The sequence below is a fragment of the Lutra lutra genome, chromosome 3, assembly GCF_902655055.1.
Source record: "Lutra lutra chromosome 3, mLutLut1.2, whole genome shotgun sequence".
Taxonomy (NCBI): domain Eukaryota; kingdom Metazoa; phylum Chordata; class Mammalia; order Carnivora; family Mustelidae; genus Lutra; species Lutra lutra.
This window is the reverse complement of record NC_062280.1, coordinates 182,125,188-182,269,366: the sequence shown is the minus strand read 5'-3', so window position 1 is coordinate 182,269,366 and position 144,179 is coordinate 182,125,188.

Below are 144,179 nucleotides of genomic sequence, written 5' to 3'. Positions count from 1 at the left end.
AAGCATTTGGCTATTTTTATTCACCAAATTTTATGACAGTACATAATATTAATCTTTTAGTCAGTCTTATAGTCAGTGGGTGACAGTCCATTATATAGAAATAAACCTTGACTTTAAAATGTTTCCAATTTCATTAGGATAAATGCTAATTTGTATTCTCTGCTTGACACAATGTCACTTTGGTTTTGTAGTTTTCCAACTGTATTATAAGAAAAAGGCCTTCATGTTTCATTTGGTTGGAAAAGGAATATCATATTAAAAAAAAAATGTTCTACTATGTGTTAGGAATTGTGTAAGCACTTCTGTTCACATTTGTCCTGTCTTTATTTCATTATCTTCCCTGAGACAAGCATTATCATCATCACTTCAGAGATTAAGAAATTGAGGCTATGATAGATTAAATGCTTCCCCCAAAGTCACGACCTGTAAATGAAGAAGTTAGATATAAATAGGTCTGACACATGCCTGAGCTTCTACTTTTCCAATTATTCCAGATTATCTGCAAGCTGCCATCTCCGCTGCTACATTTTGCTGGGAGAATTCTGTCTAGAGTTCTTTTAGCCTGTACTTTTCCTGCAAATTAGGTCAATGACAGCACATAAGAAGAACCATTGACTTGCTCTTTTTATTACTTCAATTGCTGTAGGAATTTTGTATCTACTCTCACCTTACCAAATTGATCATTAAAGGATCAATCTGATTAAATTTGAGGAATAAAAGTAATGGTTCCTCATCTATTATTTTGTCTATTTATATGTGCCTGCTTGAACCTCAACAAGATTTGAGATACTTAACTCACATTTGTGAAGACTTTAAAGTACATCAGGTGATTTTACATTCATTGTGTTATCCTGAATTTGATTTGCCTTGATTCTTCTAGTCTGAATTTATTCTCAACATGTAACCAACCATCCATACTTCTAACCTTATTAGCGTCTTGTTTTTTCTTTTCCATTTTTAGATCATGTAATTTCTTTATTGTCACTACATGGGTCAAAGTCTAGATCTGCAATTTGACTTCTAAATATGTCTATATAAAAAAACAAACAAAACACATGTTTTGTGTGTTTTCAGACAGTTGATGTTCCTCTGAAGACTGCCACATGTGATTACATGCTTGATTGGTGAAACCAATACATTATTTCTATCCATTTTATAAATTTCAGGAATTTGGCTGGTTTATGGTGAATGCCTTATTTGAGTGCATGGTCAAATTGTTTTGCTTACATGAGCTACTATTAAAAAACCCTATAAATTAAAAAAGATTCAAATAAGCCAGATATTAACACTGATTTAAGAGCAATCGTATCGTTTTTCAGTCTTCAATATCAAATGGCATGTAGGAAACTGTCAGACCTTGTGACCTTTTCTTTCTCCTCTCTTCTCTGTCTCCTTTGGTTCAAGATAAATTTCAATTACATAAACCCTATTTCCTGTTGCTAATCACCTACTCCAGTCAATACTCTTTAAATAGTCATTAATGCTGGGATGAGATCTCTGTCATGTCTGAAACTAAGAGAAAATCTGGAGCAGCCCATTAACAGAACAGGAAATTCCCTAATATCCTCAGGATATGTATAGAAACCCATTACGATTAAATACAAGAGGAACTAATATCCTGGGGATATTTATTAAACAAACTTGCCTAAATACATCTGACAAATACATTATCTTTCCCCAAAAGTCTAATTACCAAGATCCATTTATCTAATTAAGTGACCCTCAAATACCTTAATTTTTCCTTTGAAACTTCTCTGTAATAATGAATTCACTAATAATGAAACCAGTGTGTTACAATGGATACCAAGATAATCAACTCATTTGTGCATCTTTGTATTTCTTACATTTAGATAAAAGCATTCTGAGAAAAAAGCCATAATTCTACCCTCCAACACTAAATAAAGTAACCTTTTCTAAATATTTTTTCAAGGAAAATGAAAAACATCATTTACTTCATTATTATTTGTGGCATTGGCAATAAATGAAGAATATAAATATTAAACATGAATTATATTTGTAAAGGAAAAAATTTCAAATTTTCTTTAGTAAAAACAACATATCATTCTTCCAGATAATCAAACAATATTTATCTCATAAAAGGAAGAGGGCAAGCATTAAAAAAACCTACCTGTAAAATAAAGGATTGTTTTAATACAACTTGCTCTGTATTGGAATTCAGCAACATGGAGGCCCATTCAAGGAGCATTAGTTATCAAACTACTATCAAAACTACCTTTTGATGTCAGGGTATTCTCCCTTTAATATCTCATTATTATCTTTTTTATACAAAACCCCTCTTTCTCCCTAATCTAGGCTGATCTATACAAATAATTTTCTTCCAAACATTCTACTCTCTTTCTTTGACATCCCTGGCATATGACTTGTGTCTGTGCTTAGAGTACTCTACCCTGGGCGCCTGGGTGGCTCAGTGGGTTAAAGCCTCTCCCTTCAGCTCAGGTCATGATCCCAGGGTCCTGGGATTGAGGCCTGCATCGGGCTCTCTGCTCAGTGGGGAGCCTGCTTCCTTTCCTCTCTCTCTGCCTGCCTCTCTGCCTACTTGTGATCTCTGTCAAATAAATAAATAAAAAATCTTAAAAAAAAATACTCTATCCAACTTCTCCTTGGCTTGTCTAAATCATAAGAGAGAGTTCCAGAGAACAGGAAGACCACAAAGATTCTGAAATTTGGAAGAAGTGGGTTTGAATTTAACCTCTGCCTCTTACTAATAGTGCAACGATGAGAAACACTGAAAACAAGATAGTAGGCCCCAAATGGAGCTCCTTATGCTAAGCCCCATGTCACCAAACTGAGACTAAATAAGTTTCAGCTCTCCCCAAAATGGAATCTTAACCAGGAATCACCTGTTCAACACTAAGAGACCCCTGCCATCTCTTAAAGGAAACATCTAAGACACCCCTGCCATCCCTTAAAGGAAAGTAACCTTGCAATAGCCAAACCACTTTTTTTGCTGAGTATAATTTCCTTATTCCTGTTCCTGTCTGTCTATAAAAGTCTTTCATTTTATAGAGCTCCTTGGAGCTACCTTCTGTTAGACTGGATGCTGCCCAATTAATGAATCACTGGATAAGGCAAATAATAAAATTTACTCAGTTGACTTTTGTTTTTAAAAGAAGGAAGCTCTGAATTTCAGTTTTGTCATTTATAAACTAGTAATATATCATTTATCTCATGGAACTGATCTGAAGGTTTAATGATATAACTGATGTTTAAAAAAAAAAAAAGAAGTCCATGACATGGAAAGTTCTCCATAAATCCTACCCCTTCCATAGGATTTTGTAGCAATCAAAGCCATAGTGGTCTCTCCTTCAGATATCCTACGCCAAGCCTTCCATCAATCTGGTGCTTTTTTTTTTTTTTAAGATTTTATTTATTTATTTGACAGATAGAGATCACAGGTAGGCAGAGAGGCAGGCAGAGAGAGAGAGAAGGAAGCAGGCTCCCCGCTGAGCAGAGAGCCCGATGAGGGGCTCGATCCCAGAACCCTGAGATCATGACCTGAGCTGAAGGCAGAGGCTTAACCCATTGAGCCACCCAGGCGCCCCAACCTGGTGCTTTCTACAGGCCTTCTATAGTTAGTTACCTTTTAAAGTTCACTGACAACCAGTTACTGAACCCTTGCTAAAAGTCACACTTCGTCTTAGATGCTAGTAAAGACAGAAAAAATATCCATTGTAACCTATGCTGAATGAGAGTCTAGTAATCTGGGCTCTGCATTGTTGAAAACAACAACAACAACAACAACAACAACAACAACAACAACAACTACATCTTACCCCAAATCAATTAATTAAAGCAGTTGAAAAGGGCAGCTCCGAGGAGGTAGCTTTAATGGCAGATAAGACTGTGTCCCCAAGATTTTGTCCTCTTACATTTCTGTCAGTAAGTAGCAAAGAGCAAATTACAGAGGCTGCCTTATTCTGAAGCCTATTCTTTTTAACTCTAAAAGAAGCCACAATTAAATTGAGAGAAGGAGACTGGAAGGACAAGAGGCTAGTAGGTAAAAATCTTTAGTTTTAAAACTTCTCAAAATATTGCAAATGAGACTAGAACAAGAAATTTACCATAAACAAAGCCCCCCCACCTTGATCCTAGAAAAACCTGTGACTATTTCAGCTCCTCAGGGACCCAAACCTCAAGTAGCAGGAAACAGGTTGCAAAAGTACAGCCTCTAGAAAGAGCATAGTTCCCTTTCCTTCCCACTATCGATGTTACCCCAAAGAATAAGAACAAAAGAATCCTGGAAGTAATATTAGGGGTGAGGAATCAGGGGCTGCCAGATAGGCTTTCCCAAGTCAGAACTACACTCCTGTCAGGGTACGTATCTTCCCAGGTTCTGTCTAGTAGAAGAAGATCATTCTTATGGACCAGAAATTACTGTGCATCTCCTCTCTTCCTTCTTTCTCTCCTCTCCTCCTCCCTGCCTCCCCTCCCCTTCCCTGCTCTTCTTTCCTTTTCCTTCCCTTTTTTTCTTTCTTTGTTTTTCTGTGCATTTTCTAGTCTTACTCTATGGGAGAAAAGTTCTCATTTATTTATTTTATTTTAAAACTACTTGCTCCTATGACATCATTGGTATTGAGTTTGTGAGCATGTGTGTGTATTAGCGATGGGGTACACATTGCCTTCCTTTTACTCCATAGGTACTTGATCAGGAGAATGCTGAAGACTATTTCTTAGAGATCCCGGACTTTAATGTAAATGTAGTAACTGGCTGAAATTTTGTAGTTGTTTCTCTTGGGCAAGAGGTGAATGTGTCCCTCTTAAGATGCACATGAGGTATTTTGGTGGTCAAGGAACAAGTTGTGGCAAAAACTGATAATTGTTCCCTGATATGCATTCTCCCCACTCCAGTTTTTTAATTTATTCTTTTATTCTTATTAATATTATTTTTGCAATGAAAACTTGATTTTTATGTTTCCAAGCTTCCTTTAAAGCTTGTAGAAGTGATATGTGCTTTTAGGTCATATACTTATAAGAGAAAGACTCACTCACTTTTCCGGGTTTTTATTTTCCTGTTGGCTAGAATATGAATGGTGATGGCAAACCATCTTAGGCCATGTGGACAAGGGAAAAACTCTTATTTTGATGAAGCCAAAGAAGAAAACTGGGTTCCCAAGAGTCTTGGACTTACACATCAACACGGAACGACTTTACTCCTGGACTGCTGTTAGAGATGGAGTGAGGAGGGTGGCGGAAGGAGAGAGAGGACTGATGTGTCTTTTAAAACTTTTGTCACATTTGGTATATAAAATCACGGACTGGATTAGTTCACATAGGTCAATAATTCTCAATGGGAGATGATGTAGGCCCCCGGGAACATTTGGCAAGATCTGGCGACATTTTTCATTGTCTAGGGGGTGGATGCTATTGTCATCAGGTGGATAAATACCCTGAAGTGCAGCGAGAGCCCCCACAGCTAAGAATGAGCTGATCCAAAATGTCGACAGTGCTGAGTTTGAGAGAAACTGACTTGGGAAAGGGGTGATACAGTCAAGCAGAGGTCCAAAGACTGAAATAAACAATCACTTTGCCTAGAGCATAGAGCAATGGCAGAAAGGAAACTGGAAGTTCAGGCAAATCCAAATTGTCAAGGTTCTTGTAAGCCACATGAAGAAGTTTAGACATTACACTAGGGGCAATTAGAAATCAGAACTGAAATAAGAACTTCTTTCACATTTTAATGAAGTAAGTTTGGCTGCAGTGTGGAGAGTGACCTGGAATGAGCTGGCCTGGAGGCCAGTTAGCTCACAAAGAGACAGTGTCCCTGGCAAGTGTAATGCAATGGGAAAGGAAAAAGCAGCAGACAGATTCAGGAGACTTTCAGAGGGAGGAGCAAAGTATTTGACATGTTGAACAGAGAGAGGGCTCAGGGCTTTCTGGCTTGGACCAGACGCATTGAGGTTGCACTCATTGACAAAAGGGTCACTTTTTTTTTTTTTTTTTAAAGAGTTTATTTATTTGACAGAGAGAGAGAGAGATCACAAGTAGGCGGAGAGGCAGGCAGAGAGAGGAGGAAGCAGGCTCAGTGCTGAGCAGAGAGCCCGATGCGGGGCTCGATCCCAGGACCCTGAGATCATGACCTGAGCCGAAGGCAGAGGCTTAACCCACTGAGCCACCCAGGTGCCCCAAAAGGGTCACTTTTTTTTTTTGCCTTGTGCATTATTTGCAGTGGGTAGGAAATGCCAGTTATGAGCTAAAAGACTTAATTAAATCACTGAAATTATCACAAGATTTCCTTCAGGTATCTGGAATTGGAGAGAGAGGCATTGTTTTTCTCATTTAGTGGAACAAGCAAATGGAAGTCATTTCTGAAGAACAGTCAGGAACTAGGGCCCTGGTGAATAAGCCCTGGTATGCCTTTTTAGGGAAGGTGATAATTTTCTTCTATAGTAAGTACACTCTGTCATGTTGAGGGATAATGTCAGACTAGAATATTTGATTACATGCTCTGCTGTCCCATCTTTGAAATTAAAATAGAACTAAGAAGTACTACCAGTGTTTGAAGCTGCTTGCTCCTGACTATATGTTTATAAATAAATAAATAAATAAATATACATGTATTTATACAAAATTTAAATATTAGATAGAGTCCAGCTGACTCAAGAAGTCCAACATATCAAACCTAGGTCCAGGATACATATTACAAATTTATAAATACTAAGTTCATTAGGTATACATAAAAAATCTTTTCTTTAAGAATAGAAATTTATATGTTTAGTCTATAATACATTTTCAAGCCTTATTAGGCTCTCTCAGAATAGTCATTAATTCTTAAGACTATTAGTTTATTATTTCTGAGACTATGAAAGAAAACCTGTATAAAACAGGATTTTAAAAACTCATTAAAAATTTATATTTTACTAAATCAAAATTTAAAGCCACTTAAAAATTATTTAAATGATTTCGTTCTAAACATAAGAGAAATCATAACCTAAATATTGTGATTTTGAAGACTAGTTAAACTATAATATTTCAATGTGAATTTAATATTATACAATTAATTAATAAAAAGTTTATTCTAGAATATGTAACAGTCTTTTTCTATTATTTATTTGACATGCTTCTATACTACTAGTTTCCTAAGAGGCAGGTAAAAAAAAAGTAAAACCAAAAAACTCTATAATGGAATATTGCTGAAAATGCACATATATACTTTAGCGTTTCAAGAGCTTGAAGTATTTTTTTCCTTTGCCTAATATTTTGAATTTTCACAAACATAGTGCTTCTAGAAAAATGAAAAGCTAGGCTCTACACATACGTATATTTTATCAGCATTTAATATCCGCTATTGAGTTTACTTGAACACATTTTTGTTCCAAATATATTTTTTAATGTAGACTCTTATTCAAAATGGTTTATCCAATAGCACACTGGAATTCAGAGAAGTTCTTTTCTTCGGTAGAGATGAAAACACAGAAACTTATTTGCTCCCTCTGCTGGAGAGATGGTTGTTAATTTAAAGAGACAATATGATTTTCAACTCTGGAAAGCAATGTGTATGTTTTATTTCTTACCCTCAAGAAGTGGCTCAGTAAGTAAATGTATGGCATCTTGAGAGGCAGAAATAAGGCATATTTAGTAAGGTACATTCTGTTTTAAAGACTAAAATAAGAAGATGAGCTTTTGAAAAATGTTAAGAATGAAGATTTAAATGTTTGTTTCTAAAGCTTATTTTAGTGTTTATTGTATGGGTTCACTTCCCAGAATTACCTGTCTATTTATATAGATGGAATGCCTGTTTTGTATTCCTCTCTAGATGATGTGGGCTTTTTGAGTGTTATATTTTTATAACATCGATACCCAAGCAAATAAAACACCAGATCTCTCCTGATTTTTAGGCTATAGAATTTTTTCACTTTGATTTTTCTCTTCCCCTTGTTCCTCAAGGAATCTTTGACCACACATTCTGGGGCAATTATTATGAAAGTGTACTAGCAAGTCTGGTAGTATATCAGCTTATAAATATAATAACAACTATGATTTTTAACATACTTTGCATTAGGAAGAGTTAGGAATTCTGCTAAATGCTTTATGTGAATAATCTTAGTGATTTCTTAAATATATGAAGGTTGATATTAAAACTAGCCTCATTCTACAGATAAAGAAACTGAGGCCTAATAAATAACTAGTTTAAATTCAAATTCCTTAGTGCCTAACCCAGGATTTTAGACCAGGCTGGCTGTCTCCAGACTTAAGCCTGTTCACTTAATCTTTGTGAGGGTATCTGAATGATGTCTATAGTAGAATGTCACATGCAAATTGGATGACTGTTTTTTTTTTTCTTTTTCTAAAAAAAATTTATTTATTTATCTATTTTTATTTGAGGGGTGTGCAAAGGCAGAGAATTTCCAGCTGACTCTGCACTGAGCACAGAGCCTGACTCTGGGCTCAGCCTCATAATCCCAAGACCATGACCTGAGCTGAAGCAAAGAGTTGGACGCTTAACCCACTGTGCCACCCAGGCACTCCATAGGACTGTTCTAAAACCGATAAAAACTTATACCTGTTCCTGCAAAGCTGCCATTTCTTCCTGCCAGACATTGTATTTATGCAAGTTGCCCATGAAATGTAAGTTTGCAGGTGACTTAGTGTTCTTTCAGACTGGTGCAGTGAAGACAACCTGATGAGGCTTTATGGGGAAATGCAGGATACACTGGACGTCCTGGTTAAAAAGTTTGCATTTATGCGCTGATCCGCTGGGTCAAAAGGTCACAGTTTTCACAGGTTTTTTTTTTTTTTTTTTTAAATCATTAAAATGGATATGCTTCTTGTAGGGAAGTCATAAGAATAAATTTGAAAAGATCTGCATGAGGCGCTGAGCCTTACAACGTGGAATAATGTGCTCTATAAATACTCAGTAAAAAATCTATCAGCCCCAAAGCTGAGTTGATGTGTAGCTATACTCTTGTGCATCACATATGGTAATGAAATAGAAAATTACCTGGGAAAAAATCTTTTACACTGTTAGAAGATTCAATTCAATGCCCTGAAGCTGAAGACTTGGAATTAGAGCGTTAACACCTTATTTAATGGTTTGAATACTGACTTCTTACCAATTTAAAGGAAATGTAATAATGCATCTGCTACTTTTTCATGATATAGTCAAACTGTAATGCAGGACCATTGAATCAATTACTTCTTGAATGAGCCAATATTTAAGAAATATGTTTGTTGATGAGTACTGATTAATTGACTGACTTGAGAAATTATGTATCTGATTATGAAAAACCCGTGGTCATGCTAATATTGAGTAAAAATACTGGTGTGGAAATTTTGCTTATAACCATGCAACACATAGTTTAAGATACAGGAATTATGAGAGTTAAGCTGATTAGTTAGTTAAGCATAAACCACTCCAGATCTATAGTTTTAAAATTAGCTGGCTAACAAAACGCTGTCCGCTGAATTTGGTACTCCCTAGACACATCCTTCAAAACAGAAAACCAACTCCTCAACCAGAAAATAGTAATTCTATTTCTAATACCAAAACAATCTCCAACACAGTGCACACAAACAAAAGCTCTCTAGGAGAAACTGTACTAGAGTTATTGAGAATCCTTCAGATGACTCAGTGGACATCAGATATATCTGTCACATCACTTCAGAAACTAAAGCTAGAAAAGAAGAGAAAAATAGTTCCTGCCACATTTCCGCAAAGAGGGCTGTATTAGCAGACATGAGAGGCATGCCCAGAACTATTGAGAAAAATATATGTAGGGGAGTATTAGCAGTTCCATGATAGAGCTCGCTGTTAGAAGTAAAACAATCTGTATTGCTGTTACTATGATTCTACTTTTATTTGCTAAATAAGGCCTGAGAAAATACAAGTGTATTTGTACACATTACATGGCATATGACAAATGAGGCCCAAGGAGGCTGTAACTTTTCAATAATATCACCACTTTTACTGGGAAAAATAAACTGTAAATACTATTTTAGAAAAAAAATCCTGATATAGTAAATATCACAGTTGAGAAAGGCATGGACAATGAATCTTGGAGCACTGAAAAAATAAAATAAAGTCTAATAAATAAATAAATAAAATGATGGTGGGAAAAATAAAAGGTATGGAGTTGCAGATGTTAGATCAATTCAAAGAGTCTATGTTTGTGAACAAGGAATGGACTAAGAGCTGAGTAACTAAGTTATGGTATATCCCATACAATGGAATTCCATAAAGCTGTTAAAAAGAATGTGGCAGGGATGTTAAAAAACACTACAGATAAAGTGGAATTTTAGTATGTTCACATAAGCCTTAAGGAGGCAGGAAAAAGAGGCACACCTGGGTGGCATGGTTGGTTAAGTATCCGACTCTTGGTTTCAGCTCAGGTTGTGATCTCAGGGTTGTGAGATGGAGCCGTTCATTCGGCTCTGTACTCCGTGTAGAGTCTGCTTAAGACTCTCTCTCTCTCTCTCCATCCTTCTATTCCTCCCCCTGGCTTGCTCTAAAATAAATAAATAAATCTTTAAAAATAAATTAAAAAAAAGTTGAAGGCAGGAACAATAAAGCAAACAGAAAAAAAAACAACAAAAAAGAAAACAAAATTTCAGACTTCAGCCCTAACAAATCGGTATTTTCGCTAACTACAAATGGTCTAGATACACTAATAAAAAACAGTTTGACAGAGTGAATAAAAATTATTAAGCCATATTCTGTCTATAAGAAATTCATTTCACATATAGTGATATAGGTAGAAAGTAAGACAATGAAAAATATGTGTCATGCAAACTTTAATCAAAAGAAATCAGGGGGGGACCTGGGTGGCTCAGTGGGGTAAGCCTCTGCGTTGGGCTCAAGTCATGATCTCAGGGTCCTGGGATCGAGCGCCGTATTGGGCTCTCTGCTCAGCCATGAGCCTCCTTCCCCCTCTCTCTGTCTGCTTCTCTGCCTACTTGTCATCTCTCTCTCTGTGTCAAATAAATAAATAAAATCTTAAAAAAAAAAAAAGCAGGAGTGTCCTTGTTATTATCAGATTAAATAGACTTCAAAGCCAAGAAAATGACCAGACCAAAAGGAACTTTGCATAATGACAAAAAGGTCAATCCACCAAGAAGGCATATGTGTGTATGTACCAAGTAACAAGCTTCACAGTCTAAAAACTTCCATTTGATAGCAATGCCTTTTGTACAACTGAAGAGATTAGCTATTCAGAATACCTTAATGATCATTAGTTTTCTATAATATCAATTATATGTTTTCTTTGGATTTTTAATGTTTTTGATATTGACATTTTCCCATGATAGAACAATTTTACCAATCCTTCTCTAGTATAGAGTCACTAGTTGGGCAGATAGAAAACTATTCAGTAATAAAATTTTTAAGAGGTTTAAATTATTAGCATACATAAGGGAAAGTACATAGTCTATCTTGAAAAGCTAAATGCAAGAGAGTAAGACTTATCTTTCTAACACCTTTGCTCAGTGTATACATAAGCTACATACCAATAACATTATGTAACAAAGTACCCCAATACTTGATGACTTAAAACAGCAGTTATTTGCAAGATCTGTGGTTCAGGAGACCTGGCTGATTTAGACTGGTTCAGGTAATCAGTCCCTCTTCAGGCTGGGCCAGCTTAAGCAATTTTGCTTCTAATTGCAGAGCTGTAGGTTGTCTGAGGTAGTAGCTCTCTTCCTATGTCTTTCATCCTCCTTGGACCAACTGGACAGTTAGCATATGTCCTTCATGTGGAAGTGACAGAGGTATAAGAGAACATAAAAAAGATGGGAGGTATCTTATGGTCTAATCGTGGGACTGGCACACTGCTCCACCTGCTTATACACAGATGTAGATGCAGATGTAGATTCAGACATATTTTTTCGGTAAGCTCCAATGTGAGGCCTGAACTCACAACCTCAGGATCAAGAGTTGAATGCTCTACTGATTAAGCCAGCCAGGCACACTCTATTTTATTTGTAAGTCAAAATCATGAAGGATAATGGCATTGAACTCCTATACTATTTTTGTTTGCTGCATACCTGAGAGAGACAGGCATAATTGGGAAAAGGTGAGCAGAGGCAGAGGCTATGCCAACTGATACTAAATGAAATTTTATACTATATGCCCGGAATTTCTCTTATCTATTTGATGAATGAGTGTGTATATCCCCTCCTTATTTTTGTCTTTTGAGGCTATTATAAAATGTTTACGTTAGAAGAATCCAGATACTTTAAGAATGATCCAATCCAAATATATTCAATTTGTGCTCTTTATAACTCTTGGGTTATAAAGTAGGAGGGCAAATATTTGAGGAACCTTCCCCCTACTTAATAAGAAGAATATTTTGGTTGTTTTTGTCTATTGGCCTCTCATGTAATGTTTCATGACATAATGTTGGAGCATCTTTCATCTTCCTAAAATCATCCCCCTTTTTTTAAACAGATGAGGAAACAGGTGCTGAGATGTGACGTGCCTTATTTCTACAAGGTATCATGACTTAAAACATTAAGGGAAAAAAAAAAAGAGCAGACTTGAGTTTCCTGACTTCAATGCTATATTGCTTTTGCTGCATTACAAACTGCCACAGACTTAGTGGCTTGAAGAACCCACTATAACTCAAAGTGTGTATGGGGCAGAAGTCCAGAAATGGTTTTGCTGGTCCTCTGCAAAGCTGCATTCTCCTCTGGAGGCTCAACTGGAGAAAGGCCTGCTCTAAACCTTGTTCAGGTTATGGCAAAATTAATTTTTTTATGGCAGTAGGATTCAAGTCACCTTGCTTCTTCAAAGCCAGAGAAGGACAGAGACCCTAGGAAGACAGATGCTATACTTTTTTAATTAAAAAAAAATTTTTAAAATTAAGATATAATGTATTATTAGCCCTAGGGGTACAGGTCTGTGAATCGCCAGCTACACTTTTTTTAAAAAAAGACTGATTTATTTATTTGAGAGAGAGAGAGAGAACAAGCATGAGTGGGAGGGGCAGAGGGGGAAGGAGAAAGAATCTAAAGCAGATTCTGCTCTGAGCCTGGGGCGGAGCTTGAGGTAACAACCTTGAGATCACAACTTAAGCTGAAACCAAGAGTCAGATGCTTAACCTACTATGCCACCCCAGCATCCCCAGGTGCTACACTCTTACATAATTGTGTATATCCCATCACTTTTCCCGCATTCCATTGGTTAGAAGTCCCAGTTTCTGCTCACACACAAGGTAGATTACACAAAAGGTATAAAGATCTGATGGGGAAATCATGGAGGCCATCTTAAAATCTGTCCACCATGAGCACAATAGTATGCCATTTGTCAAAATATCAGTAGGTGAGAAGGACATTATAACAGTTTTTTAAATATGTCTATAAAATTTCTGATATTCTTCCCTTCAACTCCACTCCCCCTTGAAACTGAACTTGACTTAGTGATTCATTTCTAACTAACAGAATACGGTGGAAGTAATGGTGTATGACTTCTGAGACAAAAGGCATTATGATATTCTCTTTGCTCTCTTTCTTGGAATACTCACCCTGGGGAAACCAGCTGCCACGTCAGGAGGACATTAAAGCAGTCCAGGTGGCAAAAGCCAGCAAGGGTTTCTGCCAACATTTGTGTGAGTGCTGACCTTCTGCTAATATTCTTGTAAGTCAGCCATCTTAGAAGTGGATTCTTGAGCTCCAGTCAAACCATTAGCTTTCCACAGTTCCAGCCAATATCACCTCATGAGAAAAGCTGAGCCTGATCATTCAGCTAAGCCACACCCTAATTTGTGACCCACCAAAACTGTAAAAATTATGAATTTTATTACTTTAAGTTGTGAAGTTTGAGGGTAATTTGTTATTCAATAATAAGTAACTAATATAGACACAAAGTACTTTATTGTCTGCTTTAATATTCATCAAAGGACCTCCCATTCACCAAAGAAATCCCTACTGTAGGTTATAGGGAACTCTGTTTATAATAGATTATCTTTCATATTTTTGAAAATCCTTTAAAATTTTTGTTTTATTTCTCCCCCTAAAGTGACACCAACCCAAGTGAGAAATATCCACCTTTGTTGGTGGCTAAGAATTCTTTGTAAGGAAACAACATGTCCATGCCATGTCTTAAAACTTTGATTAGAGGGATGATGTCCCCTGTGCTTTACTGAACATTTAAATCTTTGTGCTGACTTGAACCTTTTCTACTCCATATTCTAAAGGGTATATACTACACATTTTCTGCAGAGAAATGTTCCAAAGATAAAGTAAGAAAGATGAAAACACTCATTCTTGGACTCTTTCAGGTGAATAAAACCTCACTGTTGATGCAAATGAATTTGCTCAAAGATTTTACTCAGAGAAAACAGTCAAGATTAAATCTTCATAGGGAACTATAACTCTAACAAACTACAAAGAAGTGAGGCTCCATTGACAACCTGTGGACTGTCCTTCCCCCCAGCTGTGAGCACAGAAGCAAAGCAACAGAAAAGTTCAACAAATTGGACTGATTTTCTTAATAGGACTGAAATAGTCTGGTCTAAGTGAAAAACAAACAAACAAAAGCCAACTTTGTTAGGTCTGGGGCAAATCTTTGTGGTTATCAAAATAATGGCTTTACAATCGGATGTTAGCACCATGTAGCAATTATTCTTCACTTCTTTACTAGTCTCATCCATTCTCGTTTTCATTTTTATTTTCCATGCAATCCACTTTTATAGTTAAGAGCTGATTAAGCCATGATAGAATATTTTCACTTTTCCACTTCAAAAATTATCCTAGAATACTCTGTTTCTAAACACTTTTATTTCAAATAGCCTTATTATTTTTTCCTTTGGTACTACTATTTTAGTGGTCAAATTTAAGTCAACTAATGCATATTCCATGGTGGAAGAACCAAAATGTCTATTAGCTTAATTTAATACATATTAGACTGTGATACTTGTGCCTCAAATGGGTAAAATTAACAAGGCCTGGATGTAATTTATCAAGTACACTGAAGCAGGTAAATATCGGCAGGGAGCCCGATGCATCAGAGTTGGAAGTATAATGAGATCAGTTAGGTAAGTCCTCCATAAAATTACTTGGGGCGTAGAAGAATCCAGACATAGCAATTATGCTTCACAAGAAGCAGCAGTTCTAGAGAGTGTAAAGCAATAGACAGATTTACAATCTCAAAGGAGAGAAGGGAAAATTACTTAAGTTAAACTAAGAAGCATCCTAAATCATCATTACACTGTATTGATCTCAGCTGAAAGTGACTGGCTAGAAAGCTTGGTTTATCTTTACCATTAAATATTTCTATAGTGTTTGACTAGCACCAAGAATATATAACCTAGCATTTGAACTACAGTAAGTTATAAGCACATAGGCTTTTGCAATGTGTGCATGTCTTTTCGAAGAAGACTCTCAGAATATTTAGGGGAGTTGATGTTGATCTATATGTTAGTTGCATTTTTTAACATTCCTGCCAATACATCAGAGTAAAGTGTAGGCAAATACATTTAAAGAGGATGAAGAAAGTGAACTTGGCAATGGTTTTAAGTGAAAAATAGGTTGCACTGTTTTAACTATTTAGTCTTTTATCAAAATATGTCATTGTTCATTTACTTATTGAATGGTCCTAAATATTTCTGGCCCATTTATTTTTCAGAAAGATTTAATATCCCTAAAAAATAAAATAGATTTTGAAATATGTATTGCCATGTTGAAATATCTATGACATAGGAAGTAGAACAACTAAGAAATATCTTCTACTAATTTCTATGAATATACTGGTAAAATGTTAAACTGTTCATATTGAAAGCATTTGACCCACCCAATTTAAATTCTGGACTGGGGAGAGGAACATAAAATCAATCCTATTTGCCAGTAAAATCTACCCTTCAATTTGTCTTAGCACTACCTGGAAAATTATGTACTCAAATGTCATCTGCATATTTTTAGCAGAGAGCTAAAAATTAGAGATAGTCATTTTTTGCAAAGAGAGCAGCTGGTCAATCATTAACTCTACCAATTGTTTATTAAGCACATTTATTAGAGAGAAAAAAGAAAAAGAAGAAATGAGATGGTCTAATAATAGTATTATTGCTAGGCAGATGGGGTGGGGTGTGTGTATGTGTGTGTGTGTTTGCTCACATGCGGTTTTATTCTTTAGGATCTTAGTTATTAGAATTAGCCAAGTGTATGCACATACACAGAATGGCCAGAAAGACCAATGCTATAGACTATCTGAATTTCTCTTTCTAGAATTAACCCTGAAATCTTTCTGTAAAACAAAAAGGGAGGTACTTAGACTATACCAGAGTTTGTGATAGCTTTTTACATATCAATTAATTTAATCCTGAGCAACTCCTAAATTATAATGTTGAGCTATTTACTAGAACAATAAATCTTTCTAAAGCTGATGCTTTGGGAAAACTAGAGAGTAAAAGAAAGGGCTGCGTTTATCAGCCCTGACATGGGCCAAGGAACTACCTGCTCTAAAATGTCTACAATACAAGTATAGGAAGAAGGATTTAAAAACAAAGAGAAACAATTAAATAAAAAAAATAAAAACAAACAGAAAAGCTCTGGTCCCTATAAAATCTCTCTCTCCCTTTACCATTTCCCTTAAAGCAATAGTTGGTGGGTAAGGGGAGTCTAGGTTTGAAAACTTCCAAGACTTGGTTCTTTGTATGGGTAAAGGTGAACACTAGGATTTCCACCTTTTTTTGTTTGGTATTTTTTGTTTCATATTTGGGAAAGAATTTAACGAGTCCTTGTTTGTGTGCAAATAGAAGGTATCAGAATAAAAAATGTAGAGCCATCTTTCTTATGCATACTGATGTAAAAATCCTCAAATTTAACCAATAGCATCCAGCAGCACTTGAAAAAATAATGCATCATTACTAAGTAAACTTTTTGGGAAATCTTAAAAATAGCTCAATTTTAAGGAGCTACTACCATAATATGAACATTACCAAATGTGAACTCAAAAGATTATTGCCCATGAATGTTGAAGTAGCTTTACATAAGTCTCAACACTCACTTTCCTTGTGTGCTAAATATATTGAATTTGCCCCTCTAGATCATTCTTTACCCTACTCTATTTCCCCAGGAAGCTGTCTTGTATGGACTCCATTAAAGGACTATTATCTCTGGGGTCTAGTTGGGCTCAGCCAGTGATGCCGCCTGCCTTCCAGAGTAGAACATCAGAGTGAGAAGAGAGTAATGTTGAAAAATTGTTTCCTCGCTGAACTATTGCTTCCAGCTATCCCTCAAAAAAAAAAAAAAAAAAAAAAAAAAAAGACACTTCCCTCAAGGTGGCTTTTGTACATGAATCTTTCCCTCTGAATTCTGGTAAATACTTCAATCTCCTCTCCCTTCTATCCTTAGGGTAATCCCAGATTTAATGAAATATTCTTTGAGGTTCCTCAATACTCCAGCCTTACTTAATAAATAGTCTCTTTGTTAAAACCAAATTATCTTAATTTCAGTGAGCCATCTGTTTTCCTTCTGTGATTGGTTCAGATGGAAAACTTCCTTACTATGATCAAACATTGTGTTACATTAGTAAAGTATATAAATAAAGACAGAATATATCTGTTCTTTGTCCAAGATTCCTGGCACAAAGCCATAAAAACACTCGGAATTTCCTGAGTGATACAAATATCTTTGTTATGTTGATGGGGTGATTCTTGGTAGGCCTCAACATAGCTTCAGGATAGGGTCTGGTCCTCTAAAGATCAAGCACAAGTTTTGAGAGTTGGAGACTTTGAGTTAACCTGACCTCTATGGAGCAGAGTGGGGACTGTGTTCAAATGAGTTCAGTTACACAACTGATGATTTAATCAATCATGACTGAATTATAAAATCACAATTAGAAGCTTAGTGGGAGACACTGATGTGCCTAGAGGGCGACATGTCCTGTTCTCCATGTACAGACGGCATGGGAACTCTACATCATTCCCTTCTAGAATTCACCCCGTGTATCTTTTATAGTAAAACTGTAATCATTAAGTATAGCACTCTCACAAGTTCTGTGAGTCATTCTAGCACATTATCAAATTTGAGGAGGTTATGGGAACCCTCAAATTTGTAATCAATTAGCTGGAAATCCAGGTTGTCTGACAACCCCTCAAAATATAGTTGGCATCTGAAGGAAGGGCAGTCTTGAGGCAGATTAAGCCCTAAACCTGTGGAGTCTGTCGTTAACTTTCCAGATGGTTCAGTGTCAGAATTGTACTGCTGTATATATTCAGTTGGGAATGAAACAGAACAAATGTATCCCAAATCAGGAGGCACCATCATGTTTTAAATGGTGAAACTTCAAACACATTCCCATTAAAATTGAATATCCTATCATATTAGGATTTCTCAGTTTTAGTAATACAATTAATTAAAACTGAATTTTCACAGAGCAGAACACTGGTTTTGGTGAATCTTACAAGTTCTGATATATTTTATACTTACTATTTTTTCAAATGCTTTGTTTTGGATTTTGATCTCTTCTTTGGTCTAAGAGTTAATACTTCTCTTTTAATTTCCAGGTGTTTTGCTTTTTTGCTTTTATTACTTTAAAAAAATATTGTAACTATATCACATTTTTTTTTTTTTTGGTCAGAGAGAGAGGGAGAGAGAGCAAGCACAGGCAGACAGAATGGCAGGCAGAGGGAGAAGCAGGCTCCCCGCCAAGCAAGGAGCCCGATGTGGGACTCGATTCCAGGACGCTGGGATCATGACCTGAGCCGAAGTCAGCTGCTTAACCAACTGAGCCACCCAGGCGTCCCAACCATATCAAATTTTGAACAGACAGCTTATTTGGTACTATACCTGCTTCTGGGAATTATTAAACTTTTCTTTTCAGGTCAATATTTAGTTTTCTTTTATGAAATGTTCACAGATATATGAAAATAAGATACAGCTTCTGATTTCCTGAATTTGAAAGCATTGTATATTTATCATTTTATTAATTTTGCTCTTAAGCCCTTAAGAGGTTTTTTATTTACTTGATTTATTCTGGCCTTTGAGAACTGAGAAAAAAATCTCCTATTGTGTTTCTATTACTTCTCATTGTACTTCCTGGAGTTTTGCATTATGAATACTGTTGATACGTTACTTGGTACATAGAAGTTGACTGAAGATTTATTACTGTATTTTGTATTTTTCATTATTATTAAACATTTTTGTCTTATGTAATGTTTTTGGCTTGATTAAATTTTCTCAATATTAACAGGGACTCTTGATGTTGGTTACTCTTTCAAAATATATCTCCTTATTCTTTCCGTTTCTTTATAATTGCCTTCATTTCTTGGCTCATCATACTTTTGTACATTCAACTTTTTTGAATCACCCTTTTTACATGTATACTTTGTATATAGCACATTCTTGTAGTTTTGGAATCTAATATGTAATTCTTTTGTTTTGTTTTGTTTTGTTTTTCTCAAGTTTTTTTGCATGAGATCTGTTTTCTTTATGTGTATGTGTTTACCTATATGTCTTCTTATTATGATAACATGTAAGATTTATGGTCATTGTTCTTCTTATAGTTAGTTAACTTCATGACTTCTAATTTTATCTCTAGATCTTTCTTTAATGATACATCTTTTTAAATACAGAATTTATTACTTCCTGAGAGAGTAGAAATTAGAACACTTCCCTTCTGTATTTGTCATCCATTGCCATGATAATGCTGCATAACAAACCACTTCAAAATTCACTATTTCAAAACATTAAGTATGTCAGTGATTTAGGACGAGCTTGGCTGAACAGTTATTTTGGTTTTGTTTAGATTCACTCAATTGAACAACTGGGTCGCAGATGAGTTGGTCTAGGATAGTCTCTGTTGGGACGACTGAGGCAACTCAGTTCTGTTTTGCATACTAGCTCAGACATACGTTTATTCAGAAAGTAGAGGAACCAAAGAAAGCAAGAAAAAACCTGCAAGATTTCTTTCAGCATAGATTTAGAATTAATATACTGTTGCTTCTGCTATACTATTGGCCAAAGTAAGGTATAGGCTAGTCCAGATTAAGGAGTGTGAAAACAGTTTCTGTCTTTTTAGTGAGGCAATAATGAAAATCACTTGATAAAGGATGTGAATACAGAGAGAATTGAAGAACTGGGCCAATTATTGTAATCAATTTAATAGTAGTCCTAATAGCCATTTATTCACATTACTCACTTGTGCAAAGTATACTTTTCTTCAAGTTATGCACCTCTATTTACTCCAAATTCACTTTTAAATATGCATCCCCCCGCCACCCTTGAGTTAATCTCTTCTTGTACTACTTTCTAACATATAGCTAAATGCAACCAGGTAAGTGCATTTAAACCAGCATTTAATTAATTAAATGCAACACAGTATTTTACCTTGTGAACACTTTTGCCAAGTCCAACAGTTTCTTTCAGTAGGTATATCTTCCATGTCGCCACAAGGACAGTATGACCAATTGCTTTGCCAGTACAGAATATGGGTTGCCATTTCTCCAGCTTCCTAGAACAGTTTCCTCTCCATTTTTACACCTCCTCTAACAGTTTCTTCATCATTTTCCTAGCCTCGGCCTCCAACTTCATCTCACATGCCATATATCTTACATTTTTATTATGGAAGCTCCAACTAAAAAGTATAAGTTTTGTCATTTCTGGCTAGTTTGAATCTTACCCTATGTCTGTTAATTTCCAATAAAGGCATCAAAAAATTGCTGAGTGAGTGTTCAACCTAAGTAATTTCTAACATTAATTTAAATCTGACACTCAATATTGTTTCTTTTAAAATTAAATATATTTATCTTTATCTAGTATAATTTTTCTCTGGTAAAGATTTTTTTTCAGGGCAATTTCAGGTCTACAAAAAAATCGAGAGGAAGATGCAAAAATTTCCCAAATACCCCTTGACCCCACTCTTACATAGCCTCCCTCATTATCAACATTTCCCACTGAATTGGTACATTTGTTATACCTGATGAACCTATATTGAAAAATGCAATTATCTAAAGTCCCTAAGTTTATCTTAGGATTCATTCTTGCTATTATGTATTTTATGGGTTGGGACAATGTATGATGATATACATCTATAATTATACTATCATATAGGATGTTTTAATTGCACTAAAAATCCTTTGTGCTCTAACTATTCATCCTTCTCTCAGCCCCCAATCCTGGAAATCACTGATTTTTTTTTTTTTTTTTTTTTTACTGTCTACTAGTTTTGCCTTTTCCAGAATGTTCATATAGTTGGAATTATAAAGTACACATCCATTTCATATTGGCTTCTTCCACTTAGTAATATGCATTTAAGCCTCCTTCATGTGTTTTCATGCTTGAGAGCTCACATATAAACTTTGGAATGAGTTTGTTGATATTCACAAAGTAAATTGCTGAATTCTGATTGGGACTGCATTGAATCTATAGATTAAATTGGGAAGAGATCTTGACAATATTGAGGATTCCTACCATGAACATGGAGCATCTCTTCACTTTAGTTGTTCCTTGATTTCATTCCTTAGAATTTTGTACTTTCACTTATATAGATCTTAACACATATTTGTTAGATTTATTCCTAAGTATTTCACTTTTGTCACTAGTCTGGCCAGAGGTTTGTCAATTTTATTGATATATTTCAAAGAATCAGTTTTTATTTCATTGATTTTTCTACTGATATCCTGTTTTCAATTTTACTGATTTCTGTTCTAATTCTTATTATTTCTTTTTTTCACCGAGTTTGGACTTAATGTGCCCCTACTTTTCTAATTTCTTAATGTGTTCAATATAGGTTTTAAAGCATCTAAATTTCCAATGTGGAGATGGACAAAAGTCCATATCCTAATTACATGAAGTCTTAGGACAGGGGCAGAAATGATGAAGGAAGTAATTGGGGAATGCTTAATCCTTTGGTTTTAGGAATCTGGTACTTCCTTCACTTGTTCAACTCAGATAGACGTTTTAGATAAATGGAAATTACTACGTGTGTTCTAAGTACTGTTCCGGAGAGAAGATTCCTGATACTGAGCTTGTTCTTGCCTGGAGGTTGCTCCTATGCAATTATGGCAGCTGGAGATGTACGTTATCTGACCTGCTGGGGACTGCTGCTGAGCGTCTCGTGTAATCAAAAGAGACTCAACAGGATTGAGAATAGCAAAGTGATTTTACAATTTTGTTGAATATCTCAAACCCTTTAAGTCGTGTGACTGCCATTTGTCAGAACTGTTAATCTTTTGTTAATGTATTGTGTATTTGTGTATTTTGTATAATTGATTGCCTTGTTTTTGTTAATACTATAAAAAGCCTCTGAAAACCTCAAGAAAGAGGTCTTGAATCTGTAGTAGACATGTCAAGCAGTTAAGCCTATTTAGTAATGAAACATTGAGATGGCTATCTAGTCAAGATAATGCAGTAAATAAAGACCACAGACGGTGTTTTTAATGTGTAAATTCTAACACTATAAATTATTAGCTGTGTAGCATTTAATAAACTTTATAAACCTTAGTTTCCTCATCTTTAAAAGGAATTATTACAAATACTGCATAAACTCTTTTGTAGGGTGAAATGTAATGTTTATAAAATCCAAAGCACTGAGCTAGCTCCATAGCAAATGCTCAAGAGATGTTAACTTCTTCCCTTTCCTTAATTTTCTACATTTATTCTAAGATCTGAGTTTTATTAGCAGATGTTTAAAGACTACTTTTTAATCTGGCATGCTTCATATATTATTTGGTTCTTTTTTATATAAAGTCTCAATTATGAAAACTTACTTTTATTATGTTTAGCCTATATGACAAACTAAGAAATAATTTTCTTGATGTAAATATGGATAGAAATAAATGCACTTTTAAAATCCCCTTACTATAAATCGAAGTTAGTCTCAAACAGTTATTAGTATTGTTTTTCAATTTGAGAAATATATTTATAGGATTTCTACATATATGGGATAAACTGTTATGAACTCACTCAGATATAATGCTTCCCAAATTGTGGAATTTAGGCTTTTTTGTGATTGTTGTCAGTATCAAGTCTCTCTTTTTGCTACTAGCAAAATGGTCTAGATTATTCTACCTAAAGATGTATAGTTACTGCTAGCAAGGCAAAGAGTAGGGAGTACTTTTCAAGCCTCTCATCCTCCAGATTTGATATGCCAATAACTAAGGCCCATCCTTAGCAAAAAGGCAAAACTTGTCTCAGTTAGTTCCTTCATGGTTCATTTTGCACTTTATTTATTTTCAGTAGCAAATCTTTCCTTTTTTTTTCCCCCCTAACGTCTTCATTTTGCTTTATTCTTACTTTCATTGTGAGGTAAATATGTTTATTCAAAACAACAAATCTACTAGGCAATGCATACAAGGAGATATGCCTTTCTTTCTCATGTAAATTTTTTTGTTTATTTGTTTTTTGAAAAATATAACTCTTTCTGGTATTTTGGCCACATAGGCCAAGTACAGCATTGTTCTCTCTTCTAGAATGGAAATAGATGCCATATTTTCTATAGTAAATTTTCATACTGAGTTCATGGAAATAAACTGCTTTACATTTCTGTTTAGCACTTTGGAATTTCAAAACAGCTTATATATTTTATCACCTTAATAACTCTGTAAGATAGACAAGCTAGATAGCTTTGTTCCTATTGTATAGATAAATTAAGCAGCAAATCAAAGATTCTAAATGATATATCAAGAATCTAGTAGCTGGAGAATTGGCTGGAAACCCAATCTTGATTTTCTGCTATCCCACCATGCCTCTCTATTTATAACTCAAAGAAACATAAACTGACAGTTTATAGCTTATAATTCTTGCTTTAGTTATCACATAGTAATTGATAACTGTTAAACTAGATCCAGGTTCATCTGCTTAGAATGTACTCTGGTGAGTGAATTTGTTCTGGGTCATGTTGACCAGTGTCAGGCAATTCCAGATGACTGGACATGAATGCATCAGAATTCTGTAATTAGAGTCTGTTATAAACAAACAAACAAAAAGAAGTTGATATGTTTCCTGACCTTTTGATAAATTATCGAGTCTGAGAATCTAAGTTAGAATCCAGAAGAAATATTTTTCTCAAATAAAAGCATGTGGATCCAAGTCATTTCTTGACAACATATCAGCAAAAAAGGAACTGCAATTCATTGAACTAACTACATGTGCTTGTTCCTTTCAAGCCTGTCGAAGCTATAAAGTCGATATTATTGGCCCATTTTACAGATGAGAAAATTGAGGCTGAGAGACTAATTATTAGCTGCTAATAATGACAGAGCTCAAATTTGAATAAAGTGCTCCCAAACCAAAGTTCATATTTTTTCTACTTTCCCACTAACTTCTCTCAAAAAACACAGTTCTATACTTTCTGTAATCTCAAATATTTGTACAAATCTTATTCTAAACAGGTAATCAATTCTTATGTAAATTAGGCAACATTTTTATTTATCTAACCAGAAGAGTTTAAGAAAATAGTGAGACTATAGAATTAAAATATGTTCATTGTATTAAAGTGTTGGAACTATATCAGAATAAGCTTTTGCATAGCAAAAGAAATCATCAACAAAATAAAAAGGCAACCTACTGAATGGGAGAAAATATTTGCAATGATATGCCTAATAAGGGGTTAACATCCAAAATATATAAAGAACTTCTACAACTCAAAACCCAAACCAAATAATCCAATTTAAAAATGGGCAGAGGACCTGTATAAACATTTTTCCAAAGAAGACATACAGATGGCCAACAGAAATATGAAAAGGTGCTCAATATCACTAGTCATCAGGGAAGTGCAAATTAAAACCATAATAAGATACCACTTTACAACTATTAGGATGGCCAAAATCAGAAACACAAGAAACAAGTGTTGGTGAGAATGTGGAGAAAAGGAAACCTACTCTCATGCCCTGTTGGTAGGAATTCAAACTGGAGAAGCTATTGTGGAAATCAGTATGGAGGCTCTTCAAAAAATTAGAAATAGAATTACCATATGATTCAGTGAATCCACTACTGGGTATTTACCAAAGAAAACAAAAACACTAATTTGAAAAGAGATATGCAGTCCCCTATTTACTGCAGCCTTATTTATAAGAGCTCAGATATGGAAGCAGCCCAAGTGTCCATCAGTAGATGAATGGATAAAGAAGATGTAATATATATGTGTAAAATGAAATATTATTCGCCATAAGAAAGAATGAAATCTTGCCATTTGCAACAACACGGTGAAGAGGAAAAGCACCCAGAGCAGGCCCAAGCCAGGAGGCCCCAGAAGATGGAAAGTTACTAACAATAAGCTAGAGATAATCAGAAGCCCTACTGGGAGCGAGAGATAACCAGCCCTTTTTGCTTCTGTAAACAGGCTTCCCGCCACAGGCTCCCTGCACAGGTTCCCGCCTAAAGCAGCCCTGCTCCCCCAGTTTAAACCACCAACCAGCAGTCAGCATAGCCCTTGGAACCCGACTGCCTGCAGTCTCCTATAAAAACCCTATAACCTCACTGCCCAGGGGCCCAGAATATCCAGCATGAGCTCATCTGAGTCTGCTGGAGGAAAATAAATCCGAGTTCTTCTACATCTCTGAGTGTCACTTGGTCTCTCGCCAGTCTGATTTTTATTTTTCTGCAACAATGGGAGGACCTAGAGGATGTAATGCTAAATGAAATAAATCAGCCAGAGAAAGACAAATACCACATGATTTCATTCATATGTGGAGTGGAAGAAATAAAATAAATGAACAAAACCGGAAAAAAAGTGACAGACAAAAAAACCAAACTCTTAAATATGGAGAATAAACTGGTGGCTCCCAGAGGTGAGGCTGGTGGGGGGATGGAAATAGAAAAAGGAGATAAAGAGTGAACTTATCTTGAGGACCACTGAGACATGTATAGAATTGTGGAATCATTGTATTGTATACCTGAAACTAACATAACACTGTATATTAACTATACTTGAAAAAAAATATTGTCATTAAACCATTTTGATAATATTGGACTATATTAAATAATTACACATAATTTAAATCTCATACCTAATGTAAGTTTGATGTGGAGGTAAGGCATTCCTCTGATATGCTGCAGAAGTTGTCCCTGGAGTATAAAAAATTATTCGTACAGAAGAGGGAGCTCAGCGTAGTTAGTGAAGATTTGCTGGCATAAAAATTTAGAAGGCATTGACCTGTGTAGCTACATGTGAAATTGACAGATTTAATATTCAAAAGATTTACGTGTTCTACTTACAAATTTAAAATTTTAATTACCATGGCTCATGATAAAAAGTTTCCTTAATATAATATTTTTTAAAACTACACATTTTTTTCCCAGAAAAAAAATCTGTATGATTAATTACATGCAACACCCCTAAGAGATCCTCAGTACTTCGCTTTAGCAAAGTTTCTGTTAAAAAACAACAACAATAATATATATGTAGTAACTCATTAAGGATTCACTTTGAATTCTGTTTTGCATTTTAAATACTGTATGGTAAATTCTATTTTTGACAGCAGTGAAATGATTTAGTTTGGAGTGGGCTCTTGGTCATGCTGAAGGACTGCAATAAATCAGTTCCATGAAAAAAAATTGAGTGTACGTCACTATATTAGCTCTAGGCCATTCAAAAGCAGCTAAGCCTTTGTTTTACCTCAAAAGGAATGTTTAATTCATTAAAACACGTAGAAAAAACATGATTATGCTTTTTCTTGGTATTTTACTTGAAGATTAATCTTTTGTTCACCACTGGATCTGCACAAAACAAATTTATTTGAAAGGAATTAACTGTCATGCAGTGTGTGGGTCTTAGTTTTCTTAAAGTGAATAGGAAATGTCTGGGACCTAAACAATATTTCAGTTTGAGGGTAATGTATTTTCTGGTTTCTACCCTGTCAGATTCTCACCCTAGTCTCTAGGGAGGTGAGAAGAGATTGCCTATTTGACATATTTTGCCTAGAGCAAGTCCTGAAACTACGATTTATATTATTCATTTGACTGAATGCTGATTTCCATAGATTTGCCATGGGTGAGAATACAATCCACTTCCTTAAAAAACTCAACACCTTTCTTCTACAAATGAAGTTGTATTTTGTATGAAATAATGAAGGAAAAAAAGAATTAGGGAATGTTAAAAACAAACTTTTTTGTATGTTAAACTAGGTAAAATCAGACTTTTAAAGTTTTTAGTTTTTTTAACTAATTTAAGAGGTACTGGAAAATTTAGAACTCTGAACATTTCTTTTTGGCCACAGATTTTTAAAAAACATCACGTATAGAGAAAAGTTATAAATCCTGAGATCTTTTGTTTTTTCAATATCTGCATTACAACAGAAAAATATTAAGTATAAATAGTCTGATGAAGTAAGTGAAATATGACTTATCTCTTCTGCCCCCAGATTAGTTTTCACTAATAAAAATCGTCTTAAGTTGCTGATTGTTCCCATAGAGATGCATTATCCATGGACTCAGTTAATAAAGATTAATTATGATGTTAAAATCTTCAGAGATTAATAAAAATTCATAATCACATTTTGCTATATGGGGAAGCTTTTAAAAATTGGGAAAAATCCACAATTATATTCCAACATAAAATTATATTATTTATATATAATTATAGTCCAGACATAAAGTTTTTGTTCTTCAAATCCAGGGATAAAATAGTAGAAAAATTCTGAGATCAGGAAAAAGTTCCCACTCTAGAATTAGGTGACAAAGACAAAATAAGTATATCTGTGGTATTGATGAGAATTAACTTTACATCATTCATTCTCCAGTGCCTAATCACTATTTTAAAAATTTTCTATAATGATTACGACAACTATAATTAGTCTTTACAACGAGAAAGGTCCCCATGATAATCTCTCCAAACACCTCCCAAACCAGTGTCTTGACCTGAATTCCCTGTATCTGTTAATATCATTAATAGATGAGCCAGGCTTGCCATACTGGAATATCTCTTATACCAGCTCTTATGTTATATCTCTATCTTCCATAAAATGCCAATTTATAACTATTACACAATCATAATGCCTTCTTAATCCACTTTGTTTTTCCCAAATTCCATTGTCAGTGTCTATATGAAATCAGATAATTCAGACTTTTCTAATAGGGAAAATAAATTTCTTCCACCTTTCAAGAATTTAATATCTCACTTCCACCATCTCCAAACACCCAAATATCAACTCACTCAGAGCTTAAGAATTAAACATTTCCTGATGTAGAGCAAAAATAAATAGCTACATGCTGAATTTCCTTTAATGGACCATCAGAGTCAACTGAGAAATAATTAGTGGAAAAGGTTTTTGCACAGCACTGAGAAAGGAGAAAAAAAAAGTGTTTGAAGAAGCAAGAAGGAAGGAAAAAACATTTGAGTGAGGAAGTCATGTCATGGTCTAAAAGAGTTTAGAGGATGAGGGAGAAGAAAGACAAGAGTTGGAATTTTCAAGTAGGGAGAGGACTAATATTTGCCATTGGGTAGATTTGGAAAAGGACTATTCTGAGGGTTATTGCGGACATGCCCAGGTACAAGATCTGGCCTCCTGCACTGTGTCTCACTTGGCCTCATCTAGGTTATATGCTAGTGTTTTTACTGGATGGGATTCTCCTTTCATCCAGCCACTGGCTAACTATCCAGTAGAAGTGATGCTACACTGTCATTGGACTTTGGTCTTCATTTCATAACACCCAGAACACCATTAAGATCAATAAAGGGCTGAGTTTCCTGCCCAGCTCTAACTTCCATATATGCTTGGGAAATAGCTGAACTTAATGAACTCTAGAGACACCCACAGCTCAATGGTGCTTAATGATAGAGACCTGTAGTCCTTAGAGACAGCTGTGCTCATCTCTGATTTATCATCTTTTTCTTTTCCCATTGTTAAAGGATAAATTTATTTATATATATAAAATCATATGTAAAATATATTTACATGTAAAATATAAAAATAAATATATATATGCCAAACATTGGCTCTCATAAAAAATATAAAATGAACACGTTAACAATTTAACTCATGAATTTACAAGTATCCAGTTAGATGTTACAACCATTTAAAAGATGATTCAAAGAGCACAGACATATAGGCCATGAAATGATTTTAAAGATTGAAGTAAAACTGATTCTCTTCCACAGGGATAGGGGAGGTAGGGTTAGGGAGGAGAAATGAAACATCCCTCCATTAGACAGAATTTATTTGCATGCTAACAGACAAGAGTTATTTGCAGTGCTATCAGTTATCTACAACTTGGAGTTGTCAAATAGCTCAAAAAACAATGAAAAATTCCAATCCCTTAGATTCAGAAACTGGAAGGATGGATGTTCTTTAGATCAGAGGTTAGCAAACGTTTTCTATGAAGGACCAGATATTAGGCATTATGGGCCACACACACTCTTTGTCATTTATTCATCCCATTTTTTGTTTTGTGTTGTTTCATTTTATAACTTTTTAAAAAATATAAAAGTTATTCACAGCTCAAATGCTGTATAAAAATAGGCCATTGTCCCGATTTGTCCCATGGGTCCCAGTCATCCAGTAACTTTTTTGGGTCCATTTCAAAGTCTTTCACAATTTTTTTTTTGACAGCATTTGGACACATCTTTCATTTTGTTGCAAAATAATTCTTTTAAGATACTAATCTGGTCAAAGACTCCTTCTTCTCAAAGGATTTCAATAGGTCCTTGCAGAATTAATTAATGCAAACTTCCCAGACCTGGCGTTCAGGACTCCAATCACATATTTGACTACTGCAGATTTATTCCCCCAGCTCTTTCCATGTACAAACCACTTTTCTTACTTAAATATGCCCCATTTTCTCACTTCTGTAAATTGTCTCATATTTAAGCTATTATACAAAATCCTTCCCCTTTTGAAATCCTAGTCTTCCTTAAAAGGTCAATTTCAAAAGCTGTTGGTTGAGTAATGTCCTCCTCAACCTTTAGCCAGGAAGAATATTCTGTTTGAGCCCTCCTAACATTAGCATCATTATTTATATCCTTCACACTAATTTTCCTAATATTAATTCATCTTTACCTATATTACTTCCCTGTTTATGTTGCTACAGCAGAACTATCTTAGAATATGTGTCTTATAAATTACACAAATTTATTTTTTACAGTTCTGAAGGCTAAAAAGTCCAAAATCAAGGCACGCACGAGGCAGATTTGGTGTCTGGTAAGGTCCCACTTCCGTCCCACTTCCTCTCTCGTAAGACAGCTGATTTTTCACTAAGCTGTCACATAGTGAAAGGGGAAAGAAACTCTGTGTGGTCTCTTTTATAAGGGCACTAATCCCATTATGAGGGTTCTGCTCTCATGACCTCACGACCTCCCAAAGGCCCACCTCCAAATACTATCACACTGGGGATTAGGTTTCAACATACGAATTGTAGGGGGATACATTCAGTCTGTAGTACATCCCACTCAACAGTGTATTTTTTCTAGGCCTTTCAAAGATTAGGTCCTCAATAAATTTTTGTTGTATTCCATCATTTGTTTCTTCTCTTGTTCTTGTGTAATTTTCAATTTGCTGAGATAAGACTTTTTATTGACTTACTGAAATAACTTAACAGTGTTTATTCCCTTTATACCATTAGCCAGTCTGATATCTACAGGAAATCACTTAACATTCTTATTTTACCTACTGCTGCATATCAAATTTTCCTAAAGCTTATTAGTTTAGAAATAAAAACACACTTATGATTGAAATGGTTTCCATGCATGAAACCTCTGTGTGTGACTTTGCTGAGTTCTTTGGACCACAGTCCCTCATAGTATTTCAATCAAGATGATTACAGAGCTGAGTCACCTCAAAGTTCAAATGGGTAAAGATCCCCTACAAAGTTTACTCACGTGTTTTGGCAGGATTGGGTTTCCCATGGATTGCTGGACTGGGGGCCTCATTTTTTCACTGGCTATTGGTCAGAGGCATCCTTCCATTCCTTGTGGCTCCTCCACAGGCCAGCTCACAATATGGTGGCTGCTTCATGAGTGAGCCAGTAAGAAGAGCCAGGGGGAGAAAGAGAAGAGGAGAGAGAGAGAGAAAGAAGTCAAGTTTTTTTATGACCTAATCTCAGAAGTGGCATTCAACTATTTCTGTTGAATGCCAGTTGAGGGGCACAGCTCTAGGTTCAGCCCATAGTCAAAAGGAGGGTAATATTCTTACCCAAGGGTATGAATATTAGGAGGTGGGATCACTGGGGCCCATTTGGAGTCAGCCTGCTACAATTCTCTAAACTTCAGTTTTCAAACCACTGATGATGGTTTGAAAGATGGTGATAATGATAATGTTGAATCTACCAAATTTAGAACTGTAAGATTAAAAGGCTATTATAAATTAAAAATGCTGTGGAATGAGAACAGTGGTCTCTAAATATAAGAAGACCATGGGAAACCTTCTGTCAAACAAAGAAGAAATTGTCAGACTGATATATTTAAGGAAAAAAATCAGAATTAATCTTCAGTAAAAATTACTGTTTCCCAAAAATGATTAAATCTGACTATACATTTTCCCCTCTATTATCTAGGCATCCAGATTTTGGGAATCCACATTCTTCTCATCTTATTATAGTGTTATACATTTAAAATAGACATACTTGCATTTTAAAAGAGACTTCAGAAAGAGAAAGTAATCTTATGACAAAGGAAAGGTTCTCAGGCACTCATGAAAGTCTCTATTTTGGAAGATCTCCTTCCTAGAAATCTTGAAAGCGAATGTTTACTCTGCCTACATATATATTAGAGCCCTGTGAAGTTATCTTTAAAACGTCTGGTTAACCTGGTTTAATCACCATTGTTTCGACTCTTACTGCTGCAAAAATTATTGCAACTGCAGTATATCACTGTTCCAGTAGATGGCAAGAGCATACTATACACCAAACAGAAGTGAGTTTTAAAACGTGTATGTTGAAGGCATGAACAAATGGTGTCAACCTGTTTTAAAAATCTGCCTTTGTTGTGTTTGGGACACCATGAATGTAAAGGGAATTGTAGCATTCCATCACAGACACCTCTAATTCAGACAGGGTTTGCTGATACCCTACAGAATTAAGAAAAAAAAAAAAAAGTTCATCAAAACAAGTGATCTCATGCAGAATTAAGTTATGCCTGTGTGTTAATCTTTTTTTTTTTTTTGAAGATTTTATTTATTTATTTGTTAGAGAGAGAGAGAGCATGAGCACAGGCAGACAGAGTGGTAGGCAGAGGCAGAGGGAGAAGCAGGCTCCCCGCTGAGCAAGGAGCCCGATGTGGGACTCCATCCCAGGACGCTGGGATCATGACCTGAGCCGAAGGCAGCCGCTTAACCAACTGAGCCACCCAGGCGTCCCAACCTGTGTGTTAATCTTATAGTCAATTCAATTAGGCTTCCTTTTTCTTTTCGGTTTTATTTTAATAAAACAGAGTGGATATAATATGGAAATGATTTTAATTAAAAGAAAGGCACATGGCACTTTGTAATTATAAACCATGAAGACCAGTTGTTTAGATAGTGGTGTTCTGCAATGGAAGTTAAAAGACACAAGAAGACATTTATATTCAATTGCCATTTTTCAGTTATATGATACCAGCATTTCCCAAAGAATGTACATATTATTGCACATATTGTAATTTAGAAAGCATGTATGCTTAACAATTTCGCTGCTTTTCTTGCCTATTTATGTTCTTGTTAATTTGACAATACTGTAATTTAAGCCAAGAATATTATGCAGTGATGTGATTGTAAGTGCTGAGAAATAAGGATGGTGACATTTATATTCATGCAACATAAACATAAATTAGGCAAAGTTCAGCTTTTTTTCCCCCTGGCATTGAAGCTATATAGAAAGGATGCACACGACCAATTTCAGCAAGGTAAATCTTAATTTTCTTTTTGTTTTCATTACATAAAACGGAATGCATTCCCACTAAAAAAAAATTCCTATTATACATGTTGATAATAATACCCAGTGTTCCACTGCTTTGTCCTTCTGGCCTCAGTGGAACATTATGTCCAGCTTTTTCTAGGAGGCACCCTATACTTGGTAGGGGGCTCCTATTGGGGAAAAGCCACATCTAGCCCCTGTAGATATGAGAAAATCTGCCAGTGATGCTTTGCAGCAGGCAGATGGGTAGGATTTTGGTTGGTGCTGGCTCAGGCTGTCAAATCTGAGAGCTGAAGCAGTACCATAAAGGGAAATACCAGGGTTCATGTCTGGAAAATTAGTGCAAGACTGGATGAGCTGAGAGATTGATTGGGCAGTTCAGGAATTAGTTTTTGAATAGAGGCTGTATGCCTGGGTACTTTTCCAGTGTAGTGTTTTAGAAGACTTTCTGTTTAAAGGCACTAACTAAAAGAGCATTATATCGATGCCTTTAAGGACTGTCAATCTACAAAGTCCTCACTGACTGTTTCTTGAGTTTTGCTGATAACTGAGACCCAATTAGATTGTAAATGGGATCTAGATTACTTTTTGCTTAATACATTATCTTACATATGCTTAGAGTAAGGCTTTGTTGGCATTTTTCTATCCACTGTAGACATTTTTCAGGACAACCCACTCTACTGGGCATTTTATTATATTAAAGTACTTGGTTCTGAAATATTTTAGAGAATGTATTGTGTCTTCTGTATTAATTAAGACAAATCTATTTTAGCACTGTCCTTGTAGTACTCATTGTTCCCTTTCTTTCTCCTGAAGAAGTTGGTTTCCCTTTATAGATCTTAGCCTTTAATTTTTATTTATCCAGTTTTTAATTCCATTAACGTTTTTAAGTAGCCATGAAAATAGTTTAATCAATGTTTTCTAATAACATAAAGTATGAATATCCATCCATTCTTTTTTTATATGCATATTTCCCTTTATTCCAGATACTGTATTAAATCAATTTCCCAAATGCATAAGTGTGTATCACAACACAAATTAGCTTAAAATAATATATCTTGAGAATGAGAATCTTGAGAAATTCAACAAAAGGAAAAATCAGGTTTGAAGACCTAATGACCTGGTAGTGAAAATGGTATTAGAGAACTTACCTATATGGCTTTCACACCTGACATTATTAGAAAAAACAGCTGTATCATTAATTTTGATTTACCAAATTTGATATGGAAGAAAGTGTTAAGGTCTATATTCACGTCAATTTCAATGAAATAGTTATAATTTGTTTTCTTTGTTAAAGACAGCATTTAGGCAGAGAAGCTCTTTAATGCTTGTTTCTGTGTCCTGGCCTCAATCTAACTGTGAATACTTTTTATCTTGTTTTTTTAGAGCTTCTGACTACCAAGTTCTGATACTGGTTCTTACCTCCATGTCCTTTTGTTCCTTTTTTTGGTTCTATAGTGACATAATCACTTGGATATTTGATTTTTAAAAAGTTTTGGGTGACTTTTTTTTTTTAACTTACATAATTTCTACTTTTTTCCAATTATCAGAGTTTTATGGTCTTGGCCCATCTTACTTATGACTTAGCTTCCTCCTATCTCAGAAATACAAGTACAACCGACACGTAATTCTACAACATGGATGTTATAGTCTTTTACCTTCATTTTAAAAAAAGATTTATTTCCTTATTATTTGAGGGCGGGGCAGAAGGAGACAGAGAGACTCTCAAGCAGACTCCCCATTAAGTACAGAGCCTGAAAAGGGCTCAATCTCATGATCATGAGATCATGATCAGAGCTGAAATCAAGAGTCAGATGCTTAATCAACTGAACCACCCATGCACCCTACCTTCATTTGTTTCTAAAGGATTTATTGAAAAACCATCCATTATTTCTCTGGCACTCATTTTAGCTTCTTTTTCAATTTTTGAATGCCAAGCTCCTCTTTCTTTAATTATTTTATAGAATTTTATTCAATAATTTTATGAATATTTACTGAATATCCATACTGAATATAGTTGTAAACAAAGTAGATAAAATCTGTATGTTCATCTAACTTCCAAGGTAAAAAAGAAGACAGACATTAAAGACATAGTAAAAAGTAAGCTGAGATGTCTATGACAGCAGGACCTTGTCTCAAGGAAGGACTCAGGTCTCAAGAGAGACATCTCTTCTAATTACTAGGGAAGTATAACAAACTAACTTCTCATTTAGTGCATCAAACAAGCACTATTATGCTCACAGATTCAGTGAATCAAGCACTCAAACAGGACACAGTATGATGACTAGTTTTACCCCTTTAATATCTGAAGACTCAGCTGGAGAACTCAGAGCATAGAAACTGGAATTATCTGAAGAACATTCACTCCCATGTGTGGTGCTTGATGTGGACTGTCGGCTAAGATCTTCATTGGTATAGCTGGCCAGAACACCTAAATATAGCCTCTACATGTGCTTGGGCTTCATCGGAACATCATAATGAGTTCCAAAGGCAAGTATTCCAAGAAAGAGCAAGGCAGAATCTGTATCTCTTTTACGATTTAGCCTCAGAAGTCATACAGCACCACTGCTGCCATACCGGGAGGAGAAGTCACAAGCCGCCCAAGTTTGAAGAGGAGAGGAAATGGGACTCCAGCTCTCGATGCACAAGGGACAAGCTCCTGGGAAAGCATACAAGATGATAATATCGCTGTGCTATATGGTCATTTTTGGGAAAAAACAAACAAACAAACAAAACACAACCTGAAACAGCATCTTTGAGAAAATGGTATTTAAGTGGAAGCTGACTGAAAGGGAACACATCTGCAAGGCCATATAGTCCAAGGAAGCAGTCCGAGTGAAGATCAGAAGACGGAGCAACCTTTCGGCTTGACTGAGAAAATGTGAGCCAGTTTGGCCCGATGACGGAGAGCGCGGACCGGACCGGCAGGAGATAAAACTGGAGAGGTAAGGCCTTCTAGGCCTGAGTAAAGTGTTGAGACTTTAAGCAAGGCCTTATAGATCATGGTAAAAATTATGCAAACCTCATTGTAAAGCAATAGGACACCATGGGCAGGTTACAGTTTGGGAGCGACATGACTGGATTTGTAGTTATAGATATTCCAGACAGGTTGCTGGATTCAAGTGTGGGCAGCAGGGGCCATTGAAGTGATGACTGCAGAGATCCAGGTCAGAGACAAACATGGCTGACTTGAACTAGGGTGGGAGTGGTGGAGGAGGCAGAGTTCGCTAGACAGATTTGAAATATAATTAGTTGCAAAGAGCAAGATTTGGGAAATGGTTTGGCTATAAAGGGTCAGAGGGTAATCAGATTTTGGATTGAAAATTATCTGTGGAAAGCTTGAGTACTAGGAATGGGCTTTGGGATAGATGATTATAAGTTAAGTTGTAGGGATATTGAAGTGTTTTGAAAGCCATGTTGAGATGTTCAGTGGTAAGTGGGTTATATGGGCCTGGATCTCATGAGGGATGAAGTATCCATTTGTAAGTCATAGCATCTAGACGGTACCACATCCATGGATTGGATCAGACGGAGGTATTAATAAAATAGGAGGCAGTTTCACAAAATAGGTTACTTAAAGAATAAGCAGAATTTCATCAGACAGAAAAGGAAAAGTGGCTTGGGAAAAGGAATTTGACTTATTTTACTTTTTTTCTTTTTCTTACTTTTCTTATACTTTAAACTCATTCAGGGCAGGGGTTATTTCATTACAGGATGCACTGAGATATAATTAGCAGTAGCATAGGTAGGATTTTGGAAATAGTTTAGCTGTAAAAGATCCCTTTGCTGGGACCATTTTCTTTCTTTTTTTTAAAAAAAGATTTTATTTATTTATTTGACAGAGATCACAAGCAGGCAGAGAGGCAGGTAGAGAGAGAGGAAGGGAAGCAGGCTCCCCGCCGAGCAGAGAGCCCGATGCGGGGCTCGATCCCAGGACCCCGGGATCATGACCTGAGCTGAAGGCAGAGGCTTCAACCCACTGAGCCACCCAGGCGCCCCTGCTGGGACCATTTTCAACAGCACAAGAGAAATTCATAAACATGAGGCTGGAAAATATTTGAAATCATCAATAATTAAGAATAATATTTGTAATTGGAAAAGAAAGATATTGTTTTGTAGGTTTTATTTTACATGTTGTGAAATAAGAAAGATGCTCTCTTGGTAGTAAAAAACTGAAATTGGTATTTAGAGTGAGAGGGAAAATCGGAATTAGTTATACAAATTTGTGAGACTATATTCTGAAATTATGCTCAATGAAACTGTAGATTGAAGAATTCTCTATGCTAGGGAATATTTTCTATATTCTGTACCATATAAGGGTGGCTTTGAGAAGAGTGCATTCGGGCCTTGAAAGCCCCTTTCTATCCCTTTGAGTATGAATAGTTGGGAAGATAGGAAGAGTTAGAGCCCTGTGTCTTCATATCTGTAGTGGTTGCTGTGCTTGCTGCACTTAACCAATGAGCAGGTGAAGCTAATATGAACATCTTCACTTAAATCTAAAATAAACAAATGGCTATCTAGGTGTCTGTCTTCTTAATGAGTTAGGAACATCACTAAAAAGTTAATACTTCTATCATTAGGTGTTGTTTTCTAACTCTTGGCTTACTGCTTTCAAGTAGCTGTCTTAAAAAGTTATTCATGATTATGAATAAACTTGTTAGTAAAATGTTTGAATCCCCAGAATCCCAGAATGTTGTATTTTCTCAGCAAAGAGTGACTGAACAGTTTGGTAATAAGCATTATCTAATGTGAATGGGTTTAATACTTCCCAAACTGTATCAGAGTAGGGAAATTCTGAAGATGGAACTTTTTACTGAAGTGTTTATTGATAATAGTAGGCAACTGTAAATGCAAAGTTGACTTTCCATAGGGTTCATACACTCGTTCCTTCATTTGATATATAATAAGTATCCACTATATGCTACTTATGGTTCTGGACCACTATATGCTACTTATGGTTCTGGACTCCTGCAGTCCAAGAAATAAGCATTGGAGCTTTTAAGGAGCACACAGTGAAAGAAAGGAGAAAGTCTGGAAAATGCCCTAATGCAGATTATGGTGTTATGGAGTAAAATAATTGTTATCTAATTAGAAGCTTTAGGGTACCTGGGTGGCTCAGTGGATTAAAGCCTCTGCTCCGGTTCAGGTCATGATCCCAGGACCCTGGGATTGAGCCCCACATCGGGCTCGCTTCCTCCTCTCTCTCTGCCTGCCTCTCTGCCTACTTGTGATCTCTGTCAAATAAATAAAATCTAAAAAAAAAAAAAATCAGCTTTTCCTGATGTTCTTAATCTAAAAGGAAGTCAAATTGAATTCCGCACAAGACAATAGGTAGTACTATCTTTAAGTATTGGAAATATCCCAGAAAGGATTAATATGGTTCCATAGTGTAGACAGGTCAATGCCTACTTTCCTCAATGGGGTACAGGGCAATAGGACATTGTATGTTAATACCTGTACTGAAATTAGCACAAGATCAGTTTCCCCATAGACCTAATTTTCCCTGCTGGATTTTGCACTGTGCCACGTATTGTGCTTAGTGCCTGAATGTGATTTATCATCAGTGGTTCTCAAAACCATTAGTATATGAATCACCAGAAGGCCTCCTTCAAGAGGAGTCCTGGGTTCTGGACTGGGGCCTGAGAATTTGCATTTTGAACCATGTCCTAGCTAATGCTGGTGCTGATGCTACTGGTCCTGGAAGGACACTTTGAAAACTACTGTTTTAGATTTACCCTTGTCCTCAGTGAGTCTACAGTTACAGGTGAGGGAGACAGGTGAGTAAGCAGATACTACAAATACAGCGTAGTAAGTGCCAAGGGATACTTGAACTGAGATTGCTTAGAATCATCAACAGTCAGATTCATGTCAAATGGTGACTTAATGATTTGTCATGAAGGCAAAGTGAAGTAAACATTTGATGTAATAATTAAGATACTGTGTCCCCAAAGCCCAACAGTGTAAACCTTTTTCTTGAGGAAGAAAAAGTGACAATGCCTCCTTGATTGATTGTCTGTGCTGATTGGTTTCACCAGTTAAGTGCTTCCCTTTACAATTCACCTTGTCTTTGTCGATTTAACCTCACATCATTTGGGAACAGTATTTTTCTCCAATGTCATCAGATAAATAGTGGCTGTGTTTGTGTTTCTCGATAGCCATATAAAAGTGCATTTCTAAGTTTGGGTTTCATCATTCATGTATAGTTGCAATATAATGAATTATGTCAGAACTAAAAAGTTCATTTTTGGGGGGGAGCAAGGTTTATCTTCTGACTCAATTTAAGCACTATCAGCTGAGAGATTATCTTATACAATGAAAAGAACAGAAAAACCCTACACTTTTGAAAACAGATTTTGTTAGTACAAAGTAACCGTGAATAGTCTCTAATCATTTTACTTGTGAATTGTCAGAAGGGAAAAAAGTTACTTCTTTCAAATTTCACTTTAGTGAGAGATTAAAGAGCAGCTTCAAAAAGTGGAGGTGTTTCCCTCAGATGTCAAATATTTACAATTGTCCTAAAGTAGACAATGGTTGCTAAAAGAATACTTTGGTGACTAATGAATGCTGCTTCTGCTTCCTCTTCTATCTTTTGAACTGCTTTAATAGAAGTTTCCTGTTCCCTCACCTCTTCTCCTCCTAGCTCCTGTCCCTTTGCCTTCTGCCCCTCTGTTCTCATGGGAAAAAGAGGAGTTTCTTACCACTTAATATCTCAGGACTATTTATGAGGTCTAATCCTGTATCCTTCTCATTTAATTCTCCTCTTTAATACCCTATGTTTGACCTACTTTTCCAGATAATATCACTTAATCTTCCCTGTGATTTTGTTCTCTTCTCTAAGACTCTGTGGGATAGAACCTAAGATTCCTAACTCTGACTGATTTCTTTTTGTAGAAAGCACTTAACTCCATTTTTATTTGTAAACAATTTACTTGTAACAATTATAAGAAACATGTGAATTAATGAATTTAATAAATGATGAAGATGTTATAAAGTCACAAGCAGTCTTAGTGTCCTCTGTAGCTATGGCAACTTTGTAGCTATGCCAATTTTGTAATTTGAACCAGATTTGCTTTTTAAGTGTCTTTTACCTGAATCCTGGATCCATTTGACTCCCTGACTCCCTACATCCCTGATTCTTCTGGGAATCTTTAACAGACATTTTCCCCACAGGACAAAGTACCAAGTCTTCTCCCCCTATTGTGGAGTCACCCTCACACTTAGACCTTTCATCTCTCCTAATGACAATCCTGTGTGCTTTACACTTGTAACTGTGAGCACTTGTTTTTCATTTTCTATAAACAGCAGGGTCACCTTGGACTACAGCAAGTCTCTTCCTTACTAAAACATTTATGGTCATATGGAATACCTGCATGAACCTTATATTCTGCATCTTAGTACTCCAAAATTTTCTTTCAGTGGTCTGACTTAAATCCCTTCAGGTTACAGTAAATACGTTAATCAGGTAAGTCCCCAATGTACCCTAAAGATAACATTCAAGCCCTTCCAGCCTTTCCCATCCCTGCTTTCTCAAAACATTAGGCAAATTCACACCATTGAGAATATCTTGTTACTGTATCCTAGGTACCAATTTCTATTCCAGACAGGGATCATTGATTGCAAGGAACTGTAACCTGCTGAAGATTCCTTAAACAAAAAGAGAAGTGTATTACAAAGGCTTGAATAAATAGAGTCAGACAGTCTTTTGGGGACTGTCATTGGAAACAAGGCTTCTGTCTGGAACCTGGTTTGTTCTTTCAATATCCTTTGGGCAAAATAGTCTCCTTTAGGCTTTTCTTTGTAAGTGTGGTCTGTTTTGCTCTCCACAATTTTAACTTGGCTTTTGTTCTTTCACTTGGCTCCCCAGAGCTCACTGACTCCATATCTCAGTGTCTCCATCAAGAGATGGATAGGAATTCCTGATCTATCTGTTGTCATTCACGGTGGGGCTGCACGAGAAGTTTGTCACACTTCCACCTTTTAAAAAGATTTCTTCACATTTATGTGTATGTGTGTGTGTGTGTGTGTAAATAAAGTTTATTTTTTGTCAGAGCCATTCCTACCAAGCAGATTAGGTTAAGCCACTTTTAAAACAAATTAAACTAAAATGCTGCATATAGGTATTATATGAAAATAAACTGTTCTAAAACTATCTCAGAAGAGGAACCATGAGGGGTGCCTGGGTGGCTGGCAGAGTTAGTTAAGCTACTGACTAGGTTTTATCTCAGGGTCATGATCTCAGGGTTGTTAACTCAGGGTTGTGAGACAGAGCCCCGCATCAGGCTCAGCGCTCCCCAGCAAAGTCTGCTTAAGTTTCTTTTTCCCTCTGCCCCTCACCCTGTGCGTGCACTCTCAAATAAAACAAAAAAAAAGTAGAACCCTGATACGGTAAGTAAATATACATGCTTAAAACACAGCAAAAAGGACTTTGACAACTGCAGTTTCTCTTTTTATATGTACCTAGAATGAATTCAAATACTTAATTGAAGAACTCTATTAATAAAAAAAGACAGAGATCTAAGTAAGTGCAGGGTGTCTGCCAACCAAAATAATAACCAATGACTATCAACAAACTTACAGAGGGGAGAAAACAGACTTGGTAGTACCTGCTTTTTTTTTTTTTTTTTTAAAGATTTTATTTATTTATTTGACAATGAGAGAGAGAGAGAGGGCACAAGTAGGGGAAGCAGGCAGAGGGAGAGAAAGGCTCCCCACTGAGCAGGGAGCCCCATGTGGAGCTCAATCCCAGGAACACCAGGATTGTGACCTGAGCGGAGGCAGAGGTTTAAGGACTGAGCCCCCCAGGCACTCCAAGTAGCTGCTTTGTAAAACACGCTTAATTACAACTTGACTTGATTTGTGAAGAAGTCCTGCAAATGCTGTTTCCTGAGGTTGAGGAGGTGGAGGCCTCATGATGAGATTCATGCCTTCATAAAAAAGGATACCAGAGAGCCCACTGGTTCTCTCTATGTGTGTGCACAAAGCAGCATTCATGTGAGAAGGCAGTGAAGATAACTGTGTACAGGCCAAGAAGAGAGTTCTCATCAAGTCCCGATTTGGCTAGCACTTTGCTTTGGTCTTTCTAGACTCCAGGGCTGTGAGAAATAAATTTCTGTCATTTAAGCCACACAGTTAATGGAATTTTGCTACAGCAGCCTGAGCTGATTAAGATACTATCCATTTTACCTTTGGCAGCTCTTACCTTGCAGGGAAATGCTCAAGTTAACAGCATTTGTGTATTCAACTGAAATAATTTGCAGAACAACAATCTATCCCTTAATCCAAATAGATTTGAATAAAAAACAGCATAAAACAAGAAATACTTGATTTACTGTAGAGAGAAGAGCAAGGGAGTTTTCTGGTACCTGGTGGGATAAGCTTGAATATGAAGAAAATGAAGTCAGCCAGAAATTCATTCCCTAAAGCCTAGTCACTTGGTTCTAAGGTTATGATCTATACATAGTAACTTTTGCTAAGGCTTGTTAGTTTAAAGGTTTCCAGATAAGTCTTTCATATAAGATGTAGGTTTCACACTTGTACTTGTTATACTAACCTAGAGAGTGGTAAACATTTTCTGTAAAGGACCTTACAGACCACACAGACTTTGGCAATCAATTAAGAACCCCAGCTGTGGCCACAGATAATATGCAAATGAATGGGTGTGGCCACATTCCAATTACATTTTCTTTAAAAAACAGTCACAGTCCATAGTTATGGTTTAGCTAGCTGGCTATAGTTTGCTGACCTGCTGCTTCTTTTTTCCTTCCCCCTCAAGCCATCATGTATCAATCTCAGGGTCTTAGGAAAGGGATGCATTCCTGGGTAAAAACTAAATTTTTTCATTGCTCTTTCCCAAGGAAATGTAATACTTGATCAATTACCCCACCCAACAGTTACAGTCTATCCTATCTGGCAGTAGGATGTGCTCTTCCTGTGGAAATGCTTGCTTTTTTCTTTCCAAATCCCTCAGAATACAGGATCTGTCTACTGGGATAATTTCCACTATACTATTCACAGTTTGAGTAGAGATGGTTTTGGCGACATATTGAAAGCTTATATTTAATTATGTTTTCCTGCAATTATTTGGATTGAACTAATATTCTTCCTCCAAATTCAAGAATCAATTGTCCATTGGATTTTTACTTTGTGGTGAACATTGTGAGAATAAGTATGATACTGCTCCTGTTTTTTATAGATGCCTCATTATCCAGAATCTTCAGTAAAAGAGGTGTTCCTTAGGACTAATTTCCCAATGACAAAAGTTCATTGTTTTAAGCACCAAGACTTCAGTTTATTAAAACCATTTTGAATTAAAGTTTGAAAAAAATTACACTTTCTTGTTATTTTAAACAGTCTACTGACCAGAACTATGCCATTTTATGCCTTAGAATTACAAAATGAATCAGGTATTTTCTTTTATACTAAATGACTCAAGAAAGCTATGCTTTTGAGCATGGCATGAGTTATGCCACTCAAATCATTTGTCCCCCAGGCTGGCTCCTCATGGCATTGTGCCCAACTATGAATATATGGAAAGTTATTGTGTGTGAAAAATAAACAAGCCCCATGAATCTATATACATTAATGAATATGTCCCATTCAAAATCTCTGTGAAATACTCAAGGAAGTAGTTTTATCATATTATTATCTGAGTTTGGTAAAAAGGTGAGTGAAAGTGAAAGATGTTTTCTTTCTTGAGAAAAAATCTTTTGGCACAGTCATCCATACCTCTTTGGTGGGAGTCCACAATGCCAACACCAGCTACAGTCAGAGTGTCTTTGAAGGCCTCTCTACCAATCTGCATACTGGTGCCAGGACCAGCTCTACATTTCTGCATTTAGTGTCTTGATGCAGTGGCAGAACCAGTGCAACATGACACTTGCACCGTGTTTCTTCTTAAGCAAGAACGTAATGTGGCAATAGTAGTAGCAGCAAATCCTATCATGAAGTTTCTGGGATTTGGAGGACTTTGCAGAAGAAATTATCACAGGAAACTGAAACCACAGGAAGTGGGTAAACAGAATCACTGGTACAGCATGGTTGTAAAAGTACTGCACAGAGAGGTACATGTGAGACAGATTTGGCTGAACCTTCTAGGAAAGTGTGCTAGAAGTCCCAGATCCCAGGTACCATAATGAGAGATATACTAGTAATGCATGAAATTGTGACTTATTTTTACTTCCTAATTGCTGTTTGACTTGTGTTAAGTGTTATCCAGCATCACTTTCCAAATCCGCAGAAAGGGATCAACAAATTTGCTCGATGTGTTTTTAAATGAAGATTAAATGTGGATCCACAAATGACTCAATAGCGTGTATGTATAATTCTCAGTGCATGTCATGTGTAATACAAGTATCTGCCTTCCATATTTGTTCCTTTCTTGAAGGTCCTTGTCCTTCAGTTACAAAAGGGAACTGGAACATCTTCCTCATTGTATTTCCAGAGCTGCCCACTGGGTTGTTAATTCTCAGTGTGGTGGTTTTTTTTTTTCCATCGTGGAGCTCCCAGCCCCTCCAAAGGCTGCTCTCACACTCAGTGCTCTAGACATAGGAAACTGCATTACGCCCCCAACAGGGCAAATCAAAGGCAGACAGGAGTAGGCCACGTTTCCCTTTTGCACCTTGCCCTTTTAGTCATCTTCCCACAATTACCACTAAGGTTAGACAGACACGTACGATTTTTTTTCCTGTGGAGCTGGAGTTATTAAAGTGGGACTACAGGCATTAAAAAAATGAAAAGAAAAAAAAAAGATAAAACCATGTGAAAGTAATTAAAGAGGCCATTCGGCTGCTGTGCTGTACTGAAATGGCAACCCATGTAAACAAACAAAAAATCTAAACCTGTAAATGCCTCAAACTTACAGAACCTTATAGAAACCTAAGAACAACCAATCACAAACAACCAGACTTGAAGCTATAGCCAATCAATAATTTCCTTGCTTTATTTCTACCTTTTGTCTCTTAAGTCTCTGCCTTGCTGTTGGTGAAGAGTCCCTAAACACCTGTGGTTTGGGACTGCCTGGTTTGCATTGAATCTTGATCAAATAAACTCTCAAAAATTTTAAAACATGCCTCAGTTTACCTTTTAACAACCATGATAATTATAAAAATATAAAAAGAATGCATGTCAAAATTTATTTTTTAATCTCATTCACGAATTAAACACTCCAGTACGATGTTATAATTATTTCAAAGGAAAATTTAAAGTGCCATAGATACCAATATTAATCATAAATAATGAGATGGATTTACAAATAGATACAAAACTTTTTTTTTTGAATGGGAGGGTAGAAGTCGTAGTGGCCAGTAGAATAATCAATTGTCCTTCAAGACAAGTTGTTTGCATATATATGGATAAGACTCCTTTGCATTGGTATCAGTAATCTAGTTATCTACACTTGGCAGAGTTGTAAATTGCTTTTTTTTCTTTTGCATTTTTATGAATTTGTATACATCTGACGTACTATATATACATCCATGTACAAGAGACAGATATCTTCTCTGAGAGGTGCAAGACTTATTCTTTCATGAATCCCTCTAAGAATAGTAAAACCAACAATTTGTATATGCATTCATGTATCTATGTGTATGTTCATACATATACATATATACATGTGTATATATGTGTGTATATATATATATTTTAAAAAGCAAAGCATCATCTCTCTATCCACTGTTAATAGCAAGAACTGGGGGCCACCACAGGGTGCCCGGGTGGCTCAGTCAGTTAAGTGGCTGCCTCCCACTCAGGTCATGATGCAAGGGTTCTGGGATCCAGCCCGTATCTGAATCCTTGCTCAGCAGGCAGCCTGCTTTTCCCCAGCCTGCCCTTCCCCCTGCTTCTGTTTCCCCCCTGCCTGCTGTTCCCCTGCTTGTGCTTGCTCTCTCTCTCTCTCTCACTCACTCTATGTTAAATAAATAAATAAAATCTTAAAAAGAAAATGGTGGCCACCCGGCAACAGTGGAGCACCAGAAGATCCTGGAGGCACGTGAAAAGTATTACAGGGAATGGGATATAGTTCTGGTGTGGAATATCAGTCTGCAGGGGCAGGATATGGTGCTGGTGAGCCCCAGACTCCTGGTGGAACAGTGCCCAGTGGAACAGGGACTGCTGCCCCTGGTGTCTGCCAAGGAGGAGGGACAGGGTATGGGCCTGAAAATGAGTATGACGTAATAGGGCCAGGGTTCCGCCCTCCCTGTGCCACCGTCCGGAAGACACGGCTCACCACAGGCCTAAAGGACGAGCTGCCGCTGGGTCTGTGGGTATACCATACTGTCTCAAAAATACCGCAAGGGGCACATTCGGGGCAGGTTGTGGCCCTGTGAGACAGCGCCGGCACAGTTGGGGCTGGATAAGGACCAGCAGCAGGTACATGGGCACAAATTTTAAAAACTGCACACTCTGTGTGGTTCTCACCCATTCGGTGGCCGGAGCAGTGGGAGCCGCAGACCAGTCTTCGGCCACCCGGGGCATGCTCCGGTCCTCCGTAAGGAACCCCTGACCAGGCATGGAGGGCGCCTGCGCTTCTTCAGACCCGTCTGTGACCTCGGGTTGAACGGCAGTAAACGAGGGAGCCTCGCCAGTCCATTCACCTTGAAATTCCTAATTAGCCCTGGTGCTCTCAGCCGCCGCTGGCTTTTCCTTTTCGGTCTCGGGAATTTTTCAAGTTGAGATAGCGTGGAGCTTGCGCGGGTGCTCCTGGGAGAAGGCGCCGCGCAGGCGCAGGACTTCCCGGCGGCATCTACCGTGGGCACCGCTGATCAAGCTCCTTAGCCGCGGCCGCGGAGGAGAATCCCCATTTCGCAGAGCAATGGAAAGCAAGTTAACAAAACACGCCTCTGTTTTATGAAAAGCGCCTATCATTTATGAACAGCATCATACCATCACGTAATCCTGAAGGGACTGAAACCCTCTCTGCCATTGAGAACACCGGTAATCATTTTGTTGCATTTAAAAATTTCATAATTATAAAATAATTATAATAATTATAATTTCAATTATAAAATAATTATTATATCTAAACAACAAGGAAAAGAACTCGTGAAAACTGTGCGTGAAATATGATTTCTTTTTCAGATTAGAAATTAAAATTACCTGAGAAACCATAGGCAAATTCCTAATTTTTATGCTGACTCCTCTTTTTCCCCCTTTCCTATTTCAGTCTATCAAAGTTCTTACTACTTTTTAAATTTTTATTTATTCTTATTTTTATGTAGATTCCTACCCATCCATCATAGTGTTCATGCTTTGTCTGGTGAATTTACTGAAGGATACAGTCCCCTCCTTCCATTATATATTTCTCCAGGCAGTCATTCAAACTGGATTAATTCCATGAGCCTTTAGCCAAATCGTTGATGCTGGCAGTAAACATCCCCAGGTCTACAGAGAAGACCAGGGAGAGGGGCCACGGTGACCTGTGCAGTCTAGTCAATGCGGTCGTTGTGGCTCTGAAATCACCTTCATCAACTTCAGCTTGTCGGTTTCTGTTCTCACATTTTCAAAGAGTAAAGATCAGAATCGTTGGACACATTCACACATGTGTGCCAAGAATAAATCTAATTAACATAGACAGTAGGCTAAATCTATATTAAGGAGAAAAACAAATGTTTTCCAAACTGCTTCATAATTTTTCAAGGCACTAGCCTTTTCAAGGAGTCAGTCAGCTACCTTATCATGGGTGATGGTGTTTAGCACTTTCCCTAATTGCTGTGAGTACTCTTTGAAGCATCCTGAGAATTAGTAAGGAAACACATACTTCTTTAGGGCTGTCTCCTTAGTTTCAAAACTGAAAGTTTGAAGTAATTGTTCTAGTAAGGACTCAATTAAGTTCTTAGCCAAGGGCCATTATTATACTCAGTGTCGCTCAGGGAAGAGGGGAAGAAGAAAGGTTAATGCTTTCATTTACAAATGTTTGTTCACTTCCCTTTTACTGATTTAGTCTGGGAGAATAAGTAATACCTCTTGTTGGAGCTGTATGTAAAATAGAAGTATGTAGATGCCAAGAGAAGTTCCAAGATAGGGGTTGGCAATGTTTCTCTGTAAAGAGTCAGGTAGTGAATATTTTAGGTTCTGGAGTCATGTGTTCTCTCTTGTAACTACTCAACCCTACCACTGTAGGGTGAAAACAGTCATAGACCATATGTAAATAAATAGCCAAGAAAATTTTATTTACAACAACAGGTGGTAGGCTATCTTTGGCCCATGGGCAATAGTTTTCTAATTCTTGGGTAAGAGAGTTTCTTTGTTGTTTGGTTTTGGTCTATGAAGTGGTTGGGTTTAGTATTTGTAACAAAATATGTTTATCCATTTAGTCTATTCAGAGGAATTTTTTCCTTCTGTTTTAGGTAGGACATATTGATATGTCAATATTATTTGGAAAAATGAGGATTTTTAATTCGAGAAAGACACAAAACAATTATGAAATAATATGACAACATTGAATTAAACCTGTAAGTTGTTCACCAGGGAGTACTACAATATCAGCATCTTTGCCTTCAGTGGATTTTATCTCTATTGTATGACTTTGCCTGTGTTCATTTTACTTCTTGTGTATCACATTTTAATCTAGAGCTATTGGTGTTTTAGAAATAAAGCTTTCACTGACAAGGTGTAGTCTAAAAGTTTTTTGTGACTGTTGGGCAAACATTGAGATGTGTGTGTGTGTGTGTGTGTGTGTGTAAATTTTTATTATTCTCAAATTCCCTGTCTTGGGCTCCATCAACACATGAGGCTTATTCTACCTGCTTCTCTCTTCCTGGTGCTGAAAGCCTCAGAACCACTGTGTTCTGGGCTTAAAGGGAAGTCTGAGCCTGAAGTCTAGTATCAGATTAAAAGTTCTCTTTTAACCTGACTCCAGAAGACTTTTAAAAGATTCCTTCAGACACCATGGCATACGAGAAGATTAAAATGTAATGCAAAGGTATGAAATAAACAAGAGCACTTTCTTATCATCTTTGAGGAATCTGTTAGAAAATTCAAAGAAACTTCAAGTGAATCTGAACCTGTATAATGCCTACCCCAAAGAATTTTCCAAGTCTTGGTCACTCTTCAAATGTACTTTAGATACCATGTAAGAAATGAAAATGAGTTCTCCATGGAGAATTAAAAGCTTCCACCAAACTGATCAATGAATTTGGGTTAACGTCTGCACTTATGAATAACTGAGGCCAGAGTGATAGGAATTCCAAATTCCACCCAATGTTCAAGATTATCTTCTTCAAAGAAGTCTTCTCTCACAATTACAGTGCACATGAATATTTTCTTACTTTGGAATTTAAACATGTTTATTGTTTTTGTTTTTCACCTTGCTACTCGTTTATATCCCATCATTTATAGGTGTCTCCTCTTTCTGTCCCTTAAATATTGATGTATCTTCAGACTTAATCTTAATTTTTTTTCTGTAAGTATATCTCTTGCTGATTCTTTTCAACCCCATGTTTTTAAATACCAACTGTAAACTGAACCCCCCCCCCCCCCCAATTTTTATCACTAGTCCCAATTCCTTAGTTGAACTTCAGACTTATGTATATCTGTCTCTCTAAAATTTCCACTCTAATGTCTGGCATAGCTCCCTAATGTCTCAACCTAATAAATTCAAAATAGAACTCTTGGTTCTGCTCCCCCTATTTTCTCCCCACTCAGTATTTTTCATCTTAAGTATCTGCCATTCACCTACCTATAAAAGTCAAGATCTAGGAGTCATTCTGATCTTTTCCCCTTACTACTTACATTTAATCCATCACACATCCTACAAATTCTAACCTTAGACTAGATCTCAAGTATGGCCACTTCACATAACCTCCACCCTAATCTAAGCTACCATCACCCATCATGAGGACTTCAGTAGTGCCTTCCTCACTGATCCCTCAGCTTCCACTCATGCCCCTTTATAGATCAGTCTTGATACAGATGCAAAAGTGTTTTTTAAAAATGCACATCAGATCATATAAATATCCTAATAAAAAGCATCCAAAGACCTCCCATTTTATGTAGGATAGTATCTTGGTTCTTTGTGTGGTCCAGAAGGCCATAAGCAACCTGGTCCTTGCTTACATCTTTGATGTTTCCTAACACTCTTCTCTTTGCTCATCAAACATAGTCACACTGATCATCGTTTTGCTTTTTGCTTATGCCACTCTTGTTCTTCCCTCCAAAACTTTATTGTTCCTGCTTCTTTGTCTATAATGGCCTATTGCAGGCATTTTTATGGTTGGTCCATCATCATCATTCATGTCTTTGCTTCAGTGTTTTCTTCTCTCTTATTTAAGAGACACCACCTTATTGACTACTTTGCCTTTAAGCTGTTCTCTATTCCTTATTTTCTTCATAGCACTTAAAATTTTCCAAATTTGTATTATTTATTTACCCGTTTGTTATTTGTCTTCTGTTTGAGAATGTAGGATTTATGGGGAGGGGGAGGGACTTGGTATGATTTCTTACCACTTCTCAAGCATACAGTGCCTAACATACAGTATGTACTCAATATATATTTACTGAATAAATAAATAAATGTTTCACACTTAATTGCCTGTTCCACTTAGATATGTTTAATTTCTTTAAAATGTTTTAAAAATTACATTGAAAGCAGTATTTCATTTTTTAAAATTTTTAAAAATTTTATTTATTTATAAAAAATTTTTAGGGTTCCAGAATTCATTGTTTATGTACCACAACCAGTGCTCCATGTAATACGTGCCCTCCGTAATACCCACCACCAGGCTCACCCAACCTCCCACCCTCACCCCTCCAAAACCCTCAGATTGTTTTTCAGAGTCCACAGTCTCTCATGATTCGTCTCCCCCTCCAATTTCCCCCAACCCCCTTCTCCTCTCCATCTCCCCATGTCTTCCATGTTATTTCTTATGCTCCACAAATAAGTGAAACCATATGATAGTTGACTGTCTCGAAAGCAGTATTTCATTTTAATTTGGATTCCTTTATTTGTGAGAATAAACATAGATAATTTTTGTTTATGACATAAATTGTTTATTGGCAATTTATATGTTTATTGACTATATTTATATTATACTTATATTTGTATTTATTCTTCTGGTAAAAAGTTGTTCAAAATTATCTTATTTCCTCTCACAAAGGAAAGATTCTAGTAATCAAGATAACATCAAGTAGTTTATTTAAATTAAATTAACAGTAGTTAATTTAAATAAACTTAGTACAGCCACTTCCTTCACCAATCTTTATTCATGGCAATAATGTCTTTTTAAAAATAATTCAATTTCTTTGTAAGCTATGAAAGAAAGCTTATAAAAAGATAAAATGTCCTCCGAAGGATTAACTTTTTTTTTAGCGATTTGCAAATCTTGTTACTTTCTTGAACACGTTATTTTCTTGTCAACTTCTGAGTAGATGTTAACTTCACATGGTAATAATCTGTTCTTATATGATAACATAATTATTCATATAAGTTGAAATAGTATAAATAGAAATATGACACTAAATAATTAGAACAAACTGGACTTTTCAAAAATAAACATGGCAAAACTCAATTGAATATAGTGTATTTGATTTCAACTTTTTAAATGGTCATGAATGTTAATTCTAATACTGCAAATAAATTTCTCAAATTCTTCATGCATTTTTCAATGGGCAGCTCCCATTATTAAAGGTAATGGAATCATGCTGCACAGTATTTCTATAGTCCATACCTACTCCAGAAACATCTCTTCAGTATATAGATTGTCTTTAAGGAAACATTTATGCTTTACATATGGCAGAACTATGCTTTACTCTGTTTTACCTTGATATATTATTTTATTTTAGAAGTTAACCTCTCTGTGTAAGGTGCTGTCTTAGACACACCACCTATCTCCCTGGTCAGTGATTTTCATCTCATTTCCTTGGTGTCCTTGGATTTGCCTCAAGAAAGTGGATTGAAGGTGAACAACAGGGTGGGGAGGTCAAATAAAAACAGGCGGGAGTCTGTGTCCCTTAACATAATTGCAGTGTGGATTTCTGGTCTTTTCCATGATGATACAACGTATCATTATCAATGTGCAGATCCAGCCAAAGATGGCCTCATTCACTGAAGGACCAAGGAGGATGTGACCAGAATGTGAGCAGAATTCAATCTTGAGAGTACTGCAGAATTCTGCTGTTCCTTTCAACAAAACCGAGCCTCATCTGGAATACAGCAGGATGACAGATTTGAGTGCATTTCCTTTTATCCATCTTGTGGCTTAGGGCTATCAGAACTCATTTCCACCAATCAAAAGTTTAGAATTGATATTTGTTGTTTTCATATGGTGTTATAAAAAATGGAATTCACATTAATGATATTTTATTTGCACAATTTGGGTCTTCCTCTCTTCCTCCTTTTCTTGCTCTATCTCAATTTCTTTTCCTTTTTTAAAAGATTTTATTTATTTATTTGACAGAAAGAGACACAGTGAAAGAGGGAACACAGCAGGGGGAGTGGGAGAGGGAGAAGCAAGCTCCTGGCTGAGCAGGCAGCTTGTATGCAGGGCTAGATCCCAGGACCCTGGGGCCTGGGATCATGACCTGAGCTGAAGGCAGATGCTTAACGACTGAGCCACCCAGGCGCCCCTCTACTTATTTTCATAACTAATGTATATTACTTATTTTTATACTGAAAGCAAGATAGTCATTTAAAAAATAAATACATATTTTTATGTTCTAAGCAAGTAGATCAATTTCCTATGCAATGAAACGATTTTTTTTCACCATTTGAAAAAAAATTTTTTTTAAATCAGATTACTTACATGTAAATCAGGATTCTTCTTACTTTATTTTTTTTTTATTTTTTTTTTAAAGATTTTATTTATTTATTTGACAGAGAGAAATTACAAGTAAGCAGAGAGGCAGGCAGAGAGAGAGGAGGAAGCAGGCTCCCTGCTGAGCAGAAAGCCCGATGTGGGGCTCAAACCCAGGACCTGGGATCATGACCTGAGCCGAAGGCAGCGGCTTAACCCACTGAGCCACCCAGGCGCCCCAGGATTCTTCTTACTTTAAATGACTTAAAAATCATTATTGCTAACTGGTAAAATAAAGAAACTGCTGACTGGCAATAATCTAAGAAGGACATTCTTAGACAAATAGATGCTTGAAATTAGAGATCCACATGGTGCCAGGAGTCTGCCTCTTTCCATATCTCATCTAGTGCCTGAAGAACTTACTCTTGTTGGCCGAGTCACAGACACTTAACCAGACAATGCCAGTCTTTACAGTCTCATCATCAAAAGCCCCTCTACTTCTTTCCATTAGAGAAGTAATAGGAAAAACTACTTGTTTGAATGATGCTGGGCCACATGGTCTTCTCTGCATCAATCACTGTGGCTTCTTGAGTCTGTGACTAGACATACTCCTCTGCCCTTACCAATCCTTCCTGGATGGAAGAAAGAAAAGCAGATCCCCCAAAGTGGGCCCTACTCTCTGAAGTAGATTAAGCAATGATATGGATCAGAAACGATTTCGCTGAGGGTCTGTGCCCTAAGAACAACTATATCAAATACCATGCTCATGTATCAGAAATAATGCAAATGTAGAATATTGCAAATAAATCTGTCAAAATGGTATAGTGGCGAAAGGGGAGTCCTGGACCTTTCCACTTAAGAGCTCTGTTGCTTTTGGCAAGTCACTGAAATGCTTTGATCCTCTATGTCTCTATCTGAAGTGAGCATAGATCACTACATTACAGTTTTGCTGTAAAGATTGGAAACTAGAAAACACGTCTGTATACGCCTCCAGGATCTAGGACTCAGTCAGCTCTCAGATGGTGGTCACCATTGTAGCTGTTTATTGTTGCTGCAGAATTTTGCAGTGGAAGCACTTTTCCTGAGCTGTCTTTTAGCAACACATACTCCATCTGAAACCCCCTCTGAGGCTGCGAAAGTTCTTTTTTCCACCCTATAGCACACACACAATGTGCAATTTGCAAAACACACATTTCTCCTGCTTCTTATGCTTTTATCTTCTTTCCCCCTTTAGAGCCTTACTTTCTGTTTTCTTCTTCTTCCTATTCCCTCCTCTCTGTGCTAGTTTTTCCTTTTTCTATCTACCTTCCCTCTCTGCTCAGCGCTGACTCCCTGCCCTCCCACAGACTTTGGTGCCCTTTCAAACTTGTGGGCATAATTCAGCAGAGAATTAAGCTTCCATTGCCATGACCAGATCACAAATACCAAAGGTTCAATCTTGGCATATCTCACATCTGTGATGTGAGAGGAAAATGGTGGTTAATCATATGGAAAACAGTTGTCTACTGAATTTGACTGCTTCCTTCGGCAGTCACACTGACAGGTTGCTGTAGATGGAGTTTAGAGCAAGTAGTTTCAGAGGAAAGGCGTAAGTGCATTTTGTGAGAGGAAGCCTTTGTGAAAGCAGAGTGGATTCAAGATCAGATTCTCCAGGAGTGTGCACACGTGTGTGTGTGTGTGTGTGTGGTGACAAACCAAATGCTATGTGTCTCTCCTATTTGGAATGGCATTAGCATATGTCTAAAGCATCTTTCTTTTCAATAATCAGTATGTTTCTGGAAATGCCAACTCATATTAAAATATAATTAGGAAAGCAATCCTCTTCTCATAATAATAGTGTGTTTTAAATTCTATATATATATATATTTTGGTACTTGCACCGTGTCTCCAGTTATTAGAGTATATAAGCCATTCTGTATTCTGGTCATACACATTGGTGGACAGGGTCAGTATAGGACATGAACTCAATACACTAGCATTCACGTGAGATATCATACTCATATCTGTAGGACTAAATATAGTTTTTCACTACCACTGAACTTCCCTACAATTTCACCTCATCAACAAAAGCATGTCACTCTTAGTTTCAAAATACACTTAACCTCTGACTTACTCTTCAACAGCCTCTTGATTTTGTACCTTATTTTATCCAGTTCTGAGGACTTTTCTTTGTATATTCACAAGTGTGTTATTATTTTCAATATAGACACCCTCCTTACTAAAAGGCACTTACATAATTCTCTTAGAGTAACTTAAGTACTTTTTTGATGATGATGGTGTTAGAATAAAAATACCCTGTTATGTAATTGAGAGTATTTGACAGTGATTTATGCATTTGTAACACCTTAAGACTTTGCCATTAACAGGTGTCATCCATGTCAAAACATAAAAAGATAATTACTTTATGGAAAGAGATGTTACCCAAGTAATTCCTTAGAAGTTTATGCTACTTCCAGTAGAACTGAAATTTCATGCCATTGCCAATGAGAACATCTCTTACAGTCATCAGTGCATAATCTTAATCTTAATGAGGTCCCAATCACATTTGGCTGTCATAGGTTTTTAAATACATTCTAAGTCTATTACTTAGTTCCATTAATTAGTATGTATATTTTCAGGATCCTAAAATAGATATCATATAAGCAGAAAATTTAGAGATGTGATCTCGACTTCCTGTTTGGTTTTTACACTATATGTAGGATACAGAGACTTAAGTATTAGTGGAACAGCCTTCTCTATTTACAGGCATTTAGTAGTTTTGCACGAAGGCCCTATTAACATCTTATTTTATTTTTCCTTAATGGCTTTAAAGAAAATGAAAAAAATAATTGTCTTAAAGACCTAATATACCCATTTTGAATAAGGGCTGGTTAGGGGTAGAGAGACTGCTACAGCCATTAATGAATTCTACCAATTCTTGGGATGATGTGTCACAATTGAGGATCAGCTTTGTTATGAACTGAATCAGATCACCCCTAAAATTCATGTGTTAAAGCTTTAACCCCAGATATGTTGATATTTGGAGATGGGGCCTTGGGAAGTAATTAGGTCACAAGGGTGAGCTTTCTCAGTCTCTCTGTCTCCGTCTCTCCACCATGAGAGGATAAAATAGTCAGGAAGAGGGCCCTCACCAGGAATGGAATCAGCCAGCACCTTGATCTTGGGCTTCCAAAACTGAGAAAGAGCTCAGAACTGAGAAATAAACATCTGTTGTTTAAGCCACACTCTCTATGGTATACATATATATTTTTTACAGCAACCCAAGTAACTAATACAAGTTTAAAATCTGCATCAATAGTAATATGGTGATTCCATTAGAAGAGGTATTAGCTATTTGGTAGGCAGTGATAAAGAGAATTGTTTCTATTTGATTTTGTAGGGAAGATGCCCCAGAAAATAAAACCAGCTCACCTTGAATAGTTCATAGTTTAAAAGTCTGACTCAGAGTCTTTATGCTCCAATGACGTATTTCACTTTTAAATTTGGCTGAGCATAAAGCATATGAGTGACAAATATGTGGTGGAGACATGTCACTACAGGTCATGTCTCCATGGTAGTTTTCAAGAGCTAGTAAGTGTAATAGAGATTTGTACATTTTCTGAAGTGTCCAAGTGACTATATAATAAATTTTCTACTGTTCCATCTGAGTCATATAACATTGCGAATATTAAAATCAGCTTATCTTTATTTAAAACAAAAGTCAGTGTTTCTGTGATGTGCTTTCAAGTGGCTGTCAAATATTAACTTTGTACTGTATATTTTGACATTTATAAATAGCACTCTAAATAAATTGTGACTCTCAAATAATGTTTCATTAAGTCTCCTATCAAGTTTTTGTATAACTATTTCGCTAATGAAGAAATAAAAAATTGTTTTAACAATTTTAAGATATATTATTTGATGATAGTGATAATTCTTCCTATAAAAACATTTTTGGTTAAAATTCTACATAATACACAATAAGGTTCTAGAATGTACAATCTAAAAATAGCAATGGTTTCAGTCTCCTGGATATCCATTTTTCTATATTGGGAAATCTTTATTTTATCCAAATTGTATTTTCTACATCAATAGGATGAGGCAATGTGTCTAAGTATGACAACAACAACAACAAGTAAAAACAGCTCTCTGCATAGTGCAAATTTGTATACTTTTTAGAATCAGATATTTCATTATCCTGATTTACAGGTTTATGGATTTAGAAACTGAAATAAAAAAGTTTTATAAAAAGTTTTATAAATGTAGCTAAGTCTATTAGGATGAATTCAGAAATATATTTAATGAAATAAATTAAAGCACTTCACAAACTGTAAAAACGCTGAATAAACCCTCCAAACAATAAACAGCTCAAATCTTTTCCCTCCAAGTTCAGAGATCCTTCTATTAGAACAAGCAAAATAAGGCAGAGCCTATAAAACACTTTTTCCTGTGCTGGAAACATAAGTAAGAGGGCAGGTACCTGGGTTGATTCCTTTCCAGTCCAGGATGCTTCGTAGTTTTAGCAGTCATTTGAGAATCCTAATAGAATTCCACCACGAACAATGCTCTATGAAGCATTCCTAAATAACAAAATTCAGAATGTACCCTTAAGTTTAGATGATTAAAGTTAAGATTTTGTGCTTCAATTCAAGGATTTAGTGGGACATAAGGCTCACTTTTCAAGTGATTAAAGTTGGAATGATACTGTAATAATGGTAATCTTAAGTGCAATTGCCAATTATAGAAACTTGTTTTAAAGATACAAATACCTCTCGTTCATGGGTATTATTTGACCTGAATAAAGGTGGTCCATGATACAGTGTTAATTCCTCTGGGAATAATCAATACTTTTAATACATATTAAACCATTAAAAATGTGCAAGTGGCTCTTTGAGAGAAGTAAGTTAGCATAAACAAGTTTATTGCCGATTGCTGCTTCTGTCCTTGTGCTTCGAGTATTAAACAAAATCTTCTTTTACTGAGGAGAAATTAAACTTAGAATAAAGACAAAAGGCTTTAATATAAGCAGGATGCAATATAAACATAGGTTATTTAAGTTGGTTTATGCAACTTGAAGACTGTTTTCTAATAAAAGTTATGCTCTGAATATTAAGAAAATAAAGCCAGTTCACAAGCACACACACGTACATACACCTTACCCAAAGTTTTCCCTTCATAAAACTGAAAAATGGAGCACATACAGCAGGGAAACAGAAAAGAAAAGATTTATTTGCAACTTGAATCCTGGTGCCGAGGAATACCGGCTTATTTAAAAGAGGCAGTTGGACAGTTTTGTGAGGAATGAGGGGGAAGTTTCCAGTTCCTTGGAGAGCTTAAAGTAGACGCTATGGTTTTTCGTTTTCTTGAGTCAGGTTGTTAGTAATATTTTTACAGTGTTTTATCAGCCATGCTGTTTTTGTTCTCAGATGGAAACTGGAGGGATTGAGAGATTGACAATGAGAACTTCCTGAAGAGATCGATGGCTAAGAAGAGACTTTTCATGAGGCAAGGCGGAAGCATAGGGAAAGCAAGAGGAAGGACGAAAAGAATTTACAGGACACATTTACTGTGTTGGAATTAACTAAATTATGCACAATATGTATCAAAAAACAGACACAAAGTGAAGGAAGCCATGCGTGAGCACAGATTTCTGAGAGAAATTAAGAGAATCTGGTCATGAACTCTCATAACCAACCAGCAGGTGGGGCCAAAGGCCTAGAAGTCTTGGTAATTGTCAGGGTGCAGAGAAGACCACTTAGGGTGAAAAAACCCAGAGGAGGGGGTGGAAGTCAGTAATCATCGTTATTCACCTGGAAGAGGATGAGTTTTGAGTTTTCCCGCTCAAGACTATGAAGTTGATGGGCCAGTCCTTACTACTTTTTTTTCATCTAATTTTTCATCAATTTGTTGTCTGTGGTCATGTTTTAAAACATTGGGTTCATGAAAATGGACATCGTTGTTAGTCTTATTATGAAGGATTAAAAATTGTAAAAGGTACATAATACTTTATATTGTCATGAAGACCTCAAGGCCTTGAAACAGATAAAACCATGACTGCATCACTGCCTTTCCTATTTGAAATCGTTCTTTGCATTGACAGCCCATGTCTTAGAAAAATGACCAGTCACCATGTGTTCTTGCAAAAAATTGAAGGTACATCCCATTGTCATTAAAAATGAACTATGGAAACTAGCTATTCAAAGGTATAATTAATGTATTTTTAAAAAATATTTATTTATTTATTTGACAGAGATCACAAGGAGGCAGAGAGGCAGGCAGAGAGAGAGGAGGAAGCAGGCTCCCTGCTGAGCAGAGAGCCCTATGCGGGGCTTGATCCCAGGACCCTGGGATCATGACCTGAGCCGAAGGCAGAGGCTTTAACCCACTGAGCCACCCAGGCACCCCTAACTAATGTATTTTTAAGCCATGTTTTAAAATATGTTAGGATGTACTAAAATAGCTCTTGATTAGGTGAAAATAATTTTGTACTTTATCAATAAAATAATTATGTGCTTTTTCATATTTATAAGTAGTACAGAAAGTTAACGTCCAGCTCTTTTAGTTTATTATTCAATGTTGCCATTTTGACATTAAGTACCATGATTAACCCCAAAATAGTTTTTAGAGGTGATCTGCTCAAATATGTGTTAACATTATCATATAAATGATGATAGTTAAATTTATTAGTAAAGGGAAATCCTACTATTGCACACACTTACCACTTCTCTTGCAACCTGATCTCTTTTAAATGTATTCTTTCACATAACTATATAAAGACAAATTTAATCTTAATATGTCAGAAACTATTATCATCTTGCAAGCAGTACTCCAAGGTTAATAATGTCTGGGAATATAAAGTGTTTTTGACTGTAAGATTAGTCTTCTTATTTGAAAAAGGCTTTAAATTTCATTTCAAAGGAGATTTCACGCCCCATGAAATTTAAACTATGACATTTAGAAAACATTCGCTTTATTATAATGCACTGAAAAATTATAGTGCAAATGCTTCTTGTTCCTATCCATCAAAACTGTTGTTAGAAATGTAAAGGAAGTATTTTCTTAGGTAAAAATTATGTGATATGCTGAGAAAAAAAAAAAGAATGCCTCCTACTGTTCATCCTGAAGTCAGGTAATAACTGCTTCAATTATGTTTCAGAATGCTTTAAAATTAGGTCCTGCAGTTGTTTTCAGCAGAATTTATGTTTAGATAACCTTTTGTTCACTGAGTTTTCCATTTATCCAAAAGTTTATGAAGTGCTCCATACTCTTTAAAAAATAAGTTTTGAGAAAATCCTTTTATGTACTCTTAATAATATTTCTATGTCACAAACTAATACTGAGATTATAAGACATGAAAATGTTACCCTTTTAAATAGTAATGTGAGGATTTCATTTGTCATCACACAGTAATTTTAGATATCCTTGCTAGAGCTCAAGTTTGATTTAAGTGACTTTTTAATATTTTTCTTTTCAAAATAATATTTTTGAATGATACCAAAAAAGTCTAAGAAACACATATTAGATTTCCTACAAAATTTTGGATCATAATGCTTTTATTTCTTGTCTTACTTGATAATATATTTATTCTTGAGATTTAGGGCATATTCACCATGACCTAAAATTACACTTTAATATCCATTTTGATTTAACAAATAATTGAAACTGTCCTAATCACTCAATATTTCTAAGAAGTTCCCAAGTGATAAAAGTCACCTAGAGTAGTAATGGCAAACAGTAAACAATCAACACCAAGTCCAATGAGCACATGGATGATGTTAATAAAAGGCAGAAATGATGTGAATTATACCTATTTTAGTGTCAACTAATAATGACTAAATCATATTCTCATAGAGATGTTTGCCCACATGTCACGTCTAAAATGCCATTCTCTTAAATAAGGACAGCTCATTTAAAAAACAAAAAGAAACAAAGGACAGAAAAGAGGAAGTATATACCTTCTTTCCTGTCTAGAATGAGAAGTAGGGGCACCGGGGTGGCTCCCCTAGGCGTCTGCCTCCAGCTCAGATCATGATCCTGGAGTCCCAGGAAGGAGCCCTGGGTTCCCTGCTCAGTCGGGAGCCTGCTTCTCCCTCTCCTCTGCCCCTGCTCCTGCTGTCTCTCTTTCTAACTCTCTTGCTCTCCCTCAAATAAATAAAATCTTTGAGAAAGATGAGAAATAACTCAGGAGAAAGCTAAGAGATCAAAATGTCATCTTTATTACCGCTGAAGTCAATTGGATGGTGGCCAGAAGTGTTTGCTAATTTTTGACACTCCAGACTGATCTATCCAAAGGTTTTCAGAAAGAGCAGAACAATAGTAAGACCTCTCACCCAGCACCTATGAGCCTACAAAAATGTTGCCTTTGTGCTCAGCAGTTCAGGGGTGAAAACAAGTCCCTAGGAACTAATCACAATTAGATGGTTCTTATTAGTTGTGCAGCATAAATTCACATCAGCTGGATGGTTCAAAAACCCTGGAGTGGGGTCATGAAGTTATTTTGAAAAGGACCCAGACTTATAGTTTCCATAAAGTTTTGCTAAAAAACAAATAGAAATTTTATCCGAAAAATAGCACTTTTGTTCTAGGTATCAAAGATACCTCACAAGTAATTTTTTGAAGCACATTAAGTTGCACAAGTCAAAAATAAACATACAAAAATAGAAAGACATAGAGAGAACTGGCAGAAAAAAAATGATAACTGAAATACACCCCAAAACACTTAATATATTGGAAATGCATCAACCACGGATTAGGAAACTACTATTCTTTTTAGGTTCAAAGAAATAAAAGACAAACTTGTATATAGTGGAAGAAAGCACAGAAGTATTAAAAACTGACCAAGGAGATTTACACAAGCATGAAATATAACTTCTGGAAATAAAAATTACAAAAACAAATATTGAAGACTCAGTAAATGGACTTAACAACTGATCACAGACAACTGAAAGAGAATTAGGTAGAAGAAAGTGCAGAAGAAATTACTCAGAGGGTACTTTGCAGAGAGGTTAAGTGGATGGGAGGTTTTCTCGAATCATGAAGGAACAAGTTTCACAAAGACGTGAAGACGAATAAAGGTGGGTCAATTAATATATTCAATCTTTCCATGCTTTCCCTCCAATAGTTTGAAAGTTATGTACTTCATTCCTTTTATCAGCTTACTTATAAATTATAACAGGTATATTTCGTTTTTCTAATGTTAATCAACAAAATTTGTCTCCACCTGGTAAATACAGAACTTTACCCTTATTCTCATGCCAGTTATGCATTGGTGTTGTCATGTGTTTTAATTCTTACTATTTTAATCCACTATGTTATCACTATTGATCTTCCTTCCAAAAGGAAAAAGGATAAGATTGAGAAAGGAACATTTAAGAAGGAGGGCAATTAGCTTAAAATAAGCTGGTAGACTCAAATACAAATAAATCAGTAATTATATTAAATGTCAATTGTCTAACTGACTCAATTTAGGCAACAAGATTAAGTAAATCATTTGAATGAAAACCATTGTGGAAGGCACATCTACACTACAAGGCTATACAAAAATTAAAAGCGAAAGGGTGAAAAAGGCAACCATGCAAATACAAGCTAAAACAAAGCTAGAAAATCTATTTGAATGTCACACAAAATAGAATTTAAGATCCACAGCATTACCGGAGAAAAAAATGGTCACTTTATAGTCCTAACAGTTTTAATTTCTTAGCAATATAAAACGTTAAGTTTGTATGTATGTATCTAAAAATAGAACTTATTTTAATGGGGGGGGGTTGTGTATACACATAGGCATGTATATTTTCATTGTAAAAAACCAATTTAGAAATTTTGCCTTTGGTTAATTGTTTAAGATGTTTGTAAAGCCAGTGAGGTTCTTTAAAGAAGTTGTTTCTTCCAAAGAACAAAGACAAAGCCAGGTAATGACATTTAAATTCCAAGGATACATTTATTACAGTTGTGTCTTTTCTATCACACTAGCTTAAATAAATTTGTCAAAAGTTAAAAAAAATAAAAAATATATATTTTATAAATACACATGTATATATACCCACACACACTATATATATGTTTTTGTGTATATGTGTATATATATATATGTATGTATATATATATGTGTATATCTATATCTATCTATCTATATCTATCTATCTATATCTATCTATATATCTATCTATTCCTAAAAAACAGAAAGAAAATACAGAAAGGAAGGGGACATTGAGAAATCCACAATCATAGTAGTAGAATTTAACAAATATCTTTAGACATGGATAGAAAGTAAACAAAATCAGTTAAGACTATAGAAGATTTATAGAATGAGATGAACAAATCACAAATTCGATCATTAATGGATATGAATAGAATACCACAACACATAAATACAAAATACACTTTTTTTAGACACACGTAAGATATTTACCGAAGTTGACCATACGGAACTAGATCATAATCCAAGTTTTCAAATGTTTGAAGGACTGCTATTGTGATCCCTATATGACTAACCTAGAATTCAATTAGCAATCAATAATTAAATTAAGTAGAATATTTCCATATCTTCGGAAATTAAGAGAGTAACTAAAAAAAAAATCATGTGATAAGAAATAAATCACTACAAGTACAGAAAATAAAAAAATAAATTTATAAGGAAATTACCACTATGTCTTAAACTATTAGAAAATAGCTAAGACATTAATAGAAAGGAGGTTGAAAAATTAACGAGCAACACAAAGATTTCATAAGTTATAAGAAGAAACCCAAAACAAATCCAAATAAAAGAGGAACTTAGTAATGTAGATAAAAGCAGAAGTTAATGTTGGAGCAATAAATACTAAGAAGTTTGAATAAAGCCAAATGGTTGTTCTGTGAGAAATTAGTTTAAAAAAAGAGCAAAATTTGAGCAATGATACTGACCAATAAAGTATAAAGCACAAATGATACTAGAATGAAAAAGGAGGCCTAACTCCAGATGTTACAGAGGTTTTGTAAAGGTAACATGAAGAAATTATGGGAACACTTAGCTAAAACGCATGTCTTAGAAAAGATAGAACTCACAAATCTAAGAAAGAGGGAGCCTGAACTAGCTAGCCAAAGACCTTTCCACAAAGAAAATTCTGGACTCTCTAGACTTTCATGTGTTATTATGGAAAAAGATACTAATGACAAAATAGAATAAATATAATACACGGCAAATTAAGACACTTAAAAACAGTTCCTGTGCGTCCAGATGGTATAATCAGATTGCTATGGAGTTCCAGGGCCTTGGGCGGTAAGGAAGCAGACGCTTGCTGTTGTATTAACAACCATCTCACCGAAGTATGAACATCTTCAGTCTTCAGTCTCTGCATCTTAATCCTCAATCGTTCTTCTTTGTCATGGTATTAAAGAACTAAATGTTAGGTCATATGCATATTGGCACGTTTGCCTCTCTTTGAACCTTTCTGAGATCCAAAGGATGAAAAAAACTATACGGATGGGTCATACTTAGTATTCAAGCTTGGCACCATGTGGACATTTGGACTACAAAAAGAATAAAATCAGCAGATTAGAAGGAACGCTGCGTTTTTCTAATCTTTGAATTTTAAAACCATACGAATGACCATGGTGAATCGACTTTATTTTTAGAGTGTCTGTCTCAACAAGTTTGATCTTAGGAAAAGGGAACAGGGGTTCTTTGGAACTTAGAAGTAAGTATATGGGACACATTTCTATAGATCTTATTTTAAGTTTTTATTTAAATTCCAGTTAGTTAATATACAGTGTAATGATATTAGTTTCAGGTGTACAATATAGTGATCCAACACCTTCATACATCACCCTGTGCTCATCATGACAAGTGCACTCTTTAATCCCCATCAACTATTTAACTCATCCCCCCCAACCCCCTCCCCTCTAGTAGCCATCAGTTTTTTCTCTTCCAGTTAAGAGTCTGTATCTTGGTTTGCCTCTCCTTCTCCTTTTTCCCCCCTTTGTTCATTTGTTTTGTTTCTTAAATTCTATGGATCTTACTTTTTAAAATGCACAGAAGTTAGACTATGTTCCACAAACTTTCAATTTCTATTTTCTTTACCTTGAACTTAAATGTAATCTAAGCATTTTATTGATCCTGTTTCACAACGACATGTAATAATAATAAAAAACAGTGGTCCTCCATCCTAATATGTTTCAAGAATCAGCTGTAAAGCCTCCTAAAACACAAATTGATGGTCCCAACCTGACTGGAGTGGGATCTAAGAATTTGCTTTTATAAGAGGTTTTCAGCTGATGCTCTTGCTACTGGATAGGGACCATATTTAGAGAACCACCGGTACAGAAAAGGACCTCTAAGCCACTATGCTGTATTTCCTTCCTGCAGCATCTTATTTAACAGTCAGCAACTCATAGATATATACTAGCATTATCTCCTTTTCTAGATGGGAACATTGAGAATGAAAAAGAGTAAGTACATTGCTCGACTTCAAACTGTTAGAAGATTGAGAATTTGAACCTATGTCTATTTGCCTCCTTCCAATTCCTTTGGAACGTGTGTGTGTATTTTAAAAATAGTTTAATGTAGATTTAAAATTTTAATTAAATTTAATTAAAATTCAGCATTTTTGTTAAATCCATGACTGTCTGTGGAACACGAACACGAACATGATTTACAAAGCATCACAGAGTCCAAAATTTTAACCATTATTTCTAGAATAAGTTTAAAATAACTGTGACCAATTTATGAATTCCTAGCCATCACTTAAAGAAAAATCAACCACAAATTTTTATCTTTATTTCTATTAATTTAGGATATAGGTATCTATATCCTTAGTATATACCTTTATTAAACTAAGTGTTTTTAACTGAAAATTAGTAATTGATTAGTGATGATGGAGGAAAATTTTCTCTCCAAATTATAATATAATATTCCCTAGTTTAATGACAATTCCAAACAACTTACTAAACTAAAAGAATTACCAAGTTAATTAAGAAATTCGCTATTGGAAAAAGGACATCACACAGTTATTGAGTTTGAGGATCCTATCAACCTACATTCTTGCATATTTCTCTCTCACAGAGTACTTGGACCCTAGTTCCTGTTTTTTGGATATCCGGAAGGGACGAATTCACAAGGATCAAAGGCTTCCACACTGACCATTGCTATTGCCCATTCTTCAATTTTTTAAAGTAGAGCATTACTTTTAGATCAAAGCTTTGAGGGTCTTTTTCTTGCTTAAGAAGTGGGAGAGAATTTTAAAATCCAAGGGATGTCCTAGTTGGACAAATGTGGCTCCATTAGAGAGCAGGAAAAGAAGGAAAAGCTGCATCTTTGAGTTCACAGTTGCAATGTTATCTTGGCATTTGAGAAGGTCAGAAAATAACTTGGGCATGAATAGTACATAGTTTGCTTAAATGTATTAATTCACATCCTGAGGAACTTCCTTTGTAAATCTTGCCAAAATGTTGCTGTCTTACCTTTGCTGTTTTAGCATAGAATTCTCCAGGTGTTAAGCCTTGGTTTAGCTTTGGGCTAGAACAATGTGCTTGCCTGGCTTCTTCCATTCTCTTTTGTCTTTGAAACATCTTTAAAATTGAGATTATTTCAGGGAGAAGCAAACATTACACTGTACTATTAATATGTGAGTCCCATTTAAAATATTTATTAGAATATTTTTCTTTCTTATGTGTGGTTTTAAAAGGCTTTTGGTTTTCTTCACTGATTTGATATACCTACACCTACAGGTTCAATTTAAAATCATGTAATTAATTTTTTTATTGGGAATATTATAATTCACCTCAACAGTTCTTAATTCTAGGTGAATCCACTTTATTTGTTGAGGCTGGTGTGTGGATTGGGGCCTCCTTGGTGAAGTACTTCTTAGAACCCAATGGAAAAAACACAGCTTTTTCCCTTTCCCCATATCAACTGACCAGAAGACTGTTTTACAAGTTTACAAGACACAAAGTTTTCACTGTGCCATTTCTGGCACCATCATTAATAGGGTCCTGAGGCTTATTCTCACAGCAGAAAGGAAATACTTTATTCTTCTCTGAATTTTCAAAGAAAGAATTACAAGTCAGAACAGGAGTATACACTTGTTGGCTTTGAGAAGTTCTGGTCTAACTTTGCTAAACCATTTTTTTCCTGATAATTTTTTTTTTTTTTGCAAGGTTTAGAAAACCCTCCTGATGTCTCTACCACCATAAATGCTTCAAGTATTAATAATCATGAATGGATAAATTTTCCCATGGTTACCTTGCTTTTAGTAACCAAAAAGACTGTCATTGGAATTTTTTTTCTCAATTTTGAGCTCATGCCTCATTTTAAAGACCTTTTCACTGCATCTCTAGTTTAATAATAAAGCTGGTACTCATCTTCTATAATGTAGAAACAATTTCCTTACTTTTAACTATTGAAATTTCTTTCTTCTTTAAACATTTTAAATTTTTTCTATTGCTATAGTCTCTATTCTATTTTCTAACTGTATTCTGTATTTTCTATTCTCTTTCAGTTTTTATATGGTCAAGCTATAAGCATTTACTCTTCAATCTTTCTTCATAAATTGGTCCTTCCAGTTCTATTAGCCTTTTTTTTTTTTTTAAAGATTTTATTTATTCATTTAACAGAGAGGGAGAGTACAAGCAGGGAGATCAGCAGGCAAAGTGATAGGGAGAAGCAGGCTCCCTGCTGAGCCAGGAGCCGGATGTGGGACTCAATCCCAGGACTCTGGGATCACGACCTGAGCCGAAGGCAGCCGCTTAATGAACTGAGCCACCCAGGCTATTGGCCTTTTTATTAGTCATTCTTGAATTGTCACATATATGCTAATTACAAAGTACATATCCTCAGTGCATTTCTTTTCTTCTCCTCCTCCTCTTTCCTCTTCTCCTCCTTCTCCTTCTCCTTTTCCTTCTTGAGCAGGCTCCATGCCCAGCATGGAGCCCAACATGGAGCTTGAATTCACAACTATGAGATCAAGACCTGAGCAGAGATCAAGAGTGGGACACTCAACTGACTGAACCACTGAGACGCCCCAACCGCAATGCATTTTGAAAGCATAGTATATTTCTGACAAGACTAAGTATATTTCTGTGCATTTTATTTAAAAAGGAGCTCTTGTGGGACTCCTTAATAATGCTTGTTTTCAAGCATTAACCCAGCACCAACAAATGTGGAATAATGTGCTTAGATTACAAAATTTGCTTGAACCTCAGAACTGTGTGGTTGTTTGGTTAACATCTACTTCTTACAAAACAGTAAACAACATGAAAGAAGGAACTATGTCTATTTTCCTGTTCACACAGTAATACATACATTAAAATGGAAATTAGTGATTGAGATTTTATTTGAAAACTCTCCAATGTTATGGCTTAAAGCAAAAAAAAATCAATATTTCTATAATTGTTATTTTAGAGTTATTTTAACAGTCAGCCAACAGAAGTGCTTGAGTCAAAATAATTGAATTACCCACCCCAGTCCTGATATTACAATCCTATTTTTCTATGGGGGGGGGGAAAAAGTCAGTCTTTAGGCTAAAATAAAGTAGATGCTGACTAGAATGTGTTAGTGTTTTTGAAATTTCGTCAGATCGTACTAGTCAACTGCCATTACAGACTACCATAGATTGAAACAAAGAGAAGTTTCTTGCAGTTCTGGAGGCTACAAGTCTTAAATCAAGGTGGTGGCAAATTTGATTTGGTTTCTGGCAAGAGCTCTTTTCCTGCCTTGCAGACAGCAGATTTCTTGTTGTGTTCTCAGATGGCCTTTCTTCTGGGTATGCGCAGAGAGTGAGAGACATTAAACGTGTCTCTCCTTCCTGTAAGGATATCAGCCCTATTGGATTAGAATCCCACTTTTATGGCCTCATTCAACTTTAAGTAGCTCCCTACAGTCCCTATCTCCAAATACAATCACCTTGGAGGTTAGGGCTTCAACATTTGAATTTTGGAAGGATACAATTCAGGCCATAGCAAAATTTAGTTTCCACCTCAGGTAATATTCATGCTTTATAGTGCTCGTTTTACTGATGCTGAAACATACATGCTCAGGACAGGAATGGGGAAGGGGTGCAGGGGTAATACAGCAAAGAATGATGAAGGCCTTGCTTAGTTTAGACTTTCAAAATCACAATGTTCTAAGGTGGTTTTTGGACACCAACAACCAGCTCTCTGATTCTCCAGCTACCCACTGCTTTCCAGGCATTCAACTCAATTCTGTCAATAACAACCTGGAGTGAGCGCACACCTCACAGTTTCAAGAAGCAGGTTCACGACACTGCCTCCACTTCAGTTGCCAGTTATAAGTCCTGGGCCACCTTCTGACAACTGGCTAAACAGGAGTTCCTACAAACCTTTCCTCAATTTGGTAGAAAGGCTCACAGAACTCGGAAACAAACTTTACTTACACATACTGGTTTATTATAAAAGATACAATGCAAAAACAACTAAATTAAAGAGATGTGCTGTCCAAGGTATGAGGAGAGTAAGTGTGTGGAGCTTCCCTCCTCTGGGGGAACCATCCTTCCTCTTAGCAGCTTGATGTGTTTACCAACCTGGAAGCTCTCTGAAGAACCTCATTATTCAGTTTTTATAGGGGTCCATCTCCGGTCCCCTTTACCCCGCAGGAGGTCAGGGGTGGAGCTAATCAAGGTTCCAACTTGCTGATCCCTTAGTCTTTCGTATGACTGTTCCCCCATCCCAAGGCCAAAGAGGGGGCCCTACCTAAGTCACCTCATTATTACAAAGTCAGATACGATCCAAGGGGGGCAGTTATAAATTAAAAAGACTTTCCTTTTTCTCAGGTGATTTCAAAGGCTTTTGGAGGTCTATACCAGGAACTGAGGACAAAGACCAAATATAAATTTGTATTATACTACACCATTTTTAAAGTGGGTAGCAGAAAGAGTTGTGAAAGTCAGACTTTCACTTGTAAGGATCACACTCGAGAGAAAAAGACTCTCTGAACTCCAAAGTCCATTCTATAAATACCAAAATCCAGAATCTGGAGGACTCAAGAGCTTTAGGATGTATGCAGGAATCAATGTAAAAGCAGTTTTTCAGAATGGAATGAGGTAATGGTTTAACCAATTGTCTCCAAGGGGGAGAAATGGAGAAAAGGGAATAACTTAAAAATAGATGAGTGTTTTTCAGAGGGCCCTGGCTTTGGACTTTCCTGAAATTGAATCCCTGGGGATCTGAGCACTGTCAGTTCTCACAATAATTTTGAAGATACACGAGCAGAAAAGAATTGTATTCTAATTTGTATCTAGACCCCTGGGAGTGATTATTATGAAATTTTATAAGCTATGATAGAGATTTGGAAAATTTTTTCTTCCCAATTTCATGCAATTTCATGGTTGCAATTAAAATTAACTGTGCTTTTTCAATTTCTAAATAGATTAGTGTATTTCTTTATTAAATATATTAGAGAGGGCTTGGAATATTGTGCATCTTCTGGACTTTTGCAGTTTTCTTGTGCCTCCAGAAACACTATGTGGTAGTTGCCCTGATCCCCAGGTTTGCTTTCTGTGGTTTTAATTACCCAAGATCAACTATGGTCTGGAGGCAGATGATTCTCCTTCTGACATCATCAGGAAGTCAGTGGTAGCTTAAGGCTGTGTCACAATGCCTACATCATTCACCTCACTTCATCTCATCAAGCAGGCGTTTTATCTTTCACATCATCATAGGAAGATGGATGAATACAGTACAATAAGGTATTTTGAGAGAGAGAGACCATATTCACATAACTTTTATTTCAGTAAAATAATTTTATATAAAATTAATCTCCTATATCTGTTAATCTCTTACTATAGCTAATTTATAAATTAAACTTTATCATAGGTATTTTTATATTGGAAAAAACATAGTATATAGGATTCTTTACTCTCCATGGTTTCAGTCACCCACTGGGAGTCTTAGAAAGTATCCCTTATGGACAAGGGGAGACTACTATAATTTGGGCCATTTCTCTGAATAGTAGGCTGCTAATTTTCTGGTAATAGTTACTAGAGATAAAAAGATAACGAACTGAGAAGAGACAGGCTGCTTCCTGGAATGGTTTGGGAAACCTCAAACCTTTAGCCGTGACAGAATTATCACAGTGAATGTCTAATTCTAAATAAGTTAAATGTCAGAAGATGTCTTACCATCCTCAGAGGAACTTCATAGATCTGAGGTGACTCAGTCACTTTTGTGAGGTGCAGTCAAACACACTTTTTGGAGCCATTATCTAACAAAATGGAAGCCACAGAAGATGTCCTCTGAATGGTTTTTAAAATATTGAATAAAAGAAGGAAGATCCATGACTCATGGAGTAGAGAATTATTTTTTTCTGGTATCTAGAATCATCCTCTCATAATATGCATAGTCCTTCTGTATGTATATGACCCATACTTTAATCTATAGTTCTACGTTTCCTGAAGTTTATAAGACCAAGGAGAGCTTAGTACCATTACTCTAAATGGATTCTATGCAGGGGCACCCGGGGGGCTCAGGCGGTTAAATAGATTCTAGAAATTTTGTGGCATCATGTAGGGGAATGCAAATTAGAAAATGTTTGAAAATGTTGATCAGAAGAAACCTTATTAACATTGTGCTTTCCTGATTACAAAAAGATGAGAATCTTCTTTCTCAAATACCAGAAAGAGATTTTACACTTTAATCTTTTTATCAAGTGTTGTTTGAAATGATATCAATTGGTGATTTCTGCTTCATTAATTAGAACAGAACAGTTGAATTTTAGATTTTAAAAGATATCTGTAGTGATAGAAAATGACAGTCTTTATTGAAGCTTCCAAAATGAGGCAAAATGACCATATCAGCATTGAATTCACATAGTAGAATTACTTTTTGGTAAAAATCACTCCTAATGAGATCATTATGGTAATGAAGACTGTCAGGAGGCCTGAGATGGAATTTCCATATTCAGAATTCCTTAACATAATAGTCGTAGAGTGACATTTTGGCGTACTTTTGCACGTATCAGGTATTTTCTGCATGGACTTTTCCCCTGCCCAGGCTTGCGATAAGCATGGAATAGAGCCAAAGCGGTTTCCTTTAAAGGGCAGTATCAGGAGTGGTTATTTGTTATAACATTGGTTCTGTCTTGCCAGCTCTGCTGAGTGCCAACTAAGCTGATTACACAGCAATTTAGGTTTTTGGCAGATTTTTCTGCCATTTGAATGTGGGTAAAGGTAACGTTGTCTGTAGAAAACACCTCACCTAACATGTCTGAAGAACTCGCAGGCAATCTCACAGCAGTCTGGATGTAGAGGCTGGGAGATGAAATCTTGGTTAGGACATGTTCACGGCGAATAATAATTACCATCAGTATGGCTAACTGCAGCTATGGTTCAATTTCTTTTCCCTTCTATGTAATTAAGTGGAGGCCCTAAACTATCGTATAATAGGGGAAAAAATTACACGTGCCATAGATCTTTATATGTTATCAGGGTTTTATCGTCAGATATGAGTGAATACTAAAGCATTCTCTCAGAAAGATGATGGTAATTACAGATGGGGAATATGAAATTAAATCTACTTCAATTTTCATGTTAGTAATGAGTGAAGGAAAGGAAGTTTGCAGGAACATACTTTTCAGAGAAGGGGCTAAATGATTTAGCACACCCTCAACATTTTCTCTATATTAAGTAATATGCCTAAACTCTTAGAGTATACTTTTCAATTTGTCGGATTCTCTTTAAATGACAGAAAGAAGAATATTAGAAACATTTTTATGCTGAATCACAATAAAAAGAAAGGTGTTTAAGAAGCAGTCACAGTCGACGTGGATGGAACTAGAAGGTATTATGCTGAACGAAATAAGTCAATCGGAGAAAGACAACTATCATATGATTTCCCTGATAGGAGGAAGTGGAGAGGCAATGTGGGGGGTTTGGAGGGTAGGAAAGGAATAAATGAAACAAGATGGGATCAGGAGGAAGACAAACCATAAGAGACTCAAACTGAGGGTTGCTGGGGGGAGGGGTGTCGGGAGAGGGTGGTGGGGTTATGGACATTGGGGAGGGTATGTGCTATGGTGAGTGTTGTGAAGTGTGTAAACCTGGTGATTCACAGACCTGTACCCCTGGGGCTAATAATACATTATATGTTTATAAAAAGTAAAAAAAAAATTTTTAAAAAGCAGTTACAATTTATTCATCTTTTTGAATCAAAATGGAAGAGAAAATGAATTAACTTCCTTAATAAATCTAAATGCCACAGAATGATAATGTTAATATCAGCAAAAATATAATACTTATTATGGGCCAGGTACTGGTCTAAGTATTAGACATATATTAATTCATACAATCCTTCCAACAATGTGGTGAAGTCATTAGTGTTGTTATTCCCATTTTACAGAGATGAGAAACTAAGGCATTGAGGTGTCAGGTGACCCAGGACACGGTCTGGGAAGTGGTTAATCTGGGATTCCGATCCATAGAGCCCACCACTAGAGTCTGTTGCTGACATAGTGTAATAGATGACTACTAAAGGATTAATGAGACTAGCACTTCTGTCATCTTTTCCCCACTATAGACACTGCTAATGCAATTTCTTCTCACAAAAATTGTGTGGGATGGGTACTGTTACCATCCATGTTTCTGAAAGAAAGTCTCTGAGACCCACAGGGGTTACATGGCTGGTTAACATCACGGCTCATTAATAATGGAGTTGTGACTCATACTCAGAAAATCTGGTTTAGAATCTGCTATTAACTGTTCTGCTATTCACCTGTCTAAAATTTTTATGTAGGTAACTCAGTCAGCTATGTATATCCCAGAATAATAGTAACCAAAATTTAGTGGTTTGTGAAGTTGTTCCTTTTTAAATTTTAAGTCCCTTATGAGGCTTGAACCAAAGAGAAAGCCTTATGTTATGCAAGGAGCATGCAGGGATGAGTAGATGAATATCTACATTGCTATGGGGATTTTCTGGGTTGGCCCACTGGGATGATCAACTTTACTGAATTATTAAACTTTTTTTCTCCTATTTCTAATACAGATATAGGCATAATCTGCATCCGTTGGTGATTAAGGTCACTGAATTATCAAAACATACTATAGTAGAGTGATTATGAGCATTGGCTCTAGAGCCAGACTGCCTGGGTTTAAATTTTCCACCAAATAGCTGTGTGATTCTGAGCAAACTACCTAACTACCTGTGCCTCACTTTACTCATCTGTAAAATGGGAATAATGGCAGCCACTGGATCATAGGGTTGCTGTGAGGACTAACTAAGTATTTCTACATAAAATAATTAGAATACTGCTTTGCATATTGTAACTGCTATATATATGCCCAGTAATTCAACCGTGCAGCTCACCAGACACAATCCCACCTTAGGGCATTTGCACATGATCCGGTTTCTACCTGGACCACTCTTTCCCACAGTTAAGTGCAGGGCTCCTTCCTCATTTCCTTTAGGTTTTTGATAAAATGCTATCTTTTGTGTCAGCTTTCACTGGACACACTCTCTGAAATAGTAATGCCTTTCCCAGCTTCCTTGTAGTCTCTCCCCTTCCCTTGCTTTATTTTTTTCTTATCATTTATATATTACTCTATGTTTTCTGAATGCTTAATGTTTTACTGATTTGTCCTATTTAGAATCTCTCTCTCCTCATTAGAATACAAGCTCCATGACAATAGATATTTCTTTCTGTTTTGCTATGGGTTGTGTCCTCTACATCTAGAAAAGCACTGGCACGTAGTCAAGGCCTGATCAATATTTTTTCTATGTATCCACGCATGCATACATACACGAGTGAATATTTCCTCTCAGTATAAAGGGGTATCATCTGTCCTGTGATGTTATGTGTTACCTCTCACTTTGTATTAAGAACGATGCAGACACTTGATTTATTATAGAACTATAAAATCTGCTGTTAGCCTTGGTGCACATTAGAAATTATGCTGCTTTCTCCGGGATGTAACCCTGAGCTAGGGCATGTGACCTGGCTGGGAAACAGGATAGATTTCAGACTGTCACCTTTGCACCTGCTAGAAGTACAAATTTCTTTTTATTGAGAGGATCAACTGAGACCTTAATATGACAAATTGAAATATTAAAAAAAAACAAATTAAAAATTGGTTAGTAAATACCTACCTAAGTATCTAAGTATCTATCTATCCTTCTAATCATATATTCCTATAAAACATAGGGTTCTATGGGTTTCTATGAAACATAGGGTTTATTCCTATAAAACATAGGGTTCTTCATCTATTCTGATGAGGCTGATATTTTTTTGACAGCAGTAAGTTTCATTTAAATCATTTATATTTATTTTAAAATATTATAAAGAATATTTTTAACAGAGATCACCATATTTAAAATCAATGAAAATTTGCTTGAAACTTTTCTTTTAAATGCAAGGAAATTTTTGTTGGGCGGGGGGGGGCAGATTTGTCTTTTTGGTGTTTCAATTCAAAATTGCCTGATTATAGCCCAGTTTTGAAATTTTAACTTTAACTATATTTTGAATCACCAGAGAAAAACTGGACACCTCTATACTAGGATGAAACCTTTCCTACCTAGAAAAGTTTAAGAGCAACATTTTCTGTCCTCAGCCTAGAAATACAAGGTAGGACACGATTCTGTTTGGAATTTGTATACCTTAGCATACCTAATTATATTAGTAATTAAAGTAGCCCATATATTTTTGTCTCTCCATTTTTTCTGTACCAGTGTACTATATAAAGTTTTATTTTTCTTTACCCTGTTCATTTACACTTAATTCCTTGACCTAGAGAATTTTCTCTCCACAGTTTACAAAAAAAAGTATCACAAATTCCTATAAAATAAAGAATGTGCAAATTGCAGTGGAATGCCAGTGGTCTCTAAGAGCTTTTTCTCCATTCTTGGCTGAGGGCCTACATGACTTGTAAAAATAGCTGATGGCCACATATATCCCAGTGCCTTCGATAATCTCTGCGGGCTCTATTTTCCTGTGTCCACTCTCCTCAATATTTCTCTGATTTGACATTATAATTTCTATCCAGTTGCCTTAGACCTAGACTCTCTCCCTGCAGTCACTGCACTTGTACATTTTCTGGTTTCTTTCGTAGACTCTTTCTCTTGGGTGAACATGGGTGTTGCAAATTGCAGTTTAGGAGTCAGCCCAACCTGACTCAGACCTATCTGGACCTTAGAATTTCAGCCCGGTCTGAAGTTCAAATATTTGGAGACATGTGCTCCTGTTCTTCAAGGGTGTCAGAGATCTTTCAAATAATTGAGGTGTTAACAATATTTAGTTTCCTAATCCTAATCCACGATGTCTCTAATTTCTCATAACAAGCTTTTGTAGATCTCCTGTAAAGATCTTGAACATATTTCATTAGATTTATTTCAAGCTATCTAATAATTTGAAATTATAAATGGGATTAAAAATCATTGTTTTTTAAAAATTTTATTTAAATTCAATTAATTAACATATACTGCATTGTTTGTTTTAGTGGTACAGGTCTGTGATTCATCAGTCTTACGCAATACACAGCCTCACACATTTCCAATGTCCATCACCCAGTTACCCCATCCCTCCACCCAACTCCCCTCCAGCAACCCTCAGTTTTTTTCCTATGAGTAAGAGTCGCACGGTTTGTATCCCTCTCTGGTTTCATCTTGTTTCATTTTTTCCTCTCCTTCCCTATGATCCTCTGCCTTGCTTCTTAAATTCCACATATCAGTGAAATCATATGATAATTGTCTTTCTCTGACTGACTTAGTGAAATAAGTCATTATTGTTTTTTAATAGTTGCTACACCATACACAAAAGTTAATTCATGGTAGATAGAAGACGTAAGTGTGGAAGGAAAAGTCACAAAGCTTCCAGAAGATGATATAGAATAATATTTTTATTATCTCAGTCTGAGGAGAGGTTTTTTTTTAAAAATGAAACAAAAATTATAAACCATAAAGAGAAAAAATCGATAAATTCATCTGTATTGAAATTATCTTTTTAGTGTTAAACACACACACACACACACACACACACACACACACAAACACACACACAGAGAAAGACAAGCAAAGGCAACCCATGGAGCCACTCTGTGTGCAGCTACGTGGAATGGAATGGATTCTGTCCCTGTTGGCAGCCACCTCAAAGGAAGGGGTGCACAAGGGGAGGAGACCAGTCATTCCCGCAGCTGGTAACTGAATTGTGACAGAACCAAGTTCCTAACCTGTACTGAATAAAAGCATGCTGCTGCCCATTTGAATGTGCATTACTGAATAAAATAGATTTGAAACATGAAATAAGTAATGAGTGTGGGAAAAAAATAAAGAATATTCAAGGAGAGGATACCAGTTAAGAGTGGAAAGTTGAGTAAGTATAAATAAATAAGAATAAGACAGGGCAAATAAGGCCTGGGAAGGAGAGGGAACACCATATGCATAGGTATTTCAGAGATGAGAGGCTGTGGACTATGGTATAAGGTGTTTTGGAGAGAATACTGAAAGAAGAGTGTACTAGGATGTATCACAGTAACCATTTAGGCTTAATGTATGTTTTAGGTTGTTGACTAGTATTACTCATCCATAATCAAGCCACTCCCCAAATTATGAAGCTTGGATGAGTTCTTTTTGGTAGTTTTTGAAGCTTGGTAGTCCTTTGAAATGAATTATAAAGCCCCAAAGTTTACACATAATTTGCTTTGAGACATAAATTACAGTCACATATTATATATATACAATCATACACACATATATAATATGCATATATTATACTGATTATACACTGATTTCCCTATCCTGTTTTCCTGAGGGACAGATTTGTAGTCAGGGGTCAGATCATTATATTTATCTCTTAGAATGTGCACAGGAGTGGGCACCTCTTATTAGTATCATTTATCAGGAGTAGGGTGAGATTGAGATCCTCCTAAGAAGGCCTGAGAGGGTAGTTGGGACCTTATTTTTAAAGTCTCAGAATAACATGTGAAGTAAAGCATTTGAACGGCACTGGAGAGTTGTTTTTGGTTCAGATCTGTGTTGCTGGGAGAACTCAGGCAGCAGAGTGAGGACACGAGATCGGAGCCCAGGAGACCAGTTCCAAGGAGTTTGCAAAGTGATGATGGCCTGAATTCAGGTCATGTCATGAGAATGAATGAAAATGGATTAGTAAAGGGGGTCTGGGTGGCTCATGGGTTAAAGCTGAGTTTAACCTCAGATCAGGTCATGATCCCAGGGTCCTGGGATCGAGTCCCACATTGGGCTCTCTGCTCAGCAGGGAGCCTGCTTCAGGTCATGATCCCAGGGTCCTGGGATTGAGTCCTACATTGGGCTCTCTGTTCAGCAGGGAGCCTGCTTCCCCGCTCTCTCTGCCTATCTCTCTGCCTACTTGTGGTCTCTCTCTCTCTCTCTCTGTCAAATAAATAAATAAATAAATCTTAAAAAAAAAAAAGAAAGAAAATGGATTAGTAAGAACGAGCAGAGGTAGAGCAGCAGAACATGGCAAGCAAACATAAGTGGGAAATTTGGGGGGAGGGAGGAATTAAAAAATGATTCTCTGGGGGCCACATATTCGGTAGGATGATGGCATTAAATATGGTAGAGCTCACAGAGTTAAATGAAGTATTTTGGAAAAACACTGACTTCAGTTTTGGATAATTTTGTATTCAAGTTAATCCTGGGATACCTGTGTGGTTAGGCTTAATGATGATGATTAAAGTAAATATAACATATCAAGGACATGTAGCCAGGCACCGGGGTGGGCCTCAAGGATTTTTCTCAGTTTAAGATGGTGAAGGCGAGGCTTATGGAGGATGTAATCTCGCTTGTGTGTGGTGGCTGGGAGTTGAGCAGAGCAACTCTGATTCCAAAGTCTGGATATATATCCTTAGTCACTGCACCATACAGCCCCTAGGGCTTAGAAGGGTTGTCAGGGATAGAGATGGGGATTTGAGAACTATTAGTTTATAAATGATCCCTGCGGTTGTGCAAGGAGATGAGTTTTCCTAGGGAGAGATTATAGAGGGAAAATGCTGGCGGAACACATCTATACAACTTAAAGCAGAATAAAGTGATTATAGACATTTAATGTCATGCAATGTTGTAAGACTGCTTTACATTGATTTCCTGTTGCAGGCAAATGGCTTTCTAAGTGTAGTGCTATCCCTTTGTTCAATGCAGTTCATCTCTCATTTATTCTTTGGAAATGAAGCCAATTTAACAATATGTATGACTAATTCTTTTCTTAAGAAATAGAGATGAAGAGGTGGCCTTCTGCACTGCCTTCTGACGGCAGGTTAAAATGAAAGGATTGGGGTGAGATGAACTGTCTCTATTTCTCTGCAAGGCTTTGATTATTTGCTACTTTATTTCCCTTGGTATAGCTAGATTTATTCACTAGTGATAAGGATGATTGATTAGGAAAGAAAAACTATAGGAAATTATTGCATAAAAAGGGAAAAAGTTTTTGCGTTACTCTACTGGCTAATTTAGAATTATTATTTTTAATGCAATATCAAGAAATAAAAATGCTTTCCTCTTTCATAATGCTCCTCAACCTATTTTTCACACAAGAAATTCTTTTCCATTTATTTCACTTAAAATAAAAGTGACAATAGATTTTAAAGGATCCAGAGGTCTCTGATATATATTGTCACTACCCCTAGGTTCCAGTACATTCCCCAGTACAAATAATCTGCCACTGGGCATTATTTTTCAGAAGGTCAAGATTATTTTTGGTGTCTCAGTGTGAAGAAACTCTCACTAAAATGAAAATAGCCCTGGAAGGAGTTAACACTTGGGTTTTAGCTTCTCAGTCTCGATGATATGGCAGAGTTACCCCCTTAGGGGCATCAAACAATAGCGGTGCCAGGACGTCACTTCTAGAAGATACTGATTTAATTGGATTGAGATGGAATTTGAACATTGGCAATTTTTTTTCTCTTTCTTGGCTTAAAAGAGAAATTGGTGGTCTCATAGTTCTGGATGCTGGAAGTCCAAAATGAAGAGCCGAACTGCCTCTGGTGGCTCCAACGGAGAAGCAATCCTTGTGCGTTCAAGCCCTTGTTGGCTACAACAGGTATTCCTTGGGTTGAGTCTATACTGCTGATGTGTTTCCATGGCCTTTTCCTCCACATGCTTAATCTCCCCCTGCCTTTCTCATCTATGACACCTTTTGTTGGATTTAGGGTCCATTCAGATAATCCAAGATGTCGTCTCAAGATCCTTAATATCTGCAAAGATGTTTTTTTCTATATAAGGTCACATTCACAGGTACTATGGACTAAATTGTGTCCTCCTAAAATTCATATATTGAAGCTCTAACCTCTAATGTGACAGTATTTAGAGATGGGGCCATTGGGAGTTAATTAGGCTTAGATGATGTATTGAGGGTGGAGACCTTCCAATGGGTTTTGTAGCCTCATAAGAAGAGATACCAGAGAGCTCTCTCTGTTTCTGTCTCTCTGTCGCTCCCCCTCCCATGTGAAGACAAAGCAAGAAGGCAGCCACCTCTAGCCAGGGAGAAGGTTCTTACTGGGAACTGAATTTCCTGGCATGTTCATCAGAGACTTCTAGGTTCCAGGACTGCGAGAAACTAAATGACTGTTGTCTAAGCCAGCCAGTCTGTGGTGATTTGTTTTGGCAGCCCGAGCTGATAAAGACAACAGGTTGCAGGAATGAGGAGGTAGACACATCCTTTGGTGGGAGAGACATTATTCAATCCACTGCAAATGGTATTACCAGAAGCTTTTTGGTGTCACCTGCAATTGTATCCCCTGAAGACTGGGCCAGGATTAGATCATAGGAAAACACTTCAGCAGACAGTTTTTTTTTCCTCCTACAATTCTTGGACATTGGTAATTTTTATCGTCCTCATGGGATTCCATTTCATAGCTGAGCGAACACACACACACACACACACAACTGGATAATCGAATCAGATTTTCATAAATCAGAGATCCTACTCAGTATCCAGCTTTACAATATAATTTCAAAGATACAGGTCCTCAGGAGAAGCAGATGGGGCAAAGAGAGGTGTGGGACTTATGGGTGGAGCCTCAAGTCCCACCTTGCCTTAATGGATATGTGCTTTTTACTCAAATAATAGATGATATTCCTATGTGAGGTTTGCAGGAATCGCCTCCCAAGGCGGGGTATTCAAACTACTAAGCAGATGAGTTTCATATGTGATATAGATTCATAACATTATCTATGGATTTTAGATCCTAGGTTTTTTATTTTTATTTTTTTTTTAATTTTAATTTTTATTTTTTTAACTAAAGGCAATTATTAGCCAGGGATAGTCTGCTAAGGGCATTTCAGAGAAAGAGCATGTTTCTCCTATTAAATATTATTGGTCTGTCTTTCTGGCAGTCCAATGACATGAGGATTAAACAATGTCACCTGCTTTCTTTTCATCCCCCCCACGTGCCCCTTCACTCATTCATCACCCTTCCCTGCCATGGCTCAGAGGTTGGCTGCTTTAATTTTTTGCTCACAACAACCAAGGTTGAGATCCAGTGATTTAGTGGGAATTGATAGCTTGCTGGAAAGGAGCTGGATACTAACAGAAAGGGAGGCAGAAATAATGATACTATGAGAAACATTGCCTGTTATCAGTCTTATTTTGGGCTGTCATTCATGTAATAGGCATTCACTGATCACCCATTATGTGCTGGCCACTGGGATATTAGGGTAAAAAAGACAGGCACAGCCCCTAATGGGCAGATAACTAATTAGGCAAGCATATAAGAAAATTAACTGTAATAAGTGCTATAAAGGAATTAAGAGGGCAATGAAGGAAACAAATCAGAGAAATTCTTCTGTAATGCACTGAGAGGAGGCCTCTCTAGGGAGGTGATGCTTAAGCTGAGAAGTGGAACAAGAGAATGAGCCTGTGACCAGAAGGGCCGAGAACAGTGTTTTCTGGGCAGAGAAGGGAAAGGGAGTGGCATGTGTTTTCAGCAATAGAAAAGAGGCCAGTGTGACTAGGACATGGTGACCGTAGAGAGTGGAGGAGATGACGATAACATCCAGACCAGGCAGGACTTTTCAGCTAGGGATCTAGATTTAGATTTTGTTCTCATAGCAGTGGGGAGCTGCTGAAGGTTATGAGTGGGTATCGAAGCGGCGGGTGGTGAAAGCAGTTCTGGATCCATTTCTCTCTTATAACCCCAAGTATTAACTGGGTGCTTATCCTTTGACAGAGGACACTTATCAGACAAGGTTTTGGAGAAAACCAACAGTTCCTTAACCAGCGGCTATGTCTGCTGCCAAAAACTTTGCTGACCAGGAAAACACTAATTCCCAGGACGCCTGAGTGGCTCAGTCGGTTAGGTCATCTGGGGTCATGATCCCAGGGTCCTGGGATTGAGTCCTACATCGGGCCATCGGGCTCCCTGCCTAACAAGAAGCCTGCTTCTCCCTCTCTCTTTGCTGCTTCCCCTGCTTGTGCTCTCTCTTTCTGTCAAATAAATAAATTAAATCTTAAAAAAAAATAAAAAGACAGCAATACAGTAATAGTCCCAAAATAAAAAAAAAAAAAAAAAAAAGAAAAGAAAATAAAAGGAAAACACTAATTCTTTCAAGGGGGATGTCCAGAGATGCTTTCTGCCTATGGTAGAGCAGGCGCTCACATGCCAATTTGTAAAAGTGGGGTATATCACAGGGATAGAAACACTTTGTGTTAGTGTTGGGTTGGAATTTTCTTCATGAAGCCTGAAAATGGGAAAATATTTTGACCTCTGTCTTACAACTTAGAATCACATTAAAACTAACTACACAAAGAAATGAAATGCATACAGGGATTGAAAAATATCATTTAATATGTAATGCAATACTTTGGTTAAGTTCTTTGCTGTAGTAGAAGCAGGAAGAAAAAAAGATACAGTAGACAAGCCAAAATAATTTACATAAAACACAATGGAAAGTGGCTGAGAAGAGGACAATTTTGGAAAATGATCTCTCCAGGAATGCTGCCAAGGTAAGTGGCAGTAGATATTGATTATATCGACCTGTCATAGATTGGTTTAACCAGTCATTCTGAAAATTGAATTGGATTTTTCTTCCTGAAATGATGTTTTTGAAGCTGTGCCAAATGCAATCTCTCTTCCCACCCATTCTGGTTTGTGTCCGCTTTTCAGACTTAATAATGCTCAGACATTTATAAAATGTTGGTCACAGGAAAGTCTTTCTCTATGCCCATAGCAAACAGATTATGTTACGTCATTTTTCATGACAATTTCTCTCACTTTAAAAATATTATACATTTTGCAATAGTGGGTGTATAATATGCAAGGCAGTGTGGCAATAAGTGAAACATGGTGAAGAAGGAAAAGCAACGAAGCATGTGAGCTCTATAAATAAGGTGACTGTATAATCTATTCTCCAAACCTGGAAATGTTCAAGAGTAAAGGGGAAGCTATAATCACACTTGCATGACAAGCTTAAAATGGAGATGTTCTGGGCAAACCGATACGTGTGTTTACCCTGTGGGTAAGAGAAGATAGAAGAATCCAGGTGAAAGCAAAATGTTGGTGACAGGTAGGTACTTATTTTAGAGACAAAAATCAGAATGAGACTTCAGTGTAGGAGGCGTGAAACGGTGGTTTGTGGAATGGGGTACTCTGAAATTTGGAGGACAATGAGAAAGGCTGGTAACAATACACCTGGAGGTCAAATTGACCCAGCATATTGAAGGAGACTAAGCAGTTGATCAAGGCTAACCTTCAACCTGAGGTTGAAATCCCAAATCTATAAGTAATGAAGCCATAACTATTGTCTTGTGATATGGGAAAAAGGAAAAAACAGAAACAATTTTGCTAAGAGGTAAATGACCATGAAGCTATAGCTACAACCTGTTCTGGTCAGAGTCCTTATGGATGACATAGTATTCAGGCAGGCCTGGAAAGCTGGAAAGGTGTTAGCAAAACAGACAAGCATATAAAGACGATGGATACCCCAATTATAGGGAATGATATGATGCAAAACGTACATACACATAATAATTTGGCCCAAATAGTACATGTATAGGAGTTTTAGGAAATAATAAGTCTTGAAAGATAAGCTGTCACCAACTCCTAGAAGGGCCATGAGATTCAAAATATGCCACCTGTGAATTGGGGAACATCTTCCTAAAAGTTATACTTGCTAACAATGTAAACTGAAGTTTGGAAATTGATCGGCTGAATCAGAAAGTTCAGATCTTGACAGTGATAATTGGATCCAGGATATAAAGTTCTTACCATTACAATCAGCTTTATTACATTAGTTTTCTTCCACTTATTGTGAGCCCATTGTCCAACAATAAGCTGGTTAAGGTTGCCCTATCTTTTGATTATGAACAAGATTGAGTCACTTTCCTGTTACATCTCATAGAGGAATGTTAGTGTTCCTCAGATTCCTGGTTTGAAGCCCACATTTCTCGTAGGCCTTTTCTTCTTCCTGAGCCTACTGGTCCTCTCTGCTCTGCAGTGGCTCAGGTAGGAAACTCAACCTCTTTCTCCGTTTGTTCCCTAGAATGGTTTCCACAAAAGATCTTGATTTAGAGTCTGTTGAAAGCAGAGTCATGGATGGGCCAGGCCTTGGCAATGTATTTGGGAGGTGCTCTCGAGCAGCAAGAGTGAGGTGGTAAAGGAGATGAGGCAGAAAAGAAAGAAAAGCCTACATGAGGCGTGCTGTTGGTGTTGCTGTTGGAGGGGTGAGGGCTCCTTCCACCAGAGTCTCCTGGAAGCAAGCAGAATGCCTCTCAGAGTGGTTCATGGTCATGACAGCAGTCCCAGCAGCTGTCTGCCATCTCCTACCCCCAGTGGCTAGAACTTGGTGTGGCTGAACTCACTTAGCTGCATTCTGGGCTGGGTTGTGTCAGGATGAATGAACTTCTGTGACATGTGAGAAGGTTCCGGGGGAAAATGCCCCAAGATGGTGGGTACCAGCAAGCAGAGTGGCTCTTGTTGGTATGTTTAGGCTTGCTGGAACTGTCTCCACAGATGTGCTTGAAATGGGAGGAGGGCTGATGAAGTATAAGGAAAGCCACAGGCATGTACGCACAGGGTGCTTTTACAAAATGGGTCTCTCCTGGTTGTGGAGAAGGTTTGCATTGCAGAAAAATTAATGTTAACTATTACATTAATATTATATATTAATTATATGTAAAATATTTAACATATATAATTATATATATCAAAATTATATTTTAAAAGGCTTTTTACTATCCCACATTTCTTATGGCATATTTTATTTTGTAGGCTCCAGACACTTCAAAAATTGATCTTCCCAACCTGCTGCCTCATCTCTCCCTTAACTCACTTCCCATCTCATGTTTCTCCCTCTTTCAGGCACCTTCCACTGGGGCTTGCCTATGAAATTACATGTCCTGACATTATCAGCTCCAACAATTTAGCACTTACCTCTGAGAAGCATCTGGACTAACCCTTGCCTCTCCCCAAATGTATTGGTGTTTTTGTTAAAGGCATAGTCATCTACTGTTGGTGTCAACCAGGAGCACCAGAGAACTGGTCAAAATTGTTAAGCTCTCAGTCCCAGGGAGGCTGAACAGAGTGGTTTAGAGATTCATTTTCCCTTTACTATGAGTGATGCCTCCTACGCCCAGCCTGACAAGTTCCTAAGGGCAAAAAGGGAAACTATGCAGGTTCGACTTTACATAGTTTCTTCCCCCACCGCCCAAAGCTCAGAGAAGTTAAGTAACTTCCAACTCATATAGATAATCAGTGCCGGAGCTGGGGTTCGGATCTGTTTAAGTTTCTCTGACAACAGAACTCCATACCAAATATGTCACCATTATACCATATCGCCTTCTTAAAAACAATGTCATGCTTACATTTATTGTTTCCATCTGCAATTTATTATTCGCTTTTTCTCCCCTAGCTAGGACTGGCTGGGAGGCCTTTCATCAAAAAACAGAAAATTATACTTTTTGAATAAATCCAGTCTAGCTAATTATCAAACTTAATACTATGAGACCGAGGAAAACTTTGCTTTTCATAGTTGATTTACCAATTGCTTTTACATCACCTCAGTATTTAAATTCAGCTTCATTTTGCTTTTTAGTGAATTTGGACAAATAGGATGAAGAAGACCAGTAAGTTTCCCAAACTACAAAGGAGTCAGATCAAGGCTCTGTGCATTTAGGTCAAGTATGTGCAGTGTCAAAAATAATGTGGGGAGGAAAGGATTAACATTATGTGTGGGTCTTTAGCATAATTTGTCTTGAACTTCCTATAATAAAGCTCAGGATAACACTTTCTAGTTTCCCTTCCTCAACTGATTTTATGTACTAAACCTCACAGTACTGTAGATGCCTAGGCATGTAGTCACATATTTATACATAAAGGAGTCATATATTGACCACGTGTAATTTCTTTGGATATGTTATCTGTTATCAAAAAAACAGTTTCCAGGACCAAAAAAAAAATTAAACTATTTGGAAAAGTTTATATTTTATTTTTGCATCACTGCATGTTAGCATATAAGTTCATAGATGACAAGGAAAAAAATAGTAATATATGTAACATGGAATACTGAGGTATATCCAAAACATAGATGTAGTAAGGAAAAGCAAATGTGATGTTATTTTTATATAATTAAGAATTTCATAATTATCTTGACTCTTGTTTCATCCTATAACACCTATATATATATATTTTTTTTTAAGATTTTATTTTTTTTATTTGACAGAGAGAGAGAGATAACAAGTAGGCAGAGAGGCAGGTAGAGAGCGGGAAGCAGGCTCCCTGCTGAGCAGAGAGCCCGAGGCGGGGCTCGATCCCAGGACCCTGGAATCATGACCCAAGCCGAAGGCAGAGTCTTAACCCACTGAGCCACCCAGGTGCTCCAACACCTATATGTTTATTACAGAACTTAAAGAGAGAGGGATTGGTCACACATATGTGAATGTGAAGCTTGCTATCTTCTGGCTGTGTTTGTGCATATAACGTGTGTCTTTGATTATTAGTATGTTGCTAAACATAGTAAATCTAGCTCTACAAATGAACAAGCACCTTTCCATTCATATGTTTGTGTGTGTGTGTGTGTGTGTGTGTGTAATTTTCTGAGAGATTTCTTCAAAATGCTCCAAATGAGAGTCCTTGATATTAAGTTGAGAAGGAAAAAACCCTTGCTTTTAGAGATTAACTATTTCCAGGCCCTGACATTCTAAAGTCAACACTTATTTTCTCCAAGCAAAGTAATTGTGTTGACACTGAGGTGTCAATGTAAAAAAAAAAATAGGTTTGGTCTCCTAGAAATAGTTTAATAACTGCTATTTCTGTAATTATAGGAACAACAATACACTTGATTTTTCCTCCAAAATGGTTAAGGACACTGCTACATTATCACAAGTGGCACTTTAAAACTACACAAAAATGATACATGTTCATCTGAAGGCATCTTATCAATGACTATTGATTCAACCCAGAAACTGGATTTAATAATGACTGCTCTGCTAAGTACATGTCACAGGAAAGTCCCGGAACCAGCAATTTTCAAATGAATAGGCTGTACCTGCATTGACAACTTTTCTTAAGACTACTTTGTAGACTTTCAGCTTATCAAAATAACATTTATTTAAATTGCCCAAAGATAAATCGTGTTGCATTATCTCTCACATTCATAGTTGGCATAACTTTGAGTTCTATCATTACGATGATGAACATGAGTTTAATGAACATTGGCTTTTTCTTAGATTTTAGGCTGGAAGGTGTGTTCTTGATCTGTGGAAAAATGGATGTTTGCTTTTCAAATTACGCAGTGAAGAAATTAATCTAGTAATTAAAAAAATTAAAACACTTGGAATAAATGTGTCATCTTACATATACTCTTTGTGTATTTTTATCTTTAATGTTTTATATTAATTGTATACAACTTTTTAACTGAATTTGTTTTGTTGTTTTTTCAGTGAGAGAGAGAGCCTGGACGCATGTGAGCAGGGTTGGGGGACAGAGGGAGAGGGAGTGAGAGAATCTTAAGCAGGCTCCTTGCTCAGCGGGCGGTCCCAGGTGGGGCTTGATCTCAGGACGCTGAGATCATGATCTGAGCTGAAATCATGTCAATTGCTTAACTGACTGAGCCACCCAGGCACCCCTGTTAACCAATATTTCTATGCAAAACATGTATTTTAAGAAACAATACTAAAATAGTAGAGCAAATAAAAATTATCAAGTATAAATTCTCTAATTCTTGTTTTTGTTAAAATGACTGAATTACCTAATATTGTACAGTTCATACTATTTCCCAAATATTTTTGGGCTTTTCTGCTTTGGGATAGAGTTGAAAACCAAATAAGGAAAGTTTTAAGTGGAATCCTGTCAAGAACCATGAAGAGTTTGAGGTTTTAGCTCACTTGCAGTCTTATTAGACTTAGTAAGCTAAAAATCTTATGAGTTTCATGGATGTTGGCAGAAGCCAAAGGACTCCTGTGACAGAGACAAAACATTTCATTATTCCCACAGAGCAGTAGTGCAAGTATCACCATTTACTATAATTCTCCACGTGTCCAAGTTTACTCCAAATCTTCCTGATCCTACAGGGTGACACAGAGAGGGCCAGGTATCATCTGCACACATACTGGGCCATGTTACAGGAGAGCACCCCTGAGTTTCGAACTTGAATCTATTCTTTTTTAAAAATTTTTAAATATTTTACTATGTTTAGTTAGCTGTCATATAGTACATCATTAGTTTTTGATGTAGTGTTCAACAATTCATTAGTTGCATAGTACCCCCAGTGTTTTTGTTTTTGTTAGAGAGAAAAAGAGCACAAACACAAGCAGGGTTGTTTGGGGGGTGGGAGAGGAGGGGCAGAGAGAGAGAGAGAGAATTTGAAGAACACTCCATGCCCAGTGCAGCATGGGAGCCCGAGGTAGGACTCAATCTCACTACCCTAAGATCATGACCTGAGTGGAAATCTAGAGCTTAACCAACTGAGCTACCCAGGTGCCCTGGAGCTTGAATCTGTTCTTATGGGCAGTAAGCAAACCCACCCTGTGTTGCAGAGAGACACTGTATCTTCCAAGGCTACTCACTATCCAGACGTACTTGAAAGGATAGTCTGTGACTGAAGGACAGTAGCGATCTTCCTGCAGAATGTGTAGAAACCTGAGATACCTCTGGAGAACTGCCTCTCAGGAAACTGGTTTATACAGGAAGTTTTGAGTCCCATTAAATAGTGTTGCTAGTTTTATGAAGTAGTAGAATCCTGTGAAAGTACGAATAAAGTTGAGAAATGAATGCATCAGTCTTCCAGTTAGTTAGAATTTTCATTGGTAGATTATCTACTGGGATAGTTGTACTCAACTGTCTATGTCTTGTTAGTGTGAATTATCATGAATTATCACAGTTGACTTCAGCCACTTTGAGTTAAATTGGGCTTTAATTTATATATTTAACCTGTGATTGATGGTCAAAAACATGATTCAGAGCAGCAACAAGTGATTCTTTTTCTTTTTTTTTTTTTTTAAAGAAGCAAATGTGGCTCGAAAAACCACTCTTTTTTTTTTTTTAAGATTTTATCTATTTGACAGAGAGAGATCACAAGTGGGCAGAGAGGCAAGCAGAGAGAGAGAGAGAGAGAGAGAGAGAGGAGGAAGCAGGCTCCCTGCAGAGCAGAGAGCCCGATGTGGGACTCGATCCCAGGACCCTGAGATCATGACCCCAGCTGAAGGCTGAGGCTTAACCCACTGAGCCACCCAGGTGCCCCTTAACTTTAACTTTTGAAGAGCAAAAGTTATCAATTTTGAGGTGTCCAATTCAATAATTTTCATTTTACCTTTCATCTTCATATTGGAGATCAGAATATTTAAAACCCATTCTTTATTTAATATTTAAAACCCACTTACATTCACCTCTATCACTGGTTCTAGGACACTTCAAGCTTCCTTCTCCCATAGTGGGGACATGGACATTCATAACATTTGCCTTGATGACTCTTTCCACCAGCTTCCATGACTAACAAGCACTCCCCTGACTGACACAATATTTATATTGTTAGATATGTAGAATTCTATTCTTGAACCCTTGATTTATCTTCCCCTTTCCATTGACTCCCAGAGAGCAAACTATTATTTTAATTTCTACATAGTTGCCAGAGCCACCTCACAGCTCCTAAGAAATTATAACTTTAACTATTGGTCACAGTATAGCTAGGTAAGGACACATTTTCTTGGTTTGGGCTACCTATTTTTGAAAGAAAGCTATATGTGCTTCAGCAAAAAACCTGCTTATAGGCTAAATTTGTTTGATGTCATGATTAATTAAAATATTGTTAATTGGACAAAGTGATATCATCCAACCACAATGGATAGTAATTCAATATTTCATGCTTAATGTTTTAATAAAATTGGTATTTTATCTGTAAGAATCACTAGCTTTTCTATTTAAAAAATTACTTAAAGCCCAACTCACAGTTGACATTTTGCTTTTATTGCAGGAATAATGGTAATGAGAAAGATTAAATACATGTTAGCAAACTGATACACTTAAGAATACTATGCCGTTTGCTTTAGAGGATTTGTCATTCAAATTTCCTAAGTCTTTAACGATTGACACATGTGTACATTGCAAAGAAAAGCAAATAGCCTCTGAGCCTCAAGGATAGTTCTACAGAGTATTAAGTGCATCAAAAAGCGTGAAAGTTAATAACTCTTATCTCCTAATGCAGAAATGTGAATGAAGTGTTTCTTAATGCCCCACTTATCTACCAAGGGACCTTTCTATTCTTGTCAAGTTTTCTTCCCCTATGAATATGAACTAGAAAATTATTGTAATTCCACATTATTTTTCTGTAATTACTTACCTTTTAACATTTGGTTACAAGCATTTTAATGAACTTTCAACCTCACATAGATTCTCTTCATCTTTTACCCTCACAAAAATATATAGACAGCAGACAGAATAAATTGCAAGGGAAAAAGATGCAAATCCTACATTTAACAATAATTAATACATAGAAGAAAAACAAACAAAAATGTCCTTTAAAATAATAATTTAAAATTTAATTCTTTTTCTAAAGTCTACAATAGAAATGGGAACTTGTGGCTAAAGCTGATATTTCCATATACACATAGAATTAAAATATGTTTAATCTGTTTTCTAGACTGCTATCTATTTTTAACATAGTGATATTTATGTTGATTTCATGTTGTAAATATGTAAATGCTTACCTACTCACTGCTAGGCAAAATCTAAGTTTACCCTCTGTGTAGTCTTTAGTTATTTACTGTTTTTTTTTTTTTTCTTATTTGCTACACATTATCCCTGACCAGCTACCTATGGTTGATTTTTATTTTTTTTAACTCAACAAAGATTTGTTGATAATCTACAATGTAGTAGGTCCTGGGTCCTAGAGGAAACAAAATCCCCCAGGTTTACTTCAAATCTTTCAAAGATTCAAAGATCTCAGAGCCTACTGAGGATACATCATCATCCTTATCTCTATCCTCATAAATCACCATGATAACTATTCTTTCTTGTTTATATTGTGCAGATACTGTGCATTGGGCTTTATAGGTATAAAATCACTGAAACTTTACTGTAAACTATAAGGTAAGCATACTGAGCTCTACTTTAAAGATGAAAAAAAACTAAAGCTTAGAAGACTTAATTTGATTAAAGCTTCACAGCTAATAAATGTGCAAGTCATATTTCTGGAATTCAAACTGATAGCCATTTTTGCAATTTTCTCTACATAGCTTCTTGTATAACAAATTTCCTGGAAATGCCATAGGAGTACAGGAAATTATGAAAAGATGATTTAGAGTGGCCATGATCCTGCTCATGGTGGTGAAGGGGTTATGTTTTGCTTTATAGAGGAATAATCAATTTGGCTGAATTTTAAAAGATGCCTTTCCAAGTGGACAGAGAGTGGGAAACAGAATTTCTATTTCACCTCTTTGTACAGTTACAGACATGCCAGCACAGCTTTGAAGGAAAAGGGAAGGGTGTTCAAAACCCCTTATTATAACGTGGTACAGGCTCTAATTTTCTGTGGTGTGTGTGTGTACGTGTCAGTGTCCTAGAGTATCTTAATACGAAACATGGTGTGTGAATTTTTTCTAAGATTTCAGCAGTCAGTTGTCTAGAAAAAACACTTATTTAAACAATCTTTCCTTTTCAAATAAAAAAGTGGTGGCAACATAATCAGATGGCATAACACTACATTATTTTATTTAAATTGGTATCTTAAACCCACAGACAGCATTAAATATTTAGGATTCTGCTTTTTATTCTTGTTAGCAGTCTTTGTCTTACCCCTAGGAAATGCTGTTGCCTAACTAACAAGGATGGTAGTTTTCAAACTAGTTTCTGTGTAATTTCCTTCTATTCTCTGTACTGACAATCGCTATAGGTTTGTTTGCTAATGATTTAAATTTTCCCTAATAGCTCTTTGATTTTCATATGTTTCAAGTCTCTTCTGAATGGTGGTTAGATACTTAAATTCTCCAGATTCTTAAGTCTTTTAACCTAAGTACTATTGTTATTGTACGTTAGATCGTTTTTCTATGTAATTTCTTTTTAAACTTGAAGTGAAGGGTCCACTGCTTATTTTGTATAGTCACTGTCTATGTGGATGAAACAATTCCTTCCATAATCTATACTGGAAGGAAAAAAAAATCTTGATAGGTCCAGGAATTGAATTTCAAGGGAGGAGAAAAACTACATTACTCTAAAAATGATTCAGCACCTAAAAGCACAGAGATCAACAAGAATACCATTTAATTTAGAAATCATTGTATAATAAGAGAGAAACTAAAAGAATTTGTTATTGATTCATAGGCATTTAATATTTCTTTCCTTTTCCCCCTTATAAAATATTAGGCTGGTTATTTTCTAATGTAATCATTGTGATAACTGTACAGCTAAGTAGTAGGATAGACATATAAGGTATCTTGTAATATCACTTGTTAATATTCTTAGGGATTTCAGAAACAAGATTTTTAAAAAATCTTGTCTTGGTATTAAAAAAAATTGGTTTACTAGTAGAATTAAAAAAAATTGGAGACCTTACCTGACTTAAGAGAAGCCCCACTAATGGGCAGAAGACCCACAAATTGGAAGTTTGAAGCTGGAGGTTCTACTTAGATTCATGACAAACTGACCAAAAAATTTCATTTAATCATTCTTAAATATATCCCTTAAGTGTTTTTAATAAAGATATTCCATAACTCAATTTAAAAAATTGCCCAAGTGTTTTATCAAAGCTAAAATCAGGAAATTTTTTCTTATACCATAACCCAAAGCCACTTTTCTGATTAATATTTATGAGTTGTAGTCCTTAATTTAGATACCAGAATGAAAATGCTGATTACCACAATCCTTTGCTGCCATCCTTCCAAAGCATTTTACATTTGTCTCTGGTTTCAGTGTTTCCAACTGTACTCCTTTATTTAAATCATTTCATTAGGATATATTTCTTGATTTTAATTTTTTTCTTTTAATCTTTTCCACTCTAGATACAACCAATTTTTAGTATTTAAATGTTAACTTAGTTTTCTGGTTGGCCATAGTAATTACTTAGGGTGTGTCCCTTTTCTTATGAGGGTCTCCAGAAATGAAAACCTGAATACTGGAGACCCAGTATTAGCTGGCAGGACTAAATCCCTTGTTTGGAAGGGATGAAGAGAACTGTCTCTCATAAATATTCTGTATTTTCATGACATTTTTAAGGTGTAGTTGTGGAAGTGGTTATTTAAAACTAAGAGTCAACTTAGAGAAAACATATTTTCAACTTCATCGATCGTTATTTATTAAATGTCCACTGACCCAGTGGCTTGTGATTAGTACATCTTTTTTTTTTTTAAAGATTTTATTTATTTATTTGACAGACAGAGATCATAAGTAGTCAGAGCGGCGGGCAGAGAGAGGAAGGAGGAAGCAGGCTCCCTGCTGAGCAGAGAGCCCGATGTGGGGCTCCATCCCAGGACCCTGAGATCATGACCTGAGCCGAAAGCAGAGGCTTAACCCACTGAGCCACCCAGGTGCCCCATGAGATTAGTACATCTTATAGGTTATCATGGGAAGATTAACCAGTCAACTTCAGATGTCTTGGTTAGATGATTAAAACTTTCACTGTGACTTTCAAATTTCTAACTCCATTATTACATCTGGGAGAAATTTTATTTGAAATAATGTTGAAATAGGCAATGTTAAAGAGTCTATTTTTTTAAGAGGAGTAATGATAGCAGATGATCTCAAATGAGAAAAAAGAATCTTTACTTAGTATTTTTGAAAGTTTTATAATATAAAAAATGCAATAAAATGGCAATAAATGCAGAACCATTTATTATTTAATATTGTTTAAAATTTTTGAACCTGCAAACCACAGAAAGGTTTACTATATCACTGATAAAAATCAGTGGTTTTCAACTGGACATTAAATGATTATCATCTCTAGGAAGCTTTTAGACATGAGGAACTATCTCAACCTTAGGTTTTTAAAGCTCCTTTTTCTTGGAAATTCTAAGTCATTGAGGTCTACTGGTCTTATCACATAATGTTTTTGTGAGACAGTAAGACATTTGCAGTAATGTAGTAGGTGAGCAAACACATCATAATAATCAAGGCAGAAATCTATCTGAGAATGTGAATAACACATTGAATAAAGCAGATATTTTTCTCTAGATAATTAAAAATAGGAGTAATTTTGTTTATATGGAAACTTTAAGTTTAGCTTTGCCAAAGAGTGTATCTCTGATCCTTCAAAGTCCAGGTGGAATTAGACAATTTATGAGGCATTTATAACTCACTAGATATTTTCAAAATTCTTAATTCCAAAAATCAGGCCTTGCTGCTCTTTTCAATCCACGTTTTTAAAGGAAGCTATCAAAATAACCTCTTTTCTCTGAATTTCTTAAATTCTGTCCCTGTTCTTTATTCTTTTTACTTAGGTTTGAGCTATGAATGAGCCTCTGACTTTGAGATTCTGTCTAAAATAGAAGTAAAGGTCATGAAAGGCTACATATGGTCAAGATGGATAGAGGGGAGAATGTAGAGAAATATGACAGCACATCATGTCTGGTGACGTTTGTAACCATCTCCCTCTGAGTGACATTTTCTTGCTATTCATCAGCTGAAAGGCTAAGGATGAGATTCCAGATAAGAATGCCTGAGGCAAGTCTTTGGAGAAAGTGTTGGAGTGGTGAGAGGTAACTTTTTTTTTTTTTTAAAGATTTTATTTATTTGACAGACAGAGATCACAAGTAGGCAGAGAGGTAGGCAGAGAGAGAGAAAGGGAAGCAGGCTCCCTGCTGAGCAGAGAGCCCTATGCAGGGCTCAATCCCACGACCCTGAGACCACGACCAGAGGCGAAGGCAGAGGCTTAACCCACTGAGCCACCCAGGCGCCCCAAGAGGTAACTTCTGAATGTGAACATATACTGAGAACCAAACACAAAGGAGACAGGAGTGGAACCAAATAGAAAAGGAAGGAAGAAAAAAAAAAGGAAGAAGAAGAGAAAAAAGAAAAGGAAGAAATTGCCTTTAAATAATGTTTTCACTCCTTGTAGTTTTTATGGAAGAAAGTTGTGGGTGTTCTGGAAAAAGGAATCAAACTAATAGTTTCATGACCTCTGACCAGAACAAGATTAAAGAGTACACATGGAATGACTGGGAAAAGGGTGAATGGGCTTGTTTGGCAAATACCCTTCTTTAGTGAGACTTAGGAGAGATTTGAGACCTTTATTTATATAGACTACACATGTGAAAACAAAGGAAAATAACACTTTGAAGTTAAGTTATCCCTGGCCCTGCATTATAAAATGTGTTACAGATCAAAACCAAAGCTGTTCTAGGTTGAACATAACCTGTGTTAGACGTAAGCATTCATGTGTCATTTTTGAATTTTGATTAAATTCATGTCAGGAGATGATGAGTAGTCTCTTGAATCTAAAGATCCTTTCATAGTTGGCAAGATTTACTACTTCTGAGGGCAACGTAACAGTAGACAAGTTAGTAATGCTATCGATGGCAGTCGATGTGTGCTGGGAAAATAAACATCAATCTACTAAGTAGGATGACAGCATGAGATACCAGAAGACTGTAGCAATAGTCTTAACAGTAAGAAAATGCAATTTCCCCTGCTGTGTTTTATGCCTGGTTTTATATGACTACTGCATTATACAAATTAATATTTAATACAGTTCAACATCATGCTTGTCAAACAGTAGTGCAGGATACAAACCATTGCAAAATCATTTTCTGTGTTTGACAGAGGGTAATATCATCTCTCTCTCTCTCTCTTTTTTTTTTTTTCTGTTTTGCAGTGCAGCTGTTTCAAGCTCTGGAATTGTCTCACCAACAAGGAGTTCCCTTATTGCAAGCAAATTATTATGTAAATCCAACTGACCCAGTGAAAGTGAAAGAAAAGCAGATTTTGTTTTTATGTGTTTTGAGAAATAATGCCATGGATTATTTGAGAGTATTTTGTATATGAAAGGATTGAGATAACACCTTGAAATGAAAACTTTGACTTTCATCCTGGACTCTTACTCAAATTTGCATTGTGATATATGACTTCAGAGGATGGAGTGGGGAATGAAAGTCTTTCCTGGGTTTGTCTTCTCTCCTTTGGTATGTTTGTGGCTTGGTCAAGGGACAGGAAGGTGGGCACATTGAGGAAAGAATGCAGTAAGCTCTTTTGACCTCAAGGGGAAAGACAACACCCTTGGACCCATGGGCCCCTGTGTCATATGGCCTGTGTCCATATCCTGCTCCCCTTTGGAGGAGGATGTTAGCCCCACCTGTTGTTAGGTTCACCGGGGAAACTGGGATATCTTTCTGTATTTTTTTCGATTGAAGTCAGATTAGTTATTTTTCTCCTACTGGAGATGGAGATGGGTTAGTTCTCAGTGAAACTTATCTGGTATATGTCAGAGCAGCCATGGATATACCACTGAATATGGCCAGTTTTAGGCCAAGTAATGAAGCCTTCAAAATTTATCACTCTCATCCACTTCTTTCTATAGTTCTGTTCACATTTTCAGCCCCCTTTTAGTGCCCATTTCATCAGTCCTCCAGCATATCCTAACCAGACTAGGTTTTTTTTTTTTTTTTTGCTACTGATAGGAATTTATTATAGAGAAATTTATATAAGGGACACTGAGTAACACCATGGACACTATGATGTAGTGCATGAAAAATGATTTATGTAACTACATAATATCTACATAGGTAGCATCAGCAAAACAGAGATGTATATATAAATGCACACATGCAAGTATACTTATGAACTGAATGCCTCATGAGCACTATTTCTAAATTCTTGAAGCCCTGGGTAGGCCACATATTTTTCCCATCCATTTGTATACTTCACCTATTAGTACATCATCAATTTTATTGGTAGCAAGCTCTAAATTACATAAATAACTGAGAGTTTTTACCGTGAATAAGCACTGAATTTCTGACCAGACCAGTTTTCATGTGGAAGTGTATATCTTTTCCACCAAAATACCCATTTCTTCAATGACCTTATTACTACTCAATATTAAAAGAATATTACTAAAGAAAATTTTAATCTTGTTTACTCTATTTTTAAGATATTGATCATATTGAACAAGATACCTAATATTTCTCGATACTAAGTATAGATAGGGGGAAATATTTTGGTTAGGAGGGGACTTTCCAATAGCCAAATGATTATTAAGGCAATGATGTAACCATATTTAACCATAGCAAATAAAGGCTCTTGTCTCTGTATGTAGTTACTCCATTCTCCAAGTTTCTCAAGCAGGAATTCTTGGAGTTATCCTTGACTCCTGTCCTTCCCTCATTTCTCATACCCAATCATTGGCAAATTGTGTAATTTCTAACTTTGGGTCCTAAATCTGCCACTTGTCACCATCTCCAGGGCCTCTTGTCTTTCAAATGGTCTTTCAGTTTTCTCTCCTGAATTTGGCCCCCAGTGTGGGTAAAGACTTCCCTTGGAAGCATTTGCAAAACTTGTGGAGCTGTATTCATCAGTCCGAGTGGTTGAAGAAGGCATTGGGTCTTTAATGGGCGGGGGCTAGTGATGTTAAATGTCCTTCAGTGCAGGGGACTGTCCTCTCCCCACATTATTCTACATCCTGCTTCCCTTTAAATGCTCCATATTCACGCCATTTTGGACCCTATGACTTAATTTCCTTTTACTCATAAACACATAGTGGGTTTTTGTTTTGTTCATGGAATTGTCAAGGAATGTACCTACTGTGTAAATTGAAGAAACGTTAAATTTGGTGTTGTTTGAAACAAGATTTTGTCATCATGTCAGAAAATGACATTAGCCAGGCTGTTTTTGGTCTGTGAGTTGCTGGTATAAAACACCCTTATTGGCTGGTCCTCTTAGCTTCCCATTTACAATAGGCAGATACATGAGTGTTAAATCTGGCCAGTATTCATTTCTGGCCAGTAGTTTTCTAATGTATCTTGTAGGAAAAGACATTTATTAAAACATATGGTTTTTAAAATAAATTATTTTGTATTTATTGCTTTTTGGTATGATAAATAGGGCTCTTGAATTTTTTAGTTATTCCAAATTTTTATTTATGTTGGTAATTCGTTATATAGATATTTTAGATTTATTTAGAATAGTAAAGAAAGTTTTTTTTTTTTAATTTAAAAAACACACTGAGTTTGATAGTGTTGAAATCTCTGTCCTAACTTGTCTCTTCATTGCTTCTCTACCAATGGCTTTGCCCCCCAGCAGCCAGTTATCCTATTAACACTGCAGTACACTCCTGTCACCTCTCCTCACAGAGTTCTCAAATGACTTCCCATTTCACTTTCAATAAAATGACAAGTGAAGGGGCGCCTGGCCTTTGGCTTAGGTCATGATATCAGGGTCCTGGGATCGAGCCCCGAATCGAGCCCTGCATTGAGCCCGTCATCGAGCACCGCATCGGACTCTCTGCTCAGCAGGGAGCCTGCTTCCTCCTCTCTCTGCCTGCCTCTCTGCCTACTTGTGATCTCTGTCAAATAAATAAATAAAATCTTAAAAAATGCCAAATGAAGGGATGTGTACATATCTACATATTTTTATGGTTTCTTCTTTTCAGTAGAAATAAAATGTGTGAGAGCAGACACATAGCCTGTTTTGTTCCCTATTTATCTGTGATGCCAGAATGGTGCTGGGACATGGTGGTGACTCAGTTATATTGAATGAATGAGTGTCTTTGTTTTTAAGTTTCAAGTTTGAGTCCTGGGCACACCATTTATTAAGTACAAGATCATGGACAATTCAGCTTAAAGCCTCAATTTTCATGTCTCACTGAAGATGTCTACTTCACAGGATTCCTATAAATGTTAAGAAAGATAATTTATATAAAAACCTTATTATAGTGCATAGAATGTATAAATATTCAAATTAAAGTATTTACCTACCTGTCTATCTATGTATCCATCCATCCAGCTACTTGCCTCCCTGTCTATGTATCTCTCCACTTACCCCATTTATTCATTCAACTATGCATTTACTTATCCACATATTCTTTCTCCCAGATCTCCCACTTATTCTGATAATTCAGAGCCCCAAACTCCATGTCTTTCGTCATGCAACTTTTGAGAGTGCATAGAGTATAGAGTATAAAAATTATTCTTTCCAGGAATAAAAAAATATAATTAATTTAATAATCTGTTAAGTATGATGAAAAACTGATATTAAAAAACCTCCGTGTGTGTACATAATATTATTTTATTATTATTACTAGTCTATTCTAGAAAATCCTTTCACCTAAGTATATCTATTTTACTGGGTCTCAACTTTTGTCTTATGTCTATAGGTATTATGGAATTTAATTCATGGAAATGTGTTAAAGTTAATTGCAAGATAGGGAAGAATTGACCATGATGTTGCTATAGATTTTTAATAGGTACTTTTATAAAATTATCATATAACTAGAGAAGTTGAATTTCAGTGGAAATAATAATTAATATCCCATTTATAACAAATTTAATTAAAGGATTTTGGCCCATTAGAGACAAAGAAGTCAATCACACAAGTGTTTTCTTCTGTACTTTCACTCTGTCCTTCCTTTTTCTGTAGGCCACCCAGGGATTTTGGCCTTATTTCAGTCATTAAGGTAAATAGTGATTTGTGGGTCTGATTACTAGTTATATGCAGTCAAACTCCTGGTTACTAAGTAACCTATATTGTACTCTTCTTACTGGAGTTTGGGGTGGGGGGGGAAGTATGTCCTTTCTGGATATACATTAATTAAAGACTAAACAGAAAAGTGTAATAAGTATTTCATACATAAACTAATTGTTTGTAAGTGATTTCAAAATCAGCTGCAACACTGAAACAGTGAAAAAAACTTAGGAACAATTCAATTCACAAGGAAATTGGTGAAGGGGAAAAATGACATAGCTAAATAAATACACGCAGTATTTTTTAAGTTAAACATACATGTTTATCTGGAAGAATGTATTTCAAATTGTTAGGAGTGATTTTTGCTTTGGAATTAAGGTTCTGAAGTAATTTCGCCTGCTATATATTTCAACTGGGTAGGGTTTAATCATCACCTAATAATAATAAACAATAATAAGGTAATACAGATTAAAATCCTCTGATATATCTAGATAAACTTCTTGGAAAAATTATTTCTGCTATTAAGTGTATTTTCCTATAATATAGGAGTCAAAAGAGCTTAAATATTCAGTTCAAAGTTTCTGGAAAGAATATAATTTGTAACTCATGTGAATAGTGTACTTGAACAAGTTACTTAACCTTTCTAAGCCTGTTTCCTCACTTGTAAAATGCAGATAATAAGAATAACTACCTCAAAGACAGTAAAATTGAATGGGAGAATTACTACCTGCACTAAATGCCATGTCAGAGGGAACTACTGGCCTGGCTTATAAATCAGAACAAGAAAGCCCTTCTAGAAGAATACAGGACAGAGGAAATACCGATTATTACTGATTGCCTTTGTCTCCCCACCAAAGCTTTGTGTTCATTTCTTCATTTCTTCTTTTACCTATTCAAATAGAAATTATTATTCTATAGCACCTTCTGTTGGGCCCTTTTCCTAATGCCACTGGGAAAGAATATTTTATCTTCTAAAGCTAAAGGAGTTTGTCTAATTTTTCTGCAAGAATTTAAGAAAGGTTAAATACTGTAGTTCTAGTTCTGGAACCATGTTTCAGAACTTGGTCCCAAATGCGTAACAGAGGAATGTGTGCCTAATATTGGATCATAAAACAGAAATTGAATTGAGTCCATATGTGGGTACTCGAATCTCCACAGACACTGAGTTATGTGACTAACAAAGAACGGTTGTATGAAAATTAATGCCTTTAAAGTTGCTAGGTCATCGCCTCCTACATCAATAAAAGTAAGACCCTAGCCGATGTCCTTTCCTAAAACTTCCATTTATTTATGAAAATCTCTGGGGTTTTCCATATACTTATGACCAGCACTTCATGTTCTCCTACTGTCCAACACCTGCTGCTATTTCCTGCCTATGTAGGGACTTGAGGCAAATATCTTCCTGTGTGACTCTTGTTACGAAGATGCTCCATGAGGTTTCAGGTTTCTTCCAGGGTCCTGTCTCATGATGCTATCCACGATGTAAAACCTTTGAGTTTCCGAATGCTTTATTTCTGGTTGTGTTAGAATGAATATCAGTAGAAGTACAGAAAATATCTCTTTCTCCAGATATGAGACTGAAGTTGTCCAAAGACCCCAAAGCTTTATTTGTTCTTTGAATGTTGCATATTTCCCCAAACTTCCCTTTTTATTTCAGTTCCTACCCTTTCTCCAAATGAATCAAATCTTCTAATCTGGGCATAAAGAATATATAGTCTTTTGGGAGCAGAGGGCAGAGGGAGAGAGAGAGAATCTCAGGCAGGCTCCACTCCACGCCCAGCCCAGAGCCCAATGTGGGACTGAGTCTCACAACCCTGATATCATGACCTGAGCCAAAATCAAGAGTTGGACCCTTAACCACCAGAGCCATCCAGATACCCCATATTGTCCTTTTTTTCTTCCCTCGTCAACTTCAGGTTTTTCAGAACAACATTTCTAGGTTCTTCAGAAAAACTTGGCTCTTTCTCTAGGTTCTTCAAGAAAACTTTTTCTAGGGACATTGGTAGGGACACTGTCTCATTAATTCAGTAGGTAAAATCAGACTCTTAAGATTAGAGCATAAGATTCATATGAGGCCCAGGATACTTGTGGCTATGGGGGAAAGAGAGCTAGCATTTTTGAGGTCCTATTACATGTTTCATCTTGTTTCATGTTTACAATAGCCCTGTGAATTAGCTTGTATCCTGGATTTCATGTGTTGGCTGAATTCTCAAACTATTCTCAGTCATTCAGCATTTTTATCTTTGTTGCAAGAGCTAGAAGTCTTGGAAATCTATTCCCTAGACTCTGACTCACTTGTGGCCAGGTTTTGGGTGTGGTATTGGTTTAACCATTGAGATTTACTTCTAAAGGGTTTAAAAGATGAAAGGATGCAGAGGTGACTTTTTCCTTCTTCAGTGGTGGTAGCAGATGAGGGGACTTCCTGCAGGCTTGAATGCTGCAGTAGCTGAACTCAGATTTGTACTGCCTGGTTCCCAGATAAGGAGCTGTGGACAGGTGGGAAATTGGCAGTTATGTCAGGGGACTTTCTCATCTCTGGGAAGAAGGGGCTATGTTCTGATCTCTCACCACTATAGTAGTATAACTTGAAATCTAACAGCAGCCCTATAAATTTTGCTTATCCAACCCATCTAATGTCTTTTGCAGGCCTCAAATTCCTTATAATAAATATCTTTCAATATGAAAATACTTAGAGGAATTTTTGTTTCCTCCATTGAACCCTAAAAATACATTGTTTTATTTTAATGCTATTACATATGAGAAAGTGATCAAGTAAGTAAATCATGGAGACACATTCACCGACAGAATTTTTTTAAAGTTGTAATATTATGTTGCCTGCCCAAACCACCTACCAGTGACTGGAATATATCAGACACTCAAGAAATGGTAACTGTAATATGAGAAATTTCTTCTCTACTTGTGTGAAAAATTACACTGCCAGTCTTACTTTTGATTTTTCTTTATTCCTATGTTTCACATATGCTAGAAGTGAACTTTTTTCTTCATTTGTGACATAGTTTATAAGAATTTTTTTAAGAATTTTTTTTTAACAACTCCCTATTTCTTCCTACTTCCATACATTGGCGATTACCATTCTATTCTCTTTCTGTACAGTGCAGAATTTTACATACTTCATAAAAGCGGAATCATTGTACAGTATATGTCTTTCTATTGCTGACTTATTTCACTCAGTGTAATGTTTTCCAGGTTCATCCATGTTGTTACAAATGATAGGACTTTCTTCTTTCTAAAGGCTAAATAATATTCCATGTATATCCCACATTTTCTTTATCCATTGCTGTGTAGATAGACATTTGTGTTGTTTCCATATCTTTGTTATTATAAAAAATGCTGCAATGAACAGGGGAGTGCAGATATCTCTTTGAGATCCTGACTTCAAGTTTTTGGATGTATAACCAGGGGTAAAACTGCTGGATCACATGGTAGTTCCATTTTTAAGTTTTTAAAGAACCTCCATACTGTTTTTCATAGTGGCTGCATTGATTTATTTCAGCCACTAGCACACAAGTGTTCTCTTTTCTCTACATCTTCACCAATATATGTTATTTCTTATTGCTTTTTTTAAGATTTTATATATTTATTTGACAGACAGAGATCACAAGTAGGCAGAGAAGCAGGCAGAGAGAGGAGGAAGCAGGCTCCCCGCTGAGCAGAGAGACCAATGCAGGGCTGGATCCCAGGACCCTGGGATCATGACCTGAGCTGAAGGCAGAGGCTTTAACCCACTGAGCCACCCAGGCGCCCCCTATTTCTTGTTTTCTTAATGACAACCATTCTAACAGGTGTAAGGAAATATCTCATTGATTTGCATTTCCCTGATGATTATTGATGTTAGCATCTTTTCATACACCTGCTTGCTGTTTATATTCTTTTGAGAAATTTTATCCTAATCCTTTGCCTATTTTGGAATAGGGTTAACTTTTTTTGTATTATATTGTAGGAGTTTCTTGCATATTTTGGAAACAAATCCCTTATCAGATACATGGTTTGCAGATATTTTTCTCCTATTCCATAGGTTACTTTTTCACTTCATTGTTTTCTTGGCTTCTAATATTTAGTTTAGTTTATAAGAAACATTTTTGGTATATCTATCTCATTTGTCTGTCTACAAAGAAATTAAATTTAGTTTTTCATGAATATGTATATTGTACATTCATTAAGCTAATATTAGTTACTGAGGTTTTAACTGTTAGTAGATAGCATTAACCTCATTAATTTACATTCATTATTTTTTTCAACATAATTGTGCTATAATAGAATAGCTCCTTCTCTTGAGGTGGGTCACATTTTCTTGTCTCTTTCCTATGTTGAATAAATTTAGATTGTACCCTGAACATTTTTAGTGTTATATCATGGAGGCTCTGGATTCTGTTATAGTCTTCCAAAGAGTACTTATTTTGTTTAGTAATTAACTTTAGATCAAAATTATCTCTTGGGTGATAGTTCAGCTTTCTGCTCGGTTATTTTATCCTTATCTGGACTGCTTTGAGTCCACCATGTGTAAGACCAGTTCAAGTTCAAGGACCAGCCAGCGATTTTTACAAACAACCTGTGGCTCCTCATCTCTCTCTCTCTCTCTTTCAAGGTTTCCCTATCACTTTTTGGAATTCTGCTCTCTGCTTTTTTTCAGGTTAGAAAAATGGACATTTTCTTTGGGGACTTTAGCCATCAATGCACAGTGTCAGCTGCAAGACAGTGTCAGTTCAGTGCTTGCTTCATGCTGTTTTCTTCTTCAAGGACTCCCTTGCAGAATCTGCTGGGTTTTGCTCACTCTCCAGGGTCTTTAGATAATGGTTTGTTGCATTTTGTCAGGAGCTTATGGTTGTTATCTGTGGAAATGCTGGTCTGGTAGAAGCTTAGTCAGTCATATCAGATGTGCAACTTCTTTTGTTATTCTCAAACAATTGAAGTTTACTTATCGTTCATGTGAAGTCTGAAATAGTGATTCCTAATAAGAACTCGCCCATGTGGTTACTTAATATCTCAGTTCCTTCTGTCTTATGATTTTGTCCTTATTAGGAGCAATAAATGGAGAAAGAGCATGAAGCACCATACGGAGGAATCTTCTACCTTCAGGGTGGGAAGTAGCACACATCATTTCCACTCATTTTCTATTAAAGAGAAGTCAGTCACATGGCCCCATATAATTTCAATAGAGTCTAAGGAATGTAGACTAGCTCTGGTCCAGGAAGAGGAAGAAATAAATTTTCTAATCAGCTAGCAGCCTCTGACACATGGAATTTTAGTCATTACTGTTTTTAGCAAAATTACTACAAATTACATCTTCTGAGGAAAATTTAATATATTCATGATATCCTTCCTCCACATCCATTAACAATTCCCTGAACTGAAAATAATACTTTCTCATTATCTTCATCTCATGACATTATCTGAAATATACTTCTGCGGAAATATTATTCATGTTGGGGTATGACTGCCATATACATCTATGAGTTCACTTAAAAACATTATTGAATACCTCCTATATCCAAGATTTACGAGAAATAGTCATGATGGCAGAAAAGCTCTTTATGGTCATTAACTCAGGAAAAGAAGAATACCAAAGTTAGTTCTGCCAAATTGCTATCATAGTGCAATTTACTTTGTGTATTTTATACTTCAATATATAAGGTCATGATTCATTTCTAACAGACAAGAAAAGTATCTTTCATTCACTTCCTTTCATGAATGTGAAGAACATTAATGTGGCAAATAAGATGGACTAAGAAGAAAGAGGTCACTAATCTATTATGAGTCAAAAGAGTAAGTCCATATTGGAATATGATGCTAGGGATAAAAAAAAGATAAGACTGCAAAAACTCATTTTTTAAAAAACTCATCTTTTAAAAATGAAGGAACAGACTTTCTACTTCAGCAGATTTATTTCTGAGACAGATTCAGGTTTTGGGGTGGGGGTATAATAGACCCAGTAGATTGTTTCCTATAATACTCTCCTGCTCTCATCTTCTCAAATTGGTGTGTTTTTGTTTCTATTACAGAAATGGAGAACTAGTGGTGTTGTTTCTGGATATTTACAACATTGGTACCCTGAAGTAAGTCTGAGATGTGCCAGCAGGTGAGCTGAGGTCAACAAGACTGTCATTTTCTTTCTAAAGAAAGGAAGAAACTGTACTAGCCTATATTATGGTTTTCCTTTCTTTGTAGTAGTTTGCTAACCCCTGTGGAGCATAGCAGTTGGGAAAACTAGGAAGGGAGGGGTAATTGTTGTACATCTTCTTCTCTTTTCATTCTTTTTTCCCAGACTATGATCTCACAATTTATTTCAAGGAAAATTGGCTCTCACAAAGGTGAGGAAGAAAACATATGGGTCTACGTGAATTCTATTTGGTATTCTGAGCACAAAAAAGGAGGGTTGTTGAAAATTTCCAAGACACATGGAGCTAATTGCCACATAATATTTATAACTATGCCATAAAGTGATCATATTTTCAATCAACTTAGGATGTGGGATAAATATTGAGGATAAGGCATCAGGAAGAAAAATGATAATGATAAGCTTTTCTTATCACTCTTTCTGACAAACCAGAACAGCTGTGACTTAAGATATGGACCTACATACTCTCTTAGCTTATGGGATTCCATACTTGCTAGGACTGTGGTCATCTTTCCCCCAACTTTCAGAGATCCACACTCTATTCATGTTGTTACATTGTTCTTTGTTTTACCATGTGGTAACTCACAGCAAGCCCACTTCGGATAGACTTTTCTATCAGCTGGTCATAGCGACCTATAAAACAATTCCTATTTTACCTACACCGGCATGCAATGGCACTGTTTTTTTGGTTTTTGTTTTGTTTTGCTTTATTTTTTATTACGTTCTGTTAGTCACTAGGGCACTCTCTTTTTGAAGCCATGGCTGGAACAGAATTTTCCTGGGATTCCTGGTTGATGGCTTGAAACCATGGAGATCAGGCATGAGACCAATAAAGCATAATGTTCCTTTCTAAAGGAGGCAGGGGACATAGTGTAAAACTAATCAAGCACGTCTTTAATTACACAACTAAAGTACTTTCTGAATAGCCATGCTGTTTCCTATTAGTTATGAAATATATGGCCATTCCCAGAGAAGCCTATGGACAGGATTTGGGGGTGTTCCTATTTCTTTGTGTGCAATGGAATCAAATACCTGCCCGTTAGAAGAAAATACTCTTCACCGTTCTCCACCTAATTATCCACTATACTTGCCATTTCTAGTTGTGCCTTTTTATATTTGTTGGCTATATGTTAAATACACATATTATTTCAGAAAAGTACACATTTTAACTACCTTAATCATATATATTTTTGTAATGTATATTGAGGTTAGACTCTGGAGTAGTGCCTAGAGGATTGCAGTAATATGCATCTCTAAGTTCTTTCATTTTCTTCCTATGACACAAGACAAAGATATTTGCAGACTTTTGGCAATTGTAACAACTCTGATATACTCACATGATTTAGTGAATGACACTGAATCAACCAGAGAAGACATTTATTGGAATTCAGATTCCAATGTTCATTTTCTTTTCTTATGACATTTTCATTTCTTAAATGATTCTTTTCAAAATGAAGGACTTCTTTTCATTAAGTTTAATGTGTATTCTGTTAAAAGACAGAAGGAGAGTAGGACTATTTTTCTTTCAAGTTTTATATTTAAAATCATAAGAGTCCTTTTTTCATGGAAAGAAGTTAAATAATAGTTATTAGCCAATTTAAAGCTGGTCAATTACTTTGCCTTCACCATGCTCACAGGCTGCCAAGAGAACAATACTTTGGTACTACTACTCTATCTTAAACCTTTTGCTGACCTAGTAAATAAAAAGAATTGTATTGAGGAACTGTTTCAAGACAGTGAATAAAACACTTTCATTTACAAGTAGAGTTGGTGTGGGAGGGATTTTGTTCCTCAGATATTGAGAGGAAGGACAAATGTGGGACTAAAAAAACACAGCAGAAGCAAACAAATTAGCAAATACACAGCCCGGGAGTGTTTCTAGAAATCACTCATCCAAAGTGTAGTTGAACTACAGAGGTCTTTCTACGGTGCTGTCACAGAGCTGAGTGGTCTGAAATGCAGTTTCCTAAGAATCTTTCTTCTCTTTTCTCTCAACGATACTATTTCTCTCTCTACACCAACATCCCTGCCTCTTCAGGGATGAGGAGCCCCAGACCAGGAAGTCCTGTATGCAGTTCCTGTCACAAGTGGTGGTCATTAGAGCTATTCCATGAATAGTGAAGATGTTCCTTCTTGTTCTGTCATAGGGCTGTACTTTGATTCCACTTAGAGTCATCTTTATTGCTTTGGTCCCTGAAATGCTAGTGGAGATAATGTGCTTTTTCTGGATAGAATATGTAAGAGCCACTGTTCAATTTATCACTTATCTCTGTCCCCCTCCTTTTTCCAACATGGTAGCTACTCTGTCAGCCTGAATCCCAGAGAAGGAAGACATGGAACAAAACCTCTAGACAACTTTTTTTAAAGATGCAGTGTGAGATAGAGATAGACAGACAGATAGATAAACAGACAGATAAAAACTGGTTATGAGGTACCAAGATTTTGGATTCATCAGTGTACCCTAACATATGCTGCCCAATATATCAGCAATGCAGAGAATGAGGTGTTTTATGCATTTCTAACTCTAATTCAGAATAGATTTTCTCAGAATAATGTTTATTGTTTAACCTTCCTTTTGTTCCCCAATATTAGCTAACCCTGGGAGAGATAGTCTTTCCCTAAACAGAAAGGTTTAAGATGTCAAAACATCATGATACATAGAAAACTGAAAAATACATAGAAAACCTATATATATATATATATATATATATATATATAGATAGATATAGATATAGATATATATCTATATATATATCACACAGGGATAAACCAATTACAATGTCAATGAGGCAGAAAGGCCCTGAAAAATTATATAGCATTACGCAGGGATATATAATCCATATATAGAGAGAAAGGGAGCAAATATTTGGGGACAAGAATATAATCAATCATCAGATAAACAGACAATTCATAAAAGCATAAGAATGATGAGCAACATATATATATTCATCGCAAGTAATAAAAAATGCATATGAGTAATATATTGGTAATATTATATACTATAATGAGTAATATAATTCCCATCTGGTTCAAATGGGAAAACTTCTTGTTTTAACTTCTCTGATGGTCATTTGACCTTAATTATAGGGACATTTTCTCCCAGTATTCCATCTTGATCAGAATTTAAAAATATAATGTAATAAAATTTAAAATAAATACTACAAGGACATTCATGACAGGATGACTTTTAAAAGCACCACATTGGATAACTTCTCAATATCCCATGTAGTTTTGGGGAATTGTTAAACTAAATTATAGCTCCCCTTGTAAAAAAAAATAATGTCATTAAAAATCACATTCTGAAATTCCATTATGATATAACTAAGTCAGTTGAAGCTCTCAGGCCATTTTATGAAGTCACACACATCAATGAATCAACATACCCATTATATTATCTGTGATTGTTTCTAATTATTTGAATAATAAACTTCTCCTTTGAACCAGTTTGCATTTTTATAATTATTTCACAAGTAACAGACATTGCGTGTAATTGAAAGAAATTCTAAAAAATGGACCAAACACAAGCATGTAATTTTTCATAGACATTGCCTACACAGGGCACAACATTTTGTCTCTGTGTTCAAATCTAAAGGAAAGACAAGTTAAAAACAGTTATCAAAGCTGGCTACTCTGGATAACCTCTTCTAAGGCTTTGTCAAGTGAAGCATTTTTAGACTTTTCAGACACACACACACTGTGCACCATTCACTTGCTCTCTGTCAGAGCCTTCTGTGTCCTATAATTTTAAACTCTAAAAATACTCAGTGGTGAAATATTGATTTCCTCTCTAATTTCTGCTCAGACTTTAGTTGGATGCCTGGTAAGGATTCTACTCTGAGAAGATCAGTACTTGACCTTGCACTTTGTTCTTTAGTGAAGAAACATATTGTATTTTTATATCTCACCTCAGGTAGTCTATGTCTTTTTTTTTGGTATTTGTGTTGTTACAGTATATAACATAAAAGAGACAATCAATATTTTACTTTAAAATCAGCTAATGATAAAATTTCTGAAGTGTGTACAGGTTTTCTATGAAGGCATATACATGTTAACAATAATGCAGTAACTATATTTATTGTTTATTTATTTGCAAAGAAATTGGCATGGATTAAACTAATGTTTATAAACTTGTAAAATTTCATTTGAATATTAGTTGTAATAAGTACTTAAACTATAGTCTCCCTGCAAGCAGAAAGATTTATTAACTCATTTTTTGGGTTTATACCTAATTAGTGTATAGATGGTGAGCCATAGAAGATAAAGGAAAGATCTGGCAGCAAACACAAGCATATGTCAGAATTTAATATAGAATTCAATTTATTTTTCAACAAATATTTAATCATGAAATAATTATTTACCATTATTTAATAATTATTAATTTATTAAATATTTTATGAAAGATGATGAGATAAAGTCAATACTTTTAATCAGTGGAAAGCAATGTTCAATGAATATTTGATGTTGGTACCATTTGGATAAACCAAACCCAATGCCAATGAGAAAAAGATGCATACATTTTTTGGAGAAGGCCCTAGAAAGTCATATGGCACTGGTTAACACAAATTGGGGCGCAGTAAATTCCTAATAGATTACAATCCAAGGATTGCAATGACTGCTATGGCTACAGCAATTATTTTTTTCTTTTTTGAGGGGGAGGAGATACCTATTACCAGAATTAGGAAGTTCCCTTCTATTGCTGTATTGAAAAAAGAAACCAAAATGAAACACTTTCATGAATCAACTTTGAATTTTATCAAATAATTTTTTCTTATATGTGTTGTGATGTTATTTTTCATTTTTTTCTAATTAATACAGAAAATGGCATTGATTTTCAAATATTATATCAAATTTCCATTCGTGAAGTAAATTCTACTGCAGCATCAATACTTTCTATTCTAATGGATTCAGTTTACTATAATGTTGGAGAGAAGTTTTGCTTCTATAACCATAACCATAGAAGACTTTGGCATGTGATTTTCTCCTTTCTGAGAAATGCCATGTCAGGTTTTGACATTGGGTTTGAGCTCATTTTATAAAACATATTGAATCTTCTTCAGAAGGAGATTGTCACAGAAAAATTTTAAAAATATTCCAAGTATATAGGAGAGCCTGGCAGGCTCAATCATTAGAATATGTGACCTGATGTCAGGGTTTTTGGAACCCCATGTTGGGTGTAGAGATTACTTAAAAAATATTTGAAGAATATAAAAATTTAAAAATGTATTAACTAGTCCTATTTTTCTTCTTCTGTCAGTTTTTTAAATTTGTGTTTTCAAGGAATTTATACTTTCATGTCATTGTTCAAATTTACTGGCATGAGTTCATTTGCAATATACTTTTATTACCTTTGTAGTACCTGTAGGATCTGTAGTGTATCCCCTTTTCATTTGTTGTTGATTGTTAATAGTTATTCTGTCTTTTTTCTTTTTTTTTTTTTTTAAAGATTTTATTTATTTATTTGACAGAGATAGATCACAAGTAGGCAGAGAGGCAGGCAGAGAGAGAGAGAGAGAGAGGGAAGCAGGCTCCCTGCTGAGCAGAGAGCCCGATGCGGGGCTCGATCCCAGGAAACCTGAGATCATGACCTGAGCTGAAGGCAGCGGCTTAACCCACTGAGCCACCCAGGCGCCCCATTCTGTCTTTTTTCTTGATAGGTATTTGTAGGTGTTAACGAACTGTATTAGTTATTTAAAAAAAACAACTTTTGGCTTTACTGAATTTCTCCATTGTATGTTTCTCCTCAATTCCATTGATATTTGTTATTATTATTTTCTTCCTTTTACTTTATCTTATTTTGGTTTTATTTTTTAAATAATTTTATAGAAATACAATTCACATATTTACTTTGCACATTTTATTATTTATTTATTTGTTTCCTATTTAATTATTTAATTAAATTTCCTATTTAAGTGCATTTAATTATTTATTTCCTATTTAAGTACAGATGACATACAATGTAAACCAGTTTCAAGTGTACAACATGGTGAATCAATGATTCTGTACATTAAGCAATATTAACAATGATAAGTATAGTTGCCATCTGTCATACACAATGGAATATGACTCAATCATAAGAAAGAAATCTTGTCATTTGCACCAACATGGACGGACCTAGAGTGTATAATGCTAAGTGAAATAAGCCAAACACAGAAAAACTAATACCATATAATTTCACTCAACTGTGGGATCCAAAAAACAAAACAAACACACAACAACAATAACAAAGAGAGAAACAGACTCATAAATATAGAGAACAAAGGGTTTGGGGTATGAAGGGATGGGTGAAATGGGTAAAGAAGATTAAGAGGTACTTAACCTTATTTTAATTTACTATTCTTTTTCTAGCTTCTTGAAATGCTTAGATCATGGGTTTCTTGCTTTAGTACATGCATTTACATTGTAAATTTTTGCTCTAAGCACTATTTCATCTGTATCTCAAATATTTTAATATGTTGTGCTTTCATTACCATTAAAGTTTGAAATATCTAATTTCCATTCGGGGCTATGTTTAGAAGTATGTTACTTAATTTTCAAATATATGAGATTTTAATTAATTTATTTATTTTCTTAAATTTTTTTTTTTTAGGTTTTATTTTTTTATTTGGCAGAGAGAGAGAAAGAGAAAGAGAGAGCACAAACAGGGAGAGGGAGAAGAAAAAGCAGACCCCCCAGTGAGCAGGGAACCTGATGAAGGACTTGATCTCAGGACCCTGGGATTATGAGCTGAGCTGAAGTCAGACACTTAACTTACTGAGCCACACAGGTGCCTGAGATTTTTTAAATTATAATTCTATTATTGGTGTCTATTTTTGTGTTCAAATTTATATCTTTCTGTGGGTTTTTTTTTTGCATTTTTCTATCACCCTAAGAGATTTATGCTAACATTTCTAAATAAGTATGTATACATATCTATTAATACTATTTGTCCATTTTTGCTTCATTTATTTTTAGCCTGTGTGAATATATTTATATCAATTAACAGTTGAAGCAATCTTCTTATTAACTGTTTTAACTTTACAAAAGAGTCCTCTTAAAATACAATTTTTGTGTAGAAAGTCTATTTATATTCTGAAGTCTCACTGCTGAAACATCATTATAGATCCTTATGTTGTATATAGGCTCTGATTACGGATAGCACAGAGCAGAGTGCATATTGAGTTTTATTTTCTTTAAAGATTTATATACTTATCTGAGAGAAAGAGAGAGCGCTGGAGTGTGAGGGTGGAGGGCAGGGGGAACAGGAGGGCAAGAATCCCAAGCAGACTTTCCACTGAGCAAGGAGTCCAACTTGGGGCTCAGTCTCACCACCCCGAGATCATGACCTGAGCTGAAATCAAGTCTGATGCTTGACACACTGAACCACCCAGGTGCTCCACCTACTGAGTTTTAAATAAAGTATTTGTTCTCCTTTTTTCTCCCGGTCATGGCTTTCACTGTGCCCATACACCATGCATTGATATGGGCCAATATTTATCATTGAAAAGTCTGGAAAAGACCTTGAAAACCTAAGCTGGGTAACAGTGAAAAGTTTGTTTTTATCTAAGGTAGAAGTGGAGAGAGAATGATGTAAATAGAGGTTTTAAGGGATAATGGGTGAAAAGACCAACCTTTCTCTTTTCCATTAACAGTGGGTTTTGGATGTGTGGTTCATTCTGTGGACAACAGTGGGAGCAGAGTAAGGAGGTGGAGTTAAAAGAAGTAGAGTTAAGGGGAGATCACAGAACTGCTGAGTCAAGGATCTGCTTAAGAGCTCAGGAGTGAATTTTTAGGAAGTTCTGGGGCAGGGTCACTCCCTTTCCCTTGTTCACTTATGCAGTTCCATTTAGCAAACACTTGGCACTAACCATGTTCTAATATTTCTAGGTGCTTAAGCCCAAAGACAAATAAGATTTAGCTGCAGCTCTCGACACAGTTGTCATCAAATGGATGAAAGAAACACAAACAAATCTTTCAAAGTGAAATAAAAAAGAATGTGGAGTCAGACAATTGCCAGACACAAAGAAATACTTGCGACACAGCTAAACTTGTAATAACAGCTGAAGAGAGGTTAACAGGAGGGAGAAAATGGAGGGGAGAATAGTAACAGTTCAATTAAAATCTTGTTTATTGGATCTTAAAAATATTGGAGATGTTTGCTAAATATTTAATTTTCGTTTACAATCCAGAATATTAGTACAATTTTGTGTATTGCATTTGGAGGATACTATTTTACATAATAACATGTTAAGGATTTTTATAATTTTTGATATATACACTAAGGTCTTATAAAATATGTTCATCTGTCTCCTCAAAATCAGTAATCTAGTATCTTGTATCAGACACTTATTTGCTCAAAGTTACATGTAGATAAGATTCTTTGACTTTTCCTTCTTTTTAGGTAATATTTTGATGAGAGGAGGTGTACAGCAAGCATTCTCTTTTTTATATGAAAAAAACTAGAGCTTTTAGATTTCTAATGCTAATGGAGGAAAATTTGACTGAGTGAAACATATTGAAAATTCAACCTTGAATATTGAAAATTCGATTTTCAAAATGAAATCCAATTTTCCTTCTTGAGTCACTGTTTAAGTTTCTCCCTGGGGTTAAGATAGGCCTTGAAGGCATCGCCTCCTGTAGATCAACTATCTTGCTCCTAGATGCTTCTATACGTGCTGGACAAACTTGCCCCAGCACAAATGATTTATAGGTGAAGGTATTTTTTGTCTATGTCACTGGATTATCCCAGAAATATATAGAAGCAATGAATTAAGAAAAAAATAAGTATATGGATGATTTTAGAAGCCATAGAAGTTAATGAGTTTAGTTCCATTGGGAGCATTACAAAGTTGAAAGCCCTAAATATAATTCTTGAACAACTGCTCAGAAATCTGACTTTTAAAAATTGTTGTAAGAACAGAGAACTGGAATGGAAATCATATGATGATGCATATGCCAAAAGAATAAGAAAATGATGTAATTTATTTTCTTCTGGATTGAATATCATAGAGGTTGGAGTATTGGATTCTTATATAAAGGCATGCAACTCATTGTAATGCATAAATACTACACAAACACTCTATTTATGGTCTCCATTGAATTAAACATGGTAATAGACCTTGTGTTTCAACATACGGATCATAATCTATATTAATGAACACATTCCTACTATGTGCTAGGTACTAAGAAAAATTAATAGATAAAGAATGCACAGGATCTGATCTCAAGGAATCTTATTCTAGTATAAGACAGAAAGCAGACACTCATGAAAAGATGGAACGTATTCTAAGTAGTAAATTACAGACCTTTGATGAGTAATAAAATAATGTTAAGGCACTCAGAGAGCAGAGTATTTCCAGCTCTGCTAGTTAGGGGGCTTTTAACGGAGGTCACAATAGCAATTATATTCGAACTTCCCCTTGAAGTACAAGTACGATTGGAATAGATATAAATTACTGAGAAACTGTTCCACAGAGGAGTATTAGAAACATGTAAATAGGAAAACACAATTAAGTTGACTGGGTAGGCTACAGATGACGATTCATAAACGACAGCTATGAGAAAAACTGTTAAGGGAGGTTGGGACCCTGTTTGTAATGGGTGTTGAAACCTGTGCCAAGAATGTAGACTCTAATAATCATCAATGAGTCTTCTTTTATAATTGGCATGGGAGTTGTATGATTGAAGCAGGGCTCTAATGGTTCTAGAAAGATTGCAGAGAGAAGCAGTGAAGCAAGAAGATCATAAAGATGCTGTAAAATGTCTAGGCACCACGTCTCAAGATTAGGGAAATGGGGACAAGGGATTTTTAGTTACATCTACTTGTATTAAAAAATGAATAAAATTGGGGGAGTGATTCGATATTGTAGGTCTTAGGAATAATACAAAGAAAAATAATGACTACATGATTGAAAATATGCAGATCCAGAGAAAGAAATGGAATGGCCAATACAAATGGGAATGCCCACTATATTGTTCCTTATAAAGACTGCATGTTTGGAGCTACATCATTGCCAAAGAAAAATATGTATCTGTTTCTATACGTATGTATGTATAGTATATCTATGAAGATTGAAGTCAAGAGGGTGGGTAGACTTCTTATAGAGATGATATAAGATGTGAATAGTCATATTGCAAAAGCTGTGCCTAGGATATGCTCACAGTTAATCCGGTAAAGAATCCAATAAAGGACAAGGCAATGAATTTTCAGATAATTAAAAGGATTAAGCGAAATGGACTCTGATGGAAACTATTACAATTTTAAAAAGAGATGTTTGTAGTTATATGAGGTACAATAGAGAGATGGACAAGAATAAGGACTGGTATCAGTCATTCCAATGTACGATTATGAGGTATCTGGGGGATTTCAAGAGTGTTTCAGAAAGTGAAGAATTTGGGGGGTACATGTATAATTCAGATATGACAGATTATCATTTTTTTTTGACCATTCAATCATTCACAACATATGTGTGGAGTATCTCCCATGAATTCTAGGTATTGGGGATATAGCGGTGAACAAAACAAATTCCTTTTCTCTTGGCTCTTACGTTCTAATGGGGTAAACTGCCAATAGACAAATATGTATCAACTGATCAAGAAGAATAATAGGAAAAAGTGGGGATAGCTAGCACATTCATAGTCCTCAACTTAAAAGGAGCTCCTTTTTCTTCACTCATCTGTCAGTATTCTATCTTTGAGTCAGACTCATGAAAGACCACAGGCTTATTTCATGAACTTATTAAATTTCAAAATGCCATCGGAGAATGGATAGAGTCACTCCCTGGTCTTTCCTTTCCTTATAGACCATACCTCTTAGAATGTATAAAAATCTATTCATATAGTTGCATGAAAGGAATAAACCTTTCTGCAAAAAATCAACAGCTTTGTAGATGCTGTGGGTAGATAAATAAAACTGAGGGAATTCAGTGGCAGTCCCAAAATATCTTTCCCTCTGTGTCTGTTTTATCTGGAAAAAGACTAAGTTATTTCAAGAAAATGTGTTAAGATCCGTATTGTTACAATACGTATGTACTTCCTACCAACATGGCTTGAGCATATTTTCATCTAAACTCGGAGAAATGAATATGAAACCGTCTATAATAATGTTTGGCTTCATGTTGGAAGAGTTCTAGCTTTCAGTGTGCACAAATGAGAAATGCCTAGGCAAGTTCTGATTTAAACACTTTTGCAAGGTCAGGATGTTTAATTGAATAAGGAAACCAGGTTTCAAGCAGGGCAAAAATCAATGCTGAGCACTGGGGAGAAGGCCCTTTCCCTACCTTGATTCCCCTTGCACTCTTTTTTCTTAAAATGAAAATATCTATAAACACAGGAAATTTCACTCTTTCCCAAACAGAAGGTAATTAAAATTGCCTTATATGTCTACTTAGTGTAGGCTATGTGACGATATATCTGCCTTTATTTAAAACCACCTTTGGCATTAAATGCTGCCTTACCTAAAAAGCAATATAGCAGAATGACTTTTATTACAGATGGTAATTTATGAAAAGCGTAGCCAATGGAATTGATGGCAAACTTTTTCCACAAGCTTTATTTACCTTCATATAGTTCACTATTTACCAAGGTTTGTTACAGCCCTAGTCACTATCTCAGCAGGCATTCTGCCTGTTTATATTTTTAAAAGTGGTTTTCTTTCTTTCTTTCTTTCTTTCTTTCTTTCTTTATTTATTTTTTTCTTTTTTTTTTTAATTCTCATACACTATTGGAACTAATTACATCTGCTCACTCTTCTGTTTCAACCCTCAATGCTCTCCATTTTCTCTGGCTTTTGCTTTCACTCACAGTCATAATATTTTTTTCCATTTTGTGTTGGATCCTTTTTCACATACTTCTCCAGGAGAGGAGCACCTTATGTCATGGAGAATGAAATGGCTTTTAGAACTAATTTTCATTTTGTGTGCAATGACTACAGCATTCTCCGAGTGTGTGATGTGCTATCATCAGGTTTCGATTATACAATTGAAATGCAAAAAGTTTAAAAGCTCAGCTTTATTGGCCTTATCAGCAGTTTGCACTCTCCCCAAAACTCTGTTAGAACAATTACTTGATCATGTTTGGTCAAAGAATGCTACAAGAAAAGGATCCTCATAGATGATGCTTAGAGAGGAATTGAGGTTTAATGGAGGGTTTGAAATTTTATACTATATTTTTATACAAATTTTAATAAGTTTTTTGTGTTAAAAATAGTCTTATTCCAATGTGATTGAAATTTTTAAAAAGTACCCCAGTGTATCTTCATTTTGCTGGCAAGGACTTGGGAGGATAGAGGTTTATAAAAATATTCTATATGGAAGGAAATGCAGTGAAAAAAAATGGCTATTCATATTTCTTCACCTCACTAGTCTTCCACTTCAAGTCATTCTAAGCTGGAATGGACCTTGGATTAGTGTAAATAGCAAAACAATCTGTCCTGCCTCAGGAAGGACCTAAAAATCTGTGTGTCTGCATGTGTGTTTGTGAGCACATAATCCTAGCCAAGGGAAGACATCAATAAAGTGCAGAATCACAGGGGTGCCTGGGTGGCTCAGTCAGTTAAATGACTGACTCGATTCAATTCAGGTGGTGATCTAGGGGTTATGAGATCCAGCCCCATATCAGACTCCACGCTCAGTGGGGAGTCTGCTTGAGACTCTCTCTCCTTCTACCTCTGTCCCTCCCCCCAACACTCTCTCACTTTCAAATAAATAAATAAATCTTTTAAAAAAGCCAAATCAGAGACATTTCAACCAGGTTTTACAGGTCTTGGAGCTGCATCTTTGAGAGTAGACTAGAACTACGAAATGAGTTGTATAGTGGGGAATAGTACTTGCAGTATTTTCTCTTTCTCCATCGATTCAGATATTGCTCAGAGCTTGTAGAAGCAGATATAATAAAAAAGACTTGACTGTAAGAAACTAAGGGATTTTTTTTTTAATTTGAGGCTTTGATATTCACATTAAAATTATTTTGTGGGCATTTCAGAAATAGGAGAGTCAATGCTGAATTGACTAGGTTTAATATCTAGCTTATATTCACATGATATCATGTCCAACTTTAGATCTTAAAATAACCTAGGTTACTTTAGTATTGGATAGATTAAGCACTCTTGGAAATGATAGTGATCAAGCTAACTTCCAGGACACGTGACTATGAATCCCTGTACTAGTTGAGCAGTGTTGACCCCACTATATTACATTCTACTCATGAAAATGAGGTCCATATGTGACAATGTACTAGCACCAGAGAAACCTGGAAGAGAAAATGAACTTCAGATTCCTTACAGAATCAGAGATCAAAAGATCTGTTCCATTAAACTTTAAACCAGAGAAATTCATTTGTCTGCCCCAGTGCCTAGTGTCAATCAATGACTCAGCTTTAGCTGGATTATAGTTAAGCCTGAATGGTCATGCAAGAGAGAATTTCAGATAACCCGGCTCCAAAGAGATTGCTATTCTAAGACTCAGCATGAAAGAGAAATATGCTTAGTCTTTTGGTATAGAGCAAAGAAATTATATCACGTTTATTTTTATTTTTATTTTTTTTAAGATTTTATTTATTTATTTGACAGACAGAGATCACAAGTAGGCAGAGAGGCAGGCAGAGAGAGAAGGGGAAGCAGGCTCCCCGATGAGCAGAGAGCCCAACGCGGGGCTCGATCCCAGGACTCTGGGATCATGACCTGAGCCGAAGGCAGAGGCTTTAACCCACTGAGCCACCCAGGCGCCCCATTATATCACGTTTAAAGATACAATAAAAGTACCTGTATCCCATATTTGTCATACTCACATATGAAAATAGAATAATCATTAGCAGTTTGATACAAATAGATATTTTGTTTCTTAATTTGCTTAATAAGCAAATAATGAGCCAAGATTCTTATAGGCTATAGTGTTAAGCACACTGGTGAGAATCTAACGTCTCATTGTGTATCCATAGTTTATGTAATTATAAACAGTTTATTGAGGAAGAATTTCTACTCATTGGGATGTAAAGAGGAAACAGAATTGTGCTTTTTTTTTTTTTTTCCTCAGTAACTCTTCCCTACCTTGTTTTCTTGAATCCCTCCTAGCTACTGATTAGTCAATTTCTTTGCAACAACTTACTCAAATCCTGTAATTCTTCAGTTATATCAGTTGTTAGAAAAGTCTCATTTTGGTTACTAAAACTCAGCCCTATTCATTATGAAAGTTCAATATCATATCAGTTTCATTCTTATGGTTCCCTTTTTAAAATGCAGGGTCAGTAAATCAGACTGAGATTCATACATGTTTATAATACCATCAGTTGAAGAGCTGTTCATGTGGTGTAAGTTGAAAAATGCAGATAAAATCAGATTTGAATTTTAAAATATTGTAACTTTAATCTTAACATGAAATCAACAAACTAGATTAAGTTCACATACCTCCTGTTAGTTAGTTGGAATTTGGTTTTTCACTTTTCTATCAGAAGAGAAATTTAATTTAGAAGCTACATTCCCAAGAGGAGAAGTTTCAAGATTTGTGATTCCTGTGGCCATAATTACATATGAAATCTTTGCAATAATTATTTTCTTTCTTTAAGGAGACTGTGGGAGAGTTTAGACTGGTACCTTTCAGAAAAAAAAATTCATAAATGGGTATGACATATCAACCTTTTATGTATGATTCCATTTTATTATAAGTACTTGGTATATCAAAATATTAAACAGGATAAATATTGGAAAACCTGAGTAACTTTCTTTTCACTTATATGCAAGCAGAGGAAATTATCATTTTCTAACAGAATGCTAGTCAAATAAAGTTTTTCTATGAATTGCAAAAACAGGCATGAGATGCAAAACATGTTGACCTACGTTCTGGATCGCAGGTTAGAAAAGGAAAATAGAGGAAGGATAACTAGAGTCCTGTTGAGACTGAAGTGCCATCTGTGTATCTCCCCAGCCTCTGTCATCATGGCACCTGGACATGACAGGAAATAAGCATGTGCACCTCCACAGAGCAGCTTTGAAGCTCAAAGCCCTGCTGACCTCAGAGACCTGAAAACTTGAAGTGGTTTCATGGATTTCCCTTGCCCGTCTTTGGCTCAGCTTCTCCTCTAACTCATTAACAAATAGTAATCAAATAATCGTTTTCACCTTGGTGCTTTTAATAAAAATGATCCTCGTCACTTTATAGCCTCCAATAAAAGACAAAAAGCGCTAAATGACAAAGAAGTAAGCTCCTGTTCGTTTCCTTTTTGCATAGAAGGAATGAAATGGTGACTATAGTTAATGCTTTTTACTAAAGAACAGTCCTTCCTTGAGCAGTGGAGTAATTTGAAAGGAAATCTGCATTCGTTAAAGAACACTGCCTCCCTTTCTTCTAAACGCTCTCATGTTCTCATCTAAAGGAAAAGATGTTGCTTGGCAGCCTTGCCATCTTCATCTGATTCAGCACCCTAATTATTTTTACTTTAATGGAAGAAACTCTGATCACTAATACATAAATAAAATGCTTATTAAAACAGCTCATTTATCAGCGCCTCTTTATAATCAGTTCAATTGGGTTATAATTTAGGGTATCATGCCTGAACCATGTTAATGTAGTTATGTGAGTGCAATAATTAGAAATGACTGGTGTTTGCATTTTGACCTTCCTTCTAAAGATTTCACGCTACCTTCAAAAGAGTACACTAATGAAAGTAGATGTGAATTTCACTCGAGCACTGTATCACAAGAAAAATCCGCAACTTGACATAGTAGTAGGCTGGAATAAGATATAAATAAAAAACATAGTTATCTAATTATAATTTGTTTTGGTGGAATACCTGTTTTGAAAAACAGATGCAGGAAATATTGCCCCTATAATATATGAGTTAATAAACTTTCTTAAGAACTTATTCTGCATGTACGTTCACAAAGTTTTTAAAAAATGGAAGCAAGTAAGTTCTTATACACAGGAAAGTCTAGCCCTGTCCACCAAGAATAGAGTGGATAAAGACTTGTTTAGCAAGACAGCTTATTACGACTTATTGCTCTAAACTTTTCAGCTTATTCCAGAATACTATTTTCTCGCTATTACCTGCATTTCTCCCAAAATGGCATTTTTCAGTCCATTTCTTAATGGCTACTTTTTTTTTTTTTTTAAAGATTTTATTTATTTGACAGAGAGAAATCACAAGTAAGCAGAGAGGCAGGCAGAGAGAGAGGAGGAAGCAGGCTCCCTGCTGAGCAGAAAGCCCGATGCGGGGCTCGAACCCAGGACCTGGGATCATGACCTGAGCCGAAGGCAGCGGCTTAACCCACTGAGCCACCCAGGCGCCCCTTAATGGCTACTTTTTAAATGCCTATGATTTTCATAACAGTAGGCTAATTTTACTAAACTGTTCAAATTATTTGATGTGAATGATTGTTATGAGAATTCTATAAAAGCATTACCTACACAATGCATGTCCCATAGCTCTTAATATCTTTTTGGCTCCTCTCTCCATCTTGAGACACTGAGATATTGTTTAACACATTTAACTGACCAGCTCACACGTTGAAGATGCTCTGGAAAGTTCTATGGGGAATACAAAGATGAATGGGTCCGTGTCAAGTTTGTGAGGAAGGTGGACATGGAAAATCCTTCCTCAAGGTGAAATACTGTGTCTTTTTTTGGCACAACCTCAATTCCTAGCAGAACATATGGTGCTCAAGATATCGATTAATTTAATTATATCAGTTAGGAAGAAATGAATAAGTAGAATCATAAGTAACACATTGCAAACTCTAAAATGTTTTATTATTGAAGATATTGAAGAGGTGGCGTGTGTTTAGGGTCTGAAAATATTGCTAAATTATAGTGAGGGGAAAGGGTATTCCAGATTTGGGAAAGGGTGTAGAAACGTGATAAAAAGTGATAAAAGTGGGGCGCCTGGGTGGCTCAGTGGGTTAAGCCGCTGCCTTCGGCTCAGGTCATGATCTCAGGGTCCTGGGATCGAGTCCCGCATCGGGCTCTCTGCTCAGCAGGGAGCCTGCTTCCCAATCTCTCTCTCTCTCTGCCTTCCTCTCTGTCTACTTGTGATCTCTCTCTGTCAAATAAATAAATAAAAAATCTTTAAAAAAAAAGTGATAAAAGTGATAGTGTTGGTGTAGTTTTGTCACAGACGTGGAGTGTGTGAGGAGAGACTGTGTGAGAGATGAATCGAAATGGCAGGTTCAAATTAATCATATAAAGCCCTCAACCCCCGCATTGTATTCTGTGTCTATGATGATGAAAGAATTGTGGACCCGATGCCTGTTTGCTCTGAAATTGACTCCTGTTTTATCTATTAAAGGTGGGTCTGTTCTGTACCTTGTGACAATTCTGTGTTTGTCCTTATTTCAATGCAAGTAAAATACCTTGTTTCTAGTTTATCTCCAGTGCCTAGAAAACATAGTTAGTGGAAAGCATGAATTCAATAAATATATCTTTAACTATTGAATACTTAAGCAATTCCACATGGTTCTATATGAAATTGTTAGCGAATATAGATTTCTGAGTGAAGAAAAGATATCATCTAGCCTCTATGCCATGAAAGCAACCCTAAGAGTTGGCATAGACACATCTACACATCCAGTTGCATTTGGGTTCATATACTCATATACCCGTTACTATGAATGAACTGAATGATCTATCATCTAAGATCAATCTTTCTACTTCCAATCTGTCTTTCCAAGGGCATTGTTCTAGAAATATTTCCTAATATTTCCAACATTATCAATTTTGCCTTCTCTTCAGACCATTTCCACCGGCCAGCAAACATGCTGCTATTTTTCCTATCTCAAACAACATAAAATACAACAGTATTGACTCTATTTCCTCTACTACAACTTCACCTTCCCTCCAATTTTATGTAAAGCCTCTTGCAGTTGCTGTTTATACTTATTGCATTCAATTCTTTCATTTCAGTCTCTCACAATCCCATGTCAATCAATATTTCTCCCCATAATTTCACCAAAATAGCTCTTGTTGTCACCAGGGATAGTCACTTTAATAAAGCCAATGGCTAATTATGAGGTCTCATTTTATGTCAACTTTCAGCAGCATTTGATAGAGTTGGTTACTGTGTTTTAAAAGGATTTCATCCTCTGGTTTTGTGGATATTATACTCTCCTTTATTGGGTGCTTCTCAATTTCTTTTTCCGGCTTCTCCTTATCCTTCTGATACATTAATTTTGGAGTGCTTCAAGGCTCAGTTTCTGTGTCACTTCTCAACACTACTAACAACTCATCACTTTGGTGAGCCCATCCAGTCAAGACTTTCTATATCGTTCATACATTAATGACTCCAAATTTACATGTAGCTAGGAACTTTTGTTTGAAATTCAGATTTGTATGTCTGATGGCCTTTGCAATACCTCTTTATTGATGTCTAGTGGACATTTCTAGTATCTCCAATTAAATGTAAGTCAGGGGCTCCTGGGTGGCTCAGTGGGTTAAGTCTCTGTCTTCGGCTCAGGTCATGATCCCAGAGTCCTGGGATTGAGCCCCGTATCAGGCTCTCTACTCAGCAAGGAGCCTGCTTCTCCCTACCACCCTCTCTGCCTGCCTCTTTGCCTACTTGCGACCTCTGTCAAATAAATAAATAAAATCTTAAAAAAAAAGTATATATATATATATATATATATATATATATATATATATATATATCTCCTAAAGTGAAACCTATTATTCCTTCCAACATTTACCATCCTAGTAAAAGTCAATGACTTAGTTCTAGTGGATCAAGTCAAAGATTTTAGAATCATTCTTGACTTTTCTTTCACACACCTTTCATCCATGAACAAATCATGCTGGCTCTACTTTCAAGAATATTTATTACTCTTCTACTATCTGGTCCAAGTTACCCTCCTCTTTAAAACATAAAAATTTGTTTTGGTGCACATGAAATTGTTCTGTTATTTCTTGTACTTTTTTTTAGATAGTAATACAAATCTTTGAAATATTGAGACTTCTAATTATAATTCCAGGAATCTCATATTACCGAAACCCTTTTAGCACCTTGTAAGGACTAAGTTTTCACTGTTGTTATTGCTTTTTTCAAAAACTTCTTTCTTCTGCATGTGGATGATACTAATGGTTTATCTGAACTTGCACACTTTAAGTTAATTTTAGATGACTGAACTGAATGTCAGAAATAAAAGAGAAGGAAGACAACATGAATTCAGGGAAAAATGTACAGTTTTTTGGTATCTTTGCATGATTGAATGATATAAGTGTTTTTGTCTACTTTACATCTTTTTAGTTCTCTTAAAGCCCAATGGGATGCTAAAGTGAGTAATACATCATGAATATACACGTGCACATATGACCCAAAGCTTTAGACTGGGATTTCAATGGTAGTGGGTAGTGATAAAGGAAATCTAAGATGTTTCTTGCTTTTAGGATTTTTTTTCCCTCTACCATAGGGGTAGGTACTTTGTGTCTATGTAATGTGTGCATGTGCATTTTGTATACATATAGGCATATATATGTATATACATATTTGTGTGTGTGTGTGTGTGTGTGTTTTCAATCTAAAACTTATACTCAGGAGACTAAAAGACTATAAGAAGAGGCTAGGAAGCTTCTATTCACCTCTCATTAGAAAATTGACCTCATAAAGGATCTACTACGTAGTACCCAACTCCATTCTCTTTTACTAGGCAGCCCCCATTTTTTTCCGATAAAATCCACGGTATATTTGGCACACTAACTCAGACATTTCCCAAAGTCTGTGGATTATTGTGTTCTTTGTATTTCCCTGGATGAATAAAATTAATACCCGTGAGAGAGGAATGGACTTTTTAAAATGATTTATTTATCTGAGCGGGGAGGGCCAGAGGGAGAGGGTGAGAGAGAATCTCAAGCAGACTGTCTCCTAAGTGGGGAACCAGACGCAGGGCTCAATCTCATGATGAGATCCTGACCTTTGCCCAAAATCGAGTTTCAACTGACTGAGCCATCCAGGTGCCCAAGGAATACCTTTTTCTTTAAAAAGGTGAAAGGTTTGTAAAATGAGATGTTGAGAAATCTTTTGTTGTTGTTGTTGTTATTATTATTATTATTTTGAGTGAGAGAGAGAGAGCATGCATGCATGGAGGAGGGTAGAGGGAGAGAGAGAATCTTAAGTAAGCTCCATCACACCCGGCACTTGGCCCTATGCAGGACTCAATGTCCCCACCCTGAGATCATGACCTGAACCAAAATGAAAAGTCACACACTTAACTAACTGAGCCACCCAGATGCCACAAGAAAGAACCATTCTCTTTGTGGAGAGGGAAGAGAGACAGGCAGGTAAACCTTGAGACAAGAAAGCAAGAATGAAAACCAGATCACATGAGGTTTATATATGATTGGCACAATTGAAGAACAAACAACTGTCTCTTTATACTTTGAGAACTGTACTATTTTACTCCATCTTAAATTTGCTTTGTCCTATGTTGTAATTCCTGCTTGCTCCAGTCTCCAGTGAAGTCTCATTACATTCACAATCATTCTGTGTTAGGGCAGTGAAAGGATGAGCTTTCTTCCATCTGTCTTTGCAGAGGCCACTGTAGTCGTATCGTATTTAAGGAGGAGTGAGGTGTCAGAATCCCAGAGAAGAAGCCTTGGCGAGGCCAGCAGAGGTTCAGGGCATCTCTGAGAGTGGTGAGTCGTAGGCATGTCGGAACAGAGAACAAAGCTCTATTACGTACTCTTTCAGCAGAGGACAGGAGACTAGACTGCCTTCAAATATGCTATGAGCCTTGGGGCACCTGGGTGGCTCAGTGGGTTAAAGCCTCTGCCTTTGGCTCAGGTCATGATCCCAGGGTCTGGGGATCGAGCCCTGCATCGGACTCTTTGCTTAGCAGGGAGCCTGGTTCCCTCTCTCTCTCTACCTGCCTCTCTGCCTACTTGTGATCTCTGTCAAATAAATAAATAAATAAAATCTTTAAAAAAATATGCTATGAGCCTTTACAAGACATGTCAGACAGTTGGACTTTATTATACTGTATGTACTTATCATCAATGTCTCTCACCCCTAAAGCAGAACAGTTAATGCACTTTCTCAGGGATTCCACCTAGAAAATGAACAGTTTGGGATTTATAGAAAATTCATTTTATGTTCAATTATTCCTTTGTGAGAGGGACAGAGAAATAGAACCACTCTGAGAAATATAAAATAAAAAAAAATCATTATAGGAATAGACCCTAAGCAGTTGTGGGTATTTGTCAAACAGCCTATTGAAGGCTGTGTTTCACTTAGAGGGTTCTGAAGTTCACAGAACTGGCAGCTGGGAAGGAAGGATGGATGGGAAATGGGAAAGCAATGGCAAACTGGACCCATGAGGATGTCTCTCATTCCTCTCCTCTTAGTGAAGCAGGTGCCTACAATAAGGCACTGCATTCTCACCTGGTCCAGCTGCTGGAGTTCTGGCAGGAGCAAGAGGAGTTTGGGGGACGTGGCTGCCACTGCAATAACGGGTCACCCAGCAGATCAGCGACAATGTACGTGAGCCGTAATAGCTCCCAAACTCACATCCTCCTTTCCAGGATAAACATGGGTGCTGCTGCCCTGCCAGCTTTCCATTCATATGAGAATTCTATTTATAGTAGGTTCTAATCTGGAACCTTCCATATTTGTCGTTATGGAAAGTAAGCATAGGAAATGTAGTTCCAGTTCAGCTAACTTAACGCAACACAAAACCAATGTATTTCATTTAATTTTTGCAATTTTAATGTAATTACACTTCTGACTGTGGACTTTGGATTGATTATAAAATTTAAGGAAGCTGTGGCCTCTTCTCTCAAGGTTTTGAATAAATCTTAGCACTTCACTAGGGTTATTATATTCCATACAGTACCATCATGTAGTGCTTATTGTATAATATGTAGTAATTCTGCATATTTTTGTCGTTATCAAAATTGGAAATCTAGTATCTTTTCACATATCATTATTGAACATTTTCTGTTCCAAGTAAGAAGATCTCAATGATAATTGCAATTAAAATTTTGATGTCTGAGGTAAGAAGCTCAGTTAAGCAAAACACTAGAGGGAAAAAAAAAAGATACCTTACCATGACTGTGTATTTTGCTTTATTTTAGGTTAAAAGAAAGATAGTTCTGTTTTCTGAGTTTAAGTATTAAATACAATATCAAGTATAATAAGCAGGCAACTTCCAAACACAATGCCTGGCACATACCAAGGACACCACTAAAAACAGAAGCAAAAATGATGGTGATGTAGATGGAGAGAAAGGAGACTGGATTATGAAAGTGGACGTATGGACACAAAGTACAGTAATAAGAAAGGAAATCCATCAACCACTATTTTCAGGGCATTGATGCACGGAAGTTCTTATAGAAAACCAAAAATAAAAATCACTTATTAATTGACAATTCTAATGACCCACTCATCTTGTGTACTCTCAAAGGTGTGATTTATTCTCTGAAAGTCTCTCATAATCTTCAATCTATAACTCCTGCATGAGGCTCTCATACCTCTTGATTAACTCACCTATCATATGTCACTGACCTTTGTATAGAATTAAGGGATAATCTGGCTTTTAACATCATATAGAAAAAAGCGTGGCATCTCTGGTAGAAAGAGCCATCTTTATTCAGAAAAGACCTGGAAAAATGACAGACTTTTTGGTCTTATGGACTGTATGATATACAGGCCAGTACTAAGCAGATGAGCTGTATGTAACTCTTGCTATGAATTATCCTATAGAGGAACTTTTATTGAATTAGTGAGAAAGGCAAGGGATTTTAAGGATATGATACAGAGCTGTTTTGAAAGTATGAAAGAAGTGTAATACATAATTTCTGATGAATTTTATTTTTATTTTGTAAAAGCTTTTATTTTAAAGTAATCTCTACATCTAATGTAGGGCTTAAATTTACAACCCCGACATCAAGTGTTGTGTGCCCGACCAACTGTGCCACTAAAGAATTTGATTTTTAAACTACGAAATGTTACTTTCCTCTCTGTTCCTCAGAGAGCAGTCCACCTCTATTATAGCTTTTCTCCTTCTAGACAAATAGTTGAATTGCATTTCCTCACTCTCCTCCCCACCCCCACCCCCACATGCTTAAATTCGGCTCGGACATGGGCCTGCTGTGGCCAATGAAATGTGAGCAGAAGTGAAGAGTGTTAGTTTCTGGTAGGAAGGTATAATTGTAGGTTCTTGGCTTTAAACTTATTTTCCCAGGTGGTGATTGAGGTAGCAAGCACTGAGATGGAGCCTCTATGAGCCTGGGGTTTTGAGAGACTCCAATGAGCTGAACCTTATGCTGCTCCATTTGGACACTTAGCATGAGTGAGATATAAACATTTGTGTTATGCCACTAAGAACTGGGTGGTGGTTGTTACTGCAGCCTGACCTAGCCTATCCTGTCTGGTAAAGACGAAGACCTGTAGTACTTATATGCTAAAAGACAACCATCCCAGGATGCACAGTCCAAAGTCATTCAGTCTGTTTACTTAAAATTTATACAGCGAGGAAGAGGCCACAAAGCCACAGATGGTGGGTGGGCCAAACTCCTTGGGTGGTTGATATTGGGAGAACAAGTGTTAAGCTTAGGGACCGTGTGTGGGCAGCCATCTCTCTTTGGCCAGGTGAACATGGTAATGTTCCAGGTCTTTAAACAAAAGCAGGAAAGGGATGACAGCTTTCTGCTCAACAGGTAATCTTGAGATGCCCAACTTTTTTTGCTCTATGCCTTATTTTTCTAAGAAGCCTCTAGATCTCTAGAACTCAATCATCAACAGACAAATATTTGTAAGCATACATTTATTTTTATCTTATTTCTTGCAACAAATAATTTGAGCCATTTGATTAGCCTGGCCATGCATATATTTGTTGAAATATTTGCACTACACTAAACATTTAACACACTGATTTTGCACTAAAAAAAAAAAAAAAGAAGAAATAAAATATTTTGAGAACTACCTTAAAATTGCTCAATACAAACATGGATATTATGTACATTTTAAATATGCTTGTTCTCTTTATTGTTAACAGCATTTAAAAAATAATTAATTTAACAGAAACAGTGACTATTACTTCATAATTATTTCTGAGACTTGAAATGTGCATTAATTCCATGATAACACAGTCTTGATAGTGTATTTTTAGCTTTCAGACTGAAGTGTTATATTAGTGTAATACAGTCAGTAGTCATGGTCCATGATAACTTTATCATCCACTTATTTAATATTATCTCAATTATTGTTTTTCTCCATTTTATATTCTTGGCTCTTTTGTTACAGATTAATTGACCATATAAGCATGGGTTTATTTCTGGGCTCTCTATTCTCTTCTATTGGATCTGTCTATTTTTGTGCTAGTACCATACTGTTTTGATCACTACAGCTTTAAAATATATTTTGAAATTTGGAATTGTGATACCTCAAGTTTTGTTCTTTTTTTCTCAAGATTGATTTAGCTATTTGAAGTCTTTTGTGGTTCCATATAAATTTTAGTGTTATCTGTTCTAATTCTATGAAAAATGCTCTTGGTATTTTGATAGGGATGGCATGGAATCTACAGATTTTTTGGGTAGTATAGTCTCTTCAGTAAATTGTTTTGGAAAAACTGGATAGTCACATGCAAAAGAATGAAGCTAGATTACTTCCTAATACCACACACAAAAATAAACCCAAAATGGATTAAAGACCCAAATGGGAGAGCTGAAACCATAAAAATCCTAGAAGAGAACATAGGCAGTAATTTCTCTGACATTGGCCATGGCAACATTTTTTTAGATATGTCTCCTAAGGCAAGGAAGACCAAAGCGAAAATAAACTATTAGGACTACATCAAAATAAAAAGCTTTTGTGCAGTGAAGAAAACCATCAGTAGAACAAAAAAAGCAACCAACTGAATGAGAAAAGTTAACCTGAATGAGAAAATGTTATATCCAATAAGATGTTAATATCTTTAAAATATATGAAGAACGTATACAGCTTGATGCCCAAAAAACAAATAATCCAATTAAAAAATGGATAGAGGGCCTGAATAAACATTTCTCCAAAGAAAACATATGTTATTTCCATAGTGTGGTGGTTATCATGTTCACCTTGCAAAGAAGATATACAGATGGCCAACAGACACATGAAAAGATCACTCAACATCACTCAACAATGAAAATCAAAACCAAAATGAGATATCACCTTACACCTGTCAGAATGGCTAAAACAACAACAACAACAACAAACAAAAACAAAACCCAAGAAATAACAAGCGTTAATAAGGATGCACTGTTGGTGGGAATGTAAATTGGTACAGCCACTCTGGAAAATAGCATGGAGTTTCCTAAAAAAATTAAAAATAGAAATATCATATGGTCTAGTGATTTTACTCCTGGGTATCTACCCAAAGAATATGAAAACACTAATTCAAAAAGATATATGTATCTCATGTTTCACTGCAGCATTATTTATGATAGCCAAGATATGGAAGCAACCTAAACGTCCCTTGATAAATAAATGGATAAGGAAGATCTAATACATACACATAGAGAAACAGGAATATTACACAGCCATTAAAAGATGGGATCGGGAAGGAAACAAATGAGGACCCTCACAAAACAACCTGAGGGTTGCTGGGGGAAGGGGAGGTATGGAGAGGGTGGTTGGGTTATGGACATATGTGATATGGTGAGTGCTGTGAAGTATGTAAGCCTGACAATTCACAAACCTGTACCCCTGGGGCAATGATACATTATATTTTAATAAAAATAACTAATTAAAAAATTAAAAATTTTAAAAAAGGATAAGATCATGGCATTTGTGACAAGTAGATGGATATAGAGGATATTATGCTAATTAAAATAAGTCAGACTGAGGAAGACAAATATATGCTTTCACTTATATGTGGAATCTAAAAAACAAATTAATAAAGAAATAGCAGAATCAGACATATAAACATAGATAGTTGCCATCTATGTGATGGTTGCCAGAGGGGAGGCGAGTGGGGAGTTGGGAAAAATGGGTGAAGGGGAATGGGAGATACAGTTTCCAATTATGGAATGAATAAGCCACAGGAGTAACATAAACGACATAGGGAATATAGTCAATGATGTTGCAATACATTGTATGACAGATGGTAGCTACTCTTGTGGTTAGCATAGCATAATGTATAGAGAAATTGAATCACTATGTTGTACACCTGAGACTAATATAACATTGTGTGTCAACTATACTTGAATAAAAAATAAATTTAATATTTAAAAGTAAATAGTAAAATTATCTGAATTATCTTTAAGTTTGATTAGGAAAGAAAGGTTTTTCAATTTCTCAAAGGATGATCTATGATCTCATATAATTTATTGTAATACTTATTCAAAGTCTAAATATTATGAGCACACTATGCATCAGATGGTGCTAATGCAAGGACAAGTAGTAAAAAGCACAAATAGGACCTTTTTAAATGTACTTTAATGGTTCATATTAAGGCCTATATTAAACACATAATTACATAAATAATTTGTTATGATCTGATAAATGCTACAAAAAGGGACTTTCAAGCTATTGTAAAAGAGGATAATGGAAAGACATGATCTTCTCTAGAGTTCAGGAAGTTTTTCTAGAAGAATAAAATCTAAGCTAAGAAACATGAAAGATAGATGAGAAACAGGCAAAAGAACAGGAAAGATTCTTCCAGATAGTAGAATCAGCTAGCTAGGTAAACAGAAAGTGTTGTGACTCATTCAAGGAATAAAATAAATGTATAAGAAAAAGAGTAGGGGTAACAGTAGAAGCAGACTAGAGCACATTGATTTAGAAATAGACATTTGTGGGTTGCTGATATATACAAATATAGGTATATACATCTGTATGTATTTATTTGTATATATTGTATGTATATGCAGGTATGTGTATCTATATAAGATGAGTGAATGAACTTGTTGTGTAGGGACAACATTTGGAATGAGAGAAAAGAACCTTTTTCAGGACTTAGAACTGAGTCCTGGGGAACTCCTACATTTAAAATTAAAAGAGGATGATAAAATGATGGGGGAGGGAGTCAGTAAATCAGGAGGAACACAAAGTATGGTGTTACAGGAAGCAAGGAAAGAGCCTTTTAAGAAAATGGAGTGGTGGCTAGCCCCAATCTCAAGCTGATTGTTTTCTCAAGGTGATCCTGTGTCCTGAGATCTTCTGTTGTGTGTGTGTGTGTGTGTGTGTGTTTTCTAAAGATTTTATTTATTTATTTGACAGACAGAGATCATAAGCAGGTAGAGAGGCAGGCAGAGAGAGAGAGAGAGGAGGAAGCAGGCTCCCCGCTTGAGCAGAGAGCCCGATGCGGGGCTCGATCCCAGGACTCTGAGATCATGACCTGAGCTGAAGGCAGAGGCCTCAACCCACTGAGCCACCCAGGCGCCCCACCATCAAAGTTTTATAACCAGAAGTATTCAGTTCATTTGACAACTTGTGGTCCAAGGGCCTAATCTCTATATGAGAGCATCAAATGTAGTCATAGTCTTAAAATCAGGGAAAGATTTGGGCATGAACAGAGTAAATCTTATTATATGTTATTTTAATGCTTAATCTACTGCATGCATATCAAGAAATCCTCTTTCGTTATCTCTGATTCTGATTTCATCAGATATACCCCTGAGTACAGAAAATTTGTTAACATCTTTGGTGAAATAATTGTTGCTCCTCAGTGTGGTGACCAGCACCATTGTGCACAGCCTGCATCTCTGTAAGGATGTACTACTCCAGGGAATGCTGGATCAATCTCCTTTCAGATTCAAGGCAATAATGTCAATGAAGCCTGCTAGAATTGTGCAGTGGTCTCAACTGAGGCATGGTTCCTTCTCTGGAAGTCCCAAGCATTCTTTCTTTTACTTGATACTAGACTGGTGGCTTAGAGTATACACTGGCTCTTTCCTTTTTTCTCCGTGCTAACACCTGAAATCTACCTAAAACCCCAAGACACACCCAGCAACGTATACTCACGTGAGACTTTGGAAAAATTCAAGTAGGAAACTGTTCAAATTCAAAATTCAAAATAATGTCTCCCCTTCTAAATACAGATTTTAAAATAATATTTTTTGATCTTTCTAACAGCCACAAAGAGACTGCTCATTAGTTAGGGCTCTAGAAATTGTAACCTTTTTGAGGATTTAAAATTACTCGACATGAACTAGTATCACAGGAGATAGTGATGATAAATGAACTCGACTGAATATTGGATCCTTTTGTTATAGTAGATTTGCCTCCAGAAATAATAAACTATAATTTGATGAACACAATTTACTTCTTAGTATTTATTTCCAAATACATATAGAAACAGTAATAATTATGGTTACGAAACTTCATTTCCGTGAGATATGAGTTTTCAAACAAGTTTGACGTTAAAGTAAGATTTCTAATGTCTTTATTTCAATTATTTACACATCTATGAAATTCAAAATAACTTTATTAAGGTGAAAGGTAAATAGATTGTATTTGCTGACAAGTCTAAAGCATAGTGATGTATAAAGTCAATAAAGAACAGATTGTTTTTCATGCATCATGTATAATTAAACAGATGTTACATTATTTTGTCATTGAATATAAAATATAACCCTTATGCTTACAAAATAAAATGTCTAATGACAGCGGGATGTGACTGGAATATCTATGACCCAATGATGGTCGGTGTTGTTTAGTCCAATAAAAGGGGATCCTATTTTTCCTCTCATGACTCCTTCTTGGTTGGATATATTTTTTTTTTCTGCCTTGGTTTGGAGAAAGAAAGGAAACTTTGCTGAGAAGCAGTGATGTTATGAAGTAACTTCACTACGGATACATTTGCCTAAATACAATCTGGCTGAGTAGAAACTACCAACCAAAACCAAAAAAACCCAGCTGTTTTAAACATGAAATCTCTATTAGGCAGGGTTAAATTCCCACCTAGAGGAATTTAACTCAGTGAGTCATCCAGGAGTAGCATTTTAGGAAGCCATTACCTCCTACAGGTTGAAAGGGCAAAGGCAGAAGAGAATGTCACTCCTGGAGCCCAGAGCAGCTGAAAAGGGACTATGCAGTAGGAACTGCAAATGGTAGAGGGATAGGACCTGTGGGGAGAGCGGGGAGAATAACAACCTGGGCCATCTCTCTCCCCCTACTCCCCTGCTGCTCCCTACTAGTGTTAAACTCAACAGAAGTCAACAGACAAGCAAGGGACTGGGAGGGGAATTGGGGGAAGAGGGGATGCCATCAGCAGAACTCTGAGCCGCACAGAGAAGGATCAAAAACGGATCTGAGGGGGAGGATGCAAATGGAGCAAACTCAGCACTGATCTAAGTCAAGGGAGGCTGAGCAAATCTCTGGGATAAGCTTGCGCAGCGCGTTTAGGATCAGGCTCAGGAAGCACGTCAGGAACCTCCGACCTTGCAAATAACTCTGGCTGAAAAACTAACGTTGTGAAACTAATGGTTCCAAATGGCCTCAAATGTGGTTATTCCAAGCATGATACTGGCCCCTTGAAACCCTTTGTTTCATTTCCTAATGACAACACCCACCTCTAGGAGAAGTCATTCCCAGGGTTTGCGGATGAAAAAGAAAACAAAATACCTGATTTTTGAGAGCTTAAATAGCTGGTAAGTAGAGAGACTGATATTCAGCCTGCGTTCTTTCCTTTATTCCATATTTCCTCTTGACATTTGAAACCATGTGCTTAACTCAAAAGAAAATGGGCAGCAAAAGCCCTTCATCTTCTTCCTGGTGGTAGCAGTGACCACGTCTGTCAGCAGGATCATCACTGGGGCCTTTTACTTCAGACCTTCCAATTCTGTTGCTTTTTCAGATCTGGCTTCACTCCAGACCTACTAGCCACTTTGACTTTCTGACCATCTGGTCGACTTCATTCCTATTTTATTCTGGCTCCAGTCCTTAGACTCTAGTCAATTACACACCCCCCGCCCCCAACCCCCCCCCCCCCCCCCCGAAAAATATCTTGGGTTAGGAGGAAATATGGAATCAAAGGTGAAGAAAATGAAGGAAAAACCTGGAAGCAAGTCAATAGGAGGACAGAAACAGGAAGAGCTGACATTTGTTCTGAAGTGGGCAAATGGCGTCCAAGTGGCCGGGGTGACTGTGTTACTTCTTGGAAGTTCTGGGCACATGTGCAGGGAGCACGTGTCTGCTCTACTTCGTTGTTCTGAGTTTAAATCTCAAAAAGAATTGGAAGGAAGCAGAGCAGGAACTGGAAGTCAAACTGGGAAACTCTCCATTCCTTCAGCCACCTCTTTGTAGACCTACGAGTCTAGCTGCTTATTCCTGAGCTGGTTATCTTTCTGAGAAAATGGGAAACATCTTGCAGGACATTACCTGCTAAATAAGTTAAAGTTATAGAAAAGGTACTTTTTCTAATTCAGAATGCTCCTGAGATATGGACACTTCATTTTATAATTGAATTCATTAACTTTACCTTTTTGCATTAGCATATGGAGGAAAAATGACCGCTCCCCTAAGATGATTTCCTTGAAGCTAACAAAGGTTATTTTCAGGGTCCCTCACTTGTCTGGGCTCCTCCCAGGATCTTATGTGTGTTTTGTAATTTTGTATTTCTTTTTCCTCAAAAGAGTCCCTCAAATTTTAAAAGCTCTAGGCTCCACAAAGCCCTGTTGCTGGGGTGGGGTTGGGTTTGGGATAAGCCTCAGACAAGGGCATGCTGGCGCAGACTACAATCCTTCCAGCATTTTTTGGCAGATTCTCCACTCCTCAGTGGAAATACTGTCAGAATTGTCACTTTAGACTTTGCTCCATGACTCCTCTAAAAAAGAGTTAATAACAGTGACAAATTCTGATGTGATAAATTGCCTCCAAGATCTTTTTCACAACACCCAGGCCAAGTAAACCTGAGAGGTTTAATGCATGCATGAATTAAGTGCTGCAAGCCTTCAAGGAAGCTTTCAAACCAATGAACTCTAAATGGTGTGGAAAGGAAAATGCACAGTGAGCGATCGTATCTGACGCATTATTGCTCTTTAAAAATATTACTCATCAGTATCTTCGGAATGATATTTTCTTGCTTTATTTTTCCTATGGTTCCACTTTGTTCTGAGGCTGCATCTATAAACACAAATGTGCATTAGTGAGGAAGAAATGTATAGTCATGGTCTGCAAACTTTTTCTGAAATCCTTTCAGCTTTGCAGGTCATATACTGTCTGCATTGCAACTTCTCAACTCATGCTGTAGCCTGAAAACAGCCAAGGATGACATTTAAATGGATGAATATGGTGGTGTTCCAATAAAACTTGATTTTTCACACTGTCGTTTGAATTGCATATAATTTTTATGTCTCCAGAAATATTCTTCTTTTGTATTTAAAAAATCATTGAAAAATATAAAATCATCCTTAGCTTACAGGTCATCTAAAACCAGAAGGCAGGCTGGATTTGGTGTGGGTGTTGTCATTTGCAGACTCCTCTTGTGGAGTAATAGTGGAGAGAGTGTGAGTTTGAGAGTATTTAGACTTGATTTTCAATCTTGGTTCGGTTGCTATTAAGCAAATGAATTTATGCATCAGTTCACCACTCCCCATGGCCTTACTGTTCTCATCTATAAAATAGGGTTATAAAACTTATCTCAGAGGGCTGTTGGTAGAATTACGTTTCTTTATTTCAGAGAAACTAACCTAAGTCTCCAGAGAGTAAAAATTAACATATTTGTATTCCCTTTTGTTTACTTTTCTTTTTACCTTTTGGAATTTTTTTTTTTTTTTTTGGAGAGGGCATATTATTTGAAGTATAATGGACATATAACATGATATTAGTTTCAGGTGAATAACATATGAATTCAATATACCAATTCAGTATTTGTATGCCTTGTGAAAGGACCACCACAATAAGACTTACTAACATCTGTCACCCTACATAATTACAATTTTTCCCCCTGTGATGAGAACTTTTGAGGTTCACTCTCCTAGCAACTTTCAAATAGGCCATAGAGCATTATTGACTTTGGTTACTATGCTGTATATTACATCTGTCTATTTTCCTGTTTACTTGACTGACTAGTGTAAGTGTGTTGAACAGATTCTTTTATAGCCATAAAAATTGAAAAAAAAATTGAAGTTATTTGAAGTTAAACACTAAAGAAAAATTTTCAAGTAAATTAATAGTACAATGTGAAAAAAATCTCATTTGTATTCAAAATCATATTTGCATTGTCCCTATTTTAATGTTGCTCTTTGGAGTCACGTAGTTTTCTTTGCCTTATGAAAATTTTTATTTTTAAATGAAAATATTTTTAATTTAAAAATTTGATATAATTAATGTTATGATAATTTGGTGCTTCTGTGAAGTCTTACTGTATCTGCTGAAATGGGCTTACCTTGTATAATTTACAGCCAAGACAATGTTGACAGAAGACAATGTTATGTGCCACTTGAATAATGTATGTTTCTATATCAATGTGCATATCAGTGAAAGAATTCTACTACTATACATTGAAACATACATTGTTGACCAAGGTCACAAAGGTCCCTGGGGAAAAAAAAAGATTATCTCTAGACAATCTGCATTTAATTAAATCTCCGTGTGACTTTTTCATTAAGCCAAAATTCTAGGACAATAGCCCTAAACAGAGGGAAGAAGTGAAAAACTCTGGAATCATCCAGGGAACTTTTTCAAAATATACATTTCTTGAGTTTTCACCACTCATTTTATGCATGTATTTCTTTGAAATACAAAGAACTCTGGGGCTGGGTCAGGGGTTCATTTATTTGTATTTTATAAAAAGGAAAGCTCCTCAGGTGATTCTGGGACCCTATAAACGCACACACACCTACATACACACACACGCAAAAGAACAGTACTTGTGAAGGTCAATGGCAGTACTTTCCTATCTGTTTGGATCCCTCCTAGTCAAGAAGCTATTTTGCTTCAAAACCTACTCTGGATGTAGAGGATTATTACCAGGGAGTTACTTTCAGTTTTCTCCAGGGCAGCAGTCTGAATTGTGATAATTTTTTTCTCCAGCCTTTGATGCCAGACACAGTTACTGAGCATTCACTGTAGGCAAGACACCACCACACACTGCGAGGTATAAAAAAAGATGAATGCTTCTTCTCATCTTTAAGGAGGTACGATATAATAGAGCAGATATGACAGCTACACACCTAAGTATGTATCACAACATTAAGTGAGAGGTATGCACAAGAAATAATGTCCGGGGCGCCTGGTGGCTCAGTCGGTCAAGCTTCTGCCTTCAGCTCAGGTCATGATCCCAGGGTTCTGGGATGGAGCCCCCAAGTGGGGCTCCCTGCTCAGTGGGGAGCTGCTTCACCCTCTCCCTTTGCTGAGTTCCCTGCCTGTGCTTCCTCTCCCTCTCTCTCTGTCAAATAAATAAATAATCCTTTAAAAAAAAAAGCCAGAAATACAATGTCCTATTAGAAATTAGAAGATCATGAGATCATTTACGATTTCAGGGACCAAGAATGCCCTCCCGTGTAATTGGACTTGCTCTTTTCAAATGTTGCCAATTTCTAGGAAAATAAGTGGGAATTTCTTTATAAGGTGACATTATTTGTAAGTTTAAGATTTGATTTGTGGTACTGAAATGTTAGGTACATCTTGTTGAAAAACAATTTGAGTCATGCCCTTCTGAGTAGCATGCATAAGCAGTCTGTTCCATTTGTAGATGACAGTCTTCTAAAATAGTTCCTGACGTCACGTAAGAGCATATTGAGATAAAATCCAGTTTCTTTAATGTAATAATTCATAATTCCAAAAAAATTCCTCAAAGAGATAAAGCTGACTCCATTATATTTAGCTTTATTTCTCCCGCAAATGAAGTATTCCATCATCATACACTGTAGCTTTTTTGACTCTTTCATTAAAGAGAAAAGAAAGAAAATATTTAACTTTGCTTTTACAAAATCCACCTATATCTGTAATGTGTAAAACAAAAGGAGTAATTTCCAGAATGTTTACAAGGCATGTGGAGATAAATGGAGTCTTTGTAATAGTTTTTGTTAAAGCCTATGCCCTTTAGGCAATAGTGGCCTGGATTATAAATAGTGCATATGAAAATTACATTATTTTATCAACAGTATTTATATTATGAGAGGTGGACACCAAATGGGGGTTTTCAATTTAATGCTATATTTGTTTATCAGTTTCTTACTTTCAGTTTCTATCCTTTCAAATTCTTTAGCAAGGAATTTTGGTCATTTGTTAAAGTCTAGTTTGTTTGATTACACATGAAAATTAGATAAGGTTTAGTTCAATTTAGTCAAGAGCAGCTCATGAAATATTTAACTCATAATAAAATGAATTGGTCTCTCTCCAGATCCTCATTGCAAATTTCACTGGAGGGACTTTAGTCATAGAGATATAATGAGTAGAAATCTAAATTAGCATTGGGAAATGCTTCAGTAGGGCTAGGATTTTTAAAAGGTAAATATTTGAGCAATGTATATTGAACTTGATTTCAACAACTACTTGAATTTTAAGGGATAAGTAAGGCCAACGAAAAACCAAATTGCAGGGTATTTTTTTTCTTATTTTATGACCTTAAATTTTTCCTATAATCATAATAATTTTTTCTATTTAATTAAGAGGAACACAATTTATGAGATGATATACTCGGACAATTACTCTCAAACATATATTTTTAAAGTTAAAAAATAAATCATCAAATAAACAAATTTGTGTTATCTTAATTTGTCTTCTTCTCTCACGGTTAAGAGGATATCTTCATGTGGACTGTTCTCTCATATTTTAGAAGGGCACGTACATGAGCCTATCACCCAGAACATTCCAGTGACTTGAGAACCATCACCGTATTTGATGAGAAGGAGACAATAAAATGGAAATTCCAGAAAGGGGATACTTTTGAACTTTAATATTAATATTGAAGTTATATAGTCACTAGTTATTTGAGAAAATATGGATTTTATAGACTATGTTTATTAAACTTAAAATGATGGACAATTTTATTTGTTGTATAAGTCAGTGGGTCTTGGATAATAGAAAAATGTGACGTTATATACGTAATGGTCATGTCAATAATACTCACCGTCACGTTCCTAACATTAATTAATTTGTGTAAAAATTATCCTTTTGAATATTTCTTCATCTTACATTGGTGGTATGTTTAATATATGAAGTGAATTTATTGCTGTTCTTAAATTCTTTCAATAATTCATTTATCCACCCACTTATTTATTTCAAGAAAGCTTTAGACTGTTTTATACAGTGCTATGGTAGTGCCAAATGAACTTTTAGCCTATCAAAAACTAAGTGTTCAGAGTGTAAAATCCAGTGCCTATTAGGAAACCTGAACTGTAAAGCCGAGGTATTGAAAATGCATAATTCTTTCTTGGCATACAGCCTGCCCATAATGATATGAGAAAGGTTTCTGTAGTGCAAGATTAAAAAACAAAAATGAAAACAAAAACATTAAATTAAAAGTCATCACCCTCCACGAAATTCACTGCATACATACGTCTTGGCAGAGGCTACACCCACACTCCCATTCTTTAAGCTCTGGCTAATCCACAGTTGTTACACGAGTGTGATCCTAGTATTAGCCACCAATGTCATCAGACCTGCAGACTAGAAATATGAATGTGTATCTGTCCTTATCCTATTTGCTTCTTCTCTTATTTTTGAATCCTTCTTTTCTGCTTTTATAACCTTCCCACAGTTTATACTCTTGTAACCAAGTCAGAAAGGTCTTTTTTTTTTAATTTAACAAAAATTCAGTCCTTAAAGAACAGACTTTCTGACTTTTATGTATAGACACACACACACACACACACACACACACACACACACACACACACACACACATTTAGATCTGTTTTATTTATGTCTATTTCTGTTCCTAACTGCTATTAAAGCACTCACATAATGCAGAAACTACAGGAAGTTAACTCTCAAGAGTGACTTTCTTCAAGTACCCTGGAATGCCTGCAAATATCTACGAAAGCTTATGCAGTTCCCTTGAGCAATTTAAAAGAAAAAAAAAAAAAACCCTTCATGTTAGACAGGAAAAAGTGATATCTTCCTGGCTAAGTAACTCTCTTCCATTACTCAAGCACTTTTTCTTTCTTTTATGGCTGTTCCCTGCCTGTCTGCAGTTGTAATGGATGAGGAGAAAATTCTGTTTCTAACCTTCTGGCTAGAGGGTTGCTGTTTAACTCTTTCCTCCCCACTAGTACTGAGTTACATACTCCCACAAGAGCAAGTAATTCTACATGAGCAGGTGGCAAATCAGGAAAAAAAAATGTGAATCATCAATCTGTGGGCCCAAGTTAAATTTTTCGGTATACGTCTGTCACATGACATGTATACTATCTTCTGAATGCATAAATTGAGCGATAGAATTATAATTATTTACCCAGTTCTGTGTCACTGTGTCCCATTTCCATTTGGAATGGGTCTGACCTAAGGAGGTTGATTTATAGAAGCTTTGAGGGACTGGAGAAAAACATCAGATGACCTAGTTTAATAGCACCACTACGACTGTTACCACCACTGTCACTCTTTTAATAATTACTCCCTTAAAACATTTACGTAAGTTCTTACTTCATCCTCGTGATAGCTCTGACAGAACAGCAAAGAGATGGTATTATTACCTTATTTTTTACAGATTAAGTAACTGAAGCATCAAGTAGTTAATTTGGACAAAGTCAGACAATGACAATGATGGAAGCAGGTTTCCAACTGGGATAGTCTGGCTTCCACAGTCCATGCCCTCCCACCCCCACTCTATGTTTATTTTGTATTCACTCAGCCTTCAGTGAGAGCACATGTATTATCCATCACTACAGACACATACACACAGTTATAAAAATGAGTAAGAAGTATCTCTGGGCACCTTGTCTATAATAACAGGTATAAAAGAGAGTAAGTGCAGAAAAAATTAGTTTGGTAAAAGTGTACAAGGGATACAGTAAGAACACAAAGAACAGATAGCTTACTTAATATCTCTGTGAGAGTAAAAGTCAGAAAAGCCTTCACAGAGGGCAAGGATTTATGAACTGTGTCTTAAAAGTACATGAGTGTTTGTCAGGAGGAGAGAAGAATGGTTCAAAATGGAGTTGCCACTTGAGTAAAGGCATAACAAAGGAAACCCAAAGACCTCAAAAGAGGTTTCCAGTGGCTGTATAGTGGAGGATAAGGGCTGAGGGGAGTTAGAGGTGGCTCTAGAGAGTGATGAAGGAGTCTTGGAGGACCACACACAGCACATCCAAGAGTTTGAATTGGTGTCTTCTTCTCTCACAGTTAAGATTTAAAGCCCAAAAGATCGGGATTTGAATGTTGGGCCCAATAATGTGTGTTTATGCGCAAGTCCATGGGTCTCGATAAGCCTCATTTCCTCATTTGTGAAGTGCACATTGTGAATACTTACTTCATTGTCTGTTGTGAGCAGTCAGACAATGGTATGCAACAAACACTGGATCCCTTATCCCCTCTTTGGGAGAGAAAGGAGTAGCAAAAAAAGAGCAGGTCTTTATGTGGGTATGGAGCACTGGTGGTTTTAGTGGCTGTGGGGGTAGTGGTATAGGACAGTTCAGAGGGCTGTCTACAATATTTGGTTTTCATACCCTTTAACAGTTATGGCAAGATTATACTCCCTCACCCTCCTAGAACCCGAATATGCCCATTGACAGGTTGGTCTTTAAGATGTTTGTGGAAACATGGTGTATAGTTTCAGACAGGTGCATTTCATCACCAGGATGAGACCCTGAAGCATCTCCCCCCACCCCCCGCTCCAACACACACACACAGAGCTGTGATGTTCAGGAGGACTTCTATGGAGGTAGAACTTGGGTACCTTGGTGGGTCCTCTAGTGGTTATCAGCTCCACTGCCAATCAGCCCCACTACCAACTCCTGCTGGGACTGTATTATGTTACAGAAAATAATTGTTGAGATAAGCCACTGAGAATTTGAAAGTTGTTACCAAAATATAACCTATCTCACCCCGGCTAATATGCGGGTCAGAGTCTAGGCTGCTGGTGGGGTTTCATGGAAATGAAACTGGCTCATGATCACTGAAAGATGGGTGGGAACTTGAGATTCAATAACCCCAAAACTCAAGAGACCAATGCAAAATTGGGAACCCTTGCTGCAAGAGAAAAGTCACTATGATAGTAAGTTAGGAGCCAACCTGAGTAACCTGAGCCAGCCACTGGCAATGTGTGTGCTCCCCCCCCCACCTCTGGTGTGGCTGATATATTTGTCTGAGGACCATCCAATTGTAATGATCTCATCTTTAAATGCAAGGATGGGGCCAGCATGGTGTCTGGCATATAATTGAAGCTCAACAAATGTTATTTGCCTTATTCACCTTCACTTTCCTTCTTCCTTTAAGTCCTGTGTTTGCTATTTATTTACAAAAGAACTGGGATTGTTTGACCTGAATAGCCTTAACAATGTTACCTATATAATGATTTACATCTGTGATTTAGTGTCCCTATAATTGAATATGTCGCATTTAAGCATAAATGTGCTCAGAATTATTCTCTGGTCTCCATTCATTATTCAGTAGTGAATAAGACATGACCTCATAATTTTTAGATTAGAACAATAAATGCACCCAACATTTTCTTCATCCCATAAAGTTTTATTCCTTTGTTGTCATGCTTATAAGGGTATCTAAGAATATTTTTAATCAAAATATTTTATTTGGTGACTAATGGAGGCAGATAGTTTGTTAAGGTAAGGATAAGGTTGAGACAGCTTAACTGTTGGTTTTGATGGATATCCAGCCAATGGA